The 143,163-nt window shown below is 40.2% G+C and overlaps 4 protein-coding genes and 1 long non-coding RNA gene across 14 annotated transcripts in view; 2 read left to right on the top strand and 3 right to left on the bottom strand.

Moving 5' to 3' along the window:
• Window positions 1-22,430: 22,430 nt before the first annotated feature.
• LOC124218731 (Na[+]-dependent inorganic phosphate cotransporter) lies at window positions 22,431-102,967 on the bottom strand. Of its 9 annotated transcripts, none has more exons than XM_046625478.2 (10): window positions 102,679-102,967; window positions 57,218-57,297; window positions 51,832-52,103; window positions 51,192-51,452; window positions 48,620-48,704; window positions 31,479-31,584; window positions 30,919-31,183; window positions 29,804-30,178; window positions 28,576-28,737; window positions 22,431-23,190 (listed from the first exon to the last, which is right to left on the bottom strand). In XM_046625478.2, the coding sequence occupies exons 2-10, from the start codon at window positions 57,246-57,248 to the stop codon at window positions 23,017-23,019; spliced, it is 1,731 nt and encodes a 576-aa protein (XP_046481434.2). In that variant the 5' UTR covers window positions 57,249-57,297; window positions 102,679-102,967; the 3' UTR covers window positions 22,431-23,016. The 9 variants fall into 9 exon arrangements, with proteins under 9 accessions (XP_046481434.2, XP_046481462.2, XP_068993560.1 ...); XM_046625506.2 differs by having other exon boundaries at window positions 102,765-102,967; XM_069137459.1 differs by lacking the exon at window positions 102,679-102,967 and adding an exon at window positions 91,437-91,625.
• LOC124224767 (uncharacterized) lies at window positions 86,228-89,693 on the bottom strand. The gene is made up of 4 exons (XM_069138155.1): window positions 89,450-89,693; window positions 88,825-89,263; window positions 88,365-88,669; window positions 86,228-88,305 (listed from the first exon to the last, which is right to left on the bottom strand). The coding sequence occupies exons 1-4, from the start codon at window positions 89,691-89,693 to the stop codon at window positions 86,228-86,230; spliced, it is 3,066 nt and encodes a 1,021-aa protein (XP_068994256.1).
• On the bottom strand, window positions 90,490-91,011 carry LOC138191402 (uncharacterized). The gene has a single exon (XM_069138150.1). It carries the CDS (start codon window positions 91,009-91,011, stop codon window positions 90,490-90,492), a length of 522 nt encoding a protein of 173 aa, XP_068994251.1.
• LOC138190543 (uncharacterized) lies at window positions 93,355-95,485 on the top strand. 2 transcript variants are annotated; one of them, XR_011176578.1, is made up of 3 exons: window positions 93,355-93,467; window positions 94,078-94,131; window positions 94,215-95,485. It is a non-coding gene; the product is annotated as an uncharacterized lncRNA (long non-coding RNA). The 2 variants fall into 2 exon arrangements; XR_011176577.1 differs by having other exon boundaries at window positions 93,355-93,471.
• A 39,034-nt stretch (window positions 102,968-142,001) lies between the features above and the next one.
• LOC138191401 (mucin-2-like) overlaps window positions 142,002-143,163 on the top strand; it is a 1,167-nt gene continuing 5 nt past the window's right edge. Inside the window, exon 1 of the mRNA XM_069138149.1 lies at window positions 142,002-143,163. This exon is cut by the window's right edge and continues 5 nt beyond it. Within this exon, the coding sequence (XP_068994250.1) occupies window positions 142,002-143,163 (1,162 nt within the window).

The raw sequence follows: 143,163 nt of genomic DNA, 5'->3' as shown, positions 1-143,163 counted from the left end.
ATCTTTAATAAATTCCTTTGTTACAATTAATCAAAGTGTTAATTATGTGAGTACACCTTCTCATTGAACACAGCAGGAGTGGGCCTGCTATCAACTAAGTGGACAACTTCACTACCTTCAAACCCCACAGGTAACAATAATGAGTGCGTCGTACGCGCTAGTGGAACTATAAACATGAGAAAGCTTTTGAACGCTGTATGGGTAAAATCCACCATCAAAAATGTTCTTCACGTACCGGGACTGAAGAAAAACCTGTTCTCAGTAGGTGTTTGCGTGGAGAACGGACTTACGACGATCTTTGAAGACGGTCGAGTGAAAATAATGCGTAAAAACGAACTTGCTGCCTCAGGAATCAGGAAAAATAACCGAATTTACAAGAAGAAAGAGTAGGAGCAAACGTGTCTGTAACAAATTTCCGCACGTGGCATGAGCACATCGGATACATCGGAAAGCGTGCGATACGTGGGTTAGTGAACAAAAGGCTGGTCAAAGGCGTAAAAATGACGGACCCAGCTGTGTTCTTCTGTGAGGCATGTCAGCTCAGTAAAACTCATAGATTCAAAGACGACGCGACCGGTTTCCGTTGTGTGTATTTCATAAAACACAAGTCAGAGGTGTACCCGAAGTTTTTAAAATACGAGCAGCTGATTAAAAACAAATTCGGTCGAAAGATAAGAATTCTTCGATCAGATAACGGTCGTGAATTTTGCATCAAAGAGATGGACAGATGTTTAATCGCAAACGGTATCGCGAACGAAAACACAGCTCCGTACTCGCGGAGCAGAACGGTCGAGCCGAAAGAGACAATAGAACAATTATTGAAAGTGCGCGATCAATGATGCATTCGGAAGGATTGCCAACTCATTTGCGGGCAGAAGCTGTCAATACTCCTGTCTACATGTTAAATCTAACAGTAACGGCAAATAACATAGCTACGTCGTATGAGTTGTCGCATGGCAAAAAACCGAACTTTGAACACTTACGAATATTCGGGTTTCAAGCTTTTGTGCACATACCAAAACAATTCCCCACAAAGTTCGACGCTCGCGCAAAACAAGCAGTGTTTGTCAGATACCAAGGCGATTCAGAAAGTTATCGTGTTTTCGACCTAACAAGGAAGAAAGTCAGTGTGTCCAGGAACGTAACTGTTGAAGAATTTGGGATAGGTAGTATTAATTAATAATCACAGTATTTCACTTTCTTTCTTTAATTTATTTTCTTTTTGTTATACATTCAATTCGAACGCGTCGCTGGTTACCTCTCATCTGAGCCCCTCGCTCGTTCCTACGATCCTTTTATATAGTTCCATCTATTCTAGTATCCTTCTGTATCTTTCCACATCTTTCCATACATTCATGCCAGATCTTTCCTTTCTACATTACTTACTCACTCACTCCAGATCTTTCTTCCCTACCTTACCTACTATTGCTTTACTACTTATCTACAAATAAAAAGTCGATATTGCGTCCCTCAACAGTAACGTTTCACGAGGTAACTGGACAGACCAAGAAGGTCAACAAAACAACAGGAGAAAAAGTAGGCATACGTCTCCCTAGAAACGCTCCTGTTAGAAAAACGCATCTGCATCGTCATCCCAGCTGTAACTTCGATGTTTATCTCGAACGTTCAAGTTCGATAATAGATGAGCAAACTCGCTTTTTTGAACGTTCCGTAATCTTCCACACCAACGGACAAGCCGAAACTACGATACTTACCCATCAAGTATATAAGGAACGCCACTCGGCCGGACAGTTCAGTTCTCATCGAGTTTCAGCTACGCATAGTTAAAAGCGAGCGATTCAGACCGCAAAACGATATTAACTACAAACATTGAGAGTTTGTCTGTCTTATTTTTTCCATTTTGTTCTCTAGTATAGAGCACGTTATAATTGGTGTCTTGTGAAGAAATTACGCCACTTTTTACTTATTTCCTTCTTTTAATAATTGTGCTTGGGTTTGTTCCTGTGTTGTTAGTGCACCCTAGTTGTAATGTTTCCTTTTCAGCTTTGCTTCTGGACGAGCAGTTCAACTCGTTCTTGAGACCACGAGAACGTTACGTTTTGTTGGGCTTTGCTGAGTCTCATTTATACACCACAAAATACCGGTCTCTTGAACATTCCAGAAGCCCCCAAAGCTGTACCTCTGGGCTGAGAATGATACGTACACAAGGTGTTAAGAGAATAATTACAACTTGATATACCGTTCAAGTTTGATCTTGTGTACACCACAGAGGTTTTCAGGTTTGAGAAGGAGATTGTTAAGTGTAGTGTATGGGTTGGCGGCATTATCCCAGTGACGTGCATGTAAAAGGGGATTGCAACATGGCGACTCGGACTGAGCGCGTGTAAAACAACAAGTGATAATAAATAACTGTTTTAATACGAGTATTATTTATTTACGTGATAAATCTATCTACATCATTTCGAACCCCTACCTCGCTGCCTCACAATCTCCGATATATTCTGAATGCTTTATCAGTACAGTTGTTAGGTAAATTCAATCCGATCATGGAGGAGCATTTGAAGTTAGCAAAGGCGAGAAATGTTTCGGACCACTATTGTTCTAAGGATATTGAAAATGAGTTAATAGATATGATGGGCGAAAAAATCACATCTGACATTGTTTCGCGCGCCAGAGACTCTAAATATTATTCAATTATAGCTGACTGCCAGAGTCGTATCCAGGTTTGGCCGCGCCCTTGGCTGGACTTTTGCGGAAACATTTACGCCCCACCACACCGGGGGGTTTGGTGGTTATGGAACACCACCCAACGAAAACGGGGGATCCGAGGGTCCTTCCCCGGAAATTTTACAAAATTCAAGTGCAAGGTTGTAGGTTTAAAGTTTTTTGATTCGAGAATTCCGTTTCTTTGAAATACCAATTTTTTGGTGGAATTTGTGTCAAATTCTATATTTTCCTTATATCAAAATATTAGCCTACTATTTGTGAGAGATATTATTTTCATAAAGCAACTGTTTGTATCTGACTAAGGGAAGTGGAATATAAATTGACTATACATCCTTATTTGCAGACGATTATACTTACAATGAATTTTCTCAACAATAAAATCGTAGTTACAAAAATACTGTGCATAGACGGCCTACGAGAACGTAACATTTATACTTGATTAAATTGAACGAAATGCGAAAAAATATTCGATTAAAAACCTATATTACATGTATTTATATAAACTATTTGAAAGCTTTGCTATGAAACATGGAGAAGTCCAGGCACCGCGGGAGGGTTATAATCAGTTATGATATTGTTCAAGTTACGACTTGCTTGCTTAAATTGTGTATTTTTTTCAACTATAAGGCGGCAAGGGAGGGGCGGAGATAAAGGTAATGTCACTTTGTAACCAGCCAACTAGACTGTTCACAGTATTACTGTAAGAGTAATAGACATACAGTAGAACCTCGATTATCCAAACCTCAATCATCCGAACGCTTAATCATCCGAATGTGCACAGTGGTTCCAAATCCCGAATCGCTGGCCAAATATAGAAGGTATTATCGAATCGCTATCAGATTTATTACTCGGGGGTTTTCGAGATCGCTGAAAACGAATCTGAAGTCAAATTTCCAAAAAACAAAATGGCGGCACGAAAATGGCGGATAAGTTTATTTAAACTTGAATCAATCTCTATGGAATTAGGTACCAAGGGGTTTTGAATAGAAATAATTTATTATTACGTACATGTGTAGGATGTAGTAGATTGGGAAAGTATGTGAATTTAAATACGAATTTGAATACAAATACTTATTTATTAAGAAATTACATTAAATATTACATTCATATAGTAAAATGACGTAAAGGCACTCAAACTTAAAGGCTCCAATTGCTATCCGAATCGCTATCGTTATTGTCGCTAGAGTCGCTGCAGTCAGACTTTGCAACTACTCTTGGTTTGTTTGCAGTTGGCGATTCCAACAAAGCCATGGCTTCACGCGATAATGATTTGCTTGACTTAGCTGGTAGTTTACGCAAACTTGAGATAAGAGGGTCAGATGCAATCAAAAGCCGCGCAAAAACATCCTTCATATTTTGTTTCCTACTAAATTTTCTAGCAAAGTCTAGTCTAAATGATTTTATATATTTATTGCAAGATTCCTGGGCTTCCTCGGACATCTGTCCTATCGGCAACATGGAAACCCCTACTGTTTTTGCGCCGTGAATTAAAAGTTTGTGCACAGTAGTCGGCCCGTAATACCAAGGATATAGTAGCACCTATGAACGGGCTGTTTCTGCAGCGTATTTTTCAAATTCATCAACATTTATTCCAGACCCGCACGATATTATTTGCAAGATCACGTGGAATCTTTTGATTAGATCCTCATCTATTCCCGTTAGAGATGCGGAAACATCGGAATTTTGAAAGAAACGACGCGCAGTATTACCGTCATTCGTGCTACCATATCCCTGTTTTGGTGATCAATCAAAAGTCCCAATCGTTCACGGAAACCTTTTTGGATGGTCTTTTTACGATTTTCGATGCTTTTCTTATCAGCCTGCCATTATTTAATTTCTAATCTGTATGAAATATGTATAAGGCACTCGAAAAAACGAATCCACGCGTGCAGTGATGATATCCCATATTCCAAATGATCTTCATTTATTTTCCTCTTCCAAATGTTGTAGATGTCATTGAACTCTTGGAATGTAGCACCGCAAAGATAACATCGTTGAGTGGATGCAGTAGATGTTAGTGAATTGCAGAAAAAAAAAATGAAAATCCGACCAATAGGAGCCGAGATATCGAGGATTACCTGTTTTTCATGTTTTTCAACATGGCGGACCCAACACAAGGAAATTTTGTTGGATTTTGGTGGTTTTAGGCTTCTCTAATGACCCTCTACTTGTCCTAAAAAATTTAAGAAATAAGTCCTTTTTGCCATTTTCAAACCTAATTATCTTGTACTATTAGACAATAATAGAAAATTTTTAAGAATCAGTAATGATTTTTTAATGAAAATGATAGTCGAATTCGGTACAATAATAATTATATTTATGAGAAACAAATCACTCAAATTCGCACCCTACTGTGGTGCACTCCGCACAGTATAGTATACATGCCGCGCCAGCACGCGCCGTCCCTGAATTCCCGCGTCCAGTTATTAAAAAATTCACCATAACCAGAGGGGCAACTCGGTGCACCTAATTTTTTGGTGAGGTATTACTCAAGAGTGTATACAATAATGTGGCATTTAACCAGTATTAGAATTATTTAGAATTATTAACTTTTACTCAATGTGAACATAACTTTTTTCCGCAGCAAGCACAAGAATTTACGGCAGATGTTCATAATTTTTGCTGCTCAGTGTATGATTAATATAAGAAATCGCAATGATATTGAGACAGAAGCAACTCACTCCCTTCTATTTGTTTAATAATTTCACAAGATTATTGACAATTTATACAGAATTATATTTTATTTTGAATTGCTTCTACTCGACGCGGCCTGGGTCAAGTGCTGTCGAGGCTCAGACAATTTTATTATATTATGTTGGGCGCCAGTTAATTATCAAAATGAACGAAAACGAAATAATGGCTAAGCTCAGTTGGCTGACAAATAACAATAAATAGTTTCAATTATAAACTCTATTCGCAAGGGAGTTCGTTTGGGGACCCAAGGAAGGGAGAATTCAAATTTCCAAGTGTATAGAAAGAAAAAATTGGACAGAATATACAAGTTTATTTGTACTTACAAATTGATGTCGAAATCCGACTCTCAAAATTGTTCGAAGAATACGACGGGATTGACACAACAGTCGAATTATAAAACAGTACTATGTACGATGATTGACGCAAGAGTCAAATTATACGGGGATTGACACAACAGTCAAATCACAAAATATACTATGTACGAGACTTGACGCAAGAGTCAAAATACAGAACTATGTACCATGTACGGGGGTTGACACAAGAGTCAAACTACAAAACTATGTACTATGTACGGGGGTTGACACAAGAGTCGTTGTGCCGGCTCCTGCCGCACGTGGCTTGGGTCGATAATTCGCTCGACAATTTGACGCCTGCGCGCTAGCCTGAATTTGAATGTCTGTACCCTATTCGTCTCGAGTCAATATGGCGTAACGGCGCGTAACATTTAAATGACTTTAAGTTACTCGGAAGCTATTTATTAATCATGGATACCTTATAATTATGGATTTCGACTCTGACGTTAAGTTAGATACGATTATCCTATATTTCTGTTACAATATAATAAGTTTACTTACATCCAGGAAGAGACTCCATTTTGCAGAATTAAAATAACTCAATTCTACTTGAAGATATATCACTTTGAACACAACGATATTTTTCTAGCGTAGCGCACGACCGACTATACCAACTCGAGCTCTCCACTACGAATGAGATCCCAACGGCTAAATGCAACACCTGCAACCTACCGACCCTTGAAAGGGTTCTCCGAAATACCCCTCTGCCTGACCCCACAGGTAAAATTCCTTGAATATAAACTTCATTTTTCGGTTTTTGGCCAGCGATTCGGGATTTGGAACCACTGTGCGTGGGCGCGAAAGATACATTGTTGCTCGCTACCGTCGCACTGTCGTAAGTAACAATGTATCTTTGCGAGAATCGTGGTCATGCAAAGGCGCATATCGAGCGTGCTGAAACGCGCTTTGTTTCATCGAACGTTGTGAGTCCGCTTACGGAGATTTGTCGCGCAGTTTTAATACATGTATATATGTATGTACTGTTTTTATGTAAAAAGGTGTTGTTTATAATCTCGTCCCAAAAAACCCACGTTTCGATTATTCGAACTTTTTATTATCCGAACTAGTCTCGATCCCAATTGGTTCGGATGATCGAGGTTCTACTGTAATTACACATTACTTACGTACAGTAACTTTTAACAATCTGGAATAACATTCATTTCAATAACGTGAAATTTTTGTCCCTAACAAAATGCACTAATCTAAAAAAAAAATTATTTTTCATGGACGATTTTGCACTCCCCCGGTAGCTGCGCCCTTGGCGGGCGTCCATCTCGTCACTGCCTAGATACGGCTCTACTGACTGCACGCCAGATATAAATTGTGGCGAGGTAAACTTGACTCGCCTCTTTATAGAGTTTTAAGAACCTAGTCGAGCTTGGTTTGGTTTTAAATACGCGCGCCGAACAGCCATGACAAGCAGGGATTCGTGTAGCCGAGCTGTTGACACGCCGATCTGTGCCCATGGCGCGGCAGCGGGCAGTCTTTGTCCTACAGTATAGTAGCGAGCAACACGTGCTGAGTGTGAAGAAGAAAATTTAAAAGAAGCTAGTGAGCTTGTGTAAGTGAGGAAGTTTGGAAGACTAAATATTATAATAATAAACAAGGTACGGTGATAATTTACAATCTGTGTAATTTCCTTCAAGTCCATCCCAATCCGCTTCCAAGGAAATTAGCTCAACTTCGATTGCCGGGAGCCTCGAACGCTCATCAAGACCAGATGCCGATTGTATACCGCGAGCTAACCGGTCACATGACCAGGTAAGGTAGCAAAATAGAAAATAAGCTTTTTGGCGCCCAATAATACGATTATACGTAATAATAATTCGTAGAATTCGGTGACGTAGATAGGCACCCATTTGTCCGAATTACGATCTCGTGTTTAGCTGTCGCGTTTTCGCTAATTCGTGCTACAAAATGATATTGAACAATTGTTTCTAACGATTCGATTCGCTGACTCGTCTGAGATAGCAATGTCAATATTAAAGAGCATTTCACAGAGTTCATTCCGGTCGGTGACGCTAGTGGTGCAGGGTTCACGGAAGTAATTCTGAACGTAAAAAACTAACACGGATTTGAGTCAGGCAATTGTCGCGTTCAGGGGTATGATAATGGAGCAAACATGAAGGAAAAAAATATCCGTGTACAAAATAGAATTTACGATTTAAATCCATTGGCTTTCTTTGTATCGTGTATCTGCCATAGTTACAATCTTGTACTATGCGACGCTGCTAAATCATCGGTGAAATTCGTAACGTTGTTTGGGGTTTTGCAGGGATTATTCACTCTGTTTTCTGCTTCTGTCAATTGATGGAAAATCCCAACTGATCACGTAAAACTTTATAATTTGAAAAAACTTGGCGGTACACGTTGGGAAGCTAAGATAAATAGTGTGAAAGCTGTCCAGTATCAAATTTGCGAGGTCCATGGTGCTTTACTCACTTTGGCTAACGAAAGTGAGAAAACTGACGCTAGTATTTCATACGAAGTAGAGCAATTGAAATATTTCAGGTTCCCAATTTCTTTAGTTGTTTGGTACGAGATTCTCTTTCAAATTAATATCGTCAGCAAATCTCTGTAATCGAAAAACGTCGACCTCGGTGAATCCACAAAAATGCTATGTTAATGGCAAATGGCCCAGCAGAAGAACTTCAAATCGAACCTACTTTCAAGCCGATGACGCGCTCGCGACGCATAAAACGTCAGGCTGGTGAAAGGCCACGGATGAGCCTGTTCGATCTCGTGAAAAAACAATTTGAAATAGAATTCTTCAATAAATTGCTGGACACCTTTTTAACGTCGTTGACAGAGAGGTTCGAACAGTCGCATGATTATGCAGAAACATAGTCTATTTTGCATAATGTTCCACAAATCCCCGAGAGAAATAAACTTAAAGTATTCTGCAATAATCTCGAACAGAAACTTACTCTTGGTTCCAATTCTGATATAGATGGAAATTTACTATGTGACGAGCTCATAAGTCTCAGAGCTTTTCTTCCGGAACGATGTTATCCCCATTTGCGTTTTGAATTTCATAAAACAGCGTAACGTTCAGGGACTATATCCAAATGTATGGATTGCATTTCGTACCTTGGTAACAATTCCTGTCACAGCGGCTAGCGGATAACGCAGTTTTTCACAACTTAACCTGATAAAAATGTATGACGTGCAGTCAACGATTTCACAATCAAGACTCACCAATTGAGCTACGCTCTCTGTTGAGAATGAAGTTGCCAAAAAATTGAATTTCACTGACCTTGTATATGCATTCGCCGACAAAAGGGCCCGAAAAGTGAAATTTTACTAGGTTTCTGTTATTTGTAAGCCCCATAGTTTGAATGAAAGATTAAGAAATAACACAAAAAAAAAATACAAAAAAATATAAAAATACAAGAAATACAAAAAAATGACTGAAAATACAAAAAATGTAAAAAAATACACAAAGGAGCTGCTAAACTTTCTACGTCCACGTCGTTAGCTCCGGATAAAGCGTAAGGAAAGTTATTTAAATTTAGAAGTCTTATAATAATTACCGATTATTTATTTATACCCATTTAGATTTGTCAAGCAGAAAATTGCTAATTGTTGTTTGTGAATCATGCCCTTAAGTGGGCGCCGTCACGATTATCTTACCTTGGGCGCCAGTGTTGCTAAAATCCGCACTGGCCACTGCCTATAAACGCTTGACGTTTCAACTAAAATCTCTGTCCAATTTTGACAAGCTGTTCCAATGCGGAAAGATGGGGCTGATCGTCCTCCTGTACTCGAGCCTCCCTAGCTGTTAGCTAAACAACTGAATGATGTGATTGTGAAGACTAAAGGGTATAATGGGCTAGAGTGAAGATTGACCCTGTCACGGGGGCTTCTACTATCTGTGACTTAAAATCAGACTGGAACACTGTTATATGTATAACTCTACACTGGATTAGATATTACCATATATGTAACGTGTAAGCTCATGCGTCTAATTTAACAGTTGAATTTCCGTCATCTTGTAAGTAAAGTTCTTATAAAAAGCGTGCTAGATTCGAATTCTGTACCATAAATTATTCAGATCTAACAACATATTGGCTATACGGAAAAGTGTCCTTCACGTCTAAAATAATGTTTGAAAGGTTAAATCAAGAATAAATCGTTTTTTTGAAAGTATATTGTTATTTACAATTATATTATGTAAAACATTATTTATTTATGTGACGGAAAACATGAATACATTTTATTTAATTCGTGAAAGAAGTATTAAATTTTCAAAAGTTTCCATATTATTATATTTATCCAATTGTGAGCGCAGTTTGGTACGGATCATTCAAAAATTTCTTCAACACTAATTCAAACGTTGGGGTACCACGATCCATCGAACATGTAAATGGAGCTTGAGAAATAGAAGAAATGATTTGATTTAAATATTGAGGAACTAGGTGAGTAAAAACTTTATATTTGTTCAAACAATATAAAAAATATTCAAACTTTCGTTGCAATTATGTTCTGGAAAGAATGTCGAGAGAAATTTTTGATTCACTGCGTGGTTTTAGACTTAAGATTGATGTCGACTGGCATTGTATTGCATTGTTATGTATCGAGCTAGATATACAGTATATTCTCGTGTAATGTTTGTTCGTAAGATCATGTTATGTTTTAAGTCGCGTTAGCTGTATAGAACGATTCCCGTGTTGTTTCGATTGCACTGCATATAAGATTTAAGTACCTTCTTAAAAATGTATTGTTTATTTATTTATACCTATCGCTAGACAAAATTTTATACGTATTTTTTTTCTAACACATATTATTTTTTAAGTACGGTTACTTATAATTAGAATTATTGGTAAAATAACTAAAAATATATATACTTAATATATACATTATTTGCAAACATTCAACCACTAAATATAAAGTTGAAAACAAATATAGAAATGAGAGGTGTAAAATACAAGGCAGTTGTCTTGAAACGGCCTTGAAATTTGTTTGACTTGTTTAAATACTCGTAGTTCGTATTGTTTGGATGAGGATAATGATGAGAAGATCACGTTTTAATATTTACTGACAAATAACAGCTTTATTCCCTAGGGTACTAATTATATTACATGACTATTACCTATGCGATGCTTCGCGTGTACGAGTCTTACAGCGTCTCTTACGATAATCTCCCGGCGCTTCTCTCTAGCTCTCGCACGAGCTCTCACTCCATTTTTCATATCCGTCTACGCTTGCGCACAGTCGCTGCGTAGACTGTGCTGCCATCTTCGTAAATATAAATGTGTTATATATATATATATATATATACTTGAAACGTATATTGCGTCTTATGCTCGACTATTGCTAGTCCATCGACCGGAAATTACTTATAATTCGGATTAACCGTGATTTCACTTGTCCGTGGATTCTTCAGTATCGAGCAGCCTGGTTAATCTGGGTTCTACTGTATGCGTAAGATGAGGGTCGTTAAAAAAATTATTGGCGGGTACCTCAAAAATAAGACGTGATAGAAATATAAGATAACCACTGCCTACATACTGACAATAATAGCAATCTATTATAGGTATCAGTTTTACAAGTACTGATGTCGTGTCACATAGTGTTATCATTGTTCAGTCTAGCTTAATATTGAGTTAAGTGTATGGTTAATTCTCGCAGTATTCGGCTAAGTATCAATATATCTTGTATTGGATCTAAACCGATGTAGAGTACATTCCTGTGTAATGCAACGGTGGAATATTACGCTTTGATTTGTATTCAGTTATCTGTAATTACTATTTCGCAGTAAGTTTATACCGTAAGTGTAGCGTGTAATCTGTTATGAATTTTCGTTAATATAAGCTTCCGTGTGTTACTAAATTTATCTATATTTTTTATCACCGACGGTAGTGGCTCAGGTGCTAGTACTCGCAGCTGCGAAGCGAGGGGACTTGGGTTCAAATCCTCGGCCTGTCAGTTAATTAGGTCCTGAACGGCAACTTGTAAAAATATAAGACCGGTCACGCCGTTCAGGCGCCGGTTTGCTAGTGGGAACTTCGGACTCGGGTCTTCGGCTACACCTGGACAAAGTTTTCGGCAGTTTTCCTTGTTTCTCGTACAAATGCGGGTGTTTTTACTACTACTGCCAACCCCTGCTCTACTCTACTTTCACCCCCATGTATTTGCAAACATAATTGTGATCAATAAAGAGTTGTTGTTGTTGCTGTTTTTATTTTTGTTTGTTTGTTTATACCGATTGTATGGTGTTCTTATATTTGGCACTGTATGAAACTTATGAATACCCCTCTTTTCGGTTGCCTGTATAAAGCAGCAGCTTTAAGAACTGTCTTTCCAATTTCACATTAAATTTCTATTCTAGTTATCCTATTTATTTGTTATCAGGATTGTGTCATGACAACCATTTTCCGGCCCATGTTTACCTCTGCCAAACACTGAGCAGCCGAGTATTCCGATTCAGGTAACGCTTTGTCATGCGAAAATTACGCAACGATTATATATATTCATATGTTTATTCTAAACGGAGAATTGCGTTATAATTGATTACAACAATTGTGAGTGCGGACGTTAACGCGATATTAAATTTATGTATAAGCAAAATTAGACGTGCGTTATGCCGGGAGGCAGTATTGAGACTGACTACCCGGCCTCTCGCCGGGCTTAGCGACAGTGCATATAATCGCGTAATTTGAGCACTGCTGCTGATAAGGAAGCCAAGCGCGCAAGGCGGGCTATGCTGCATGATGAATTTCGCACTTATTTAAATAATCCCCGGCATGTTCCTACGAGAAAATATAAAACTGTTACATTTTATGACAAATGTTCCAGCTCTATCACATCCCCCGACGAAGACAAAGGCGCGTCTCTGCGGCTTCTGATTTCTCATAGGACTCTTTCGTTACGTTTAGCCTGTTCTTGAATCTTGCGTTTTAATTTCCTTTGTTCTAATACTTCCAAAGCAGAGGGAATCCTTTGGCAACAATATCCGGTGAACGCTGAAATATAGGTGGGTATATTGAATTTCCACAGCAAGAGTAGAATAGACAAAACGGATATCGTTCCAGAAATGGCAGCTATTGATGGGATCCCTATACTTTTGAAGTTAGCTCATGCATTGTTGACCCGAAGGGTCGGTTTGTTACTCGCGAGGACACTCTCAAGGTCTAAAATGGCTTGTCCTTGATCCTTGAGGGTATCCAAGTTAATCACGTGATGCAATACAATTTCCCGGCCTGTTACAAATTTGTGTAGCGGGGAAATGGTATCTGCGTGTATTTCTGTTAATTGAGAAGTCATATATTCTACGATTAATTTGACTCGCGTTTTCAAAGTTTGAAGTTCACAGCTCTGATTTGTGGTTATCAGGGATGGCTTAGTGATTTGAATAATAAAACTCTGCATTAAAGAGCATGTTATGGTTACCTCAATTGGCTTTGAAGGTAAGATTATTTGCGATCCCTGCGTTCTTATGTAAGCAATATCTATGACGAGAAAACGACTCAGGGTGCATTCTCGTGGTATGGGATCAGTTATTTTCTCACAAAGTTCTATAGTATCGTTGCGATGTCCCACATCACGGTAATCAGCAATAAAATAATCGGTTATCTGTTTCAGTTGAGAAAATGTGACTTCTCTTATAAAATTCTTACGTACTAATTTCAAAGCATAAGTTGGGTTAAGCGCTACATAAGTGTGATTAATTTTTAAGGGTACCGGGGTATTCTGAATTATTACCCAAGGTTCCTTTTCTAAGTAAGGCACTGTGAGCATCGATAAGTTTGCCTTTATCTGTGGTTATAGTTAAATCACTTATTTTAATAAACTTCTCGTAATTTTTCTCCTTAATAGGTATTAGTGTCTTTTTGTTATTGGCATCGATAGCTTGAAGAGCTGTCATAAGCTCCTTTGGAGTAAAAAGGGTATTATCGATGATACCATGCCTTCCTAATTGGATGGCAATCATTACCAAATCGATTAGTCGTTGCAGTTCCTTAATTTCGAATAAATTTAGAGTTATGGCTTCCGTGTATTCCTGATAAGCAAGCGTTTCGTTACCTTTTATTTTTAGTGATTCTAATTGTCCCCATACAGTTTCCAAAGAGTGTTTAAGTTTGAGCTGATTTGTATTCAAGGTGTCAATTTGGACGTGGTTGATGTGCAAGGACTTTGTTACAACAAGATTTAGAGTGTCCGTTACATTTTTTAGTGAGGCTAGATTCCCATTAATTATTTCCAAATCATCCGCGTCAGCAGTTCCATAGATTGATTTTTGGATTGTTCCTAAAAAGTTAAACATTCCTCTTTTCGGTCTGATGTTCGGTGAGAGATAAGATTTCCTTAGGGGATACATTTCATTTGCCAGACCCGCCAGAACGATATGTTTTCCAAATACTGCCTCAACTTCGTGTGAGGCTTCGTAAGTAACATCGCTCGGTGTGAGCGCTTTCGGAGTACTTGTTTTGGTTCCGTGGGATTGAGATTCCCTTAATTTAGAGGGGCGGGGCGTCATTTGAAGAATAGGCGCAACCAAGTCTAAGCTGATTTCCAAAATATTCTTGTGTGACGAGGCACGGGCAAATTCTGAATCTAAAGCGTCCAGGGCGGACTGGGCGAGGGATCGTTGACCAGGATTCCAGTGGTCCAGATAGTTATCCCGTATCGTCTGGAGGCCTTCGAGTTTGTTGCGGATGTCGAGTAATGGTTTGGTGAACCCACTTGCGTTAATGGATTGAAATATCTTCCACCTTTCCTGGTACATGTATACTTTGCCCACTTCTTCCTGGAGTAAAGTCCCATTGATAACGGAGACATCGAAGTAGGCTAGGGATAGACTGCTATACCTATAACAAAAGAAACTAAGACTCTATTCCGTGGAGATCCAATCGTTACCTTGAACCCGTTTTAATTTAATTCTAGGGATTGGATCGATTTCCCTTGATCCGGTGTCGTATTCGTAGTACGGTTTGGTATTATTTAGATGAGTCTTCCAATAAGATGTTGTGGAATAATCCGTGGTTTTCTTGTAAGTGATATCTCCTTTTTGTTCGTTGATCCTGATGACGACGAATGGTCCATTCCAAATCCTTTCCAAGGCGTTCTGTCGTGTATGGATCATTACTTTATCTCCTACTTGATATAAAGGTGTTTGTCGTCGCGTTCCTTGGTCCACTTGTTTTTGGTTTTTCTCTCTGGATTTGGTAAGCCGGACCAGAGCTTTCTCGAACCGTTCCTCCCATTTTCGTATCCACAACATTTTCTTATTAATCACGGTTTCCAATCGGTTTTCGCGGAAACTGTCAGGATTGTTGGCTTCATGACAAAACATGAGGTTGTGAGGCGTTTCACATGTTGATTGATGAACGGAAGTTTTATAAGCACGTGCCATTTCTGTTAAAACCTTGTCCCAAGTGTGTACTCTCTCTTTGCAGGCAGTTCGAATACAGTCTTTCAGGACACTATGCATCCGTTCTATAGAGCCGTTTGACTGCGAGTGATATACAGTCGTGGTGATATGTTTGATATTGTAGTGTTCGAGAAAGGAATCGGTCAGCTCGTTCCAAAATTCCTTTCCCATGTCCGTCAGAATTACTTTGAGGCACCCGAAGTTACCTATCCAGTATTCTGATAGAGCTTTGATAACTTCTGTCGCGGTTTTATTCGTAATTGGGGCATATTTAATGAATTTAGTTATTGAATCCTGCATCGTGAGGATGTATCAGTGTTTATTCCAAGATTCGACCAGAGGTCCGACAATATCTATTGAAATTAGATCATTAGATTTTTCAGCAAAGGTTTCAAAAAGAATAACGAGTGATTTCATTTGGATCCTTTCTTTTTTATACATCTGACACGTGGGGCATGCCTGGATAAAGGTATCGATATTATTCTCCATACGTGACCATACGGCCGTTTCTTTTACTCGGTCAATCGTTTTTGCTAGGCCGAAGTGTCCATTGATGTCGTTGTGAGCGCTGGCCATGATTTCTCTCTGTTGCTGTTTGTTAGGCACATCCTTTCCTGTCAAGCAAAATGATATGTCTGCCCCTGAGTCCTGCCGTATCCTCTTGAGATCTTCGATGATAGAATTAGTTTTTTCTTTGGTGACTTTCTTAGGGTCAATCCAGAAGTATATCCTTTCGTACCTTTTCGGATGAATGTAGTTTCTGGGCTTCTCATGTCTATCAGTCTGATTCTTTGGTATAATCAGGGTGTTGTCAGAGGCATCCTTATCTTCAGAGGTAATCTTTACCCATCTGCCGTACTCGCCTTTTCGATGTCGGTTGGGAACGAGTTTGATGTGAGATTTCGTTCTGCCTGTTGTAAGTGACAATCTCTCGATGTCAATGTGGCGTGCGGCAATATGGTGGACCCACTTGTGATTCCTATCGAATACTATCGATGGGTGTGATTTCGTATAGTCCCTTTTCCAATTCGGTGAGTTTTCCAAAAATCTCTTCCTTTGACTCTAGATAACTCATCCGCTAATACGTTACTTTTTCCCGAAACATGTTTTATCAAGAATGAGCATTCCTCCAATCTTAATCTCCAACGCAACAGGCGTTGACTAGGGTCTACGCAATTTTTCAGCTATACGAGTGCACGATGATCGGTGCGGATGATGAAAGGTTTATCCGGTGTATCGAGCAAATATACTCTTAGTCTTTTGACGGCCCATACAACAGCAAGCATCTGCATCTCTGCCGTGCTGTAATTCTTTTCCGCATCATTCAAGGTTCGAGACGAGAAATGTATGTGGTGGCCGTCTTGAGATAGTACGGCTCCAATTCCATCGTTTGACGCGTCGGTGGTTACGACGTATTGTTTAGCTGGGTCTGATCTCACAAGTATCGGTGGCGTGACCAACTTTTCTTTCAGGGTTTCGAAGGCTTCTTGGCAGGCTGCTGACCAATCCCATGGGGTGTCTTTTCTTGTTAACCTTGTTAATGGTTTCGCTGATATTGAATAGTTTTGTATAAACTTTCGGTAATACCCCGTCAAACCAAGGAAGGATTGAATTGTCTTAACGTTGACTGGAACGGGTAATTGTTGAATCGCTCTGGTCTTCTCCGGATCTGGTTTGCTTCCTTCGTCAGTGATGACATATCCGAGGTATCTCAATTCAGTTTTCATGAAGGTGCACTTCTCTGGCTGGAGTTTCAGATTACATTGTCTTAAACGCTGAAGTACGGTTCTTACATTTCGATGGTGTTCTTCCTCCGTTTCACCAAAAATTATTATGTCATCAATGTAGACGCAACAGATCTTCTGATTCAATCCTCTCAGCGCATCGTTCATCATGCGTTGGAAGGTCGCAGGAGCGTTCTGTAATCCGAAAGGCATTAGTTGGTATTCGAAATGCCCGTCGGGGGTTGAGAAGGCAGTATATTTCTTGGAGTCAGCAGCCATGTTGATCTTGTGGAAACCTGCGGACATGTCGACAGTAGTAAAAAACTTGGCCCTTCCCATGCGGTCGAGTAAATCCTCGATTATCGGTATCGGATAAGAATTCTGAACGGTAAGTTCATTAATCTTCCTGAAATCGATCAGAATTCTATACTTGGGTTTTCCGTCGGGGCCCGGTTTTTTAGGTGCAACCCAAACTGGCGAGTTGTATGGTGACTCGGATTCCGTTATTATTCCTGGTTTCAACATTTTCTCTACTCCCTCTTTTACAATCTGCTGGTGCAGCTGTGGAGCACGGAAACTTTTCACATTTACAATGCGTTGAGGATCTGACAACTCGATGCGGTGTTCAGTTATTGAAGTTCCATTGACCATGTCTTCCTCCTGTAAGGCAAAGATATCGCTGAAATCCTGAAGAATACTCTAAATTTCTTTCTGATACTCCTCCGGTAGTTGTTTCAAGTCGACAGTATGTTGGAACGCCTGGTCTCTTTCATCACGTGGTTGTTGCCATACACGCGGGGTTGACATACTCTTTACTCGGTGGACTTAGACGTTTTCCAGTCCGAGCTCGATATCTTCGTCTTCATCGGTGGTGATGATTCCATAAGCAGTACCATGATTGTTTGTGTGTACAATCTGCACCAGGATATTTTCGATAGGCATTCCGTCTTTATAGACCATGCGTAACATGAGATCGAGATTCTTTTCGTCGGTATCGATGGCAATTTTGTTTACCGAATTTGGTTTAAATCGAATGTTTCAGTCACTACCAAGGTGGTGTATCTTATTCTACAGTGTGAGCGTCGAGGCATTCAACCGGAAATCTCGCCTCCTCATAAACGGGTTTCCCATGATTCTATCTTCTTCGTCAGGCAGATAATCATCTGGTATAATGACAAATTCGTCCTTTAGTCCCATATGAGTTAGTACAGCAATTTCATTCGCGGAATTTAGTGCTTTGCCTGTTTTAAAGGAAATTTTGCGTTTGATAACTGGATAAATTTGTTTATCCGATGGATAAATAACCTTCCGTTTTATGAGGTTTATTGATGCACCTGTATCAACCATAAGGGCTACTCCTCGCTTTGTTTCTCCAAATTTTATTACAGCACATTGTAGTAGCCCCTGTGAAACCGAACATAAGCGGGCTCCAGTTGGCACTCGTCCTCTAGTTGGTCCTTCTGTCCCTCTGTTTCCTCTTCCTCTGATTGGAGTTCCTCTGAGGTGCAATTTACCTGGTCGTTGGGCGGTTTGTCTTTGAAGCTGGCGTTTTGAAAATTTACGTCTCGTTTATTGCCGTTAGTATTAGAGCGTTGGTCGTTCTGTGGTCGGCGCGGAGCGTAACAGTTCCGGCTGTAGTGTCTTTTGGTTCCGCAGTTATGACATACTGCTTGTTGTTCATGGGCGGTTCGATGTTCGTTACAGGTGTGGCATTCATATCTCTGGAGTCCTTTATCTGTATCTTGTTCCGCTTCATCGTGGTGATGGACAGACGCTGGTGGTCGAGGAGTTGACCTTGGCAATTTCGTCGAGGTTCTTTGTTGTACCTGGAATCTTCGCGTATCTGATGCGCTGCCTGGCCCGTAAATTTGAGACTTGTTCCAAAACGTGGATTTCGAGGTTGTGTCGTTACTGTTCATCAGCTGTTGTTGATGCATTCGGAAATTCAATTCCTCGCCTTCGGCTTCTTTCGCGGCCTTCTGGGCTTCTAGTAACTTGAAGTACTGACGGTTTTTGACTTGATGGAATATTCTCGGATTGAGTCCGTACAGGTAGTACTGGCACACTCTATTTTCGAGGTCTTGAAGATGAGGATCGATGTTCGCTCGTAGTTGTTGATTCGAGAAGGCAGATACAAGATCTTGGTAGATCTGATTGAATGTGAGATTGTAGGCGTCCACAGTGTCGACCTTCTGGCCTGTTCTGCCAAGCCCCATTTCCAATGTGGTGGCACTTTTCTCGACAATGACGGCTGATCTTATGACTTCGAGTAAAGTTAGGATTGTACGAGGTCTCCGCTGGTTGATGGTCTTCTGAAGAGCTCCTCCCGTCTTCAAGCTGATTGCCATGCTCAATAACGGGAAACGTTGAGTTGGCATAACTACCATATCGGCGGCTTTTACTTGCATGATCCAAGCGTGTACAGCTTCGCCTGCTTTTCCTTCCAGTCTACAATAAATCATCTCGATGGCTTGAAACGTGGGGAGGAAATCTTGGATCGCGTAGGGCTCGTCCGCTGGGCGATTTGGTTCTTCGGGGTATCTTCGGGCAGCATCGGGATGTAGGCTGACATTGTTCAAGTAAGCTTCCGTTCGTGCATACGGGCCTGGGTCTCTTGGGTTCCGAGGGAGAAGCACGTCTCGGGGTGGCGCAGTTGTTGGTAGTTGAATTCTCGTTTGGTTTTTTCGAGCGAGTTTCTCAATGTTCCTCATTATCTCCTGGTGTTGGCGTAAAGCTTCGGGATCATTCAGCAACTGGGTCATACTGAACGTCACAGTGTCCAGACGATGATGTGGTAAAGCAGCAGACATTTCCAAGGCTCTTCGAAGTTCGTCCTCTTCTTGCTGTTTTAGACGACGACGCGGGACGTTGCCACAGGTATTGCTACCAGTATGTGTGAATATAGAAAGTGTTCTTCCTCTTCGAGACACAAATTTGTAAGAATGTCTGTAAGTGTTTACATTTTGGTATCTTACGCTTCTTGGTGCGAAGCTCGTAAGACAGTCAATGACCGTCTAATATTGAAATGCGGATATGCATCATCAACATTCATATTAATCACGAGGCAATATTCATTTTGTGAATCGTATATAATTTTTGAACTACTGGTAAATTCGAAAAATTAACGACGGAGCCAGGAATCGAACCTGGTATCTAGCGATGCTTTACCGGAGCCTTACTCCACTAGACCACCTAGCCGCCCTTGCTACCAGTACCTCGTGGGATTTCGTAATCCGTCTGACCAATAGGCCACTGTGGACTAGGCCTTGGCGTAAGGCGTACGTTTGGCATCCGTGACACACGTCGGCTTTCTTCGAGAACGCGTTGCAGTGTTGATCCGTATCCGACAAGATATCATGGTTTACATTGGCTCACGCGGTGGAAAATCGGTCGTTTTCTGATAAGCGATTTTGGTGAGGGATCGGTATAGGCATCGTATTTATACCTTGCTGGTCTGAGTCTAAATTGGCTGGGGAGCCCACCTCATTGATGCGCAGTGTCGGTGGCAGCAATCGGTTTTAAGTGAGCCCGTATAATGCCGAGTAATGTGGTGGGTTTGTTACGGTTGAAGGGGCTATCTGAGTAGGACCTTCCACTTCCGATTCTAAGAGACGTGCGGTACCTACTTGAATTCGCGGTATCGCTCCGGTATGGTTTCCGGGCGGTCTCAAAATATTAGAAACATTCGGATCATCGTTAGTTGTTAAGCGATTATAGTTATTGATAGCTTCTCGATTGGTATTAAGGGCGTTGCCTAGCTAGAAAGTGCGGGCTACTCTGCTTTCCGCCTTAACCGTGGCGAGAGAGAGAGTGAAGAAACAACTAAAACGGAGCAGCCGAGCTGTCGCCGGAGCGGGGCGGGTGACGCGGGCTAGCCTCTTCCACCCCTCACGGGCATTCGGTTTCAAATATTTTTAAACAGCCCAGTGTGCCGCGCTCGGCACGACGCAGCACCTGATGAATAATAGAAAAAAAATAGACTCCTCTCAGATTCCACTTGAAAAATTTACTAGTAATACAGAATTTAATAAGGAACCCGGAACTATTTTTTTATAACCCAAAAATTTGTCATTAATGAGGTAAGAATCGTCAAGCATTTGAATTGTTTATAAAAATCGGAATTTTCAATAATGTTCAACATTACATTGTTTTTATGATAGCTTATTCGTTCACCTTCTGAATGCACTGTAAATGATGTCTTCACGTCGAATAGAACCGGATATATGCGCGCTCCTTTTGCATCAAAATTGAATGATTATCTTGTAACTTTCGAAAACAAACATAATTCCGACGAACACCAAAATGCGTATCGATTCTTTTTACCTTTATTTTATGTGAAAAAGAGTATGAATAGATTGAAAAAATACGAGGTCATTTTTTGATTGACGCGACGTAGAATTTCTTATACGTATGTAGATATAGATATACATTCTTAATATTTCAACGAAAATTATATTCGCCGGCGCGTCGGTATTTCTACGCAATGCGATCACGTGACTGGTAATAGTCTAATGGCCGGTATTCATAGTCAGGTTCGATTTGCAGGTCTGTCTTGAGTCAGTTCAAAGCATAGCTTGATTGGCTGAGAGCTGTTCCTAATACAGTCTCGAAAATAATACGTAACTATGAATACCGGCCAGACGTCGCCACAGGTCATTTTAAATTGAAAATTGCAACGAATAGCTGTTAGCAAATTCATGATATAACAACGAAAATATCATCAATCTCCTAGGTCCCACCACGTGGAGATCGCTATCAAACAGAAACCCACCTAACCCGTCTCTACCTCCCAATCATAATCGGGTTTGCACCAAACAAATACAAAATTATAAAAAATAATATAAAATGATAAAAGTGAAATTAAACTCGTTTAAACTTAATAAACATAATCACGAAATCCGTATGAAAAGGATCTCATAGAAATTAAATTAAAACAGTATGAGTGAAACATGACAATAACCTTGATCGAGAAAATTGATATCATAACAAGGCATCGAGCATTGTATACATTATATGGCTAAATAAATTCTATAGAAAGCGCAAACTATGGAGAGTAATACGTCATTGTTGCAAAAATTAATTATTAGTTATCATCTATTCCAAGTAAAATGTACGCTTCACAAAAAAACTCACGCACACTTTTTTTATGAGACCGGTAGCTACGCTGTAATATTCAAAAAGGTCAAATTATAGGTAACTCAACTTTTGACAGGCTGTAACTTTGACACGGTTAGTTTTACGAAATTTGGGCAAGAGACCTTTTTTGTAGAACATTCAATTTCCTACAAAAAGATATCTTTAGATTTTTTTACAACGCTTCGTTAGCTAGTTATAAAAACTAGAAGAAGCAAACAACATTTATCCTATATTATTCTTATGGAAAATCGAAAAGTGCGATGAGCCACCCCTCAATATTAATATTAAAATCTTAAATTTCAACTGGTGTCTTTGTATACCTAAATGAAACTTCTGAACCTGCTTGGAAAGGAAAAAAAAAATTTTTTTTTCTGAATCACCCTGTTACGTGTAGACGATGATCTGAAGGATCTCATCCAACGTGACTTAAAAAGAATATATATATATATATGTATAGTCTATTCCCGAGCGGTTAGAAATAGGTTATTTTGGGCTTCGCTCGTATAAAGTGTAAACACACCTGCTGTGATAAGAGTACAGGATTCTGGGTGACAGGGTCTCAGTAGAATGGATAGGACGAATAGGTGGAACCCATATTGTCCACAATGGTTTATGTTTTGTATACTGAATTATACTAAGTACACTATTGCAAATGACAAAGAGAGATTAAGAACGAGTAGTGTAATCAATTAAACTATTAGATATGACAAAGCAAATTAAGTATGACTAAGTACTACGTTACGGTTAAGGAAAAGGTGAGTCAAGGAGTGGGTCACCTTGGGTAGCGTGAGGGTGACTCTTAGGGCACACCACCGATTTGCCGAGCCGTTCCGTCGGGAAATCCTGAGTCTCCACGTTGCCTTTTCTGGGTGATGGAAGGTCCTTTCCGGTAGCCGGTTCGATCGATGGGGTGCACCACTCGCTTATCTCCAGGCTGAGATCTCGATGATCTCACACTCCTCAATTACAACTGACTTGATGGTGTCGATGGATTACCGATTACAGCTCGGTTTCGTCGGTGGTGGGGCGTTATTCTGCAGAGTAGGCATCACGCCACCTTTCGGTGTCGATGCACTTCCTGACTCATCTGGTTGTGTGCGGGGCAGCGACCCTCGGAGGAATGCGCCGAGCAAGCAGCTTGACGCTTAGCGCGTGTCGCGAAAGTGAAAAGGACCGTTCGTAACAACCCTATACACGCAGTTCGGTCAGACTGAAAGGATTCCTGGAATGAATAATCAGATATATAGTTATAACGATATGACTAGCAAATTTTTGGCATAGTAATACACATAACTAACTAAACATAAATCACAGAAGTCTTACACGTAAGCTATACACAAAGCTATTGCATTTATGTACATATGTACATATATTTATATTACAGTTTTTTGTCGTCTGTCGGTCGTGAATTTACTGTTTCTTACGCGCGGTCTTCTGGGCTTCGATGATTTGAGGGGGGGTTCGCGGATTGAGAGTTGTCGGGCACGTCTAGAATCTACGATCTCGGGTAACAAACAAAAGTAAAAGAAATCTGCTAATTTATTCTCCATTTTTTCGGTCCAGAATTTATCGTCACGTTTTATTTTATCAAAAATCAATCCCTTTGGCGTCCAAACTATGAAATAGCACCACTTCCTATTCGTAATGTGTAGAAGACCTTGAACCTGATACATGTAATTATGAGAAAGCTCTAACTTGGCTTTTCCACCGATTATTTTCGTCTCAAATATTTATTCTGTATCCCAAAAATCTATCGAGCGAGCGTAACGAGTGAGCAAAATTTTTATATGTTCAAGCGAAATCCCACAAAAAGTACTGATATCCCCAAAAAGCACCTCTGGTGCAAAAACCTTTCGCCAAGTATATTAATGTGATAGCCACCTACAAAACAGCCACCTACAAAACTGTCATCAAATCAGATACTACTGCTAAGTATAATTTATTTGGAAACAAATGATGATTTTGATATACTATAACTAACGATAACAAAAAAAAAAATTGAAATCAAAATTGAAATTGAAAAAAAAAAATTTCTATTGAAAAAAAAAAATTGGAGGTAGTGGTACTTGGCGGGCCGTTTTAAAACAAGCACAAGAAAATAAAAGTCGAGCTATATAAATGTTGTAATGGCAATATAAACATGGGCCCGCCAAGTACTACGTACTCTAATTTTTTTTTTTTTTAACAAAAAATGTTTTTTTTTTTAAATTTCAATTTTGATTTCAATTTTTTTTTTTGTCGTCATTAGTCATAGTATATTAAAATCATCATTAGTTTCTAAATAAATTATACTTGGCAGTAGTATCTGATTTGATGACAGTTTTGTAGGTGGCTGTTTTGTAGGTAATGTATGCATGTATGATTACCCCAGAATTACGTTAAGTTTATTTCTAAAAACAAAACGCGCGTATTTTAGTGGCCTAATACGTACGCGCCGTATTTGCTTTGTATGGTAAATTTTGCCCGATACCTTGTAACTTTACCTTGGATACTTAGGTAGTCACAATAAGTGATAAGAATATTCCTTATGATCGACAAAGTGTAAACACTAATGCAAATTGCCGAATAGTGATTTCGATCATTTAACCTGAACACGTAACAAAATGATGACATATTTTAGCCACTAATGCAAACCGGGCTAGTACCACACGTCACAATGCATTCTAGTTTATATTTTCGTATGTTTAAAAAACTTGAGAATGAATTTATACTGCTATTATGAACAGCAATATCGGCTCTTGAAAGTACCTTCTTAAATTAGAGCCCTGCGATTGTTCGTACTCAAGTGATTGAATATCGAAGTCGGAGAGGATGCGACATCAATCATATAAATAATTCGATTTACCTAATTTTTTCCTGAAATTTGACAAAATCTTTATGCCGGGTCGTTTCTTCTTCTTCAAAGGTTCCTTCTCTTCTGAGCCATCGCGGGAATAAATACTGACTCGAAATAATAAAAAAAACGGTAGAAAAACACAAGCAAAAATAAAAGCGCGAAACACTATCCACGTGCCGAGCGACGAAGATTCGAACGAGGGGAATTGTAGCGGGAGGTTTGAGTCTACTCTCCTCGCCTGTAATTCGCATGGTCGCCGGCCAACGCGGTCGTGGCGCTAGCAGGCGCCCGCCTTTTGCGCGAAAAATTTGCTGTTTTATTCTTCGTGATTTTCCTTCTCATTTCCTCATTTTTGAAGAAAATTAGGTTCTTAGGGAGTCATTTTGAAGATAAAGAATAGATCTGTATCGCCTGTTTCGCCGAATTTCGAAAAAAAATTCAGTGTCCGCTGTGTCTCACTTCAAAGATAACGTACATTCAAGTACGTTTTTCGCAAATCTAAAAGCGAAATCGAAAATTCGGCAAAATACGCTACACAGATCTATTCTTTATCTTCAAAATGACCCCCTAAGAACCTAATTATCTTCAAAAATGAGAAAATGAGAAGGAAAATCGTGAGTCTCTGTTCGCGCGCGCTCTTTGAGGCATAGGCAACGCCCTCAATATTCGAAAGAGCTTACTCTTGACGATTTTCTTCGGTTAATTGGTTATTTGATTGTTGCATTGCCTGAAACATTTGGTTGGTAACGCCTTCAAGCTTGTCTTCGGGACGCGGAACTGTCTTAGAGTTTCGATTTATTTCTACATTATTGCGACGAATGAAGTCGCGTTCACGGCGTTCTTGATTTCTCAATTGAATAAAACGGGTAACCTCTTCTATAGGCAAATCTTCACGGCGAGCAAGTTGACGCGCAGTTAATCTATCTTCGTTTAATTGTTCTAGAGCAAGACGGTATCTGCCCATTGCAGTTAAATCATTACGTTCGGTGGCTTCTTGTAGCCTATTCGCAAGCTGGGTCATTTGGTTTGTCAAATCCCAAAATCTCTCTTCGAATCGGGATTCAGAAGTGACGGATTGTCCATTTTCTGCAGTCTCAGCAATAGTAGGAGGTACTGCCAATCTCCGGTCGTTGTCGTCCATTATGACTTTTTTTTAAAATTCACCTTGAGTCAAGCTTGGACTTTATTTATTTGAATGATTAAAGTTTGACCATCAAATTCTTAGTTTCAATTACAATTTTTCTTCGATACTTTTAGGGTGACTCGAGTAAGTAGCAAAATGCTTATACTTACGCTAGGAGTAGCTAAATTGAGGTGTGCAGCATCACACTCGAAGATCGTTACAGCCGTCGGTACGAGGCTTTGATGTCCTGGAGTCTCTGACAGGCACCGGGGGCAAGAATATAAGAGCAGTTCGAGTCTGAGTGTCCTTATTCTCACTTCATTTCACTTAGATGGTTTAAACGCGAAGTTTATTGTATCTAAGGAGTGCAGAATTTTGTACTTGCTTCCTTTTCAATAAATACACAGGTTCACTATGGAAATTGTCCAGTGCAGAATCAGGCGATCTACACTCAGTCCCTGATTATCAAGCGGTCTACAAATAGTCCTTGATTGTCTACGCGAGGCGGCCTTTCACTCTATCCCTTGCTAGGTGCAATCCGTAATAATTACTTCTAAACGCGTAGCCGAAGGTTCGCGCGTGGACTTATTGGGCTCATGCACTCACTTCCAAATTTCGTCACTCTGATCCGGCCGTTTGATACGCGCGCCGCGTTCGTTGGTTTAAACCGGATCCTGGCAGGATCGCCAAATTTGTCATGCGAAAATTACGCAACGATTATATATATTCATATGTTTATTCTAAACGGAGAATTGCGTTATAATTGATTACAACAATTGTGAGTGCGGGCGTTAACGCTATATTAAATTTACGTATAAGTAAAATTAGGCGTGCGTTACGCCGGGAGGCAGTATTGAGACTGACTACCCGGCCTCTCGCCGGGCTCAGCGACAGTGCATATAATCGCGTAATTCGAGCACTGCTGCCGATAAGAAAGCCAAGCGCGCAGTGCGGGCTATGCTGCATGATGAATTTCGCACTCATTTAGATAATCCCCGGCATGTTCCTATGAGAGGATATAAACTGTTACATTTTATGACAAATGTTCCAGCTCTATCACAGCTTATTCCTCGACTTATCCTTTACTAACTAATTACGATGTTAGCAAATCTCGTTGCACTAGGTGCCTGGTACCCAACAATCACTTTCTTTTGGCCTTTTCAGCTTTTACTGAGACTGCGACGAGTTGACTTCGTACTACCCACGCTAGCAGAAAAATTAGGCTATTATTTTTCAAGCTCAAAGAAAGAATCCGAAGAAACTTCCATTTTATTTCAGTTATTCCCTTATTGTCTGCTTATAATTTAACTAGTTAAATAAAAATAATTAGCAATGCTACTCCCCGCACATAGATTCGTATTCTGAATTGGATGAAAGAGGAAAATGAATAGAACTATTCTGCTGCATCTTTATAAAGTAATAAATTAATTTTACAACTTCACACAAATATCGGCGTAGTCTAATATAAGTGTTATGTTCTGGGAAGAACGTCTTCCGAAATCTTTAATTCGATGAATGATTTTTAACTTAAGCTCGATTTACAGATCTTGTGGTGAAACAATCTGGAATTATGTTGTTGTGCGTCGTGCTAACTATAACTATGCATCATTGAAATAATCCTTTTTACACAACACTTTAATTGAAATACGTATTTATTAACAATAAGAAGTTCTTCGTATCGATTCTTAAGGTTCGGTTTTACAATGGTTTTATACACTTATATGATTCACTAATGGAATTACGGTACTTATACTTAAGTTTGAAGTTTTTGAATATCAGCGTTTTATAATTTGGAGTGATCTGCACTGATCGGAATTTCTATGTGTTTTGAATTGTGTGTAGTCCAAACTGGTTTTAAATTTAATTAAGTTCTGTTTCGTCTGGTGTCTAAATTGGTTATGTGCGTTGAATCAGTCTGATTTAAAAAATACCTCCAATAGTGGGAATTTTGGAAAGACTCCTCATTGGTCTTTGGCTGTGTTAGTGCAAGCCAATTAGTCTTGAAGAGGCCACTGGCACAGTGCTGACAAGATACTCAGTTGCAAGAATGATTTTTTGAGTTCTAAGAATGAGACTTTGTGATCTGATCGTCCTTTTTTTTCTCACGTTCCTCGCGTTTAGTCTGCGAAGTTTATGAACCTGAGTTTTGCAAATTTTGACTGTAGACCATGCAGTATGTGTGCGGGTTAAAATCAAAGATGTAAAGTTAAGTATGAAAATTATATATAATGCAGAGCATTACACAATGTAAGCTTGCTTTCATTACGCAATGACGGATGGAATGCTGTATGCAGATTTCCAGTGCAAAAACATTACACACTGAGTATGAGTGATGCTAACTATGTACATAGATCGATATGGATCTTATGTTGGAGCTATGGTACGAGCATGCGAAGTTCTCTTATGGCAATTCCAGGTCAGTAAGTTATACTATAGAGAAAATACTACCATAATTATCGGCTGGGACGTAACATGGGACCATCGAAAGCGAATTTAAAAGCAGGATCAACTGTTAATTTTGATAATCTCAGTTATCTGAATGTCTTCACGTCAAGACGTAAATTTCACACATTATTTATGGGTAATAAAGTACCATTTTTCTGCTCTGAAATAACACTGGTAGCTTCTCCATATTCGATTTTACCCACATTTGATCTGCGAAGTCTGTGCAGCTCCTCGCCCACTTCTTCATTAGGGATGTTGTTCCAAGGTTGTAATTCAGCAACCCCAAATAATATGTACAACGCACCAGTCGAAAACATTATTGCAACCGTAATGAGGAATACCATACGCCATTGATTGATCGTTTGCTACAATAAATTAAAAACTATTAGGTTATAAGCTCTGAGAGGTGTAACTCAGAATAGTACTTTATGCGGCATTTCCGGGAAGTAAAAGTTTTTAGGACAAGAATAATGATTTCGAACAACTGGTGAATTTGAAAAATTAACGACGGAGCCAGGAATCGAACCTGGTATCTAGCGATGCTTTACCGGAGACTTACTCCACTAGACCACCTAGCCGCCCTGACTCTGTTGTCATTAATTTCTCTCATAACCTTACATATTTTCAACAAAATTCTCTCGTAGATTAATGATTTGCACACCCGCATCTCATTTATTAGACGGCATTGCCGTCTTACGGGCTTCTCATCGGAAGCAAAGGATTGAAAGGGTAAACATAAACATCTACACACTACAGTCTCCTTACATCGTGCATGCAGAGAAGAAATTCTTACTCTTAATAATGATTTCATTTGAACTTGGAAACATTATCAGAGCCAAAAACACTTGACGGATGCGCCGCATACATTATTTTTTCCGGCACCGGTTTTAAATATCACCTTGACGTCAGTTGAGATCCCCACCCTTAACCGTGCAACAGAAATCAGAACTGCCGTAAAAAGACTTTTTGACACAGCGTGCGATAAGTTCGATTTACCGTGCCTGCGGAACGTGCGGTAAGTGAATGTTACTTTCACAGCTATCTTTAGAATTGTAATAACATACTTCTGCGCACTGTGTATTACCAGATTATAATCGATGTAAACAAACGCGGCGCTAAGAAGCGAAGGCGGCGCTCAGATTACTGGAATCGATTACAAAAGGTCATATTAGCTTTTCTTTGTGTACCAATACCACTTTTATCAGATCTTATAAACTTACCACAACTTGTGTCAAAAAATAGTATACATAACTCGTGCGGGCAAGTAACACCTACTTCCCGCACTTGTCACGTAATATACTATTTCAAGGAAGTTCCGAGGTTAGCGGTATCAGATGGCACATCACGGATCAAGAACAGGCATCAAAAAGTGACTTTTTTATGCCCGTGCCAGAAAAAGATTATTTTCACGGTTCGTTTCTATAAGCTTACATTATCATTGGTCAGAATCCCGACTATCATAGGAGAGATGAATCCAGAGCTTGTGGCAACGGTGTTTACAATACCGAGAAGCACGCTTGCGTGATTTGGACTCAAGTCGACAGTGCATGCGAGCGTTCCAGCGGAATTTGCACCGGCAGCCGTCATCCCAGCGATCATAAATGCTGCTGCTAAGATCGGATGACAGCCACTAAAGGCCAGACCCAAGAGCATTATACTTTGAACGCCGTTACATACTAGAATTGCAAACTTCCTCACTCTTGTTATTGACATTTTCCTCGTTCGGAGCAGCCAGTCCGCAAAACTGGAAAACATGTAGGCGAATACCATGCGCATCATGTGAGGGGCAGCTGAAAGCATGCCAGCCTACGGAAAAATCCAAATTATAAACCAACGAGTTTTAAATGGAAGGAAGTTAAGAGACATGATGTTAATTCTTTTCACATCTAAGTATTTCGAGCCAAGTAAATTCAGCTGAGTTGCAATATTTGTAAATTGAAGCAGGTCGCTGAATAACGTGCATTGATTTACTCAGGAAATTTTCCTGTTATGTTTTCGAGATTGGTGGCAAAGGAATCGCGTGATGTAGCAAATGTTGATGACCAATGACTAAGCATTTTCTTAGCAGTTCAAACTGACGTTATTATAATTACAATTATTTGTCTTGAGCAATTTCATAAATAGTATTCAATGTGAAAACATCACGGCTATAGATCTAGGACAATACATGATAATTTTTTTTTTTTTAATTTCAATATAGGACCCTGTTGGTGATGTTTTCAAATATTCCAATTCAGGGAGTAGGAATTCGGAAGCTAGGACCGAAAACAATCGATTACATTGAACAAGACCGTCACAAAGTGAGTGTGAACATTGATTTTCATTGGCTTTGTATACTGTAACTACATTAAACTGAAACGAGGAATAATAATATTTTACTACAGAAACCATGTCAGTCAATAGTTTCTCAGCTTTTAAGCTTACTGATTTATCATAACCTAGTTCTTTACGTATTGTGTTAAACGTAACGAATTCACTTTTTTTACAGATCTACGTAATGTGCTATGTCTACTACAAAACATCAAAGTAGATTTGTTGCATCTCACCGCGTTAATATTCCATCCATGGATATAGTTCAAGTAAGATGGCGCTTCTGAATTGAGAGTGAAAACACCCCAAGCATTACCGCATTCGGCTATGGCTATTAGCCAGAGAGGCCATGAAGTCAGAATGGCCCTCCACGGTACTGTTTGAGAATCGTCGTGACTCACAGACTCTCCTAAGCTCTCCAAGATGTAAGCTTTTTCGGCTTCTGATATTCGGGGATGCTCTTGTGGTCTATCATAGGCAAGATAGTACCAGACAACGTACCTAAAAAAAAATTGAACACTACTCTGCAAAAATAAAATGGCTATTGAACAGAATTCAATTGCTCTCTTACATTCATGTAGTAGTCCTACCTGTACCGATGGAGTAATCGCACCCTTACTTTTCGTTTATTCATAAACTGATGAACAGAATCAGCCCAAATATCAAGAGTGTATAGCTTTTTTATCGTATAATTCGGGTAAATTATTTATAGCCCGAGAATGACTTTCTTTAGTGAATTGATTAAGATCACATTTTATCATGTGCTTTTAAGTGAGGTAATAAAATATATGCACACCATACAACGCCGAGTACAGATGTCACGTAGAAAACTGATTCCCATCGAAGCCAGCTGATAAGCATTGCACTGATTGGATAGGTAATCGCTGCCCCGACAGAACTCCCTACCATGGACAAAATATAATCAAAATTAATAGTTGAAAAAAAGAATTCGTGTTTGTTAGATCTACTCATAGTAGATTCTCATTAGACGACTAACGAAACTTATAAAGTAACGAAATTTATAAAGTCATTTTATGAGTAGGATAGAAGAAATGCAAATTTTATTTCATCAAAACGAAATCACTAATATTGATTAACTAACAAAATATGTTCACTCATGACTTTAATAAATGTTGGAACCACAGCGTCGACCACGGTGGTTACGCTGAACAGTAAAAGAACCCAGTAATAAAATCATCTATCGCAGATATAACAAGAGAGAATTTCTGAAGAAAGCCATTGCGAAGAAAAATTGAAAATTCACGCCATGCGAGCTTCAAATCTTGGCGCTGTGAAATCTGCAAGATAGAGCAAAACTGAGTAGAAATACGGATTACCCAAGGAAGTTGATTCATATTCATTTCTTCATTTGTACATTTAATCGAGCCCAACCGTGAGTGTACTGACTAAACTCAATAATAGGCTTACTTAGGTCTATAAGGTGATGTACGAGTATATAAAAATCAGAGGATCCACAAAAATCTAAGCTACCCATCACGCACATTACAGAAAAAAAATTAACGTAGCAGATCATAAATCAAAATATGAAAAATATGCAAGCCACGCTCATATCATGTAATCTTATCTTATTTGAAATGCCAGAAAAGAAGGGTGGAAAAGGTATGCAATAAAAAATCAGATGGATAAGATAAGATAAGGTACGGTGCTTGTTGCAAATTGATGCAGTATCTTAGAAAGAGGAGTTAAGTAGCTTCAGATGTATAAATGGAACATTAATTACATTTCCTCTTTTTTTTTTATAGTTCCAAATTTACCAATAACAGCTCATTCCTCAAGGGAACAGGCTCTGCACTTTTGCATGAATGTTTTTCCAGTCATCGAATCTAGAAGTCATAAGCTATATAGTTCAATTAGAATTAAGAAGCTTACAAGCAACACAAAACAGTTATACAGTACAGTAGATGGTGAAAAATCAAGCCAAAAGCCTTCATTTCCAATACCATTTTTCATGGATTGAAAGAAAATATTCGTCAAACAGCGCGTCTCGTTTCCAAATTGTGTTTGAGTTACTGAATAAGTTTCTATTAGATTCTTGAAAATGTTTACACCTTTGACTAGGTGTTTCATAATGAAGTTAGTGTTGTAGAAATTGTCTTTACCAATCCTCTTTTTAGAAGGCATGTAGTCAACCTCCCGACCCACATATTCCATGCCCCTACTCTCAGTTCTGTTTTGTTCCGTCATCACAAGTCACGTATTACTTAAGATATTCCACCAATAAACACGTTATTATATTGCACATCCCAAGTGGAATATTGATTAAACAACGATCCCTAACAGGTTATGGGCCCAGGGATAATGTGTCATAAATGAGGGTTTCTCCATCAACTCGGCCGCTTTTTTTTCGACCATCTTAGATCTGCCCCATAATTGGTTATATCAAAGTACTACTAAAAGGTACTCTATGTGAATTTTTTCAGATTTCTTAATTCATTATTTGACAAGTTGCCGTTTTTTTTTCAAATGAATATATCTCGGAGACTTGAAGTAATTGAAGTAAAATGACTCTACATAAAAGTTGTAGTTTTTTGTTAGCTTTCGAGAGGAATTTTTGAAAAAATTTTTACGTTCCGGTAACGCTGATTTTTTACCAAAAAAGGAGAAAATAATTTTTTTTTATTCAAGATAGACCCTTTTTTTTTTGCTGAAAAAATTACAGAGTCTTTCAATATGTGTGGCAATATCGCCACAAAATCGCCAGAGTGGCATGGGGCGAAGTTCTAGGGTAAAAAAAATGAAGCCACACAAACTAATTTTTTTTTACTGGAACCTCGACCAAATTTGTGTGGCGGGAGCATCGAGGCTTTGGGGAAAGGCTGCATCAACGTTGATATGTTCAACGGAAAAACCTGGAATAAGAATCACCTTGTTGATGTACTTTACGTTTCCAGATTGAAATACAACCTGTTCTCGGCCGGTGCAGCGCTGGACAAAGGATTCAAGATGAGATCGACGAACTCAACCTGCGCATTGACGAGAAAAGGTCACACCATCGCGACGGGGATACATCGAGGAAAACTATTCTACGACGTAGTCGAGTCGAAAGAAAGATGCACTACAAGCGTATGTGAGCTCGACAGACACGCTCCAAATCCGGTACGAGAAACTGGCCCACCAAAACTTCCGTCATGTGAGATAAATTCTCAAGAGGCTCGATATACCTGTGAAGGAAGCGAAAGACCCATTCTGCGAGGCATGTACCGTTGGAACAATACTCCGGCTTCCCTTTCCGGAAACTACGTCGAAATCCAAGAACATTGGCGAAATTATACATGCAGATCTCTGCGGGCCAATGCCCACGAAATCTCTCGGAGGATCAAGATATTTTCTCCTTCTGAAGGATGACTACTCGCACTACCGTGAAGTGAACTTCCTTGAGAGCAAAGCGGAAATTGCAATCTGTGTAAAAGAATTCTTCAAGAAAGCAGAGAAACAGTTTCTGGGAGGCATTCGAGTATTCCGCACAGATAACGGACTCGAATTTGTCAACAACGAGATGAAAACGCTGACAGATGAACTCGGAATCCGGCATCAACGTACAGTTGCGTACACCCCGGAGAAAAATGGTTGTGCGGAAAGAGACAATCGCACACTAAAGAAAGCTGGAGGGAAGCTAATACTCGCGGGCGTTTTCGACGCGGAGTTTTGGGCAGAAGTCATTAACACGGCGGTGACCACGTTGAATCCAACTGGAACAAGCAGCATAAAAGGCGTAACACCGTCGGAACTGTAGTTCGGAAGAGGAGCAGACATTCAAAAACTCCACATCTTCGGCGAAGAGGTGTTCACGCACGTGCCGAAAGAAAAGCGCCGAGAGTTCGACGCAAAAGCAAAAAAGGGATATTTCATCGGCTACGGTAAAGAAGCCAAGAGACATCAAGTATGCGATACTTACGACACAAAATCGCAACCGTGAGAGATGTCGTCTTCTCCGGAAAACTCGACCAAGTAGTGGTGAAAGGAAAACGGGAAGATGACGAGGCGTGGTTGAACAGGGAGCACGAACGAGAAGAATCCGAGGATGACTCCGACGTTTTCGGGAACGAGATAGAGCAGAACGCACCTGAGATTGAACAGGACGAGCCTCATGTCGAACCTGAAGGTGCTGCGGAAAAAATAATGCTCGACCAAGAAAGAGCTAATAATTAGAACGAGGCCCACAGACTTCGAAACGGAAAAACGTTGAGAGTCCCCGAGCGATATAGCGGCCTCGCTGTCAAACTATTTCTAACTAAAAACCAGGAACCTCTCTCGTACCGGGAATCTACCGAGAGCAAAGAAGCGACGCTGTGGAAGAATGCTATGGACGAAGAGTTCGGGTCTCTCACCCGAAATAACGCATCGAAATTCGTGGAAAGTAGTATAGCAAGGCGAGTTCTGCGTAGGAACACCTACCTTACCGGCAAGCTCCCCTGACGCAAACCCTTAAAGGTTACCCCCCACCCCTCGTAAGATAAAATGTGCTTTGCCAATCGATCGTCAGTAAAGAAATCTCCTCAGTGACCACGATGGTCTGTAAAAAATCCCCCAAATGACCATGATCCTTGGTAAAAACTCCTCGGAATTGCCATCGTTTAACCCTCGTGCATTCTTCGTCAGTAAAAACCGCTTGAAATTAACTATCAGTCACCGTAGGTCTTACCCTTACCAGAAAAACAGCGCTCTCGGTTACCATGCTCATCAACCGTGAATCCTCAAGCGTTCGAGCGCACCCCGTGAATCCTCGGACATACGACCGAGAATCCTCGCACGTATCAGGTTTTGAAAGCTTCCAAAAGGTTCGAAAAGATTCTCCGACGATCGAGAGGTTTCGAGGGAAAGGAACGACGTTGGACGGCTCACGCAACGACCCTGAACGAATTTTAGGTTGACAAACAATTCTCCGAATCGTCCGACGGAAATAATATTCGGAATAGTCCGACGAGTTTCAACCTGACGTTCAGCGGCCTGTGGTCAAAATATTTCGGTGTGAGGTTGAATTCTGGAAGTTTCTGAAATTAGCATAGATTCTGAATTAACGGTTGATATTCACGATAAAAAATATTTTATTGGAAAAAGCTTAAAATTACAGTTTCACATAGAGTTCGCAATGTTGATATACATATATGGCTTTTATACCAGTTTCTTCGCGCCACCAATCAGCTGATTATATTTAATTATACGATCATGTAAAATCAAGTAGTAAGCAGATGTACCAGTAGGAAAGTTATTTTTAGCCTCAAATTCGATACGAATATCTACTGATCCGGATTTCAAAGCCAAATTTTGTTTCGAACAGTCGATGAAAATCAAAGGTTCGTAGTCTCGAAATTCGCTCTTCGTAAACAAAGGCTCGGGTTCTTTGCCGTAACAGGTGGCTTGAAAGTTTGCGTACATCTCGTACAGTAATGCAAAGCGATTGTGACTCATGTCCAAGTTCAGGTTACCGTACGGATAATACTCGGAATTCAAGAAGAGCTTGACGTCAGTAATGTTACAGTGATCAAGATGACTAGCATTTTTACCGGCTTTGTTTTATCGATTCGTTCGAAAACCGAGAGTCCAAATCGTGGTTTCTCCAAGTGGGTGAACGTTTTCACAGTCAAAACGTGTTTCGTGGTCGCCGGTAGCAAAGGATATTCGTACAACTCCCTACTGCCGAAGCTCATGGAGACAAGTGTATCTTTCTCAATGAAATTCAATAGTGCGATTCTTCGTTGATCCGAGAGCTTTACATAGGGTACTAACCATTCCACCTGATCGATCACGATTCTAAAGTCTTCGTCTTGATTTTGAACGATGGCATTTGGATCACTTTTTGATCTTGTAAGAATCAGCTCGTGTTTCGCGTTAGCGATGATCTCACGATAGTCTTCAGCAAAGCCCAATATCATGCTCAAGGGAATAACTACATCGGAGTTGCCATCGGTATCAGTTAGTTTTTCGTTTCCTGAACATCAAGCCATCCAGCATTTTCCATAAGCCAACTTTGTTCAGGGTTAAGCGAAGCGAAACCTTTCAGCAGGCTGGTCAGACCTAAGTTTTTACATTTATCAATCTCTACAGCGTTTAGTTTGGACCGTACATCTTCGAACAAATGGCAGATGGCGTTATTGACTCAAGTTATGATCGCTGCTGCAGTGCCGTCCGATTTGAGCAATTTTCCAGAGATATGCAGCGAACTCTTGCTCGGTAATACGCATAAATCCTGATGCTGAACGGTGATTCAAATCTCATCGCTGTTGTTGAAAGTTGACGATGCGTACGGTTTGTGTGCGTGTATTTTTTGGTGTGCGATTGATTCGTCGAAGACGACAAGCGTTTGAATGCGTAAGATTTCCTCGTCTATGGTACGTAGCAGACAACGAAACAGCAGAATCGCAGTTTTATTTGTGGGAAATTCCTTTTCCAAAAGGTGTCAGCCTGAGGCCCAGAGCTACCAGGAACTCCACGTTTCGACGTGTTAGCGGTTCAGGAATCGATCGATGACTGACTTGATCGGGACATGCTGACTTACTAATATGGGTAATTCCTGGGTAATCTGTTATAGGTATACAATACCCATCTTTTATTGCGATTTGACGTACAGTCTCACAGTTATAACTTCTCCACAAAAATTAATCAGGTCTCCGTCTTGATCGACTAACCGACGGTGTATGTGATTTATGGTCTTGATGGTGATCGGAAGGTAAATGACATGCGACGGTACTTCCACGATTGTATATCCCGGCGGAACGATAGGGCAAAATTGGTGAATAGTACAGACTTTGCGTTCGTTGACATAGGCACCCGTTGTAATGCTGCATGCGACTCGCAACGCATTGACCTTGAGAATAGCTACAGGCATATCCGATTAGTGAGTTTGGTTAGCTGCCAGTACGCGCGGTGTAAATCCTAGAAGCTGATCAATAGAATCGGCTGGTTCAAAACTTATAATGTGGTTACATTTGATTTCGCTGCACAAGGTATTATTGCTGGGCTTTATGCTGATTTCAATTGCGGGATTTTTCAACGCGTTTTGAACGTACTTTTCAATATCCTCAATTTTGTAGCTGCCAGTAAATATAGTCACTACTTTATCAGCCGTGTATATTTTATTGTGACCAACGTCAACGTTGGGAATGTAATTGAAGGTTAACAGTCCAATGAGGCCGAGGACATAATTTTTGTTTAGAGTAAGTCCGATCGGAGGAAAATATTGTACTTCGAGAATCGAAGACGTTCTCGATATCGTTAACGTAAACGAATCATCCATGACTGCAAGTGTTGGACTGACGTTATTAAATTACGTGTCATGTTTATATAGCTCATCTCTTAGAAATTTCAGACACAAGCGTCCGCAAACAGCCTTGACGAGACACAGGTTGGATTGTCATCACAATTTCAATTATAATAAGGTCATGTCTGTTTGTCTTACCAAATGACCAATTGCCCATGAAAAATTGTTCCAACTTAGTCTATAAAATACCTTGTAGTGATTGTAGAAGATGTTATATAGGCCAAAGTAGTCGATGCCTTGAAACGAGCATGGAAAATTTTATTATGTTGACTTGGTTCGAGCAGAGTCCGACTATACCGGTACCTAGACTCTCGAGCTACTGGTAAACGACGCAAGAGGCGTTGTACCAAAGTACAGAGAGAGAAGGCATTCGTATTTTCTTTCAGTTCGTCTCCAGCTCTGTAAAGGAGCAGTTACAGACAAAGTCATTCCGAGCTCAACCTGTTAACTGATTTTCGCTATCATTCTAATAAAGTTTATTATCGTAATTATTATTGTAATTCTCGAGTGAAACAATTTTATTGCAACCCCTTCTACCAGTTATCCAATTATCCCTTCTCTTAGAACTTATTGAGTTTTCCTTTTCTATCCAAAAAAATTCAATAGGTTATGGGCCCAGTCACGCTGACTGCGAGAAGGGATCTAGATTGGTAGAAAAGCGGTACTCGGGAGTGTCGCGAAAAGTGCGGTTTCGCTACACGAGAAGCGTAAAACGCGGTGTAATTAACGTGTGAAACGTGCTGCGTAAAGCGCGGTGTGAAAACGCGGGAAGCGTACCGGTAAGCAATCCCGGTTTGAAAGTCACGTGGTGTAACCGGCGGACGGCCATCTTGGATATTGTACCTCGTGTGAGAGTGCGTGCGCAGGAAGAGAGCAAAACGAATCTACGATGTCTGAGGCAATCACAACAAAGAATGTCTCAAAATTCGACGTGATTATCAAGGCTGGAAATTTCAGATACGGGCGTTATTTATGGCGCATCGTATCTGGGGAATTGTGAACGGTGCAAAAATGAGGCCGGTCGGAGCGACACCAGAGGCTAAGGCATGGGACGTCGAGAATGCGCGTGCCATGTTCCTTCTGTCGTCAACGCTCGAGTCAGAACAAATGCGACCATTATTAATTTATGAAACCGCATGTGAAATGTGGAGGAAATTGGCGTCGATTCACGAACAACGATCGGCGTCGAACAAATTAATGCTCTCGACGAGACTGTATGAGTATAGAATGGAAGCAAACAACTCGATCACTCAGCACGTCGCCAAAGTGAATAACATGGCGGCTCAGCTGATAGACGTAGTAGAGACAGTCTCAGATACGACGATCATGGCGAAGATTTTGGGAAGTCTTACGCCGAAATATTCGAATTTCCTGACCGCATGGGACAATATGCCGCCAGAAATGCAAACGCTTGAGAATCTGGAGGAACGGCTGCGTCGCGAGGGGTCGCGTCTGTCAGCGAACGACAACAGTGAAAGTGCGTTCGTAGCGATGAGAAATTCGAAAGAAAAGGAAAAGGACAAGGACAAAAGAAAAGTGAGTTCAAAGCAGGACACGAAATATAAGAAAAAGGGTGCGAAGCCCAAAGTGCGGTGTTTCAAGTGTCAAGAACTTGGCCATTACACGTCATCCTGTAAAAAGAAAGGCAGTGACGGTGGCGGGAACAATTCGAGTGATTGTGCTTTTGTCGTTGAGAACACGAGTGCGGGTAATGAAAAAGATACCGGTAAAAGTGCTGTGTTTCAAATTCCGTCAGAGGTAGTGAGAAGAATACTCGCTGCCGATAAAAGCGATAGCTGGTTGACCGACAGCGGAGCGTCGCGTCACATCACTTACCGACGGGACTGGTTAAGTGACTATCGCGAGTTACCGGTAGGTAACACGGTGTCTCTCGGAGACAGTAAAGAGTGTCGTGTCGCGGGAGTCAATACATTGGAGATCGAGAAGTTCGTAGACGACGGATGGGTATCGTCTCGTATCGAAAACGTGTTACACATCCCGGATATGACGAAAAATTTATTTTCGGTCGGCGTCTGTGCGGAGAAAGGCCTCGGAGTGCTTTTTCGGGGAAATGGCGTGCGAATTGACAATAACGGGTTCGCGGTTGGTTACGGCGTGAAGCTCAAGAATAAAATCTATCGAATGATTTTTAAAACCAAAAGTGCGAAGTGCGGCAGTGAAGCCAACGTTGTAAAAACGAGTTTTCGAGTTTGGCATGAGAGACTTGGTCATGTGAACGCACAGGTGGTGCGAAGCCTAGTCAAAGAAAACCTAGTAAAAGGCGTCGAGTTTTCGGAAAACTCAGACAGTTTTTGTGGTTTGTGTCAGGAAGGGAAATCCCATAGAAAACTGTTCAAGAAAACGCGAGTTTGCGCACAGACAACACCGGGAGAAGTGATCCACACGGATGTGTGCGGACCGATGTCCGAAACATCTCTCGGTGGTGCGCGATTTTTGTTGACATTTAAAGACGATGCGATGAGTTTTCGTCATATATATTTCCTAAGACTCAAAAGTGACGTTCTTGAAAAGTTTAAAAGGTTCGACAAACTCATCGAAAACAAATTTGGCAGGCCGATGCGGATTCTTCGGTTGGACAACGGTACGGAGTTTGAAAACAAGGAAATGGAAAGCTACACGGATTCCAGAGGAATTCAACGCGAGTTCACAGCTCCGTACACGCCACAGCAGAACGGTAAATCGGAAAGAGACAATCGAACGTTGATTGAAAGTGCGCGGACCATGCTACTGGCGAAAAATCTCCCCAAATATCTTTGGGCGGAAGCGTGCAGTAGAGCCGTGTACTTGATGAACCGAGCTGGAGCATCGAGTGTAACAAAAGGAAAAACTCCGTACGAAGAATGGATCGGTGTGAAGCCGGACCTGACGCATCTGAGAATATTTGGCTCAGAAGCGTTTGTCAACTTACCGAAGCAGCAACTCAGAAAACTAGATGCGCGCGCGAAGAAAATGACTCTCGTCGGTTACGAAAGTAATTCCTCGAATTACAGACTCTTCGACCCAAAAAAATAAAAAGGTGATAGTGTCGCGAGATGTGACATTTCATGAAGTCGTCGGACTGTCAGTTCTATCCGAGGAAGGCAAATCGAGTGAGCTGATTTTGCCGAAGAAAGAAGAGCGTGAAGTGAACGAAGAAATTGTTCCAGCTCCGACGGAAGAAGACGAAGAAGACGACGACGACGGGGTGTTCGAGTTAGCTGAGGAAGAAGTGGAACAGCCGGAAGCTGCTAAAGGTGAAAAACGATAATTAAGAGATCGGAATCTCATTCGAAAGCCGTCGAGATTCGAAACAAACGTCGCTGAGTGTTCAATACCGGTAACCTACGGAGAAGCCCTTCGCAGCAGAGAGTCGGAAAAATGGCGGAAAGCCGTTGACTCAGAACTCGAATCACACCGGGAAAACGGAACCTGGACGCTGGTGAACAGGCGACCAGGAATGAAAACAATCGATTCAAGATGGGTTTTCAAGGTCCTAAAAGGCGAAAAAGGAAAAATTCGTCGATACAAGGCTCGTCTCGTAGCAAGAGGGTTCATGCGAAGAGAAGGCGTGGACTTTACCGAGAGGTTCGCTCCAGTCATGAGATACGACTCGCTGCGGGTTCTTTTGGCTGTGGTTGCAGCAAAAGATTTGGAGCTTTCTCAATTTAACGTACAAACAGCATTTTTGTACGGAACACTCGACGAAGAGATTTTCATGGAATTGCCCGATGGACTGCCGGTAGACGAGGGATCGCGAGAGAGCAAAGTGTGCCTCCTCGATAAGTCGCTGTATGGATTAAAACAATCCCCTCGCTGCTGGAATCGGGAATTCAGCTCGTTCCTCCGGAAATTTAAATTCAAAGAAACGAGCGCGGACAAATGTATTTTTGTCGGTCGAGTGGGAGAAAGCGTCCTGTACCTGGCCCTTTTTGTCGACGACGGCCTGGTAGCAGCGGAGAACAGAGGAGCGATCGACGTCGTTCTCAAACATCTGAAGGAAGCGTTCAAAATCACCATCGGAGACGCAAGCTTGTTCGTGGGAATGCAGATCGAACGAGACAGATCAACGAGGACAGTGTTTGTGCATCAGAGCACATACGCGAGAAAAATTCTCGAGAGATTCGAGATGGTCGATACGAAGTCGACAAGTGTACCGTGTGAAGCGGGATCGAAACTTCTACCGTTATCCGAAGGTGAAGAGGGCGAAGAAGTTCCGTATCGAGAGACCGTGGGGTCTCTGATGTTCCTGTCGATTGTGTCTCGCCCAGACATATCGTTCGCAGTAAATTTGGTTAGCAAATTTCTCAATCGACACAGCAAGGAACATTGGCGCGCGGTGAAGCGCATCATTTCGTACGTCGCCGGGACGGTGAACTACGGAATAAAATATCAAGGCGAGGACGGCGGGTTGATTCTGAGAGGATACTCGGACGCAGACTTCGCAGGAGATGCGGAAACGAGAAGATCCACAACCGGGTACGTTTTTGAGCTGGCTGGTGGCCCGGTGATTTGGGCAAGTCAACGTCAAAAACTCGTCACGCTCAGTACAACTGAAGCAGAGTACGTGGCAGCGTCGATAACATCGCGGGAAGCGGTGTGGCTGAGAAGACTGTTATTCGACATCGAGCAGCCTTGTGAAGAGGCAACGGTCATCCACGTAGACAACCAAAGTGCAATTCGACTCGCAAGAAACCCGGAGTTTCATAAAAGGACGAAACACATCGAAGTGCGGTTTCATTTCGTGCGAGAGAAAGTTCAAGCTGATGAACTGAGAGTCGAATACCTTCGGACCGAAGAACAGAAGGCCGACATCCTTACAAAGGCTTTAACGAAAAATCGTTTTTGTAAACTGAGGGACGACATCGGGGTTAAGGAACTCTGACTCTACTCAAACGGCGGAAGTGCTGACTTGGTTCGAGCAGAGTCCGACTATACCGGTACCTCGACTCTCGAGCTACCGGTAAACGACGTGAGAGGCGTCGTACCAAAGTACAGAGAGAGAAAGCATTCGTATTCTCTTTCAGTTCGTCTCCAGCTCTGTGAAGGAGCAGTTACAGACAAAGTCATTCCGAGCTTAACCTGTTAACTAATTTTCGCTATCATTCTAATAAAGTTTATTATCGTAATTATTATTGTAATTCTCGAGTGTAACCATTTTATTGCAACCCCTTCTACCAGTCATCCAATTATCCCTTCTCTTTGAACTTATTGAGTTTTTCTTTTCTATCCAAAAAAAAATTCAATATAGCGTCTGTGCTAAAAAAGTCCAAAATTGCGTAACATAGAGCTAAAATAAGAAACTCAAATGATGATCCGAAACAGACGTGGAAAGTGGTTAATGAAATTATAAACCCGGACAGTAAGAGCAAGACAGTGAAGCTGGTCGTTAAAGACGGTAGAGTTATAACCAACGGGTCTGACATGGCGACGGTATTCAATAATTTTTTGCGATATTGGTGCTAACCTTGCGGCAAAAATCAGGAGGCATATTGATAGAACTGTAAATGTACAGCGGGTAGTAAACTTGATGGTTCTCAGAGAGGTGGACATTACAGAATTATGTAAATGCATCAATTCATTAAAAACTAACAAAGCGCCGGGAATTAACGGAATCACGGTAAAAATACGAGTATTAACCCTTTGCACTCGAGCGGCGCCGATACGGCGCCCGGCCGATTTCAAGTGTGAACTCAAGCGGCGCTGCTGCAGCGCCCTAGTGATTTGAAGTCTTAAATCGAGCGACGCTGCTACGGCACTTATCAAAGTTTGTTGTTATCGACATATAAATGAATAAACTGGTGAAATTTTATTATTTGTACACGTTTGTTTGTTTATAAATTGTTTTCAAAGTACCTGTAAAATGTTTACCTAATTTGGCCGAAATCTTCTCGAGTTGCTGTTTCGCGCAAACGAAAAAGGCCTCGAGTGCAAAGGCTTAAAGTTCTGCAGTGCTTTCATATCCGCTCCAATAGCATTTACAATTATTAAATGTTTCTGTACGGGCATTTGCCCAAAGCACTTTAGAGTGGCTGTGGTTGTCCCAATTCATAAAGATGGCAAAGAATGCGATGCAGCCAACTGCATAACGCCATCGTTATTACCCAGTATTATCGAAATCTTCGAAAAATTTCTAGCGAAGAGAGTAACGAGTTATCTTGAATATATAGGAGCGCTATGGATTTCGCAAAAGTGTATGCACCAGTTCAGCCATAGCTAACCTAACGGATAGTATATATATATGGAATGCTCGATTCGGGAAACAGAGCCATTGTTGTACTTGTACTTCTTGATCTTGCCAAAGCATTCAACACACTTCACCATGAGGTGCTGCTGAGTAAGCTGGAACAATATCGTGGTATCGTTCACTTACTGATTAGGAACGATTAGACTGGTAAATCGCAAATCGCTAAAATCAAACACCAGTGTAGTATGCCAGAGGCAATAAATTATGGGGTTCCGTAGGGGTCAGTGTTGGGGCCAATGCCTTTTCCTATATATTGTTGCAAAGGGTGAAATCACCCGTTTTGCCCCCTTTTTAATGATCTAGTAGTCATCATAGATAAAAGACGTTTATAAACCTCTTATGTCTTTCAAAAGAATCAGGTTGCTGCGTCAACCAACATTATTGTAAAAACAGTCTTGTTTCAGACTTAAAACCAGAAACACGTACCCTGCAATTAAAGCTTTTTCACGACATTTATTTACGCCTTTGATTTTGGTTTGATAATCAAACTCACGAATCCATATTTATTTCCGTAACGTCCAAGAACGTTACAATATAAATGATATATTTGAAAGTCAAATCGCCGACAAGATTATCAGCTACGTCAATGACACGGCACTTATATTTCAAGGATCATCTTGGGCCGAAGCCAAGGCCAAGGTTGAAAGTGAGTTCCCAGTTATTAGGGACTGGTTTCGGGCCAATTATCTGACAATCAGCATGAAAAAAACACAATACATTGCTTTCCGATGTTACAGCCATAGTGTTTCGCAATTTGATGTGATTGAAATACATGAGAGAATTTGTGAGAGGCAGGAAGTATGCAACTGCACTGTCCTGGTAAACACTGTTTCGGCGAAATATCTTGGAATTGTTATCGACCAATACTTTCGATGGGATTCCCATGTTGAGTACGTAGCAAAAAAACTAAGATATATGCCCCGGATTTTTATAAATTACGACAAGTACTAAACACAAAACAATTACATCAAATATACTACCCTCTCGTTGAATTGATACTTTAGTATGGGAAACTCATAACTTACACGTACGTCCAATGGCTATTTGTTGCAAGCTCATATTATTTGAACAACCTCACAAGATAATGGAGGTTTTTAAAAAGCAACAAAATATTTTTATTGATAATAAAGAGGTTTGCATTCATAGTTCACATCCTAATAATATCTGGAAAAAAAATTGTTGTGATTAATTCACAACCGCCAATTATCATGACTTGCAAACTTCCTACCGTTGCCTGAAACGAAGACTCTGAACTGTTATGCTAGGAATTCCATGTGAAACACCGCTGTATAACGTTTTACCTCGTTCGTGAGTGAATAAGCTCTAAGAAGCTGTCCATAAATGATGTAGCTAGTTTGAGGGAGCGAGAGGTTTGATGAAAGGTTATGCTAGGATTCACGGAGGGCGGCGGGGGTCTTAGTCTGCGATACGTGGTTTTATAATTGATGCATTCTCATTCGTTTTGCCGCGCGTAATATTATCTCTTATGCAATCGAGGGTTTCAATGACGTATTTTCGGAATAGGTACACTTGAAACTTAACTTGATATCGTGAAAAATCTGAGAATAATTTTGTTCCTGTTAGTCCTCCGCGGTTATACTTCCGGTACCAAACGTCATGGTCAGAAATTGTCGGAATAACCCCAATCGTCTTTAAATAGCTGTCACACGAACAGTATTGCATCGATCGACTCATCAAATTTCAGGGATATACTTTGGACATTGTAAATTAAGGACTAATCGTTGTTGGATGTACAATCAAATCATGAGGTGGCGCGACAAAATTTGGAAGGACCAAACGTGTGAAAATACCTTTTTCCACTAAAAAATTCATTCATTTCAACTTTAACGTTTTTCAATATTTTTTTATGAACTTTATGTGTGTGTTACGTTTGGCGTTCCGCCAAACGTCTTCCCCATCTTTTCGCTACCTGTGAACTCTCCCACATTCCTTATAATAATCTTACAGTCTCCATCCTCTCCTATTTCTATGCAGTCTCATCGCCCTTAGTCTGCTCTAATTCTATTCGCAACTATTCTGGATTCCCTCACCTTTCGTGGACTCGCACTCTTTGTCTCAGCTGCACTTCTATGCTACCCTTTATCAAAGACACTTCTATCCCATCCTCCATTAAGTAAAAAAATTTGTATTCGAACGTTCATCTACTCGACTTAGAATTTCAAATCTAATTCTATCTATTCCAAAATTCACTTCGTTAACACGTTTACCTCATTCTTTCACTACTGTAATAAAACGTCTACGGATTCAAGTAAACCTTCTTTATCGCATTTATCATTCCTTCCATCATTTTTGGATCGAAGCCAGTGACAAGATCGGACTTGAACTTACCCAAATAACATCTTGGGTGGGTATAGAGGTGGTTCGACAACTGCTCATTGAATCAAACTCCCTGTATGCAGCAGCAGGTGATACTTTTGAAACGTGATATTTTTAAGGAAAAATAGCTCGATAGTAAGCGATCTAAAAAAGGTATTTATTTTGAGACCTGAAAAGGGTCTATTTTGAAGTATGTAAGAACGGAAAATTATGAAACACTTTAGTCATTTTATTAAATATTGTTTTCTCAATAATTTTTTGAGCAGTACATGGGTACGTTATTGTATAAATTACGGAAAAAAATATTTCAGTACTCCGATTCCGCACAATCCATGCACAGAAGGACCCTGTGGTCGCTGCGCATCGGTCGCCGGCAAAGTGGCGACTGGTCCTTTGTTTTGCCATTAGTTTTTTGGGAACACATCACGAAGTAAGATGTTAGAATATGGCTACGGGGCAAGGGGTTAACATGACTCCAACGCGCACGCAATGTTTTCTCAACAGCTGTTACGTAGATAATAGTACGTGGAACGTAACGCCTCTATTCTCTACGCACAAAGGACACTTCAAAGCGCTACCAGATAGCGCACTAACCTCGTTCAACAACAACTTATAGTTATTTGGCGTTAAAATTGAGAGTGGGGTCATTTTGACCTCCACAGATCGCGGAGGGCTAATAATGATTTGCATGTGTGGCTTCATCTCGGAATTTGTTTTTTCGGATACCTTGTAATAACAAAAATTATAAAACAAAAATACTCGTATATCAATTAATCTTAATATATATAAATCTCGTGTCACAATGTTTGTCCTCAATGGACTCCTAAACCACTTAACCGATTATAATAAAATACGCACACCATGTGCAGTTCGATCCAACTTGAGAGATAGGATAGTTTAAATCTCAAATTATAGTCGCAATTTTAATTTATTGCTAATTATTTGTCTGTTATTATTTGACAGTCACAATTATCTGTTAACTCCAAATGATTCTAACAGATGTCGATACCTTTCGACTGGGTTGAGTAAGTAATCAATAGATGGCGCTGCTATGGTAAATCTACGAACGTGTCATATAAGCTACATTTTAACAGCATAATTACCACGTGTTGTTGACGCTATAAAATTAATTAAATTTATTTTGTATTGAACGAAATACCGTACAATTCAATTATTTCCACTTTTTAAATTTTTGGTGTTAGCATAGCCGGCCACGTGTTACTTAGACTGAAGTGTAAATTGCATTCATATTATAATGAAGATAATACAGTGAAATTAATCCTGTTTTTTACTTATTTGTGCTTCATTGATCAAAACTTTATAATTTAATTTGAATATATGTATGTAAGTATTATCACATAATTATAAAATTTAATTAAAATGTCAATGCAAAAATGATACACAATTTCCTACACTTTTTCAATAGTTGTACAAATATTTTTTTTTATTGTTTTTATTTAACCTCTATTAAAAAATATTTAGCACTTATTATTTCAATGTGCTATGATAACAAGTTTTTCAAATTTTTTTTCTTATATTTAAACGATTAAATTAGTATTTCAATTCTTATTGAAATTATTATTTAAACTCTATAATTTAAATATTTAGCCACAGCAACGCGTGGCCGGGTCAGCTAGTTAGTATATAAATTTCTAACTGTAAGTCACATGCCTTTCTGGGCGGGTCAGGGAGGAGGGGGGGGGGGGGGGGGGGGGGGAAGGAAGGCCCCCCCGGTTAAGAGTGGCCGAAATAGAGCTACGTAGTTTATGGAAAGCTTCTAATCAAAATCAACGTAATAAGTCACATAGCTGAACTTTACCATGCATAAAGCGTATTATTACTATCAATTTCAGTGAAATTCATATGCCAGCTATGAACTTTTCTCCATAAATCCGAGACTGCCAAAAAAATTATCGGCTTGGTAACACCATTTCGGATAAATTCGATGACTCATTTTGTCCAGTAAAAATCACTCATAATATCTACATTGCGGTACGTTGGTTGTGGGAGTGGTCATGTGATTATAAATTCCATGAGATGAAATGACAGACATTCAAAAATTGATTTCTCAACTTACCAAGATAAGAGCTGACGAACTTGCTTCTCTCGCTAGAAGGAATCCATTTAGCTGTCATGTTGTGCATGGCGGGCCAAGCTGCACCCTACGCGAAAAAATGGAGGATCCAAAACTAATTTTTTTGAGTTCCATTATTTCTATCGAATTGATTCTTAACCTTCTTTGGTAAGTTATCAAGTATAAATACAGTATTCCCTCCAGATAGGACCCCTCTGAACAAAGCCACTTCTCCTAATTCTTGCTCGAGCGCTTTCCCACTACTTTCTGTGTACGAGTGTTTGGACAATTAACTCTGTACATAGCTACTATAGGAAAACACTCTACATCACTTATTGATTATCTGTCATGTCATTTTTAACATATTTTGCAAAATGTTCTCGTATTCATATACATGTATTCAGAATCACATTCAATAACTTAAATTAGTTCATTGATAAATGATTCTGAAAATCCTGACGTTGGAACTTGCACGCCAGGGAATGCATATAAGTTTGTATATTTTTTATTTAACACAAGTCGTTTTTATTGTATGAATACACGAAAATGCAAATGACATCGAATTGAATTGATACTTTTTGTAAGATCAATACAAAATAGATCGTCTTTTAATCGTATTCACCGGAACTCAGACAATATACAGAAAGCATGAAATAAATCTGTAGAATTATTGGTTTCGTTTGAAATACGCATTTTGTTCTTTTCAGCGGCATACCTCTTCAAATCATTTTTAACTTTGATGTCGCTCCTGCTTGCAGGATGATTTCTTGATCGGTATAAACTTTTTATTCCATGTTTTATACTTACCAATAATCAAGTGAAAAAAGAATTTCGCCTCAAAAATAAAATGCAATTGATGCGAATGGCACGCGGCCCTATTCAGAGGAATGAAATAAGGATGTATATGGAGGCACAGGTTCTATGCTAACATCAAAGCCAGCAATTTAATAATCCAAATGAACGCTTGACGTTACCATACGCGCGTACGTGAAAGCGGCGCTAATCGTAAGCAGTAGTGCATGCGTCAATCTCGGGGTCATGGGTGCACGGACACGGAACACCGCGGGCACTCCCGGCGGTTGGGGTGATAAGCTCGCTCAGATCACCTCAAGAGTTAGCTTCAGCGGGCCCATAAGACCTATGCTTCCATATAGAGTCGTGTTCTAGCTAAGGTTGATTCGCACTGCACGGCACGGACCATCGTGTAATGGCAATGAAACGTACCGGCATGGGTACAATACTTTCACAAGTATGTTCAGAGTGTACCAGCAATTATCGGTCAGTTAACATTCAGCGTCATAATGAACCAATCGTCGAGCGACGATTTACTGGTTGTGATCTTAGCTTTACTTCTAGACGAAGACAAAACCAAATAGTCGAAAAAACAGGTTGACTGGCAAAATACAATTTTCTAACAATTGTTGTTAAAAATAATAAATAATATACCTGATCTGACTGGTTCTTACTTTGCAATTGCTCTCCAAGCATTCTCCTCAACTCCAGTATCGCTAAACCTCGGGTAGTTCATTAAGTACAATGCCATGCACGACTTTACATTTTCAATCAACCCTAGAATGGTAACGGGGGATAAAAAAACAACAGGGGGTTTTGACACCGCACAGCTTTCGTTTTCGATTGAAGACACCGACCATAAGTTATTTTCACTACCCGAGAGCAGGTAGAGCCAGTTGGCCCCCGTGATTCTTTATTACATAACGAAGAAAATGATACCCTATAGGACCCTCAACGACATGATGTACCTGAGAGATCGAATTTACAAGATCAGGGCGTTTTTTCACACGTCGTTACCAGAATAGGTAAAGGAAGAAACATTTTGTAACACTTGCACGGGAAGTTCGAATTCGCGTACCGTGGCGGACGTGCGAAATACCCGATTCTCCACAGTTCAGAAGATGTTAGGAAATATCACACAACCATTAGGAAATGGTATTTTACTAACAGTCTTCTGAGCGAAACCGGTGCAACTACCGCCATCTGACATGATGATCCGTGACTACGGTCGCGTCCGCTGTGGTGCAGCAACCCGCCTACGTTCGGGTTAGACTACCATATTCACAATTGTCTCGAGTCGAACCTGCCATTACATGTGTTACAAAAATTATCGTTTATCACGAGTGCGGGTTTGTGGTTCACACTCATCAGGAATAGCCAACTTCCTGCCCTCGTATCACAATATATCATACTGTTCTAGGGTTAATATTCTTTGATCATTTTGGCTCTGTTCCGACCGTCTTGTACCATTTTCGTGTGCAGACTGGCGGACGAGCCATGAAATGTACCGTAGCGGACCATCAAAACATTCTTTGTGGCAATGTTGTCGGTCGGAGCTGTTCTGTGTCATTGATGGAACGAGAAGATCGTTGCTGGTTAGTATGTCCAGTCCTACTGAAATCTATGCTACAAGGTTTCCTCGTACTGATTTCGATACGTTCCGTTGCCGTTACGTGACGGTCCGTGCCGTATAGTGTGAATCAACCTGTATTGGTGGACGAAAGTAATTTCGAAGAATTATATTCCCCTCGTCGTCTTTATCCAGAAGGAATACTGTACATACTGCAAGCGCTCCTTGGAGAACTCTTATAAGCACAAAGGCATATAGATGATATCGGGCGAAAAGTGGTATAAAGAAGCCCAACAAAGCGGGAATGAAATTAGCTAAGCCAAAGACAAGCTTCGTTCCATAACGACGTGCTAAGATGCCACCAGGAAGTTGCATAGCCCAGTGCAACCAATAATATCCTCCCAGAGCGAGGCCTTGTTCATACTCATTCCAGGAAAATCGATCGGGGTACTCAGTATCATTTATTGATGAACCCTGAAACATTTTATAAGCAAATTTTCTCCAAAGTGGTTAATACAAAGTTATTTTACTTTGTCCGCATAAGATAGATAAAATAGGGATAGTTAAATAGCAATCTAATTTTTCTCGACATATGACAAGGCGTTCTAAGCAAATTTTGAGTTGTTTTGGAAGGACCAAGTAGAAATTGATAAATGCTGACATATTTTTCACAGACTAATGAGAAATCGAATTCAAATTGATCTGAAATTTGTCATAAGGATGTAAAATAAATTCAACCGGTGGATAGCATTTGAAAACTTGATCAAACTGACTGATTTTTATATGATGAATATTTTCCAATTTTTTCTTAAATGAAAATATATTAAGAAACAATAAATGACGAGTCACCTACGTATTTCTGGCTTTCTGCAAGACCCAATGATGGAATAATGGTATTCTCTTCAACATTTGTAGGGGATGATGAGTTGACCAACAGTTTGGAAAGACTTGAGTTTATTGTTGCCGATATGTCTTGTGTGCATTGTGCAATCGCTACGAATTCGGACCGGGGCGCGACCATAGCTACAATGGTCAGACTCAAGTTGATTCTTAGTATGTAGTCAATAGCAAACCCACAGAAGCTAAGGTACCATAGTACATCTCGACAAGATAACCATTCGTTTCCTTAAAAACAAAAATCAGCGAAAATCAGTCACTAACATATTACCAGTAAACATTCTTGATTAATTTAATTTCATGCATGAAACATTACATTTTTAGTCTATACCCTGTACCACCTTGTGATTTTAGTCAATGTGGTGTGCAATTCCACTTCAGGAAAGTGGGTTTCGGTCAATTAAGTCTAGCAGGTGTCTCACCAGTATGATTTCTGGTCAACTGAGACAATTCTTGATTTTTTTTTGTCAGAGGCCCTCTTGAACGACGCTTCTTATAATATATGAAAGCACTCATTTTTTATATGGGAAACGAGCAGAGTAGAAATTTTTTTTTTTTTGGTATACCCCAATGTCGTACGTATTGTTAGTAATGGTTTTACAAAACGATGCCTGATATTCAGCAAATAACGTGATTATAGAAACAATACGATTAGTATAATTGCACCGTTACAGAAATCTGTCTGAAATTTGATACTCATTTGTTGGAAGCATATTCGCAGATACAGTCTATGAAAATTCAAACACGATATCGACAATTGAAGGAGTGTGTTTTAATAACAAATTCACGGTGTAACAATATTATTATGCAAAAGTATTTTGACAATCACAAGTATGTAAAGGAATTTCAAGCTGCATGTCAAAATCAATACAAATTGTGAACATCAATTAGGGTTGTATATTAAATTTAATTCACAGCCGAATTGGTTTCAATGAAAAGTTGTGAAATTTAATATCATCATGTCCTGTTTTTGTCGGAGACCATACCATACAAGTAATATACTGCATAAAACTTTCGTGATATTTATTTGTTTGTGTAGGTGTAGATGTGTACGAGACATGAACCATTGGTAGAAAAAACGTGAATACGTGTCAAAGTGTCAATAATACAACGGATTTGTAAAACTACAGCATCTAAAATATCAAAATTTTCCAACAATACAATATAAATAGGGTAATAAGTGAATAGTTTAAAGCTTCGTGTGCCGAGTGATTCTAACCTCCAAAGTGAGTACATATACCTTATAAAAATTTTAAATTCGTAAAGGGAAATTATACGCTTCGTCTCTGACTCTGACAGGATCCTCACATGATATTTATATTTCTGTAACACAATCGAGGTACATCATTTAAGTTCCTGTTAATCAAATACAGTTTACGTCATTGACGGCAGTTGACGATTTTGAATTCCCGCTCTTAATGGCTGGCGTAATGGTACTACTTTCCTACTGGCTATTCACAAGGTCTGCGCAATACCACACCTTATTAATTCCACCATGGTTCTGCCCGAAGTGGCGGCCCTTATACCGGGAGTCTCTGGTGAAAGTACCGACTCTGAGCCACATGGTCGCTGCCAGCGCCAACAAATGCGCAAGTTTTTGTTCGACTCATTTGGCCGCAACGTAAAAGTTTTGCATGTGTTGGCTCTGGCAGTGTGCGCGTGGCTCGGAATTGGTACTTTCACCAGAGACTCTTGATGTAACTCCAGTGGGACGTGACGTTAGGGGATGTGATACGCCGCTCGGCCGTGTCTGTGCTGTTGCCACGCTAAAAGCACCATCCTGAGGTGCAGGTGGCACTGGAGTCTCTGAATTTGGGTGTAAATTTACGCTCGGTTACACCGTAAATGGTTGCTCGTGAGCTAATTTTCATGAGAACTTTTATAAAATGATTGGAATAATGAAAGGAACAGAGTCTAGCCTGAATTTTTTGGCACTTAGCCCTCTGTGATGTCAGCTTGTGAAAATATAAAATGGTGGATCCAACACGGCCGACTGATTTCTGAAAGTTGCTCCATAATCATATAGAATTGTATAAAATACATCATTCGGGGAGTTTTGAGGTCGCTGATTCAGGACCTGAGATCATATTTTGGAAATTCAAGACTGCAGTTCCAATATGGTGAAAAAGAAAGTTGAAAAAATTAATCAAATTCGGATTAAAATCTGGGTATGGTTTTTTGGATCGTTTATGACAGATTCGAAATCTAATCATCGGAATTCAGAATGGTGAATGCAAATAGCTGACACAATTTTATCGAATTTATTAGTGAAATTCGATTCACAAGAATCCAATAAGCCACAAGCAATTTGAATTGAAATAAATATAAAGAAAACTAAAACTGAATAAATACTCAAGTTACAAAATTACAAAAAAATATCAAAACTGCGAACAATAGAAGAAAATACAAAAAATAGAAAAAGAAGACAAAGGGATTATAACCTCTCCACGGCCTCATGATCAGTTGCGGGTGATACCAACGATAAGAGAAGGAAATCTAGAAGGTAACTTTTTGAATACAAAAAGCACATAAGACTTTTCATAAAGGTGTATGATCAGATGGAGCTGATTTTCAAAATTCACTGAATTTACCATGTACTAAATTAAAAAAATTTTCTCTGCTATATTGGGTCCACCGTTGGGAATTATCGAGGCTTGAAGTCATATTCGTAATTTTATTAACTTAAAAATCCGGTACATACTGATTTTCATCCAAATTTAATAAACTTTTATCCGTAATATTAGATCGGGTGAAATTTCATGACTAGTACCTATACATATAATGTTCATTTATGAGGGATTCTCGACCATCTCAGATCTGCCCCATAATTGGTTATATCAAAGTACTACTAAAAGGTATCCTATGTGAATTTTTTCATATTTTTTAATTCATTGTTTCAGAAATTGCCGTTTTTTTTCAAATGAATATATCTCGGAAACTTGAAGTAACTGAAAAAAATGACTCTACATAAAAGTAGTAGTTTTTTTTTAGCTTTCGAGATGAATTTTTGAAAAAAGTTTTGCGTTCCGGTAACGCTGATTTTTTACCAAAAAAGGAAGAAATTATTTTTTTTATTCAAAATGGACCCTTTTTTTTGCTGAAAAATTACAGAGTCTTCCAATATGTGTGACAATGTTGCCAAAAAATCGCCAGAGTGGCACGGATCGAGTTTCTAGGGTAAAAAAAATGAAGCTACTCAAATTAATTTTTTTATACCGGAACCTCGACCGAATTTGTGTGGCTTCATTTTTTTTACCCTTTTTTGTTGCTGAAAAAATTACGGAGTCTTCCAATATGTGTGACAATATTGCCAAAAAATCGCCAGAGTGGCACGGATCCAGCTTTTAGGGTAAAAAAAATGAAGCCACACAAATTAATTTTTTATACCGGAACTTCGACCGAATTTGTGTGGCTTCATTTTTTTACCCTGGAACCTCGATCCGTGCCACTCTGGCGATTTTTTGGCGATATTCTTACACATATTGGAAGACTCTTTAATTTTTTCAGCAAAAGAAAAAGGGTCCTTTTTGATTAAAAAAAATTATGTTTTCCTTTTTTGGTAAAAAATAAGCGTTACCGGAACGTAAAAATTTTTTCAAAAATCACTCTCGAAAGCTAACAAAAAACTACAACTTTTATGTAGAGTCATTTTTTTTCCGTTACTTCAAGTTTCCGAGATATATTCATTTGACAAAAAAACGGCAATTTCTCAAATAATGAATTAAAAAATCTGAAAAAATTCACATAGAGTACCTTTTAGTAGTACTTTGATATAACCAATTATGGGACAGATCTGAGATGTTCGAAAAAAAAGTGGCCGAGTTGACGGAGAATCCCTCTTATATCGTAGTTTTTTATTTTTTTTAACATGCATACCGCAAATGTTACAGATTAGCGATGTGGTTATTTAACCCACAATTATAGAAGTTTTTTTTTTTTTAAACAATTCCTCAAAAGTTCATCTCCTTCCATAATTTTGAAGATGAAATGCTGCCAATTTTCTCACGTGTTCGAAAGACGGCTTCGAATAATCAATCGTACTGGATTTTTCATATTTTCATTTTCTGTAAAATTAACACTATGCAAACAACCCAAAAATGGTCAAATTAATTTTCCTGTTTGAGGAAAGGATTTGTATGCAAAAAAAATGGCAGAAACTAAATCGACAGCTCTGTACGCCCGATTAAGTAGGGTCAATTTTACAGTGCAGTCCCCACCCACCCTAACACAAATTTACTGACTTTATTATTCAGAAGTATTTTCAATACTTTTACCAAATTTGAGACAAGCTTTTGCCAGCTGCGTAAACAAAATAATTTGACGTATTCGAATGAAGGCATAAGTCAGCGGTTCCGCGTAATTAGTCAACCGGTAACCAACAACAAGTACCTATTTTCAAGCAGGAATTCCGAACAGGAGATTTTTGATGATCAAATTTACAAAAATTGTCGCATTCAGTCTTATCTCGGGTAGCTAGCTACTCTGTTAGCCAAACATCCCCAATCAAGTGAAACGGATGAAAAATATGATGACAAGTTATGTATATAATTAGAATCTTCGAGGAAAACAGTAATTACTTTTGTTTTATAAACGTTTACGTTGCTTAAACATAAAACAACGACAAGATAGTATATCAATGCTGAAAAACAGATTAAAAATGTTATGCACCAAATAACATAAAAATCTCAATAATAGTATTTTAAAAGTAGAAAATAATTTAGTTGCAAATTTTTGTGAAACTTCAACCTTTATCATATGTTTGCTATTAATTACGGCCAAATAATTTCTAAATTAAATTAACTGTCATAAAAGTCGTGGTCGTGGAAAAATCTAGAGCGATCTATCCCTCAAAAAGAAGTTTTTAAAGTAGTATTCCCTTAGAATCCATAACCCATGGAGTGGGAGAATAATTCTATAAAAATGATACAATAATAGTTAGTTTCAACACGAACAAATTTCATACTGGCAAGCGTTTGACAGTTTACTGTGAGTGAATACTGAATGATGAGATATTACATATGAATACTTCAACTTGTGCGGAAGCACTGTGATTAAAAGAAATCATTTTGATAATGTCCAAGCTGGCTCAGAGGAGGTTATAATACGTATTGCTAAAGGTCATTTGTGGTTGATAAATCACTAAACGATTCTTGGCTTGTAAACTACGATGTATTCGGTATTCACGATCTCTGGTCAGCCGGTCATGACATTTTTTCTACATAAATCCGATTGACCCCTCTGCCTGTCTAATCTGAGATAGCTCGCAATCGACCCATGTCACAGATTCAATATTTTTCTGATTCTTAGTTTATTTAAATTTACATCAAATTGAATGTACTTACCACTTGCTAATTTCACAGTTTCCACCGACATGATTATGTCACAAATTGTAAATGAATCGAGGCTTCTTTTTTCCGAGTATCTGCAAAGAAAATATCGAACTGTTGTACGCTATAATCAATAATAGTGATATGCAATAAGCCTTAATAAATTCCGACGTTTTAAACGGATTCAATTTAAATTAATAGAGTTTCACATAGTTTAAGCCGTGTATAATTCCGGTATATTGCCAACATTTGTACTATAGTGATGGCCAACAACTCGATCAATTGAAATTGGATTCCGTTATTTCTTACAATTCTATGGACACATCGTGGTACCGCTCCTAATTGCACAGATTACAGCTGATAATTATGAGCTGATTGTGAGTATCTCAGCTCTTTACATTATAATTGGTACTCATAAAACGATTAGCTGGTAAGATATACTACCTGTGTGTGTATACACAAGTGTTTAGTTCTACTTGGAAATGAAATGTGTACAAACCCATGTTAAATTTATCTACTTCTGAACAATGGCTGATTCCAGGTTTTATATTTTATTGAAATCAAGAAAAAATACGTCCAATATATCTCAAGGGTTTTTAGATTTAAAATGTCAATGATAAACGTTCCTTCGTACTATTTCTTTAATCAAAATGTACGTCGTGGAGAATGAGAACTTGTTATCGATGTATTCTAGGTCATTCGCACTAGAGGGTATGGCTCCAAGATTTGTACATATATGAGCCTTAGCAATTCATAGCCGTCAAACGATCATTCTGAGGGCAAAGTTGTGCTGCATTTTTTCCCATTGTCCAATCACCTAGTCATAGTATTTACAAAAAAGTATGTGTGTATTAAAAGGATGATCAAAAAATTCTACTGCTATATAATCGTATGAAAAAGAAAAAAGTACAGCATAACTTCGCTCTCAGAAAGATTGTTTGAAAGCTGTGACATGCCATAGTTTCCACTTTTGTTTTAAACTAAGGTCAACTCGATATGGTATTAAACTTACCAATTGTATGGCACTAATTTCTCACAAGTGAAAACTATTAACATGTTGCAAAACATACGAAATAGTTATGTAACAGCCATGTAATGCGTCCGACCGAGGTTTACGACTATTTGCGCTGATCACTCTGCGGCACTGTTCACGAATGTTATTGATACAGTAGAAATAAAGTGCGAACAAAATAACATGTGTTCTCAAATATATATTGTATGACAAGGGACAAAAGTTGGCGATTGCGACGAGTGTGATGTTTGCGCCTCAGCGAAGCGAACGCGGCAATCACACAAGTAGTGATTTTCAGCTTTTGACCCGAGTCACACACGATAGTTTTTATAACAAGTGAATAAAAAATGATCGGGTCTTGCGTGGCAGTTTTGCGGGACGTGAGTGGCCGATTTCTTATCCCTGGGGATGAAAGTGATTTTCCAAATGACAAAAGTGAAGCAATCGTGGACTGCGCATGCACCAACTTATCTTTATAATACTGAAATGAAATTTTCCATTTTAGTCCCATTAAACTACTCTGCAAAGCCCAACTTTGCATGCACGTGTGATAATAAATATCATGCGGCAATCTGTATACACTGTACGAATCAAACACAGATAAAAAATATTTCACCTTGACCGCTTTTCTATCCTAATATTATAAAGAGGTAAAGTTTGTTAGTGTGTATGTAAGTTGTAACCTCTAAAATTACTGAACCGATTTTTAAAATTCTTTCATTCATAAAAAAACTAATCTATCCCTGAGTAACATATGGTAGGTGTGACAAATTTATCTTTTTCGAAAAGTAACGAATGCGCGAAGGTGCCAGCTCACTAACTATCAGGAGAATTCAGATAATTCGGCCCTATCACAACTCACCTCTGCCGCAACTCTCCTCAGTCTCTCCTATAATTCATTTTGATAAAAATAAGTTTTTAATTTGAATTTTGAATAATTCTAAATTAAGTTGGAAGAAAAAGCATTGCTTGACTGTTTTATCGGCGTGCGTTAACCAAATGGTTAGATATACGTAAAAATAATGTAGTACAAAAATATCGGTCATCAGTTAATCTAAAATAAAGTCATCCGTGTAAAGCCGGGACGGGTTAGATAGCTGATTATGAAATTAAGCTTGTTCCAGAAGTTGAGAAACATATATCTTACAATGTGAATCTTTGATCCAATGAAACATTTTATTTTTCTCTGTGTGAAATAACTTTACCTGATTTGGAGAACTTCGTATACCTGTTTATATCTTTAATAAACTAATAAATAATGTCTTCGAATCCAGCAAGTTTTTATTGATTTTTCGAAATAATTTCATCTGATGCCTTTGTTTAAATAAAGAAATTCACGGGGGATTTCGTTGAAAGGAATACAATATTCTTTATTTATGGCACGAAATAACGAGCTTCAGCTTAATATGAATAGTTGTAATAACGTTCTTGCCTTAGACTCATCTAACCCACAATGCAACAATGGGTGCATGACATATCCCGACATAGCGTCTAAAAAGACAACTATGTGCACAGAGGTAGACCTAGCCCACTTGTCTAACTATACAACAGCGCCTCTAGTGGGCTCACTAATGAATGCGGTGATATTTCTGACAGCCTTAAATTATATTGAACTTTGAGGTTTAAAAATAAATTTTGTTATTTTTAGCAGTAGGAAGTGGGTAATATTAATTGTCTCACTGCAGGTAGATTCGATACGATAAACAACTTTTTATTAATTGAAAAAAAATAAACGTACGTGTTCTTTTCCACGTGTTACATCAAAAACGGAACAGACTCTCTCTGTGTACCTCTTGTACTTGACTAGGCACACCAGCGCTCCTCTCGTATTTTTTCTCGCACTGACGCCTCTCTGTCAATGGCGCTCACAAGCGTGCGAGATTCGAGTATGTCAAACTCTCATCCAACAACAAATATGGTTATTTCAAAGATTTAGCTAATAAATTGCTATGTATGTGCGGGGTAACTACAGTCTTTTGAACTGATCCCAACTGTAACCCATTTTAAACATACTTTGTTTGAAAAAAATTTTTATTGTTCTTCAATTGCAGAAACAATGAATATTTATCGAGATACACACGTCGATTATGTAAAAAAAGTTAATTCCAAAGGTCCCACACTTATCTTACATTCATATGTATGCACTGATTTTTCCAATAATTTACCTATGTTTAGTAAAACTATGTCGTTCTTTTTCTGAAAACGCTGCAGTATATGCAGTATGTCAACATGCAGTATGATACCTCGGACATATCTGCCAATTTTCTAGGGTAATGTATTAATTAAAAAGAATACTGGTAAATTATATATGAAACAAATTCGAAATGTCTTATGTGAGGTCCTTTCACTCTTACACAACTTCTGATGCTAACTGTGAATATATAATAACAGAATACTTTTTGTGATGTCAATAATTTGGATATTTTTAGTGAGGTTCTTTTATGTTTAATGAAACAATAACTTGGGATTGAAGGACAATATGTTATACACTTTCTGTGATATCAATAATTTTTGAATTCTTGGTGAAATATTTTTTACATAAGTATGTTTATAATTTAATATACATTCTTCTATACGTATATAATGTAATCATAACTAGTATTGAAAAACTATGGTACAAAATATACGTGCATCTACAGAATAATAACTTGTGCATTAGGGTGTTTCAAAATAAAAAAAAAACATTCACTTTCGAAACCTTGGAAAGGCACTTAACATATACAGAACCAAAGTCATTGACAAATCTACTTCGAATATTTACGATGTAGGCTATATCAGGCCAAGACATAGTAGCGAGGTACATCAGAGAACCAATAGCTTTTCTATACGGGTAGTTAATACCTTCGCTCACATTCTTTTCTGATAAATTCAAACCAGGCTTAGCTGACGTATCTGTAGGACTAGCATCATCCATTTCAAATATTTTAATCACTCTTTTACAATAATTTTCTTGACGTATAAAAATAGACTGTCTTGCCTATCTTTTACAATTTGAATGCCTACAAATAGATCAGCATTACCTACCTTTGCTTCAAATTCATCACACATAACTTTTATACCACTTTGTATCTCACTGATACTTTCACCAAATATCATACCATCATCTACCATTAAGACCAGATACATAGTGGGTTCACTGTTACTTGATTTTGTAAATACAGATTATTTTGATCTATATTTCGTAAAACAAAACTTGTTCAAGAAAGCACTGCATTTATCGTTCCAAAACTTTGAAGCCTGCTTCAGTCCGTAGAGAGCTTTTCTCAATCTACAAGCTTCGGTAGCGGCATCTGAAACTTGGAGTCCTTCTGGGATTTTGATATAAAGCTCGTCTTCCAATTCGATATATAAGAAAGCTGTTTTGATGTTGAACTATATCATCTCCAAGTCTCTATTTGCTGCTAAGGCAGCAGGATACCGATTGGCTCATATTTAACCACTGGTGCGTATGTGTCAATGTAGTCTATGCCATGACACTGCATAAAACCTCGAGCAAATAATCTTGTCTAGAAACGACTCACATTTCTGGATGAGTCTGTTTTTAATTTGAAGACCCATTTGATGTCCAAGAGTTTGGTGTTACATCCTCGATGCCTTCTGCCTCTAGATATTAAGCATTTTTCTCTAAATAATAATCATCATACGATTTTATTCCATTTCTCATTAACCGCTTTGGAGCGTCGGAATAACCGTTACGACGCTCGCCTAATAATCACAACAAAATATATTGGTATCGAAATGTGTTTACCGTATACCGCGAATTCGGAGCACGAATCCAGAAATAATTAATAAGAAGACAGTTCGACGCCAGACCCCGTGCTGTATGGACGATTCGAGATATTTATTATATACTGCTCGAAATAAAATAATATTTGAAACCGCAAGAAGCCATCTCTGTCCTGCCTATTTTATTTAATTCTATTTTTATCGACTCTTACAGCTTGCATGGTTCGTTCTTTTCTTTCCTTTTCTTAAACCTAAGTAAGCCGCCTGTATGTGAATGCCACAGGGATTCCTTTGATTGTTTTCTAAATACTAAAATAAATGCCCGAAAATACTGGAAGGTATTTTCAAGGATTAGACATCTGGCGCGCACATACAGGGCAATAAACCACCCATAAAAGTGGCACGTATATAGAATACTGCAACAATAGCATAGATTCGTTAGTAAGCATAAACAAGGGACGAGGGGTTCTTACATGCACCCGTGAGTAGAGCGATAGTGGGCATAACAGTCCCACTACCCTGGGCCCCGGGGCACGCAAAATATTAACAAATTAGAATTCACTAAATATCTTCTCTTTTCCCTGATTGGTTCCATCTTCCGGAAACCGTGGAGAACCAATCAAGGGGATTTTCCGTTTTTTATATATTCATCAATCAAGAACGATAAATATATTTAATTTTTTTCTGATCGGTTCCCGCCTTCTTAAATAGTAGGGAACCTCAAAATTCTAGGAGAGAACCCCTTTCAACAGATTTCATTTTTTCATCACGTCACTTTAGAACTTGAGAACTTCATGCCTTACATTCTAGAAGACATCTGCTTCAGATTTTGAGTTCAAAGAGAACACTACTTTTCAGCTTTGCTCGGCCATATTAATTATAGAAAATCTCGTACTTGTCCAAACACTTATTGATATACCTTAAAAATTACAATAAACATTATTTTTTTCTGTGCTACCCTAAATCTGGCCTTAATAAAATTTATTCAATAAACTTAATAAATAAACAAAAAAGACAATCTTCAACTGCCCGCTGAGCACGAACTGCCGTCCACAGCCCGTATTACCAAACCAACGTAAGGTAAGTGATATTTTATTCATATTCAGTGTTCGACTCATTCAACCGTCCTAAGTATCGCATTTTTCCGGCAAATCTATGGGATGAGTTGTGGTTTTCGTTCAATTAATGTTAGGCGCAACCCGTCCAATAACATTATCCTCTACCTTTTTGTATTCCTGGAGCGTAGCTATGAACGCGTTAGACAGCGCAAAATTTACGTTAAGATTTGTAGAATAGCTTCTTGTTGATGTTGAATCACCATGACTTTTATTCAAGTTTTGCTCATATTTGCCATGCGGGCGTCGCGGCGTCGCGTCGTGGTCGCTCTCAGTGACGACTCAAACGACTTCTGCCATTGCAATTGTAACACCTAGTGTTCGGATGACATTAATGCACGCCTCTAGACTTTTGAGATTTTCCTCTCTTCTTTTATTAATCTTTCTTGTAGGTTTGCAAGACTTTGTTTTGAGGGATCCGTGTTATCCGAAGCGGTAGAAAAATTCGATTACAGAGATGGAAACCCACTCATTGTCAGTATTTTTGAGTTTAATGTTCGTGGCCGTGTTGATAATATATAAATTCAATATCGTTGGGTGACGTCCAAGGATGAAAAGATGCACTATTTGTTAAATTTGCTCAGTTCTGTAGGAGGATTGAATATTCGGGAGCAATAGAAATGCACACGTATTTATCAGTGGAAAATATAATAATGAAATATTCGTTTATTCTTTGACTGCTCTGAATAACGTTCTTCTTAAGACTAACGAGTAAACGGGAGATCACACATCTCTCGGCTACTCTCACGCTTCTATCCGTGACATTAGTTCGCACATATGTCGCCCAATCATGTGTGCGCTCGCGTAAGAGCGCACTTCTTTAAAAAAAGTTTGACAACCTTTATTCAACACTTTCCCGGTTAGAAAACTCTTTTAATGATTTTAATCCTAAAGTATCACACAAATCCTTGAACTGTTGTCGCGGCAGTGCTTTGGTAAGTATATCACTTTTTTGTCGATTGGTAGGCACGTACTCAACAACAATTTCGCGACTCGCATCTTTTTCGCGCAAGAAGTGATAGCGTATCTCAATAGCCTTCGTCCTCTTATGGAACTCCGGATTTTTTGCCAATTTTAACGCGCTTTGATTATCTGTAAATAGCAATGTCGTTTCGCTCTGCCGACATCCGATTTCCTCCAAGAGTTTACGAAGCCATATTGCTTCTCTTGCTGCCGCTGTTGCCGCCACATATCCTATCTTTTGCCGTTGACTTGACCAGGTTATTAACCCTCCCGCTTGGCTAAATACGAAACCGCTCGAGTGCATGTATCCGGCGAAAGTTCTGGTTCATACAGGGCGTTTGCCCATTCTTTATCTTCAACAATTTCCATTTCCCAGTCCTTAAACGGTTCTTCGAAATGTAAAGAATTTTCTTCTACCATTCGGAAACCACTGTATTCGTTCATTGCACTCAACAAAATATTTTCAAAGTTTGCTTTCCACTGTATTTCATCGTTATTTACTGGCGAATCCGGTAAATGCATAATTTCAAAAGTTGCGAGAAGCATTCTAATAATTTTCAAAGAATTTATCTTCATTTTGATTAATATTTGCAATTTCGTTTTAAATAGTCTCGAATTGTAAGTGACTTCTTTCGTCGTGTAAAAGAAAAATAGCCGACTGTGGTGAATATATTCCGCGATCGCAGTTTTATCACTGCTTCTACGTCGTATTTCAAATCTAATTATGGGAGCGAGTCACAGACTGGACAGAGGTGACTCCCAGATAACACCTTCAAGTAGGGGGGGGGGGGGGGGGGGGATTACGATAACTATGAAAATATGTCAGTATTTACTAAAATTTTGTGAAAAATATAAGGAATAGATATTTTTGAAATTCGCCTTGTGGTATATTCAATATTAACTAATAAAAAAAATTGTTATCCGTAAAAGTTATCCAATCTGTCATTTTTGGCAGCAAAAATAAATAAGTGAATTCTTTTAAACTGTGAATGTGATTAGTATGAATACCGTAAAAAGTTACAAAAAATGAAAATGAAATTTGATTTTTCCAATTTTCCTTGCTCAATTAGGTAAGATCCATTTAAATAAATTTTAAATGGAATGTTTTTAGTATAACTAGAACAGTCTCAAATTGCCTTCAAATAAAAAAGAAACCATTAAGATTGGATGCATACTTTTGGTCCTATCACTTTCACCAATTATGAAAATGTATGTAGGGTATTTAGGGAACACACGATTTTAATTTCTTCCAACGCCTTTATTAGTCCATACAATCTTCGAGCCGGACACCAGCACGGCTCGGCGACAACTGACTCGTCTCTTGACCACACACACACACTCTCTCATATCCTTGCTAGCTCACGCTACCCGTTACGGATACTACATCTCCCCCTTCTTATTTTGTAACCGCTCCGATCGACGAACCATGGGCCTAGGCTGTAGCAAGGTCTGCTGTTTCTTTTCAGCCTCGTTTTGTTCTGCTACAATCGAATCATCACATTTGATCAACTGGTTTGCGTGTCTTTTCGAAACTGTCTTTTCGTCGATGCGAATGAGATACGTGACGCCCGCTATTAATTCTTTCTCTACAGTGCCCGGTTTCCACGCTGCTTTTCCCCCCTGTTTATATTCTCGAGCCATCACCGAATCACCGACTTTTAATGCACTTTCTCTTTTCCCCGCATAATTTCGAATTTGACGCGATTGATGGGTGACTATGCACTCGTTGACCGGCGTCGGCCGAAGTCGTGAAAAACGAGTTTTGAGTTCTCTACCGAGTGCTAAACTCGCTGGAGTCTTTTGTGTGGTGGCATGGGGGGTGCTACGATAATCAAATAAGAATTTAGTTATTGCTTCTTGGAGATTAAAACCGTCCGCCATAATACATGCGACTTTGCGTTTGAAAGTCCCCACAAAATTCTCCGCCGCTCCATTTGTAGCCGGACATACGGTGGCGTTGTACTGTGTCTAACACCCCCTACTTTTAGCAATGACTGAAACGCTTTACCTACGAACGTCGAATAATTGTCCGTAATCAAATGAGCAGGATACCCATGTCGAGCAAACACTTCCTCGAACGCTTTTATCGTATGAGATTCGCTCATCGATTGCATAATTATAGCTTCGGGCCATTTTGAATGGCTGTCCACTATCACGAGTACCGTTTTACCGTTAAAAGGCCCCAAGAAATCCGCATGTATTCTGTGCCACGGTGTTGTAGGCCAAGCCCACGGTGTCAAAGCAATTTTCGGCAGCGATTTTCTTGTTTCTAAACAAGCGCGGCATGCCTGCGTGATTGACTCAATTTGTTTATTAATCTCCGGCCACCACACAAAAGATCGAGCGAGCGCTTTCATTCTTGTAACACCAAAATGACTGTAATGTAACTCTTTAAGTACTATTTCTCTTAGTTTATTTGGAATCACCACTCGGTGTCCCCATAAGACGCAACCTTGATCAATTGGTAATGATTCGCGCTTATTCCAGAAAGTTTTAAGACTTTCGTCAATCGGAGATTTTTCTTCCCAACCATCCATACAATATCGTATTACTTTGCTCAAAGTTTCATCTTCCCGTGTACATTTTCTTACCGCCTTCCAATCGAGGGCCGCGAAATCATAGTCTTTAACGCAATTCACATGGGTATACATCGTATTCTGTAAAATCGGAAATTCTTTAGCATCGTCTTTTGTTTTCGGCAATGGTAGTCTACTTAACCAGTCTGCATAATTTTTTTTTCCTTGAATGTGTTTAATAGTATACTCAAACGGCGCGAGAAATAGTGCCCATCTTTGCAATCGTGCTGCTGCGATCTCTGGGATCGCTTTACTCGGATCGAATATACGCGCTAAAGCTGCTGAATCTGTTTGTAATATGAATTTATGTCCGTACAGATATTCGAAATATTTGCGCACCCCAAAAATGATTGCCAGGCCTTCTTTATCCAGATGAGTGTAATTTCGCTCGGTACTCGTTAAAGTCCGGCTCGCGAAACATATCGGTCGATCGTTACCTTCCTCATCTCTGTGCGCCAACACGGCACTTATCCCATACGGGGATGCATCGCAAGTGAGAACTGTCTGCTTTTGGGGGTCGAAGTGCACTAAGATTTTATCGGACACGAGTTCGCGTTTGATTTTTTCAAAAGTTTTATCACAGACCTCCGTCCACTCGAATTTATCTTTCTCGAGACATTCGTAAAGAGCCCGCAATTTCTGGGCCATATTTTCAATAAAACGACCGTAATAATTGATCGACCCCAAAAAGCTTCTCAATTCCGACACGTCCTTTGGCTTTGGTGCATCTTTTATACTCTTTATTTTCGCCTCTAAAGGTCGAATCCCTGCTTCGTTAATACGAAACCCCAAATAACACACCTCGTTTTTAAAGAATTTACATTTTTCGAATTTTAAACGCAAACCTCCCTCGTTTAAACGCTTTAGTACCTCTCGCACTCTGTCTGTATGTATTTCTAGTGTTGCCGCTGTAATGAGAATATCGTCAATAAAAATGATCGTGCCCGGTATGCCTAATAATAGAGAAGTCATGACGCTTTGAAATGATCCTGGTCCCGTCGCTACCCCGTACGGCAATCTGTGGTATTTAAACAATCCGATATGAGTACTGATTACCACTAGTTTTTGAGATTCTTGTGTTAATGGTAGCTGTTGGTAGGCTTCTGATAGGTCCAATTTTGTGAATATTTTTCCAACTCTTAATGTCTCTAAAACTTCTTCAACTCGCGGTAAGGGGCAGCGATCGACCTCAAGATATTTATTTAAAGTCACTTTATAATCTCCGCACAAACGTAATGTACCGTTACTCTTCAAAACTGGCACAATTGGCGTGCCCCAATCGGAATATTCTACTGGTGATATAATTGCAAGCTGCTGTAATCTGGCTAATTCATTCTCTACTTTATCGCGCAATGCCCAGGGCATTTTTCTTGGCTGCAGAAATTTCGGCGTGGCTCCCTCAATCAACGTTAATTTCAATTCGCCTTTAGTGAACGCTCCGATACCCGCTGCGAACACGCCTGGAAATTCTTTTTGGAGTTGACATGTTATTTGTTTTCTTTTTGTCACGTCATCGTCACCTGTTTGGGCGACGGTACTATTTATATGTTCTCGCGGATCGTTTGGAAAAACTAGCGGCCACATACCAAATGCCTGCAGCCAATTTCTGCCCATTATCGGCCAGCTACCTTCGCTAACTACATATAATAATTCCTTGCTTTTAACATAGTTTTTCTCTACTTCGACTTGAATGTACCCTAATGTTGGTAATTTCTGCTTATCGTATGTCCGCAATGAAATCTTCGATATTATTAATGGTATTTCCGCAAACCATTTTTCGTAACAATTCTTTGATATGGCCGATACTCCCGCACCCGAATCTATCTCCATTTTCAGTGGTATGTTATTGACTTTAATCGTTACAAACTGCAGATTGACTTTTTCTTTTAACTCGCATTCAACATTACCGCTCTCTCGAACTGGCCAAAAATCGCTCGCAAATCGCTCTTCGTCCTCGGAGAACTCTTCGCGCAAATGCTCTTGTGTCTCGGCTGTCTCCCCATCTCCCACGTAGTTTTGGTTTCGAGTTTGGCCACCTCGTCCGGCGCGTCTGCACATTTTGAAAATGTGGCCTTGGTTTCCACACTCGCTGCAATATTTATTTTGTAGCGAGCAATTTGCTTTTATGTGATTGGTGCCACCGCAGCAAAAACAGATCCTCTCGCTTCCCGCAGTACGCCCGGCGCCTTGGCTTTGTTGATTTTGAGGTCGTTGTGTTCCTCTGCCCCCGCCCCGTGGGGCTGACCATCCTCTACGCGACGCTTGGCCGTAGAAATTCCCTCTGCCTCGATTGGTCGCGGTTCTGTTTCGTCCCGTTTGTATTGTGTGTATATCTGCGTCTTGTGCCACCGTTGTATTATTATCCGGGGTCGATCCTGTGTTTACAACGTTCGGAGTTTCTAAACCCGCGGCTTTTGCGTCAGCGAGCTCGACCGTTTTCGCCAGCCGTAGCAAGTTCTCGAGAGATTCGTCGGCCGATGCCTTCAATAATTCGTACCGAACGCGTTGATTATATACCCCCGTTATCAATTGATCCTTTAGCTGGCTATTTATTTCATTTGTTTGGAATTGGCATTTCAACGCCAGGGATCTCAGCGCTGTCATAAAGTCTCGTATTGACTCGTTACTACCTTGTTTACGTGCTCGGAACGAGAACCGCTGTAACTGCTGATTCGGCTTTGGTTGATAATGGCTCTCGAGTTTTTCTTTCAATGCCTCGTACGTTAGAGACAATGGTGTTTCGGTCTCGCAGATCGCCGGAATCTCGGCGAACACTTCCTGAGACACCTGTGTTAGCAGTAATGCTGCTTTCTTGTCCGCCCCAATGTTGTTCAACATAATAAATGCCTCTAACTGCTGCACAAACGCACTCCAATTTCCTCCTTTACGAAAGGGTTCTATATTGCCAAACCACGATGCGGCCGCCATGGCTCATTCTTCAAGGTCTTCTACGATTTCGAACTTATTTAATAATTCCAGAAACGGGCCTTGTTCTTTTACGAACCGCGAAAGTTTTTGTCGGATCACGTCTATTGACGCATTCGTTTGTTCAATCACCTCCCACCGTTTGCAAATCTCTACCAATTCAACTTTAGTTAACGCGTAAATCCACGTGGTCTTTCCACTGTACACTGCGTTTTCTATAGTCTCCCAGTCTATACAGTCGTCTTCACACCGCAACAGCACGTTTTACTTTTCCGTTTATTGTTTTGCTTAATTTTCTTTTCGATTACTTTTTCGATTAATTTGCTCGTTTAGTTTTTTCGATTAATTTATTCGGTTACACACTCATCCCATCCTCGTCGCCACTGTAGGGTATTTAGGGAACACACGATTTTAATTTCTTCCAACGCCTTTATTAGTCCATACAATCTTCGAGCCGGATACCAGCACGGCTCGGCGACAACTGACTCGTCTCTTGACCACACACACACACTCTCTCATATCCTCGCTAGCTCACGCTACCCGTTACGGATACTACAATGTAATTTCGAGAAAAATCTGTCCATCGTTTGATACGTAGATGTTGAGAATTTAGAGAAAAAACGTATCACTGAGAGAAGAAATAAGAAAAAAAAGAATTACTGCCGTTTTATTGAGATTAAATGTAAACATACATAGGGGTAGTTCACCCCGTTAACTTGATTTGGGAGAAAAACGCGAAAACCCATATGTATTACTTTTTTTTCGCTCTTCAAAGTGCAATTGAATCCATCGAGATAGGTGCAATAGTTTTTTGTTATACCGATTTTATGAATTTCAACCCCTATAACTTTTTTCCTATGCAACCCCTCGATATGAAACCAGTTGCATTTTTCATCGTTTATCATTAAGGTAATTATCCATTTGGGTGCATTCGATTATCTCAAGTGAAAATAGGTGAAACCTGAAAAGTACCCCTTGGAGGTCTCAACTTCAAAGGATAATTTCACCCCCTAGAAACGTTTTACCGCTGATAAAAAAAATACGTATCTCTTAGATTTTGATGTAGAATAACATGTATAAATTTCATCAAAATCGAAGGATGTCAGCGGAAAGACTTTCCTTGTTAGTAAACCGAGAGACTGTCTTCTTCCCCTTCTTCAATGAGCAGACCCTCTGGGACTTTCATATAGACGTTCTCTTCTATCTCACCATACAAAAAAGCAGTGCACACGTCAACTTGTACTAATTCCAAGTTATCTTAAGCCACTTTCGCCAGAAATGCTCGAAGTGTGTCGTATCGCACGACCGCCACAGTGGTTCCAAATCCCGAATCGCTGGCCAAATATAGGTGGTATTATCGAATCGCGATCAGATTTACTGCTCGGGGGTTTTTGAGGTCGCTGAACACGAATCTGAAGTCAGATTTCCAGATAACAAACGGCCGGCCGAAAAATGGCGGATAATTTTATTTAAACTTGAATCAGTCTTTATGGAATTTGGTACCAAGGTGTTTTGAATAGAAATAATTTATTATTACGTACATGTGTAGGATATAGTAGATTGGGAAAGTATGTAAATGTAAATACGAATTTGAATACAAATACTTATTTATTAAGAAATTACATCAAATATTATATTCATATAATAAAATGACGTAAAGGCGCTTAAACTTAAAGGCTCCAATTTCTATCCGAATCGCTATCGTCATTGACGCTAGAGTCGCTGCAGTCAGACATTGCAACTACTCTTGGTTTGTTTGCAGTTAGCGATTCCAACAAAGCCATGGCTTCACGCGATAATGATTTGTTTGATTTCGCTGGTAGTTTACGCAAACTTGAGATAACAGGGTCAGATGCAATCAAAAGCCGCGCAAAAACATCCTCCATATTTTGTTTCCTACTAAATTTTCTAGCAAAGTCTAGTCTAAATGATTTTATATATTTATTGCAAGATTCCTGGGCTTCCTCGGACATCTGTCCTATCGGCAACATGGAAACCCCTATTATTTTTGCGCCGTGAATTAAAAGTTTGTGCACAGTAGTCGGCCCGTAATACCAAGGATATAGTAGCACCTATGAACGGGCTGTTTCTGCAGCGTATTTTTCAAATTCCTTTTTGGACCTGAGACCTTTTTGGATGGTCTTTTTACGATTTTCGATGCTTTTCTTATCGGCCTGCCATTTTTTAATTTCTAATCTGTATGAAATATGTATAACGCACTCGAAAAAACGAATCCATGCGTGCGGTGATGATATGCCATATTGTAAATGATCTTCATTTATTTTCCTCTTCAAAATGTTGTCGATGTCGTTGATTTCTTTGGATGTAGCACCGCAAAGATAACATCGTTGAGTGGATGCAGTAGATGTTAGTGATTTGCAGAAAAAAAAAAAAACGAAAATCCGACCAATAGGAGCCGAGATATCGAGGATTACCTGTTTTTCATGTTTGTCAACATGGCGGACCCAACACAAGGAAATTTTGTTGGATTTTGGTGGTTTTAGGCTTCTCTAATGACCCTCTACTTGTCCTAAAAAAATTAAGAATTAAGTCCTTTTTGCCATTTTCAAACGTAATTATCTTGTATTATTAGACAATAATAGAAAATTTTTAAGAATCAGTAATGATTTGTTAATGAAAATGATAATCGAATCCGGTACAATAATAATTATATTTATGAAAAACAAATCACTCAAATTCGCACCCTACTGTGGCGCACTTCGCACAGTATAGTATACATGCCGCGCCAGCACGCGCCGTGCCTGAATTCGCGCGTCCATTTATTAAAAAATTCACCATAACCAGAGGGGAAACTCGGTGCACCTAATTTTTTGGTGAGGTATTACTCAGGAGTGTATACAATAACGTGGCACTTAACTAGTATTATAATTATTTAGAATTAACTTTTACTCAATGTGAACATAACTTTTTTCCGCAGCGAGCACGAAAATTTACGGTAGACGATCACAATTTTTGTTGCTCGGTGTATGATTAATATAAGAAATCGCAATGATATAATAAGTGTACTTACATCCAGGAAGAGACTCCATTTTGCAGAATTAAAATAACTCAATTCCACTTGAAGATATATCACTTTGAACACAACGATATTTTTCTAGCGTAGCGCACGGCCGACTATACCAGCTCGAGCGCTGTGTTACGAATAAGATCCCAACGGCTAAATGCAACACCTGCAACCTACCGACCCTTGAAAGGGTTCCCCGAAATACCCCTCTACCTGACCCCACAGGTCAAATTCCTTGAATATAAACTTCATTTTTCGGTTTTTGGCTAGCGATTCGGGATTTGGAACCACTGTGGACCGGTGGGAAGGTTTCGTTGTAATCTATTCCTTGCTCCTGCAGGAAACCTCGGACACACAGCCTTGCTTTAAATTTTGACTGTGTTTTTTGATTTTCAACGGTCTTGAATACCCACTTATAATCTATTAGATTCATTGCCTTTGTTCTTTTCACTAATGTCCAGGTGTTATTTTCCTCGTGCGCTTGGAGCTCGCGCGCGATAGCTTTAGCCCACTTTGAACCGTCGGGGCCGTTCATTGCCTTCTTAAAACTTTGCGGCACCCGATAATCCACAAAATCTACCTCGTATCGTTTAGGAAGTTTTATACTTTCCCGATTTCGAAGTCGATATAATTTTTCCGGTTCAACACTTACGTTACTAGGACTTCCGTTTCCGTTTTGAATGTGAGTGACAGGTGTGCGAAAGAGTCCGAGAGAAAAGGAGAGAATTTAGCAGGATAGCAAAGGTGAGGAGAAAAGGAAATAGGGCAGAGAAGGAGCGGGGAAGACATAGACGGGCGGTCGGGTGAAGGGAATAGGGAGGCAGGGATAGAAGGGAAGGGCGGGGGAAAAAGAAAGAAGGGGGAGAGTTTTGAGGTTAGGCAGAAAGAGCAGGCGGACGGCAACGATTCGGATAAGATAGGAATAGGCAGTGACACCTAGGGAGTAAGAAGGGGGATAGAGTAGACAGGTAGGCGGCGGATAGATAAGGTAGGGGGCGGTGAAGGAGAGAAAGAGTATGAGTAACGCGGGTGGCCAAAAAGAAGGGGCGAACAGGGAAGAGGAGGAGAAAAAGAAAGGTAGGCCGGGGGCAGTTGCAGCGTTAGGGAGGGATAGGAGGCATAGCCTGGGATCGTCGGCGACGGTGCTAGACTTATGGAAGAGAAAGCGGGAGGAGGAAGGGGAAAAAGGGGAGGAAGAGGCAGACGAGTTGCAGGAAAGAGAAAGAGTATTTGGGAAAAGCAGGAAAGTGCACCGATCGCCGGAGGGTAAGACAGGGGAGGAAGGGAAGGTAGAGGGAGGGGGTATACAAGATATGTTAAGGTTGATTAGGGAAGAGCTAAAGATAGGTCTAGAGGAGGTCAAAGGGCAGGGAAGGGGGATCAGGGAAGAAGTGGAAAAGATTAAAGGCGAAATGGCTAGAAGGGAAGAGCAGTGGGAAGTAGAGAGGGGGGAGATGAAGGAAATGATAAGGGATCTAGGTAAAAGACTAGAAGAGGTAGAAGAGCGGAGAGGGGGTGAGATGGAAAGGGTAAAGGAGAGGCTGATAGAATTAGAAAAGAAGAGTGCAGAAGGAGGGGGAGAAAGGCAGGTACAGGGAAATGCGGAAGTGGCGCAGGTAACAATAGATAGATTAAAAGAGATGGAGTGGGCCATAGAGAGGAAAGAAAGGGAAGAAAGAAGGGGAAATATAGTATTGAGAGGAGCGAGACTTGAGAAGGGAAGAGAAAAGGAAGAGTTGAAAAAGATTTTGCAGCTGATAGGGGTAGAGGTTGAGGTAAAGGATATGTGGGAGGTAGGCGCGAAAAAGGGGGGAGAAAAGGGGATATGGATAGCAAGACTAGGAAATAGGGAGCAAAAGAGGCAGGTAATGGGAAGAAAAAGCCTACTCAAAGGGAGGGAGGAGAGAATAGACGAGGATCTCACCTGGGCAGAGAGAAGAATGAAATGGAAGTTGAGGGAGATAGCAGCTATTGAGGAGAGAAGGGGAAACAGAGTAAGAATAGGGTATGCAAAGATCTGGATAGAAGGGAAAATGTGGAAGTGGGATGAGATAGGAGAAGTGCTTAGGGATGGTACAGGGAGAGCGAGGGAAGGGGGGCAAAGGGAGGGGAGGGGAAAAGTGGGGGAAAGCGATAGGGAAAGGTCAGCAAGCGAGGAAAGACAAGAGGGAAGTATAGAAGCACAGGGAAGGGTACGTAGGGAAAGGCAGTCGGGGGAATGGGTAGTGGGGGGGGACAGAGGCAGGTGGGGAGGGAAATAAGGAGGAGAGAGAGGGGAGTAGGCGAGACAGAAAGGGAGGGGTGGAAAGTAGCTTTTTGGAATGTGGCGGGGCTCGCGAGAAAGGATGAAGATTTCTGGAGGGGGCTAGGGGAGTGGGATGTAATATTTCTAATGGAGACATGGATAGAAAAGAAGGGGTGGGAAAGGATTAGAAATAAGTTGCCAGTAGGGTATAAATGGGAAGTGCAGTATGCGGTTCGAAAAAATAGGAAGGGAAGAGCAATAGGCGGAATGCTATCAGGGGTAAGAAGGGAGATAGTAAGTGGGGAGGGAGGGAGGGAAGAGGTAAAAGAGGGCATGATAGAAAGGAAAATAAGTGTAGGGGGGGAAAAATGGGTAGTAGTAGGAATATACGTAAATGGGGACCTAAAAGAAAAGATAGGGGAATTGAAGGAGCGGGCAGAAGAGATAGAGGGAGGGGTAAAAGTGTTAGTGGGGGGTGATTTTAATGCCAGGACAGGGCAGGAGGGGGGAGGATGCTGGGGAGAAGGAGAGGAGGAGAGTAGGAGTAGGAAATCAAAGGACAGGAAAATAAACTCGGAAGGTAGGCAGCTGGTGCAATTTTTAGAGGAGACAGGATGGACAATAATGAACGGGAACATAGAGGGGGATGAGGAGGGGGAATTTACGTATGTAGGAGGGGCAGGGGTGACAGTGATAGACTACGCTATAGGAGACATCGAGGTGAGGGATAGGGTCAAAAGGATAGAGATTGGGGATAGGGTTGACTCGGATCATCACCCGGTAATAGTGTGGTTGAGGGGGGCAGTGGCTAGGACAAGGAAGGGAAAAAGAGTAGGGGGAACTAATAGAGGAGACTGGACGGAGGAGGGTAGGATGAGGTTTAGAACAGAAGTCAAATGGGAGGGGATAGGAGAAGTGGATGTAGGGAAAGAGATAGAGAAAAGAATAAGGGAGTTTAGACGAGCCTTAGATGTAGGAGGGAGGGGGAGGGAAGCGAAAAAGGGATGGTGGGACGAGGAATGTAGGCGAAAAAAAGCGGAAGTTAGGCAGAGTCTAAGGAAATGGAGAAAGGGGGAGGGGGAAGGGGACGCGTATAGAAAGGAAAGAAGGGAATATAATAGGCTATGCGAGGAGAGGAAAAAGAAAGAAAATGAGGGATTCATAAAAGAAGCAGCGGAAGCAAGGACAGAAAGCAAGGTATGGGAGATAGTTAATAGGGAAAGAAAGAAGTGGAAGAGGGTGAATGAAGAAATAGGAGATCAGGAGTGGAGGGAGTATTTCATGGGAGTATTAGGCGGGGTAGAAAGCAAGGTAACAGAAGGCGGGGAGTCGGTAAATAGGAAGGGGGACGGGGAAGGGGAGCTGCAGAGGGAAGAGATTAAAAAGGTGATAGGAAAGCTGAGGGATGGAAAGGCACCAGGGGGGGATGGAATAGTTAGCGAGGTATGGAGGTATGGGGGGGAAGAAATGGAGCAGTGGATATGGAAAACATGTAACAGAGTTTGGGTGGGGGAGGGCTGGCCAGAGGATTGGAGGGAGGGATTGATAGCGCCGATAGTTAAGAAGGGGGAGGGGAAAAGGGTAGAAGAGTATAGGGGGGTGACTTTGATGCCAACTCTATATAAGGTGTATGCGATGGTATTAGCGGATAGGTTAGAAAGAGAGGTAGAAGAAAAGGGCTTGATACCGCAAAACCAAACGGGTTTCAGAAAAGGCATGGGCACCATTGACAATATATATATTCTTAACTATTTAATCAATAGGCAGGTGGGAAAGGATAAGGGAAAGATGGTGGCGTTTTTTGTGGACCTGAAAGCTGCTTTTGATTCAGTGAACAGGAAGGTGCTGTGGGAGACTATGGAAAGGAGAGGGGTGAGGGAAGGGCTAAGGGTAAGGATAGAGGAAATTTACAAGGAAACAAAGAGTCGAGTAAGGAGCGGGGGTAAGCTAGGAGAGGCGTTTTGGACAGCGAGGGGGGTAAGGCAGGGATGTCCGCTCAGTCCGCATGTGTTCAACCTGCTGCTGGCGGACTTAGAAGAGGAAATGGGGAGAGGGAGAAGGGTTGGGGGGGTGGAGCTAGCCGGCGGCAGGGTATGCACGTTAGCTTATGCGGATGATATGGTGTTACTAGCGGAAAGTGAAGAGGAAATGGAGGTAATGATTAGGAAGTTAGAAAGGTATATGGATAGGAAAAGGCTGACAGTAAATGTAGGGAAATCAAAGATTATGAGATTTAGGAAAGGAGGCGGTAGAAGGAAAAACATAGATTGGAGATGGAAAGGGAAAAGGATAGAGGAGGTGAAAGAGTTCAGCTATTTAGGGTATAGAGTAAAGTGCAATGGGGGACAGGAAGCACAGGTGAAAGAGAGAGTACGGAAGGCAGGGGTAGTAATGAGGCAGGTATGGGGAATAGGAAAAAGAAGGTTTGGGAGGGATTGGGAAAAAAGGATTTGGTTATTTGACAGGCTAGTATGGACGGTAATAGAGTATGCATCGGAGATATGGGGGTGGAGAGAGTGGAGGGCGGTCGAGGCGGTACAGGATAGATTTTTGAGATGGACATTAGGAGTGGATGGGAGAACACCGGGATATTTAGTAAGGGAGGAACTACAGAGGGAGAAACTAAGGATTAGGGCAGGGAGAAGGGCATGGAATTTTGAAAGGAAGCTGGAGAGAGGGGAGGGTAGCGAGTTAGCTAGGAGATGCTGGGAAGAGATAAGGGACAAGGCAGAAGCTGGGAGGCAGGGATCGAGGTGGGAAAGAGAAAGGGAAAGTTTCTTTGCGGAAAGGGGAGCAGAGAGTAGGGAGGTAGTCGCGAGAAGGGAGAGGGGCGAGATGGAGTTTAGGGAAATAGAGGAGAGAGAGAGGGAAGAACAGAGAAAAGAGAGGTGGGAGAATATAAGGGAATCGAGGTACAACAGATGGTACAGGCTAGTGAAAGGAGAAGGGATACCAGGATATCTGGGAAAGGGATGGGGAGAAAGCAGGTGGATAAGGGTGGCAAGATTTAGGTTAGGAAGCGAGATGAAGGAGGCAAGGTACTGGGAAGAAGAGGAAAAGAGAAGGTGTAGGGTGTGCGGGGGGGAGGAGGAAACATGGGAGCACGTATGGGAAAGGTGCGTAGGCTGGGATAGAAGGGAGGAAAGCTGGCAGGAGGTGGTGAGGGAGATGCTAGGTGAGGAGGGGGGGGGAGAAGTCTGGATGAGAGAATTGGAAAGGATCAGGGATGTACAAGAGAATGAAAGAGTGAGATATGAATGGGAAATGGAAGTCGATTAGGATAAGGACGAATTAGGGAATAGAATAAGGTAAAATAGGATAAGGTTAAGTAAAGATAAGGATAAAAAGTAAGAAAAGGATAAGAGGGAAAGTAAGGGAATGGCAAGGCAATGGCACAGGACACAGGCAATTAGAAATTAAGTAAGGATAAGGTAGGAAGTAAGAATTAGGGTAAGAATAGGTTAAGAAAACATGTAAAAAAAAAAAAAAAAAAATATTGTAAAGGAAGAGGAAAAGGGAAGTCCTTGTAACCCCAAGGGGAACAATAAAGATTACATACATACATACATACACTTACGTTACTCGGCGCTGCTGTTTCTTGGTTCTCACTTTCGAAGGAGGCAGTCTCTTCATTTTCATCGTCTTCTTCTGCGACGACGAATTCTTCTTTCTCCTCCTCGCTCCGACGCAACTTTATTTCCAATTGAGTCGCTCCTTGGTCATTTGCGTCGTTTACACCCAAAGTCTCGTAAAATACGAAATCTCTGGACACTGAGACAGTTTTCGTTTTGGGATCATACAGACGATAATTAGTTGAATCAGCTTGATACCCAACAAGTATCATTTTGACGGCTTTGTCGTCATGTTTTCTTCGCAGCTGATTGGGTACATGTTTGTATGCAACTGACCCAAATATTCGAACGTGTTCGAGATTGGGTTTTCTCCCTGTCCATAGCTCGAAAGGAGTTTTTATATGTTTCTTCGATGAATGCGTTGTTCGATTGATTATGTAGACAGTATTACTTACAGCTTCGGCCCATAAGTGCTTCGGTAGATCTTGGGCCTTCAACATCGTCCTTGCACTCTCTGCAATGGTACGATTTGCTCTCTCGGCTTTGCCGTTTTTTTGCTGTGAAGTAAATACTGCTTTTCAAATGTCACGGTTGGGTCGACATGGGCTCTAAACATATCACGTAGTCCGTGACGCCTTTTTTCGTGATGAAAGTCTTGAGGCGTTTTTTTGAGGTTAGCCGTCCACGTGCAAAAGTGCAAGGTACCAAAATAGATAGCGAACTCTCGAGAATCACAAAGATGAAGGGACTGGAGAATTAGGGAACATGGAAGTTTCAGGTACGAACATTAATTCTCGCAAGTGAAGCGCTCGAGGTCACGACAGGAGAAAGCGCCATGCCCGAGTTGGATGCAAATGCGAACGCAGGCGTGATCGCCGAGCACAGCAGATTACTTCGAGCGTGGAAAAAGCTGGATGCAATAGCTCAGAAAATCATTGTGACGACGATAAGTGACCAGCCACTCCTTCACATTATTAGCGGCGAATCAGCCAGAAAAATGTGGCAGAAGTTGCACGATATCTTTCAGAATAAAAGTGAGACGGCCGAACATATCCTCCAGTAACAGTGGTATACCATCGGCAAGGATCAGGAAAACGATATTTCTACACACATAGCGAAGCTCAAAGATCTTGCCCAGCGTCTCAGCGTACTTGGAGAACCTCTCTCCGATAGCATGGTCATGACAAAAGTTCTCATGACGTTGCCTCTGGCGTACTCTCATTTCACAACGGCTTGGGAGTCTACAAGTGTGGATCAACGCACCTTGTCAAATTTGATAGCTCGATTGACGATGGAAGAAATATCAATCGGGGCCAGTGATACGTAAGGAAACAGCGCTTTCTCAACAAAAACTATGTATAATAAAGGAAAAAACTCGAGTAAGAGTAATTCAAAGAGTCCAGGCAAATGTTTCAAATGTGGTGAAATGGGACACTGGAAACGAGACTGTGATAAAACAACGGAGAAGAAGTACCCAAGCAACGACAAGAACAATTCTCAGCGAGGCACAGCCTTCGTGAGAGAAATTATTGCAGTGACAGCGGTATCCACGCCAAAGTGTTCGACGGAGTGGTATCTCGACTCAGGCGCAAGCCAGCACATGTCGCCCAAGGAAGGAATGGTTTGACAAGTACGAGGAGTTTTCAAAACCACTTCCGGTGAGAGTTGGTAATGGGGACATAATCCTTGCGACAGGTAAAGGGGAAATCGATTTTTTGGCTGACGACGGAGCAAGATGGGTGAGAAACAATCTCTCGGGGGTGCTATTTGTACCAAAGTTACAATATAAGTTGTTTACACTTTCTTCAGCACTAGATAAAGGACTAATTATGATATCTGACTATCACACTTGTCAACTACAAAAAAAGGACAGTGTGGTTGCAGTGGGAGACAGAAAAGGGAACCTGTATAAAATGAGGTTTAAAGTTTGTACTCCAGAGCTTGAGAAAGAAAAATTCGAGGAGGCAAATATTCACATCGGAGAGGATGAGATTTTGAGGTTATGACACGAGAGACTAGCGCACCAAAACGTAGCACACGTCACCAAAATATTAAGGAGTTGGGGAATCTCAGTCAAGGCGGAAAAAGATTGGTTTTGTGAGGCATGTATGCTCGGAAAAATGTGTCGCAAACCATTCCCAAGAAGCCAAACTCAGTCAACGTCAATGGGAGAACTAATTCATGCAGATTTGTGCGGTCCCATGGAACATCCCTCGATTGACAAGTCAAGGTATTTTTTGTTAATTAAAGACGATTACTCGCACTATCGAAGTATCTACTTCCTAAATTCTAAGTCAGAAGTCACGGAGTGCTTTAAAGATTTCTTACGGAAAATCGAAAACGAAGTCGGCGTCAATGTCAAAACATTGAGAACTGACAACGGTCTCGAGTTCGTTAACAGAGAAATGGAAGAGGTTACAAGACTGAAGGGAATTAAACACAAGAAATCAGTTCCATATTGTCCCGAACAAAATGGCTCTATCGAAGGAGATAACAGGACGGTGGTTGACGCTGCGAGGACCATGCTGCATGCCAAGGATCTCAGCCTCAATTTGTGGGCGGAGGCAACTGCCACAGCAGTCTATGTACTTAACCGCACTGGTACAAGCAGTGTAGCCAGGAAGACACCATACGAGTTGTGGTTTGGCAAACAGCCAAACTGTGGGAACTTTAAGATTTTTGGAACGAAGATTTTCACCCATATTCCAAAACAAAAACGAAAAAAATGGAGCGTCAAAGCGAGAGAAGGGGTATTTGTCGGCTATGACGATCTGACAAAGGAATACCGAGTGTAGTCTCAGTCGGAAAACAAAGTTCAGATACACCGAGACGTGTCTTTTCTGCCCGAGAATTTCCAAGGATCATCATTAAAGGAAGAAGAAGAAGCCGAAGTCAACATCCGTCCGGAGAAACACTGGGAAGACGAAGAGAACAATCTCGAGGATAATATCGAAAACGATCTCGAGAATAACATCGAAAACGATCCCGAGAACAATGTTGAGAACGATCTCGAGGAAGAGCGCCCACATGAGCCAACGCGCCAACTACGCAACCGAGAAAACCTACAGAGACCAGCAAGATACAATCAATACATTGTAGATTTTGCTGAAATTTTTTCCACAGAAGGCCAGGGCCCGTTGACGTACGAGAAAGCTGTTGACTATAATGAAGCTGAGCTGTGGAAACAAGCCATGTGGGACAAAATGAATTCTCTTGCCGGAAATAAGACATGGAAGCTGGTGAGACCGCCGGAGGATGGACCAATACTGCAAAACAGATGGGTTTTTCAGAAAAAAACCGACGCTTGATGGTTCAGGTACAAGGTACAAAACGCGTCTGGTGGTTCAGGGTTTCAGTCAAAGGCCAGGCATTGATTTTGAGGAGACGTTTAGCCCTGTTGCAAAATATGCGTCCATCAGAGCTGTTCTGTCGTTAGCTGCGGCATCAGGGATGTTTCTCGTCCAGTTCGACATAAAAACAGCTTTCCTCAATGGGAATCTTGGCGAGAATATTTTCATGCACCAACCAAAAGGATTCTGTGATAGAACGGGACGTTTCTGTAAGCTCGAGAAAGCTCTATACGCTTAAGCAGTCCGCGATGTGCTGGAACAAGAAGTTTGCCCAGAGCTTGATGAGGATTAATCTAAGGCCTACTCAAGCCGATCCGTGTATCTTTACGGATGAGAAAAGCGACGAAAAATTCATGCTTGCTATCTATATCGACGATGGGTTAATAGCGACGACGTGCAAGAAAAAAGCGGAGAAACTGCTGAATCATCTCAAAAAAGAGCTGGAGATAAAGGTCACACCACTAAATTTGTAACTTGGGATGGAAATACAACGCATGCCAGATGGGTCGCTGTTCGCTCACCAGAGCAAATATATTCGGAAGATATTGTAGCGCTTTCGAACTGAGGACGCACACGCGGTCGCCATTCTGGCTAACCAACATCAGGATCTTACAATTAGTCTGCAAAATGCCGACAGCGATGAGAAAGCGGTACAGGCACCGTACAGGAAGGCTGTCGGAAGTCTGTTGTACTTGGCAACAGTTACGAGGCCGGATATTGCATTCGCTGTACATGCTGTGAGCCAGTACTGTGAATCACCGAAGAAAATCCATTGGAATGCGGTCAAGCGTATCCTCAAATATTTAAAGGGGACGAGTGACCATGGAATTGTTTTTCCGAGGTTTCAAGAAAAAATGAGACTTTTAGCTTACAGCGACGCGGATTTTGCGGGGGATAAAGTCACAAGAAAATCGACGAGTGGTTTTCTTATTAAAATTGGTAGAGTCCTGGTAGTTTGGGGGTCGATTAAACAAGCATCGGTGTCGATCTCGACAACAGAGTCAGAATATATAGCCGAAAATAAAACGGTCAGAGAGTTAATTTGGGTAAAGAGACTGTTCAGCGGTCTAGTCAAAGATGATGTGTTAGAAAAACCGATCATGCTAATCGACAACCAAAGCGCAATAAAACTCGTCAAAAACCCGGAATTTCACCGCAAGACAAAGCATATTGAAGTGCGGTACCATTTCATTAGAAACGCGTACGAAGAAAAGATCTTCGAATTAGATTATATAAATACAAACGATCAGGTCGCCGATAATTTTACAAAGCCTCTAAACAGAAACCGGTTCGAACACTTGCGTGCTCAGCTGGGGTAATTGCAAAAGAAGAAGCAATGTCAACCCAAAGTGGAAGTGTGAAGTAAATACTGCTTTTCAAATGTCGCGGTTGGGTCGACATGGGCTCTAAACATATCACGGAGTCCATGACGCCACATCCGCACGATATATTATATTTCTGTTGTTTTTTTTCCGCTTTGTGATATATTGTCACATGGCAGCCACGTTATTCTCTATATCAAAACACGTTTCTCTGAATCTGTATTCATCGTCCCTTTTGTAATGTTACACTAATAAAAATAACCAAATTTCAAAACAGTTGCGGCGTGTGAGGTGCCGACGTCTCGAGCACGATTCCTCGATCCGCCAGGTACTCACTCAGCCTTGCGTTTTTGTATTCCCCCCCATTGTCCGCACGCACTCTTTTTATACGACGGTTAAACTTGTTGTACACTAGTGCTAGGTAATTTTTAAACTTCTCAAACACATCGCTTTTGTGTCGAATGAAATATACGTGAAAATAGTTTGAGGCTACGTCTATGAAGGACACAAAGTAGTTCGCTTTTCCGAGTGATTCTACTTGAAAAGGAGCACACACATCTGTGTGCACAAATTCACCCGGTTTTACACTTTTTCTCCCGATTGTTTCTTCAAACAACAGTCTACGCGATTTTCCAAATTGGCACGGCTCACAAAAAAATTTTTTTCTATTCGAAAATTTTACACCATGAACTAGACCACCCTTCACCATATCACACAGTGCTTGGCTTCCCATGTGTCCTAGACGTTCATGTCAAACTCGTAAATTCACCGTTGACACATTCACTTAGTCTGTTATTTCACGCTTCCGGGATATTCGAAAAAACATACGGTATAGGTTGTTATTTTGTCATACACCTACCGCCATCAATTTTTCATCTTTATAGATCATAATACTGGAGTCCTTGAAAACTACCTCGTACCCCTCCTGTGTACACGTTCCCACCGAGAACAGATTCTTCCGAAGACTCGGCACAAAAAGTACGTTTTTGTTGACGTGAAACTTTTAGGTCAAAAATAATTTATTTGACGACGATTTTTGTTCGTGCACGAGGCATAGCGCATCCCACATTTGTTTTGCCGTATCACACGTCAAAAGCGATTTAAGTTACGATGTCTCGATCGTGGTTGAGATTAACACCATTGCCTTCGCGTTGTTTTTGTGCCACGCGGCAATCACTGCCGGCTCAGCTACTACCGGTAGCCTTCTGGTGCCATTTACCACTGCACTCACACCCGACGCGACAAAAAGCGCTTTTAACTGGAATTTCCAACTTCGAAAATTAGTTCCATCGAATTTTGGAATGTTTCTCACATTTATTTCGTCCAACATTTTCTCTCAATACACACGAACCGTTTCACTTCCAGCAAGACACGTGCTTGCTATAGACGAAAAGCCGCCACGCGGTCTACCGTATCTCACGGAGAGAGAACGCGTTTTTTTTTCCTAATCCCTTTTATTCAGTACTTCTACGTTATGCATCTGGGCCCATAACTTGTTAAATTTGCTCAGTGCTGTAGGAGGATTCAATATTCGGGAATAATAGAGACGCACACGTATTTATCAGTGGAAAATACAGTAATATAATATTCGTTTATTCTTTGACTGCTCTGAACAACGTTCTTCTTGAGACTAACGAGTAGACGGGAGATCACACATCTCTCGGCTACTCTCACGCTTCTATCGTGACATTAGTTCGCACATATTTCGCCCAATCATGAGTGCGCTCGCGTAAAGGCGCACTTCTTTAAATAAGTTTGACAACCTTTATTCAACACTATTCGCACTCGATTATACTTTCATTCGACGTTTCGGCAGGACCCCGCCTACCATCATCAGGTTTCTTTAACGCAAAATGAATTTACACGATTTTACATGAGAACTATATGGTGTTTACCTTTCAACTAATGTACAAAAATGCCAATATTTAATCTTATTATTGAACTACTGTGTGAAATTAAAATATTCCAAACTTACATATATCGACATTCCTTAGCACTTGTGATGTTTGTCACTTTATTTTTTGAAATAATTATTATAAAATGACTCAATATCAATCGAGTAAAACCCGAAAACTTATTGATGTAAATGTCGAAATAAAAATTGAGCATCCGTCAGTAGTTTTTGTTTATGTTGTTAATATCAATTTTGATGTTTCACAATTGGGTATCATGCTTTGTTCAGTTGTAATAGGTTTGATGACTTTATCTTACATTATCCGTATCCGGCTTCCTTCAAGTTCAAAAAGTTTTTTTTTACTTTTTTAATTTTGTTGTTGTACAACGGGTTGTACATAACTTAGATACCTGCCGTTTGGGCTTGACTCAAATTCAGTATGTGCAGCGATATTTGTTAATACAGTATTGTTTGTTTTGCTATATATGCTAGTATAATATTGCATACAATCATTTTAGGAAAAAATATTTTTACAACAACCCAAGTATGTTTATAATATGTCTTAAAACTACTTATGTAATGTAATGTAATGTAACATTTATTTATTGGCCGTAGAACAAAGTCCTCTAACGGCCATAAGGCATACAATTATGTAATTATTATTATTTATACAGAGTGGGTACACAGTCTTTGTTAATTATATCAATAATATACAGACATTCATGTATACCGATATAAAAATAGAAGAAAAAAAATTTTTTAAATTAAAAAAAAATGAAATGAAATAAAATAATAATAAACAAGGAATCGTATAAGATTTCAGGTAATATTAATTGTATGGTCTCTCAGTATCAGATTGCTTAACACAGCAAAATAAAAAATAAGAATTTAATTATGAATATGGAAACAATTATAATATCGATCACTAGGATTGAATAGATTTATCTCACAGCACTGTATTTCGTCAAGGCACTGCTAATCGTAGTTTGTTTGCTCCATCGCGTGAAGGTAACGGAAACATCGCGTCCTAAATTCCTCCAGTGTTGTTGCTGTCGTAATGTCCGGCGGTAACGAATTCCAGAGATCAGTGCCAGTAATTATGAATGAGTTTTTGAACATAGTTGTCCTTGGAATTGGCGCAATTAGCATATCGGTTCTGTTATTATCTCTGTGCCTGGCTACATTATGATTAAGTCTGATGTGCTTTCCTAGCAGGGCATTTTTGTTGAGTACAAGGATGCCGTAGAAGAGACAGCCTATTAAATATAGGCGACGATTTTCCGGTGAGAGCCATCCGAGATTAACGCGGGCCATTGATGTGCTCGCCAAGTCGTTTTCGCAGTACGAATCTGGCACAGTTGTACAGCGCAACACACAACTTCTTCTCCAGGTTAAGGTTTAGATTTGTAAGAGCTGTTGCACAGTAGTCAAATATTGGGAGTACCAGACTGACGACCAGCTGTCGCTTCAATGACACCCCGACCTCATTTACGGATTGGCGAAGACGGTATAGTGTTCTTGACGCTGAGTTGCATACTCTTGTGACCTGATAAGTCCATGAGAGCCTCGGGTCGAGCATGACTCCTAGATACTTGAAGTTGTCAACGTATTCTATTTCTTCCTCGCCCAGTACAAGTTTTGGTAGCTGATCGACATTTATGGAATTAATGTTAAAGGCGCTGCCGAAGATAATCGCTTTTGTTTTTATGGCATTCATTTTGAGTCTATTTTCCTTGCACCACTCCATAATTGCCGCAAGATCTTTGTTAATCTTGGTTACACTTTCTTCCAGTTCGCTTAATTTACAGGTGAGATAAATAACACTATCATTAGCGTAGAAAAGATGATTGCAGTAGCGCAGACACGTGGGAAGGTCGTTGATGAAGAGTGAGAATAGCAGTGGTGCTAATACGCTGCCTTGTGGGACTCCCGTCCAGCACTCTTGCCACGAAGATATATTTTGTCCATTTCTCACCGCGTGTTTTCGTCCTGCGAGGTAAGAATATAGCCATCGAATGACCTCCGTTGAGAAGCCTAGTATGCGCAGCTTGGTCAACAGCAGTTTGTGATTTACCGAGTCGAATGCTTTTGCAAAATCCAGGAACACAGCTATGGTCATCATCTGTTCGTCTATTGCAGCACGTACATCATCTGAAAATCTTAGGACAGCTGTCTGTGTGCCCATACCGGGCCTGAAGCCAGTTTGATAAGGATCAAGAATATCATGGTCATCAACATATTTAAGCATTTGATCAAAGACAATGCGTTCACAGATTTCCGACATGCCGCATAGGATAGATATTGGCCGCAGGTCCGACAGCGACTCTGGGCTTCGGATTTTCGGTATTGGCGTGATTAGAGACGATCGCCATTGAGTCGGGTAGCAGCAAGTGTCCAGGGAGTTATTTATTAGCTCCGTAATAAGCGGGGCAATCAGATTCTTCAGCATTTTCAGTGCTTGCGCATATAGTCCATCAATCCTAGTCGCTCTGGAGGTGCCAGCTGCAAGATGTTTCATGACGTCATCGATATTGGCATGGGTAAAATGAAAATTTTCGTTGGCCTGCACTCGGCTCAAACTAGTCAATAGGCCGTCGAGCGGTGGAAGCTTCCTGCCTGCAATTATTGTTGCATAGTAATTGTTTAATGCCTCGATATTAAAGTTCAGCGCCCCTCGCGACTTTGTTGAAGCCACCGTGAGACCAAGTCTGTCCATTTCATCCCAAAACTGCCTTGTGTGACCTGAGTGATTGAAAACTGATTGTAGATAGTTTGCCTGCTCTTTTTTCCATAAAGACTGTGCTTGTCTGCGTATTTGAATGTAAGACTCCCATGCTTCACAGCGGCCATTTCTTTTGAATCGTCTGTAGCATTTGTCTCTCTCTTTACGTTTCTCACTCAATTCCTGTGTTAACCAAGGGGTTGGGCAATGCTTTGCTACAAACTCTTGAACTGGAACACATTGGTTGATGATTTCCTGAACCAGGCCATTCAGCTTGTCTAGGTGCTGGTCTAGTGATTGCTGAGTACCGTTAGTACCATCCAGCTCATGTTTTCTTCTATTGATCAGTTCTGTGGCTGCATCAGAGTCAATCTCATTCCATGATAGGCATTTAATGATCCGTCTTGCCGGTTTTGGGTGTTTGTATCTGAGGCAGATGTAGATAAGGTCGTGAGATGATAGGAAAGGTTGACCTGATTGACCCCAGGCGTAAAGTTTAGCTAGGTGACTGACTGCGCATACATCAATCCAAGTGCTCGCTTGTGCTGAATGATTGGTTAGCTGTAATGGTACAATACTCAGTCCGGACGTATCAAAGAGGTCTCTCAGTCTTACTGCTTTATCATTTGTTGTTTGAAAATCTGCATTAAAGTCCCCTAAAACACATTAAATTTGTAGTTAACTATTCTAGGTGCAATATCATCTGCGAACAGACACATGTATCCCGCTTTCGGTGGTCTGTAGACAACAGCAACCATGATCTTGTATTGTGACGGGCCCCAGATTTCTGCTATCAAATATTCTGGAATGATTACCTGCCCATCTCCAGCGGATGAGCTTAGTAGACGGAAGTTGAGTTCTTTCTTGATATACATCGCCACGCCGCCTCCTCCCTTATTGTGCCGATCAACCCTCAGAATGGTATATCTTGGCAGTTCGACTTGTTGGTCCCCAGTAGCGTCATTGAGCCAGATTTCGACAACTCCAGTCACGTGGTAAGGATTAGTGCGGAAAAATTCTCTGAATTCATCGAGATGAGCCATTAAAGATTATGCATTTAGGGAGCAGATATTAAGTACCGAGAGTTCAGTTTTGCTGGTGATAATCGACGTTATGAGAGACCCGAATAATTAGCGTGAGATATCCTGCAGGTCCGTAGACGGCAGGATTCTCACTGCTTGCGAGTGTTGAGTTCCTTAGGAAGACAGCGCCATCTAAGCTGATCTCTAAGCTGATGCAGCTGGGCTGACTGACGATGGTTGACATAGATTTTGCTTTCTGGGAAAGAAGGGTTAACATGTTTAGCAGTTAGGTTCTTCTTCTCTTTTTTGGCATTGATCACTTTCCTGCAGCAGTCATTGTTCTTCATCATGAGGACGATTGAGCGCGATGCCGCTGAGTTTCCATTTTCACTTAGCCCTCGAGCTCTTGACTTTTTGCCCATTCTGTATGCATTGACAATTTCACTGTTATCCGATTGTATACCTAGTGCTTTAATAAGGGTGCCAGCCAATTCTTTAAGGTTTTCACCGTCTGCTTCAGGAAGCCCGTTGACGATTAGCTGGTTTGATACCTGGTTGCAGGCGGCACATAGTAATACAGCTTCGTTAGCCGCTGAAAGTAAGGATTTTGCCCCAGTTGTTTTTGTCTAAACAATGCTAAGCCGGCGGTCAAGGTCGTTAGCTAGACTTGCTACTGTTTCAACTCGTTCGGCAGTATCTTGTTGGGCAGACCTAAGTGACCCAATGTCTTCCCGAAGCGATGCTAACTCATTTACAATCTTATCCACTTTGGATTCACACGTCTTCAGTCCATCCAGTTTACTATTGATGGATTCTAGTAAACTCTGAACCAAGCTGTCAGTGATAGAGCACGCTGGGCACTGAAAACGTAGCTGTTGGATAGCCTCAAAGTCACTGTCAGCATTTAATCTAATGCTGACACATTCTGTATCAAAGCTGTGTTTACAAACAGCTCCAGTAGAGAGTCCCTCCGTGGCCCGAACAATGTATTCGGAACAGAGCGCGCACGTGACTTGAGGCATATTTGGCACTTTGCTCACCGACTAACCTCAAAATTCCACAGCCCGAGAATAATAATTTGTTTGAATAAAAATTCTGATGGGAGTATTAAGTCACAACAATTTTATCGTTACACTCAACTAATAAATTTTTCGGAACTGAATGAGCACACGTACGATTTTATGCGTAGCTTAATTCGTCCGTATTTGGTAAATAAACGTAAGCGATTGAAAACACGTATACTCTGTGATAAGATAACGGGAATATTGATATAATATTGATAATTTTATATAAATTAAACTTTGAGCTCGAATAACTTTTGAACCAGTAGACTTGGCAAAAAATCGTAAGAGACCTTTTTTATAGAGCGTCGAATTTCCTACAAAAATATGTACTTCTCATTCTTGTAGGTCAATTCGTTACCAACGTGAACAATTTAAAAGAACAACACACATCTTTTACATGTTATTTCCATAAGAAACTTTGGCGGCAAAGCGGAATATCTTAGAGTTAATATTAAGAGCTGAAATTTTTAGAGGTTTTTTATTTTTATTGATTTAGAAGCGTTTGAGCCCCCGGGAGCATACAAATTCGAAAACACCCCTGTTGAGGGACACCCTAATGTACATAGTATAGATACAGACGAATGAAAGATAGAAACAGGTAACATACAAAAAATAAGAGGCGCCACATTAAGCGTACGCAAGCACCAAACTACGAGCCTTGGATGTAAAAGAACTTCACGAATCATTGAATAGGTCTAGCCACTAACGGCTAGCATTACCTAAAAGGCTTAGTCTAGCGACAATCACCCTGTCTCTAAAGTCGCCAGAGCACAGGAACAGCAAATAGAGAGTTATTAAGCCTCAGACCAAGCAAGGGAACTCTAAGCTGGAATTGAGGTAGAAGGTCAACACAAGCTATGTAGCCATTCCAGAACTTGAACAGGAAGAGAAGGTCATTCAATGACCGCATGGAACGCAGGCTACACACCCTCATGCTGGAAGCAATGATTTGGTAGTCATGCTCTATTGGCTTCAAAGGTTCACCTTCTTTAAAAGCCAAAAGCCTGAAAAATTTGAGCTGCATCATCTCTAAAGAACGACAGATGCAGTCGGTGTAAGGAGACCAGATCGGGGAAGCATACATAAAAACAGGGCTCACCAGGCCATTGTACAAGTTCAGCGCAGTTTGCAGTGAGTTGAAGTCCTTACAAGATCGCATTACAAATCCGTGTGACTTCATGGCTTTATGAATAGTCTCAGCAACATGAGGAGTAAAAGGAAGTTTAGAGTCTAAGATCACTCCTAAATCTTTAATCTCATCCACTTGACTAAGCATATGGTGGTGTTACGCCCCGACGTACCGCCTTGGCGTACCTTTTTCAAAATTCCATTTCATTTCATTTCTTTAATTTCTTCAATGCACAGATATCATTTCATCAAAATCTCATATTCTAATAACGGCGAGTTCCACCCCTCCTGGCAAAAGTCACGTAGAGACCAACGATGATCCCTAGTATAAGGTTCAACTTTATTCTATTTAACTGGTACCAAGAACTGAGATAGGAGACTGCTGAATTAGCATCAGTAGCGCTCAGCCTGGAAATATCCCTCTTTTTAAGTTAAAACTATAATCAATAACTAAGATAAACCACTACCTTTAGAACCACCAAATTAAAATAGATTACTTATTGGAATGTATGAATGAATGTGTGAACATTGCATGTAAATATCTTTTGTTCATATCTTCAATGTGTCACCGACGAGATTGAGAATCGTCGGAACACCGTCGAAGAGCGAGAAGTAACGCTGACCACGTGGATTTGGGCGCCAGGAGGACGCCCTCGCACCTCATTGGCTAATTACCGTTGTAACTAGTTACAACTGCAGCTCCTTGGACCCTCGGGCCCAAGAAGCCGCGTCTTTCGTCTGTCAAGTCGCGAAGTGCGTGGACGTAAACCCGGATTAGCCCTTCTCGAGCAAGAGTAGCGTTTGGAAAATCTTAGTTGTGACCGACCTAAAATCTCGCGCTAATTCGTTAAATTCGAGCATTCAGTTATTCTGTTAATTGCAAAAGACTCACTATCTTCTACATTTCCATCTTTTCTGTTCTTTACTAAATCTCGTCATTTCGTGAATAGACATTTTTATGATATTCCATTTTCCTTAGTTAAAATTGAGTTCGGCCCTGATTCAAGCGAATCAGGTAATCTTAAGTAATAATAATAATAATTACACTATCATTTTTAATAAATAATCGTTCCAATCAATTTTAACTTATCATCAAAATCACAAACAGACACTTTCAAACTTTCGATAACAAGATATCATTCTAAATTCACAAAGACTAAGTGACCAACGTTCAACATCATTTGATTCATCAACTCTTCCAAATTTGAGGTGAGGCCCCTGGTCCAGCATTCTACCGACGCAGACCGACACGATCCGACGGCTCTCAATCTCGTCGACCGATTCACCAAAAAGCTAAGTCAATCCGAGTGTTAATCTTCGAAATTAGACGAATTCTTGTTCACCTTGATAATCAAAACTACTTCGGTAAATTCACAAAAACCAAGCATAGAATTTGTGGCTAGCTTCACTACCCCCAATTAAATTCCACTTATTGTTTCCAAGAATTAAATAAGACTAAACGATTAAATATATATATTAAATATATATATATTATATTAAACGATTTAAGATAATCTAAAAAGAGAGATACAATGCAATTATCACGACCAGCTAGTTATAACCATCGTTCAGAGTAGATGTTCCTGGTACCAAATAATATTATCTTCTAGAATAGTATAACACGCGATTTTTTATTCAATTTGAAACCTTTATAAATTGTTATTTTTGGCTCATATATATAATTATCACCATCGATTGTTACCAGATATTTCAATAACTAAATTGAACCAGAATATACTTCATCTTTTACCAGTTAAATCTTTTTAAACATTTATTTTGAGCGACCTTCTTCCCATTTTCTTTATTATAAAATAGCCTCAACTATTTAAACAAACCTCACAGACCTGTACAGGTCTATGGCAACACGATCCTACAAATTACCGGCTTACCGAAAGGTAAGTCTTTTCTTAGTTTTAATTATTATTCATTGTCGTTACGTGGGAGCTAGATTATTCAATTAATCATCAACTACCACCGCTCAGTACACCCTCACCCCCACGTAACAGTGGTTAATCGAATAATTAGAAGAGACCAGACTTCGGGATCTTTAGAAGGAGATATATTGACACTTCTTATAGTTTAACTTAAAGGGGGAGGTCCAGTTAGAATTTTGAAAAAATCGATTTTTTCCCATTTTCTAAAAGTACAATATTTCAAGAGTATTTTCCGACAAATTACAAGCAAATCGGATCGTTATTCGCCGAGGTATACCGGGACAATCTCTTGAAACTATACATATAACGCGCATGCGCCAAATAATTTAATCTCATTGGTCGGGGAGATCGCGCCGCGGTGATGTTTTCATCTGCTGAGCAAGGCGCCAACGTACACAAAATGAAACAAAAGCTGTAATTCTCTCGCGCGTAAAGCCGTGGATTGAGGTTATGCTGCTGTTTATTTTTACGTAGCGTGAATTGTCTAAGAAGAATAGTATCGTTCAGCAATACCGTGGTTGATTTCGGAAGATATTCAACCGACGTAATAAAGAATTTAACGGAAAAGCAAATATCAAATGATACAGAAATTGGGTGTTATTTATTGAAAGAAGAAATCTGAAATTCAAAGTGAAATGTCATTAACAAGTGGGAGTCTGGACAAACAGAAGTAGGTAAGTAAAAACAATGTTTATTGTGAACAGATTCTTTATTTACATAAAATTAAAAATAAATGAATGGTTGAGACCCAGTAGATATTTCCAGAGTAGATTCGTTACGGTGCAGTGCTCGAGAAGTCAGTAATTAGTGCCGATGAACATGAAATAAATAAAAGAAATGAGTAACAAGGAATAAAGAAATTATTCATCTTAAACACGAAGCTTAGGAGGACAAAGAGTAGCAATTAACAGAAAACGTACCCGACGCAATACTCACAAAAACCCTCGCCGACATCATTGATTAGTTGACAAAGTTTTTGCAGCTCCATTGTACAATAATCAATGTTCCGTTAACAAAGAGGGTTCACCAGATATCCAAGAATAAAAAGAGAAAAAGAACAACAGTTAATATTACAGTGTAAATCATGCTATTAATGAAAAATTAGGAAACAAAACAATAACTTACAAGACAATCGTCCGATAACACTGGGAGACCAATCTCCACTCTTCTGATCACCCCTCGTCTGGCCATTGGTTGCCTTTCAAAAAGTGCTGCCTTTTTTTTGCCTTCAAAAATACCGAAAGATCCTGTTTGATAATAATAGCTTCTAATATTTTCAGGTACGAAATAATTCATTGTCAAAGCGGGACTAAATTTGTCAGGCATGGAAGCATGTAAGTAAATTTCCAATTACGTGATCTTTGACAATGACAATATTTTAACATGGATTCAATGATAAAATTCGTTTTTTTTTCAGCAGGCTCGAAGTTTAAACTTTAATTAACACGAGGACAATTATGCCTTACCTGATGGTCAAAACGTTTAGGTGGCAAGGATCCTGGTTTCTCGAGCGGTGCAATCATTAGCACCATCGAACCTGGTTGTTTCGTCAGACATCAGGTGCCAGAGTGAATTTTATCAGGCCATCGCCACCTTCTTAACATCAGTTGAGGCAAAATTGAAGAGCGGGATATACTACAGATCATAATGGCTGAATATTCCATCATTTTACTTTGATCGAGCCAATAGCGATAAGTTTGTTACTTAACCGTTGCTGCCAATTCATTCTACCGAGGAATCATTCTGTGCACCATTGTAATTTAAGCATTATTATTGACCAGCATTGTTTTTCAAACTTTATACCATTTGATTTGATATCTTATTTTGAAGCTTACTTTTACTCTCTTTGGCATTGAATTCAGATGAATAGTTTTTCAAGTCCTCAATTAGATTGTAGGGTTGAATTTTGCTAGGCAAACTGAATCAATCTAAATCTAGAACTGTTAAATAAGTTCAGTTAAAAATGTCTTTAAATTTAATCTTAGTTGACGGTGTCATCTGGCTAGCTAGTTGCACGATAACTTGAAACCAAATTCAATTTTACACTCTTTATAGGGTCCTACGCTAAGACTGAAAGCTTGTGAATTTCCATGTACCGCAATTATTTCTGCATTTCATGTTAGCATTATCTGGAGCAAAAAAAATCCCATTTTGAGATTGAAAATGGAACCTGAAACACAGAGTTATTCAATAGCTCGAATTGAAAACCAAGAATTTTATAATGGTTTCTGCAACAAAGGGACTCTTTCCAAATATCCTTGTTAGAAGGTGATGTTCGGAGGACTATGAACAAGATATTGTATCGGATTAAATTATTTGGAAAAAAATCTTCGTAAACTTTGTTAAAAATTAGATATTCATTTATTTTGATGGAACAAGGGACACAATCTTTACATTACTTTAAAATTGACATTACTCTAAAACATGATTGTCCTTGAAGCTAATTGTGACATTGAGGCGCATTTTGAGAAACTTGATTTTCAACTTGTGTCACAGGATGTGATTTACATTCCTGAGTTCTACGCTTTCGATTAGATTTTCTTTGTTTCGAACCGCACTAACATGAAATACAGAAATCATTTTAATAAATCTAATGTTACTTGAATTTTCAATTTGAGTATTAGGTTCCCTTCATTTATTTAATCGAACATCATTGAAAATTTGCGAAATAAATTCTGATAATCATTCGGAAATTTGAAATAGTAGTAGCAATAATTTGTTAATCAGAAAAAATACATTGACTATCGACTATTCGTAAATTTTGTTGAACTATTTTCAAGAAAAAAAAGATTCACAGTTCCGTTACAGATAGTGAGATATTTAAATTTCTTGAACGCTCGGTTTAATGTCTCATTTTCGAAAATGATAAAATTCAATATTACCGCCTGAAATCACAAAAGAGTGAGAAAGTTGCTTAGTTGCTTGAAAGTGGCGATGATCTTTGTACGTCTGACAAATTGAATGGGCAGATAACAGTGAATATCAGAGATGTAATTATTTTAGCCGTATCACCTGTTGATAGATAAAAATTCCATTGTTATTTCTAATGTACGAAATAATAAAAATGATCAAATAAAGTGTTCGCACCTACCTGCTGCCTTTCTTCCAAGCACCCAACATTTAAACAGATTTCTCATTTTAGTCGAATAAAGCCAATTTTCAAAGAGCATTAGCATCAACTTTCCGAGTCACTACCTCGACTGTTTAAGATTCTAACCTCAAAAATTCGTATGAACTACAACGCCGCCAGAAACAGAGTTTGACAGCTGAAACTCGGAGTGGTCAACCTGCCCGAGCAGCCGATAAAACTCGCGCATGCGCATTATATGTATAGTTTCAAGAGATTGTCCCGGTATACGTATATAATGGAAGAGCGAGAGAGAGATTCCGAACGTTATAACGGGTTAATATAACAGAATAATGTAATAAATAATTTTATCATATAAAATAATATGTATACACAATTTCGAGCGAAAAAAAATATGGATGGATGTTTATGGTCACATGTTCAACATTATTTTATGTATAGTAACATTAAATATAATTGACGCTTAAATCAGTTTCATTTTTCCTACCATTATCCTACGTATTTTCAGATTTTTTTTAAATTTTGGACGAGTCTAATGTATAGAAATATATATATACATATGAGGAAAATACATATTTCAAAGCAAAAACCCGTTATAACGCTTGGAATCTCTCTCTCGCTCTTCCATTATATATGTATATATGTATGTATACATACTCACACCACATTAATCAAGTTTTTTTTAATTTCATTTTATCTTAAAATTCACAGATATTATATATCTAAAGTTATTTATAGCAATATTTCCTAAGAATATGACTAAAATCCGAAAGAAAAAAAAATATTACAAATATTAAAAATCTAATTACAGATTCGAATTGTTGAGAAAAAAAATAGCATAGTTCAAAAAAAAAAAAAAAAATTTTGTACGATAATTATTAACGGACTTATCGAGTTGTTAATTAAGCGGTGAGAACAGCCGGGCGCGCGAAGCCTCGAGCCCCGCACCACGCCGCCCGGCTTCATTCCGCCGACTAACGCCGCTCGACGAACGTTGCTGAGCAATTTTTTTTACTAGATACAACGCACCTAGAGACCTGAAAAAATTCACAGCGATGCCTTGAGGTGTTGAGAGATAGCTGATATTTTTTTCCCCCAGTATTAATTACGAAAACAATAAACAAACTAACACTTAAACACCGTTATCTCCGGTTCTAATGAAGATATTCATGTTTTTTTTTTTTTTTTTAAATCACTCATAAAATGAAGGGCAAGTACAATCCATCACAATATTTACAATAATATGAATATTCTCGGAGATATCGCTATTTGTTTAAAAGCAAAAAATTTCAAGTCGCCCAAAAATTGAGATTTTCGTGTATAAAAAAATTTTTTTTTTTCGTTTATGGAAAGTACTAGTAACGAACTGATTCCATGCTTTTTTTGCAACTCGTGGGCCAATCACATAAGAAAGGGCATCCGATATACGGATCTTGGCTTGTCGCGGATTATTGCTCACCTATATAACACAGCCAAAAAAGCCTTGCACGATAATTGCGAAGACACTTCATATTACCTGTACCATGAGTTTCAAAGCCACACATTGTTTATTCATCAATTTATAACAAGAAATGTAACTTTTTTTTTCCACGGCATTTTACATTTTGCAACTAAACAAATAGAGAAAATTGATCTCACGACAGCTTGTTTTATCGAAAATGATGAGACGAACAACTTTTGTTTGAACAGTTTTCGTGTATGACCCATAACAAAGATGTTATTTAACAAAATGTGGGTCTCAAAAGTTTAAACAATCGTTACGGACAAACCCGGACCTAACTTTTTTGGGCATGGGTGAAAATATGTTTGTCCGTCTCTAATGAACCTATAAAAAAATCGGCTAACCTACGTTATTCCAGAATAGAAGTCAGTCGATTTTATAGCTTATTCGTCTGGACTATTCTGACCATTTATCATCTCAATGCCACGCTCATTTTTTGAACCTTGTTTGAAACCTACTTTCAGGCGTAAACATCACGGAGACCCTCGGTATCTACTAAGTACTGACGTAGTGCAGTCTTCAAACTTGGATAAGAAGTTACGTGTCTAATTGTAGATTGAATTGAATTTCAGAAGTAGATATCGGCTATCGAGAAGGAGTTTCTATAGGTCTCCGTGGCAAAAGTAGGGATCTCAAAGTCGGTTCTTTCCCGCCTGGCGGAGCAGCACGAAGTGATGCTGCGATTGGTAAATAGGCGTCTAAGGTAACTCGGCGAGCCAGTTCGAAAAACTGAAAAAAGCAAACAGCCCACAAAATACAGTTGCCTGTCCCCGACTGTCAGCCAGCCCAAACTACGTCGATGAGGAGTGATGTCCACATCTCTTGCCACGCCACAAACGAAACGCACGCACGCATTAAGCAGGCGCTGCAGTCTTGTGTTTAATACGCTAGAAATGTCGTTGTACACTATACACGCGTAGTCGAAAAATGGAAACACCAGTATCAGGACCAAATTTTTCCGCAGTTGCGCAGAAAGTAAGGGGCGAGACGCCGAGAGTTGCCTGAATGTGCAGCGGACTTTGTTCGAGATGGCATCAACTTGGCTTTTCCAAGAGAGTCTGCAGTCGATAAGAAGTCCGAGATCGCGAACCGACGAACAAAGGGGTATGCGCACACCATCCAACATTGTCTCAGATAAAGCTGAATAGTCAATAAGCCTGGTGACGTAAGGAATGTTGCCAAGGATTATGGCGTGAGCCTTGGATGCGTTCAAGCGCAGCGAATTCGCGACAGACCACCTCGGCACCGCCGCGATGTCTTCATTATGTTTTTCAAGAGCTGCAGAAATTTCGTAAATTGCACAATATGGTAAGGGAAAATCGTTTGCAGGAAAAGCGGTGGAGAATTCAACTAATTTGAATTTTTGTGCAGTTATGTACCATAAAATAATCCATGTCAACCCCTCCGCATCTTTGAAATTAATCTGCTGCACTTCTTGAAAATTCATGCGTGAGGGAATTAAAGCGTATGTGCAAGAAGCCAAAAATCAGTCCTACCAGTATTCACAAGAAAAAAAAAATAACACATAATTCCAACAACGCTCTACAATGTGAAGATAATCCTGGATGTGCAATGTTTCATCGATCGTGAGAAGAACTTTATACTCAAGGAACGTGCAGTCTTCAATATAAACAGATCGGATTTGGAGGACCTACTCTTCAAGCCACCCTGTGATTTAGTGGGATTACCGGTCGAATATAGAGCTAGTAACGTTCACAATCAGTTAACACGTAATAACATGAAATGCAGGTAATAAATCTCACGCGGATGTGTGGAAAATTGTACAAAAAATGGTAAGAAATGCGTTTTACGTATACGCCAAAGGGCTGGAGAAAAAGACCTGCTTAACAGAGATGTTACCTACTAAAGTATCACTCACAAACTGTTCTATCCGGCTCAGTTTTTGAAAAACAATCATTTTGCACCCAAAAAAACATGCTCAGGTCATTATCATTTCCAAATGGTTCATCCAAGTGAAAATAGCTATTGTAAACTCAAAATAACTACTGTTTCCAATGTAATCGCACAAGGTCATGTCAATAATATCACGTTTACTCAAAGTAATAATCAGTCTGTATCGAGAAATGTACTTTACAAATAATCGCGTTATCTTTGATACGTATCTTCTACGATGTAAAATATTATCGTCTCGTCACCAGTCAGTGGAAGCTATACAGCTGTCGTTCGTCATCCAGATTATGTTCTACACCCAATCTTTGTAATCTGTGGACAGTTGGGGCCGTTTTTGCGTGTCCTGTGCTGCAAAACCTGATTTAATAAGGCGTGAATCTCAAAATAACGAACCTTGTAACATCGTCAAATCTCGAAATTTTCGGCTCATATTGGGTTTGAAATATTCTTCGAAGTTAACATTGCAAGAATATTCAACAGGAAAAAAATCATTTGTTTTCTTTTAATTTCAAGACTTAGGTATCCTCTTCAAATTATCATGAGGTAGTCCTACATTGAGTAGTGGTTCAATATCGATACTTCATTTTGAATCGTTTTGAGGCGTTCTCCGCCAACTCAGCCACTTTTTTTTTTCCTCTCGGATCTGTTCCATAATCGGTTATACATATAGTAGTATAAAGGTACTCTCTGTGAATTTATTTCAGATTTTTTAATCTACTTGTTTCGGAAATGTTTTCTTTTTCAAACCTGTATACGGATGGAAGATTGAAGTCCGGCAAAAAAACTCAGCATAAAAAAGTTATGTTTTTCCATTTACTATTCAATGCAATATAAGGATATGTTATATTTTTGATGCCATCAAAAAGGATATTTTCAGCGAAAAAATGGGTAATTTTTTTTCTTTCAATGTGACACGTTTGATTTCCCTGTAAATTTCACAGGGTATTTGGCAATATACAGGGTGTCCCAATTGAAAAGACGCATTACGTTTCCAGCCGACCTAATAGTTCAATTGGAAAATGTGTTCTACAAAAATTATATGGTTCAGAGGGGGACAAATGAAGAATTTTTTTCCTACGGTCCAGCATTCTAGCTGGTGATGTTGTAGAGGATGGACCAGTTCTTTCAAATAGAGTCATACATTTCTGTTTCCATTAAAATATTCTTTATTCAAAAATATACAACCTTGTCAGAAATTTTTTTTTTCATAAATATGTATAGTTCGTGAGATACACCAAAAAATCAAATTCTGCAATGCACGAGGAGATTGAGTCGTCCGCGCCCCGTATGTCCTTGTTGTGTTATGAAAAGGTAAGACACAGAACATTGTTATTGTGTCGTATTATAAGAAGGTCAGATACGACGCAACACAAATGCATGCAGACACACGCACACACGCGGCGCGGAAGACTCAACCTCCTCGTGTGTTGCAGAATTTGATTTTTTGGTGTATCTCACGAACTATTCATATTATGAAAAAAAAACTCCTGATAAAGTTGTACATTTTTGAATAAGGAATATTTTAATTGAAACAAAAATGTATGATTCCATTTGAAGAAACTGGTCCATCCTCTACAGCATCACCAATTATGATGCTGGACCGCAGAAAGAAAATTCTTCATGTGTCCCCCTTTGAACCATACAACTTTTATAGGACACATTTGCCAATTGAACTATTAGGTCGGCTGAAAACGTAATGCTTCTTTTCAATTGGGACACCCTATATTGGAAACGTATAAAAAATTGGCATCGTAGAACTCAACATTCTTGCTGAGTAGAAAAAATATTTTACCGAGATAGGCGAGTTAAAGTAGATTTGTGTTCCTTTTTTCCATGAACTATTTAATGCGATATATGTTATGTTTTGATTGATATCTTAATCGCATCAAAAATATAACATACTCATGGATGTTAATGAGAGGGAACTGGAAAAAGAGTATTCCGGAGAGAGTCTACCATAAGAAAAATCTCTGATTATAAAAAAGATGGTGAAATTTTTTGATTTGTCCGTTTAACGAGAAATACTCCGTATGTACACACATACATACACGCACGCACATAAAATCCATTCGAAATAATCCATCGTGATATGCAGGGTCTTCAAAAGTAAAGCAACAGCGACAGCTTGGAATTTTTTTCCTGTAACGAATACAATAACTTCCTGTTCTCTTAAAGCAGGAACTTGAAAATGTGAAACTGGTTTAAATTAGGCATGCAAAAATAAGATGATATTAAAATCATTACAAAATTCAAGCTGACGCATTCTCACTTTGAGAAAATGCTCATTCTCATATCTTACAGGTAAATAAGGTAATTGCATCAAAACGTGTTCGGGAAAACTGTTGTAGGTAACTATTGAAAAGAGTATATCTTGAATCGAGTCAAATCGATACATATCGTCATTTCGTAGAATATAAACAGATCAAATAGATGAGAAACGAATCTATCAAGAGTCATTAAACACAGAAATAATGGAGTGTAGTGAATGTTATCTACCGTAAAGTTTCGTGTTTCAAGACACACGAGAGTTGTATTTTATCAATTAGAGAATATTTGGGGAAAAAACTCAAGTTCCCTTATTCAAGAATTATGTTACTTGAACAAACATGTGGTAGTATGTTTTGAAGTGAAACTGTTGTCATGAAAGGTAATACCAGATCCATGTCAATATGTTAAAAATTTCCTATTTTATAAAAATTAATCGTAAAAGTATCCTAAGGTACAACGGTTTTCCTTAGATAGTTATGCTTTGTAAGACTTCGTAAAGCTCAATTTGGCATGAATAATATTATTCACCGGAATTCTCAAAGCAAAAAAATTGATTCATTTTCAATCTTTCCCTCAATTTAGTATGTATAAATACCTTTTAAGAATCAAAAATACCTGAATTCTGATAAATGAATGAAGAAATTTACTAAAATCGAAAATGCTCACAATGACTCGCACTACGGTTAAAAACAAATAATGCAGGCAACTTGCAATAGTAAAGCAAAAAAATTATCAATCCAGTTTTTTCTATATTGATGTTGAGAAACGTTCGTTCCAAATTTCTAATTCACCGTGTAAGTTGCAGAACACCTCTATATGGCTACTGTAAACCAAGGGAATTACAAGCCGCTACTGTGCTTTTGAACTTGTTTCATGTTTCCAAATGATTTGAAAATAATGGCCTTGCTTGGAAGTTTAATTCTAATGTAAGCACAAAGCTTTCTTATGACCATTGAAGAATAATTTTAATCCTACGTTACATAATCAAGACAATCGTTAGAAATGCAACATCATATATATAATATGTCAGAGGGTATCACGGAAAAATTCAGAATCCAATTTCGCGGACAAAATCGTTTACATTAATTGTACCAAATGAAGAATAATTATTACTTCACACTGAACAGCGATGGGTCACAATTGATGAATTTTGTTATGATCAACAAAACTTGTAATTTTGTGACGTATTTGAGTATTACTTCGCTTCACTTTTCAGTTAATCTTGGAGATTTCCTCAGCCCTCCGATTTAATATTTTTCAATTTTATTGGACTCCTTGTTTTCGATCATGAAAACACGTTTTTAATTTCACAGACGCTAAAACAAACTGACACATCTGCACACGCGGCTACTGTTCTTAGAAGACACGTTTTAAATGTCACAGACGCTAAAACAAAGTAACACATCTGCACACGCGGCTACTGTTCTTAGAATTGATAAGCACATGGCAAGTCATCACCACCTGCTACTATATAGTTGCAAAGACAAGATATCAAGATATGCGTTAACTGGCCCAACGTGTCTGTGTCCGAAGGACAAACCCCAATACCTCTGGGATTAGAAGCTAATTGAATTCTTGCACTTGTGCGGCCGGCTGCCAATGGACCTTGCATATTTTTATTGCTCATTTATCTTAATTTTTATAATAAAAGTTGTTGCGCACGATTCACATAGTTCATCTAGTGCACCGTTCGTTCTTACAATTAGTATGTGGTACTTTCATGCCAAAAATACAACCACTTTAAAGAAAAAAAGTTTCAGTTTCGTTGAATTAATTATATTTACTCGTTCCTCGAAATAAATTAGGTGTTAAATTTTTGACATTGGAACTTACTATCAGAAGAGGAAGATGTGCAATTAATATGCATAAAATAGTAACAATACATCTTGTATACAGAGTGACTTGCTAACGATAGAATGGTCTGTGCAACAATTTAATGCGCATGCGCTATAATTTGAGACCTGTTGTTTTCCAGAGTGACGAACAAGGAATAGAGATTTTTACATGTCAAAAATACTATCAAGATACCGACTGTGCCCATCACACGAACAAAAGACAGTCCGTAGTTATATGCTGTTATGTTTTCTACTTACAGCTATCATTTATTCATTTTTTATAAACATTTTCTATCCAGCGTACCACCACCTGTCTATTTTTCCTACTCGGTAACTTTACCACATTTCTTATATTGATATCTATTTGAAATTCGTCGCGAAGAGGCACATTTTAGACTTGTATATGTGGCTTGTTGACATATACACATTAGAGACTTCTGTATGTGACTGTTAATGTGTATATCTCAGTACGCTACATTATTTTAGCCAATTTAGGGCGGACCCAGCCGTCGATTTGAACGATACGAAAGACTCATATCAATTATTAGCGAGAAAAATTTGCTAGAGAGAGTAAGTCTCCGGCAAAGCATATCCAGATACCAGGTTCGATTCCTGGCTCCGTCGTTCATTTTTCAACTCACCTGAAAATTTTCGTAATTGCACTCTCTCTTTATTAATATCATAGTCTCTGCCCTTTCCTCTTATCTCTATCTAGCCTCACGCTAGTCACTATCGCTCTTACTCAACTAATTCCATTCCCTTCCTTCTGCATTCTCATACCTTTCCTGCACCCATACGTTTTGTCTCTGGAGACACTCGCATTCTAACTCTCAATAACGTCACATCTAGACTTCTTATATGTCTCGCACAGCATACTTCATTCCTACCGCTATCTCAACTTCTTCACAATAAACATATAATTGATATTTCAAACAAACCCAAGGTTATTCAACCCTCATTTTAAGTGCCGGTTGTCCTAGTACGTAAAAGCGAAGCCGAACCTGTTTATTCCTATCACTTGAGAGTAAACCCACTTCACGGACGCGGACGCCGGACGTAACAAACATTTATCAAGCAAAAACTCGTATTTTTTTCTCGTTTTTCGCTTGTAAAATCAAAATTAATGAAGCAATCTTGATGTTCTGAATATTCGAATTGCAGAGAATCATTATTAACGGAGAAAAATTGGAAAAACCAGCGTTTTTCTAAAATGCATGATGCCGCATAAATTTTTTAAGTTGTATTGTGAGTCCTTCGCGAAATAGTAGTAAGTAATGTGGCAATACAAGCACACTGCGCGCTAGCCACTGAAGCGTTACTAAATTTTTTTTTTTTTTCAATTTTATGGTAACTGAACCCGCGAAAATTGATTCTTCAGTCAGATATCATAAATAATTAGTGGCAAAGCTGCTGTTGAATTTCTTCACCACATATTCTTAAATTAATTATTGATATGCCAGATGTCCGCTTACTATCCGGTATCCGGCCTATTCCTGTTTTTCACTATCCGACAGGTCTATCGGATAACACCAATATCTGACTGGATTGCCGGCTAATACCATATTGCAGTGACGTTCTGGGAAGAACGTCGGGAAAAATCTTGTGGTGTTTAGGTTTGAGTAGAATTTGTCGTGCAGCCTGTCTCGATCCGGAATTTTGTCTTGGGTCGTGCCAGCTATCACTATGCGTGATTGAAATAATTTGTTGTACACAGCACTTTAATTTGAAATACACGTTTATTACCAATAAGATGATCTTCAAATCGATTTTCGAGGTATGGTTTTTACAGTTTTGTTATTCATTTGGTTAGTTGTACTGAAGTTCGAAGGTTCTGAATGTAAGTGTTCTATGATTCAAAATAATCTATGACGTTCTTGATTTAAAAGTGTTCTGAATGGTCTGAAGTCTAAATTGGTTCTGCAATTAATTTAGTTCTTTTCTCTTTTGTATCTGTCAGGTTCGAAAAGGATCTTCAATAGTGGGAGATCTGGAAGAGACTCCTGATTGGTTTTTGGCTACGTCATTGCAAGACGATTGGTCTTGAAGAGGCCAATCGGTGCAGTTCTGTCAAGATAATTAGTTGCAAGAATGCATATTTGAATTCTAAGAATAATACTTTCTGAACTGCTCGTCTTGTCTTTTCTCATGTTCCTTACGTCTTAGTCTGGTCGAGAAGTGAGTTCACTGAGAAAAATCGTTAGAATGGTCTTAAAAATATGGCGATTGGTGCATTGGATTCAGAATTTAAAATGATGAAACCGGTATTTTTTAATTAATCCGCCATTAAAAATTTCAATAGTTATAAACAAAAAACGAAAAGAAAAAAAGGGAGTCTCCGTTTTATAGCTATAATTTCAAAAATATGAAAGATAAATGAATTTTGAAAAAAGATCCTAAAAGAGGAGGAAATTTCCGATGAAAAAGTCCGTACTCCCGGAATTCTAGCTTTATTATTTATAATTTTAATTTAACGTTGAAAATAGGGCTCCGCGCGGCCGTTTCGGTGCCTAGGCGTCACCGCCTAGCGAAGCATGCAACACGAAACAATTTTTTTATAACATTCAATATCAATTTGAAAATTTGAATAAATAATAGTGTTATCTAGACACTTGAAGGAATGTAGTCTTACCAAAAAAAATTTTTAACTCGATTTTCGTTTGAGTTATTTCATTGTTAATTAACTCATTTTTCGTAGACTTGACTTTTCATAAAATCACTTGTAAAAGTTTAAAAAATGGGTCTATAAATTTTTTTTCTTTTGTGAGCTCTTCTTATATAAATAATAAACAAGATTCAGTGGTAAAAGTTTATAAAAGTTTTTTCATTTGTTTATAATGATTTTTCAAAGTTATCAAAAATGGAAAAATCCGGCTAATGTTATGAAAAAAATTTTTTTTCATAAATCTTGAATTTTGGTTGTTTTTAAATTAATATGTTGCGTTTATTAGCTTGGCTGAAAATTTTTTAACGTGTATTGTTTAAAAATTTATTATAAACAAATAGACAAGTTGAATATTTTTGAAAAATTTGTTTTGGTCATTTTATTGTCTTAGTGAAATAATGATTTTTAAGAAAAAAATTTTTTCTTAAAAAAATTATTTAATTGTTTATAACTGTTTTTTTCATTTATCCACCATTTAAATTATTTATTAAGAAATAATGTTTTTTCTAAAAATCATCATTTACAATTGTTAATGTTACGTGGGGGTGAGAGTGTACTGAGCGGTGGTAGTTAATGATTAATTGAATAATCAAGCTCCCACGTAACGACAATGAATAATTATTAAAACTAAGAAAAGACCTACCTTTCGATAAGCCGGTAATTTGTAGGATCGTGTTGCTATAGTCCTGTACAGGTCTATGAGGTTTGTTTAAATTGTTGAGGCAATTTTATAATAATAAAAATGGGAAAAGGTCGTTCAAAATAAATGGTTTAATATGATTTAACTGGTAAAAGATGAAGTATATTCTGTATTGATTTGGTGGTTGAAATGTCTGGTAACAATCAATGGTGATAATGATATAAGAGCCGAAAGTAACAATTTATAAAGTCTTCGAGTTTATACAAATTGTGTGTTATTCTATTCTAAAGGATGTTATTATTTGGTACCAGGAACATCTACTCTGATCGATTGTTATAACTAGCTGGTCGTGATTATTGTATTGTATCTCTCTTTTTAGATTATCTTAAATCAATTATATATCCTATTGTTAAGTCTCGTTGGTAAATTCTTGGAATACAATAAGTATGATTTAATTGTGGGTAGTGAAGCTAGCCACCAATTCTAGACTTGCTTTTGAATGAATATTACTGAATTAAATTTTGATTATAACGGTGAAACAAGAATTCGTTCAATTTTGAAGATTAACACTCGGATTGACTTAGCTTTAGGTGAATCGGTCGACGAGATTGAGAGCCGTCGGATCGTGTCAGTCTGCGTCGGTAGAATTCTGGACCAGGGCCTCACCTCAAGTTTGGAAGAGTTGATCAATCGAACGATGTTGAACGTCGGTTACTTAGTCTTTGCAGTTTTAGAATGATATCTTGTTATCGAAAGTTATAGTTGAAAGTATCAATTTTCTGATTTTGATGTATGTTAAAAATGATTGGAACGATTATTTATTGAAAACGATAGTGTAATTATTATTATTATCGCTTAAAATTACCTGATTCGGTTGAATCAGGGCCGAACTCAATTTAATTATGGAAAATGGAATGGCATAAAAATGTCTATTCGCGAAATGATGAGATTTAGTAAAGCACAGAAAAGATGGAAACGTAGAAGATAGTGAGTCTCTTGCAGCTAACAGAATAACTGAATGCTCGAATTTGACGAATTAGCGCGAGACTTTAGGTCGGTCACAACTAAGATTTTCCGAACGCTACTATTGCTCGAGAAGGCTAATCCGGGTTGACGTCCACGCACTTCGCGACTTGACAGACGAAAGAACGCGGCTTCTTGGGCCCGAGGGTCCAAGGAGCTGCAGTTGTAATAAGTTACAACGGTAATTATCCAATGAGGTGCGAGGGCGACCTCCTGGCGCCCAAATCCACATGGTCAGCGTTACTTCTCGCTCTTCGACGGTGTTCCGACGATTCTCAATCTCGTCGGTGACACATTGAAGATATGAACAAAAGATATTTACATGCAATGTTCACACATTCATTCATACATCCTAATGTGTAATCTATTTTCATTTGGTGGTTCCAAAGGTAGTGGTTTATCCTAGTTATTGATTATAGTTTTAACTTAAAAAGAGGGATATTTCCAGGCTGAGCGCTACTGATGCTAATTCAGCAGTCTCCTATCTCTGTTCTTGGTACCAGTTAAATAGAAGAAAGTTGAACCTTATACAAGGGATCATTGTTGGTCTCTACGTGACTTTTGCTAGGAGGGGTGGAACTCGCCGTTATTAGAATATGAGATTTTGATGAAATGATATCTGTGCATTGAAGAAATTAAAGAAATGAAATGAAATGGAATTTTGAAAAAGGTACGCCAAGGCGGTACGTCGGGGCGTAACATCAATATAATTATGAAAAAAATTTTTCTTTCTATTTGAATTTTCATTGTTTATTTTATAAACAATTTGTTATAAACAAATTTATATTTTCATTTTATTTTTTTTTCGTTGCCTCAAAAAATTACAAATACAGCCATGTGCATCAGAGTTGTAAAAAAAATTTTTCTCTATTTATTATTGAATTTTAAAATACTTCACCCCAAAAAATTTTTTTTACAACTCTGATGCACATGGCTGTATTTGTAACTTTTACAAGCAACGAAAAAAAAATAAAATGAAAATATGAATTTGTTTATAACAAATTATTTATAAAATAAACAATGAAAATTCGAATAGAAAAAAAAATTTTCTTCATAATTATATTAACAATTGTAAATGATGATTTTTAGAAAAAACATTATTTCTTAATAAATAATTTAAATGGTGGATAAATGAAAAAAACAGTTATAAACAATTGAATAATTTTTTTAAGAAAAATTTTTTTTTTTAAAAATCATCATTTCACTAAGACAATAAAATGACCAGAACAAATTTTTTAAAAATATTCAACTTGTCTATTTGTTTATAATGAATTTTTAAACAATACACGTTAAAAAATTTTCAGCCAAGCTAATCAACGCAACATATTAATTTAAAAACAACCAAAATTCAAGATTTATGAAAAAAAAATTTTTTCATAACATTAGCCGGATTTTTCCATTTTTGATAACTTTGAAAAATCATTATAAACAAATAAAAAAACTTTTATAAACTTTCACCACTGAATCTTGTTTATTATTTATATAAGAAGAGCTCACAAAAGAAAAAAAATTTATAGACCCATTTTTTAAACTTTTACAAGTGATTTTATGAAAAGTCAAGTCTACGAAAAATGAGTTAATTAACAATGAAATAACTTGAACGAAAATCGAGTTAAAAATTTTTTTTTGGTAAGACTACATTCCTTCAAGTGTCTAGATAACACTATTATTTATTCAAATTTTCAAATTGATATTGAATGTTATAAAAAAATTGTTTCGTGTTGCATGCTTCGCTAGGCGGTGACGCCTAGGCACCGAAACGGCCGCGCGGAGCCCTATTTTCAACGTTAAATTAAAATTATAAATAATAAAGCTAGAATTCCGGGAGTACGGACTTTTTCATCGGAAATTTCCTCCTCTTTTAGGATCTTTTTTCAAAATTCATTTATCTTTCATATTTTTGAAATTATAGCTATAAAACGGAGACTCCCTTTTTTCTTTTCGTTTTTTGTTTATAACTATTGAAATTTTTAATGGCGGATTAATTAAAAAATACCGGTTTCATCATTTTAAATTCTGAATCCAATGCACCAATCGCCATATTTTTAAGACCATTCTAACGATTTTTCTCAGTGAACTCACTTCTCAACCAGACTATCTGGTCAGTGAGGGTTCGTGAGCCTGAGTTCCGTGAATTTCGATTGTGGACCCATATGGTCTATGTGTGAGTTGGAATTGAAGATATAAAGTAAAGAAATGAAAGTGATATATATATTGTGACGTGGATTTTTCTTGCGCCTCGGTCCATTGGAGAAAATGACCGAGAACTTACCGTGTGCACAATAAATCGGCGTCCGCGAGGTATCCTGGACCTAAAACGAGATCGCGAAATTTGTTGGGCGCCTGGCGTGATCAACACGTCTCGAAATCGGTAATGCGATATACCGCGACCATATACTCGGCAGCTCAGTACCGCGGAGAGGGGAGGGGTAATTTTTGGGTAGAGAGTTTCGTACCTCTCTCTACCAAAAATTACCCCTCCCCTCTCTGCGGTACTGAGCTGCCGAGTATATGGTCGCGGTATATCGCATTACCGATTTATATATATATATATATATATATATATATATATATATATATATATATATATATATATATATATATATATATATATATATATATATATATATATATATATATATATACATATATATATATATATATATATATATATATATATATATATATATATACATATATATATATATGTGTGTGTGTATATACATATATGTATATATATCATTCATCACAAATAATTACATTACATAAATAATAACATAAATAATAACATAAATAATTATAACACTTATAGTCACCTAAATCAACAACAATGTCGGTTTTGATGATCGGGAATGCAGGCTTAGTTGATAGTAATGACAAAGAATAATTTGTAATAAACAATATATTTTGCGGAGCATTCACTATGATGCTAGTGGATGTCCCGAGCGCCTGTCAATCACTCCCCTCTCTCCCGAGGCGATGGCTCCGCGGTGTTCACTTTTAGTTATCCTTTCCGTAACCCGTTCAGCGTGTTAATTGTTTTTCATGGATAAGTTTGGGTAAACAGGCCACAAACTTACATATATATATTGTGACGGGACGCCTGGCTGGCATACCGACACCTGGGGTTCGGCGCGTGCCCCCTAATATTTTGCTTGGTACACCCAAGCCCAAATCTCACTGTCCAATCGATAACCCCGCCACATACCGGGAACCAAATCAAATCGCACGATTTACCGTACCCCTTCTTCAGGGGACGCGACCAATCTCTATCCCCGAAAACAGCGTAACTGGACAATAAGAGTATATAAGACGAGCGCAAATGCGAATCTAGCTATCTATTACCTATTGAGCAACCGCCAGGATAGATCATCGAAGACTTCTACGAGAAGACCCATACTTCCCACATCCACGAGGAGCCGGACACCAAGGACCCACGATCAGGAGACGTGGAGTACCCGTCCAAGGAATCCTCGACATCACTTCCCACCAAAGGAGGCATTCAGCGTACTAATAATTTTTACTTGTTTTCAATGAAAAAACAAACTCCTTAGGTACTAGGGAGCCGTGTCTGAGTGAAGAACAGCATTGCGTCTGACCTCATTGCTGAGATATGGTGATCGTCTCACAATCCCCCGACCCATAGGTAGGACACCTGAACCCGTAGAGAGTCACGGTCATTGCGACTGAAAGTCTTAATACAGGTGAAGGTACGTTTGCGTAGAATCCCCTTGCCTTTAACTACCACGCTAGTAATATTCAGTCTTGCCATACGCAACTGAACTACTATCAAAGTCCTTCTGACTACTATGCTATCACACACGTAATATTCTGTTTCAGTACTATCTAAACGAATAATTATGATATCAAAATCAACTGTTAACGACGATTCCTCATTATCGAATACCGTCCCTCTGACGACCAGGCTATCACATAAATAATATTGAGTCAGTAGTATACCAAGGGGGGTTCTGAGTACAAACACCTTCTTTACCGACCGAGCCGCTCCGCGCAGCCCAGACGCAAACCCTTTTTCGTGATGACGTCACAGTCCGCCGTACCGGCTTGAGGTCAAAACCGTGAAACCTCACCGACAGTTGCATCGATCGAGGGTCGAAATCGTGCTGTTTTACCGACACTCCTACCGACCGAAGGTCAAAGTCTGTAGTGCTCGCCTGCCAACAGTAGAGGGCGCAGCGGGGGCGAGAACTTTTTTACCGTCCCGCATTCTTTTCCCACGGTAGGACTGCTGATGTGTAACATTAACCACTCCAAATTCCTTTCCCACGGTAGGACTGCTGACGTGTAACATCAACCACCCCCACATTCCTTTCCCACGTTATCAACCACGTAACATTCCAAAATTATTAGTTTCGAGAACTGTTTTTCACTTACCCGGATGTCGGTTTGATATCCAAGGTCGATTGATAGCCGCGGTACATTCAAAGCCATGGATCTGCGGTGTTGGGTTACTATCGCCCTGGGAATGCCAAAAGGTGCGCGCGCATACACAAACATACGTACAGCTGCCCTATAAAAATGACGCTCATCACTGCAAACGATCATTAAGTCACAACTTGTCAAGTATACGTGAGGAAAAAGCTCGAGATGGAATCCGCGAAGTGTTTGAGATTGATCGATATTATGGAAACGGCGTTCAAGATTTTATCTGAAAAATCGTCGCCGGCAAAAATTGCAAAATGGATTCGATTCGGAACCCAAAATATCAGGCTTTTGAATAAAATCTTACGCAACAACGCCTCAACGATCGGGGAGAAGACAAGAATTTTGACTACAATTGGAATTCTGAAATCCTTGACAGTCAAATTTCAACAATATCAAAAAGTGGGTGACGGATTACGAAGCCGACGAAGAAGCGATCGAGTACAGTGGGAAGATTTAGAATCAGCTTTCGAAAGGAGAATTCGAACTGGATCCATCGTCAATTTAAAGCATAAAGATGTGGAGAGATTTCTAGAAGACGCAAAGGTACTAGCTGTGACGAGACTAAAAAACGCTCTGAAGAAAGACAGGAGCTTGAAAGCCATCGTTATCCTGGCTTGTAAATTTGAAGTTAGAAAAGATGATCGCACGGTGGAAGAGATCAAATTTTGTAATACGAGAAATGAAATCATCCTACAGACAACAGATATCAACAAATAGTGCCTCGAAAACGCGACGAAGCGTTTGTTAAAAAAGGTGAAAGATTTCCAGGAAAAGGATTCAGGCTGGTCGCTGACTGAAATAATCAATTTGACTGTGAATATCAACAAGTACGTGCCACTACGAGGCGGTGTCTTCGCATACACACCACTACCCAAAGATATTCAAGATAAGAAGGCTGTCGTCAACATCCGTAACAGCGACTCGTATTGCTTTCTTTGGTCGGTCACCGCAGCTCTGTTCCCAGCCGACAACAATGATCCCAGTAAAATTACTTCATATCCGCATTTCAGCTCAGTGCTACAATACGAAGGTTTGCATTTTCCAATGTCTTTAGACCAGATTCCAAAATTTGAGAAACTCTACAAACTTTCAATCAACGTTTATGGTATAGATAGTACGGAGAAACAAAAGCGCAGTAAAATCGTACCCATTTATTTGAGCCGAAACAAGTCTGACAAACCTGTAATTCATCTTTCAGCGATAGAAACTGATATCACTGACGATGACGATGATGATGTCGATATGGAAAATTATGAAAAAAATAGAATCTTTTATTTCACTTGTATTCGAAATCTGTCTCGATTAACAAGATCTCAAATTTCTAAGCATAAATGTCGTACTTGGTTGTGCGATAGGTGTCTGTCTCATTTTAATTTCGAAAGATGTTTGTTGAAGCACCGAGTTGATTGCATGAATTTAAACGAAACCAAAGTTATTCTACCTACAGAGGAGGAAAAAATACTGAAATTCAAGAATTTCAAGCACAAATAAACCGTTCCATTCTGCATTTACGCGGATCTCTAATGTTTACTGGAACCTACGCTCAAAAAAATGGGTACAAGAACAATTTATCAGAAGCATCTTCCGTATAGTATAGCTTACTATCTACATTGTGCGTTTGACGATTCGCTTTCAAAATTCAAAATTCATCGTGGAGAGACTTGCATTCAATGATTTGTGAATGAGTTAGCGGAATTGGCACATTCGTTAGAAGTTTATTTCAAAACTGTTGTACCGATGGAACCGCTCAATTTCAATCAAATCAACGAATTTCATTCAACAACAGTGTGTCACATTTGTGAAAAACCATTTACACTCACAGACGTGAAACATCGTGATCACTGCCATTTCACGGGAAAGTACCGTGGTGCTGCTCACCGAAGTTGCAATCTGAATTACTAAAATTCGCACACTCTTCCAGTGATATTCCACAATCTGTCGGGTTACGATTCACATTTTTTGATCAAAGCACTGGCTACATCGTTCGAGGGCACAATTGAGCTTCCACCCGTAAACAAAGAAAAGTACATTCCTTTTACAAAATATGTCGAGGGGACAGATATAGAGTTTAGATTCGTAGATTCGTGCCGTTTCATGCCCAGTAGTCTTGAGAAATAAGCATCGTATCTCGGTGATGATCAAAAATCAATCACACGGAAATTTTATCGTAGCTCACATAAATTTCAGTTATTGACCAAAAAAGCAGTGTTCCCGTACGAATACATAGACAGTTGAGAGAAGCTCGAGGACACACGGCTACCATCCAGACAACAATTTTACTCAAAATTAAATGATCGGGATATATCAGACGACGATTACGCACACGCGTGCGACGTATGGCAAACTTTTAACGTTCAAACTTTGGGAGAGTATTCGGACTTGTATTTACAGACAGACGTCTTTTTACTGGCTGACGTTTTTCAGAATTTTCGACAGAATTGTTGGACGACGTACAAACTGGATCCACTACATTACTACACAGCGCCCGGTCTGTCGTTTGATGCAATGTTAAAATGCACAGGCATCGAACTCGAGCTTCTCACCGACATAGACATGGTTATGTTTATCGAAAAAGGTATTCGAGGTGGTGTATCACAGTGTTCGAACAGATACGCAAAGGCCAACAACAGATATATGAGAAAGGAATTCGATCCTGAGGTCGAAAAATCTTATCTCATGTACTTTGACGTTAATAATTTGTACGGTGCTGCTATGAGCCTTGCTCTGCCATACAGTTCCTTCGAATTGTTATCAGACTTCGGACAACGCGACGTTCTTACCATCTCGGACGATGCGGAGTTTGGTCACATACTGGAGGTGAATTTGGAATATCTTGAGGAACTGCATGAAATTCATAAGGATTTACCACTGTGTCCGGAGCACGACATACCTCCGATCCCGAATAGTAAGCAACCGAAATTGACGCCCACGCTACTTTCCAAGAAAAACTACGTTGTTTACTATAGCGTTTTAAAACAATGCTTACAATCAGGCTCAAAATTACTTAAAATACACAGAGTTCTCAAATTCAGACAAACCCCGTGGTTCAAAAAATATATAGATTTGAATACCGATTTGCGCAAAATATCTCACAACGAATTCAAGAAAAATTTTTACAAACTGATGAACAACGCAGTTTTTGGCAAAAGAATGGAAAATGTCAGGAAGTATAGAGATGTCAGTCTGATCACGAAATGGGATGGAAGATACGGTGCTAGAGCTACTATAGCCAAACCCAATTTTCACGGCTGCACCGTTTTTGACAAAGATATAATTATCGTTGAAATGAGTAAGACGAAAGTCAAGTTAAATGAACCGTTGTATGCAGGTTTCTCCATCCTGGATCTGTCTAAAACATATGTCTATGATTTTCATTATAATTATATTAAGCAGAAATTTGACAACCGAGCAAAATTAATGTACACGGATACCGACGGTTTGATTTACAATTTTATCGTCCCCGACACATACGAACATATGAAGGAGGACTTGCATAAATTCGACACGTCTGATTATCCGCTTGACAACGTTCACGGAATACCTCGAGCAAACAAAAAAGTTCTCGCCTTGATGAAAGACGAGAATAACAGGAAAATCATGTTGGAATTTGTAGGATTACGAGCTAAATTGTACGCATTCCGAGTCTTGGGAGATGAAAAAGACAACAAACGTGCCAAAGGTGTTAGTGGATCAGCGTTGAGAAAAATAACTTTCAACCATTATTTGGACTGTGCGTTGAAACGTAAAAATCTATCCTCAAATCAGCATTTGATATTGAGTCGAAAGCATGAGGTATACACCGTAGACCAGCAGAAAGTAGCACTGAGCTGGAATGACGACAAGCGGATCGTATCTCAAAACACAACCGACACGCTTCCGTGGGGTTACAAGCCTGCACCGTAGCTTTTGTAATTACCGTATCGTAATCTATGTCGGACTTAATTTATAACTGCATCATGATGTTATGTCTGTTGATTGTCTGAAAAATAAAGACGCATACTTGTTTTGTGTCGGGTATGAAATAAAGAGAGACATACGTTTCTAGAAAAAATTCATTCATTCAAATGTTACATATCCGATTTGTTTATCCAACTGTTGTGTGTATTGTCAAAACCTAACTATTGACCGTATATTTTTCTTCCACGCTTCTTGAGCACCTTCTCCACCAGATAGATATCCGCATGTTTAACCTTGGAAAGCTCTTGTTCGTAGAAACCACCAGCGATGGGTTGATCTCGGTAGTCTTTGAGCTTGTACGTCACAGGATGAGTATTTTCCACTCGACTTATCGTGAATATTTCAGTCGTCCAATTAGGAGTGTAACCTTTCTCGAAGACATTTATGAATTTGCTGATCCGAACTTTGTCGCCGGATTTAAACTTTGCCGATACGGTAGGTACCGCTCGAAGCCCTCCGTACGCCTGACTTAATAACAGCCTCTCGTTTGCAACGGTGACATCCGACGGTTTCATTCTTAGGGTTCGGTATTTGACGTTGTTGTAAGCCGAAACCAAGTCAGATAAGATGTCGAGCCACTTATAGCTTCCTTGCATGCTGAACTGTGTCCACATTTTATCTTTCAGCGTGCGATTGAAACGTTCACAGATCGAAGCCTTCAAATTACTGTACGTGGAGTAAAGTTTGATTCCGTAACGTGTCATGAGCGATTTAAATTTCAATTTGTAAAATTCCGTTCCTCTGTCGACGTGTGGATTTTTCGGCACTAGTCCTTGGACGAGCACAGATTCCATTGCCTCCGTAACATCATCTCCAGACTTGCTCTTTATCGGTACAGCCCACGCATACTTTGAAAAAATATCAATGACTGTAAGCATGTACTTGTAGCCTTTGTCTTGTCCAGCGTATGACATCATATCAACAAGATCCGCCTGCCAGGTCTCGTCGATGCCGCGCACGTCTGCACGTCGACGCGGGTAATTCCGGCGTGCAGGCTTATGCAGTTCCGTCACCAGTGCTTGCTTTTCCTTGTTCATATTCCAACGCTCTTAGTCAAGTGTCCATTCGAGAAATGTTATCAGCGTTTCGAATCGACAGGTCTCTGCTTGTTTTGAAGTCTGTGTAAAAGGTATCCAAGGCTTTCTCCGTGGTGAGCACTAAAGCTTTGATCATTTGATCGAGGTTGTCGATTTGTTTTTGCAGCACGTCGAATTTTCGTCTCAAGATTTTTAAAGTTACAGCATTGTTCGGCTCTGCGGGATCTGCGACATTGCACAGTCACTTGTTCCGTATATCGTAATGCCCATCCGCTGTTATTTGAAATCCGACACCCGAAGGACCGCGAGTGCTCGCGGCCGTGTTTTTATTCAGATGCCGCGCCGTCCAAACACGTCGACGCTCAACTCGGTAATGAATGCAAAAATGACGGGAGCTGCTTAATAAATATTCCTGCTTCGCGTAGCTCTTCGATAATGGAGATTATTTCGTTATTGTGACTCGGATATCCTGCTGCCTGAGATGCCTGGAGTAAACGAAGACGCTCCACTAATTCGTTCGGATCATCCTATAAAATGTATTACGTTTCAACACCTTGTCGAGTGATCATAGCTTGCGGAAGTAGACCTTTACCCTTTCGGCGAGGTGATGGGGAATAATCCATCAATTCGGCAATGACATTTTTAAATTTGTAACTGTTATCGTTTCGAACAGCTCCATCGGATGAGTAATACTTTTTATGCGCGTTCGTTGCGAGGATTATGTTTTTAAAATTTTCCCGATCTCCGGCGCTCACAGAAGAACCGTCAGGCTTCTCTTTGAACAAAAGTTCCAGCAAACCCTTCGTTTTTGGGTAACGCGTATCGCCAATACCAATGTAGTCACTCTCAAAAGATATCGACGAATCACCAATCATTAGTCCGTTTGAGAGGTTGCGTACACCGTACACGTTGTCCAATTCACCTTTTGTCTTCGCATCTCTCATCAGTGCAAAATACTCATCCTCGATTTTCTCGACCGGTGTTTCTACGATTGTTTCATCCCCCGCCGAAGCAAAGAAATCGTCCATTTCCGAGACAGTTTCATTTTTCGTTTCATTTTTCATCTGCTTTATTTCTTCTTTAATTTCTTCCACCTCTTGTTTGACAGGTTTGGTATCTTTTGTAACATTTACCAGTTCTTGCAACGGAGTTACTACTGGTTTGAAAACGTCACTCAATTTCTGAGTCGTAGATTCCTTGCCCGACTTGAGCAATCTGTGTTTTCGACGGATCGCAGCACTTGCTTGAGCGATCTGATGTAGGACGTCTTTTTGCTTGGAAATTTCAGAGCTCCGCATGTTGACGCAACTGAGCCTGCAACGCTACTGCGTCTCTCGCTCGGAAGCGTTAGATTTTATTCCTTTTCCAGGCTAACAAAAGAATCGAATCCGCTCCTGTATCGTCCTTCGTTGAGCTCACTGTCTTTGTCGATCACCAGAAACCCGTACTATTCACCGTTCCAGCATGCAGAGCACACACTTTTAAACTCTGTGTAAGACATATCGGTGTTTACATGGTCGTTGTATACGTGTCTCAGGTTCATATCGTCTTGTTTGAATAACACGAGTAAGTTCACGTTGTCGCGCACGAGATGTTTGGGAATACGCGCGTACGTCTGACAGAGATAGAAACAGTCAACGTCGTGATGTCTACCCATGCAAAAGTAGGTTCTAATATTGTCCTGCTTCTCGCACGCTACATCGTCAAATATGATTATTGAGTTGGGCCGTGCTTCTTCCGGTGTAATCACTTGCTCACGCTCGGTAAACGCAAAATACTCCGTATTCTCAACATGGTCCAACAATTGCTTCAACAATTGGTATTTAGGTTGGTTGAGAGATTTCGAGTAGATGTAGATATTTTCAAATCTGAGTCCGTTGGGATGGGTTATAAGTGTGAGCAACGCATTAGTTTTACCACAATTCGACGGTCCACAGAATATTGCACGTACACTATTCGGGAGTAATTTACCGTGCCGTTTGTGCCTTTTGACATTTTGCTCCGAAAGTTTGTCAAAATTCATCACGGGAAGCTTAGTAGGTTGTTTCTCAAACCGCATCTCGGACATGACTGATCGGATTTGCTATAAATACCCCGTTTTAAAGCACTATTCTTCAGTCAACGCACGAACATGATCGCGTACAGAGGCAAACGAAGCAGCAGGCGGCAACATCGTGGCAAGGGTCCGGTGAATAAAATCATCAACAGCCTTCCAGTCGAATTGCATGTACCTGGTTATCAGTACTGTGGGCCTGGTACAAAATTAACAAAGCGACTCGCGCGGGGTTGATCCGGGAATCAATCTTCTCGACGCTGCTTGCAAGGATCACGACATTGCTTACTTGCAGAATCGTGAAAATCTTGAAGTTAGAAACGAGGCTGATCGGCTCTTGGCTGAGAAAGCTTGGAAACGGGTTCTCGCAAAGAACGCAAATTTGGGTGAGAAGGCAGCCGCTTGGGCAATAGCTAATACAATGAAAGTAAAATCAAAACTTGGAATGGGAATTCGAAAGTAAAAAAATGTGACCTTGAGAAAAATTATAAATGCTGCAAAACGTTCTATGGTTCCAAGCAACGATGCAAAAGTAGCTATCGAATCTGCGCTGAAGGGAGCTGAGAACGCCGTTAAAAAGCGGGTGGTAAATGTAAAGTGCGAACACCTCGCGTCCTACCAGTACCTTCGAAGGTCGGTGGTTTTCTACTGTTTCTGATTCCCATTTTCGCTGGACTTAGTGCTACAGGCGCGTAAGCCGGTGGTGCGGCAGGTATAGCAAATGCTGTAAACGATGCAAGTGCTGCTAGACAAGAACTGGGAGAGAGCGGACGACACAACAAAACTATGAAGGCTGTCGCGTTGGGCAAAGGGCTTCATATGAAACCGTATCAAACAGGTCTTGGTCTCCATCTTTCAAAAAACTAGATGCGATGCTACCACGTCGAGCGTTGACTGATTGGGACTTGTTGAAATATGCAAAAATCATTAAGGTTCCGCATTTGCGCGGTGTTTTCACGCGAAACGAAATGCCCGAAAACGGTCCGCGAAAAACCGAGTCAGCTATAATCAACCTTGACGACAAAGCCGGTCCGGGAACACACTGGGTTGCATACAAGAAACGCGACAATAATATCGATTACTTTGACAGTTTCGGCAACCTTCAACCACCCTCAGACCTCATAAAATAACTCGGCGTTGGTAGTGTTAAATACAATCATGAAAGGTACCAGGATTATGATACATTTGAATGAGGACACTTGTGTCTGAAATTTATAAGTGGTGAGCTATATAAACATGGTGCATGATTCATCAAAGTCAGTCTACCACTCGCAGTCATGGATGATTCGTTAACGTTAACGATTTCGGGAACCTCTTCGATTACCGAGGCACAATATTTCCCACCGATCGAACTTGCTCGTGATAAAAGTTATGGTCTTGGCTTGGTAGAATTGATAACCTTTAATTCGATTCTCAACGTTGATGTTGGTCACAATAAAATTTACGTAGCTGATAAAGTGATCACCATACCTATCGGCAGCTACGAGATCGAGGACATAGAGAAGTATCTTCAAAACGTGCTAAGAAATACAGATATCAGGCTCGCCATCAAACCCAACAATAATACATTACGCAGCGAAATCACATGCAATCACACGATTAACTTTGAGCCGAATGATTCCATTGCTCAACTTTTGGGATTCACACCACGTGTATTGGAGGTTGATAAAACTCACGAATCAGACGTGCCTGTCACTATACTCAAGGTCAACGCGTTGCGAGTCGAATGTAGCATTACAACGGGCGCCTACGTCAATGGACACAAAGTAGACACTATTCACGAGTTTTTCCCGACTGTCCCACCAGGATATAAGATCGTGGAAGTACCGTCGCACGTCATTTACCTTCCGATCACCGTCAGGACCATAGATCACGTTCAGCTCCGGTTAGTGGATCAAGACGGAGACCTGGTTAATTTTCGTGGAGAAGTTATTACTGTGAGACTACATATCAAATCGCAATAAACGATGGGAATTGTATATAACAGACTGTCAAAGAGTAGGTATATCAGTAAGTCGGCATGCCCCGATCAAGTCAGTCATCGATCGATTCTCGAACCTTCAACACCTCGAAATGTGGAGTTCCTGACAGCTCTGGGTCTGAAACTGACCACTTTTGGAAGAGGAATTTCCGACAACTAAAAATCCGATTTTGCTCTTTTATCATCTGCTACGTACCATGGAGGAAGAAATCTTGAACATTCAAACACCAGTCGTCTTTGACGAATCCGTTGCGCATTACGAGATTCACGCTCACAAACCTTACGCCTCGTCAACTTTCAACAACAGCGATGAAATTCGAATCACCGTTCAGCATCAGGATTTATGCATATTACCCAGCAAAAGTTCGGTACATATCCATGGACGACTCCTCAAACCTGATGGTACAGCTACTGTGAACACACAGCTCGTAAACAACGCGATTTGTCATCTGTTTGAAGAAATTCGCTACGAAATTAACGCAGTTGAGGTTGATAGAAGCAAGAACGTTGGCTTAACAAGTCTCATGAAGGGTTACGCTTCCCTGCACCCTGATCAGACTTGGCTGATGGAAAACGCTGGATGGCTTGATGTAGAAGAGAAGAAAAAATTAACCGATGCCGAGGGTAATTTTGACGTACTGATACCGCTCAGCATGATATTGGGTTTCGCTGAAGACTACCGCAAGATCGTTGTCAACGCTAAACATGAGTTAATTTTGACGAGATCAAAAACTGACGTCAACGCAATCATGCAGACTCAAGAGGAGGAATTCAAAATCACGATCAATGCAGTGGAATGGCTAGTACCGTATTTGAAATTCGCGGATCAGAAAAAAGTTGACCTACTAAATTTCATTCAGAGAGATCCGCCTATTTCGATGAGCTTCCGCAGTTGGGAATTGTACGAATATCCCTTACTTCCCACAACATCGAAACACGTTTGGACTGTGAAAACTTCCACTCAGCTTGAAAAACCTCGGTACGTCATTTTGGGTTTCCAAACAAGTAGAAAGAACAAGACCGGAAGAACGCAAGTCAGTTCGATCATTGCAATATCACGGACGTCAAGCTATTTTTAAACTCTCAATCTTATCCGTACGGTAACCTGAACCTCAACATGAGTCGTAATCTGTACGCGCTCCTGTACGAGATGTACGCAAACTTCCAAGCTACCTACTACGACAAGAACCCCGAGCCGTTGCTGACAAAGAGTGAATTTCTTCGAGACGTCCGCTTAATCGTTATCGACTGTTCAAAACAAAACGAATCTTTGAAGTACGGACCTGTCGACATCCGTCTTTAATTTGAAGCTAAAGCCAACTTTCCCGCTGAAACATCGGCATACTGCTTGATTGTTCACGATCGTATTGTCGAATACAACCCGCTCAGTAGTGGAGTGAAAAAGTTGGTATAAAAGCTGACCCGTTTCCACTATCTCGCACAGTTCAAAGATGGAGCTTATCGTTGACATACAAGGCTCTCGTAGACCCTTCAACAATACCTTCACATTGAAAGAATTGGCTTTAATTTCAATCTACTTGGAAGCATCTCCATCAATGTGTTTCTTTAAGCCACCTTACGAATGGGACTGTTTGGACGTCAAATACAAAAGCCAAAATTCTTGGTTAGAACGCGATTTTCACGGTTTACCTTGGAGCTGTGGAACCATACCGTTTGAGGAAGTTCAGTGGACCATCGAAGACAGGCTGAGCAAAGCTGAAACCGTGTACGTAGAAGGAGAAGAAAAACGAGATTGGTTGCTCAAAATTGTCCCGAAAGTTCAAATCATCGATATACTGGACTTTGACTGTCCGTCGCTTCAAACCTTGCAAAAAACTTCAGCTGTGTCTCTAAGATGCGACCTTCATACAATACCCAACGCAATCTATGTAGCACAAAACGTTTTAATACTTCAGAATTGGCTACAAAATCATCATACTGTTCGGATGGCGAGGGTGTACGATTCGTGTTACTGCGCAGAAGCGTCTACAAGAACGGTCCCGCATTCCTGGCGAATGTATCACCCTGGTTATGATACTGTTGAATAGAATTATTGTACTATCGTTGTGAAGTAAATGTCAACCGTACTCTAAAAATTGTACTCAATAAAACTGTTTTTTAAAGAATATTTATGAAATAATCTTACACCTTCACCTTCACCTTAGCTCTTATGAGAGAATTTTTTTCAATACGAAGCTTATGTAAGATTCAACCTTGCTCTCCATCCTTGACCGAGCTGTACTCAAACCGAGTTATGTTTTGCATTTCTAGAGCGATAGTAACCCAACACCGCAGATCCTTGGCTCTGAATACATACTACCGCAGCTATCGGAGGCCCTTGCACTCTGGTCTTGTCTGAACCCGTCCAAAATTCATTGTAGAGTTCACATTACAGTTACAAGACGCAAACGCAGCTCGAAACCCTCCATCGTTGCTTAGTGGTGGTCGCAGTAGCATTTTCTTAGATTTTAAGACTTAATCCTAGATACAATTACAAGGTACAAAACGTACGTAGGATTAAAGGTATACAAGATGGTTAGGCGATAAATGAAAAACTATTCATAATTTCAATCTTTTTTTTTTTTTTTTCTTCTGTTTATTGAACGTAAGACTCACACAGGACACTGAATATTTGAATGTGATACTCAGATTATACGTATACGAATTCAAGTTGACCGTACTGTCCGCCAAGAAAGCGTAGATGCAACCGTCTCTCGTTACTGGCTGTCGTCACCTTCTGGAACAAATCTTCATTTTCTTGCAGGGCCTTGGTCAGTCGGTTCGGTAGAAAAATCGTGAAAGAGTCCTCCAAGTCCATAACGATTTTATCACCTCTCGTTTCAACCCGACGAACGCCACTAACTCGGTATTCGAAGTATACTTCGAGGTCCGAAAGCTTTTTCAAGGGCAGAAGTGTCTCCGGGCGAGCGACTTCGTTCAATTTTGGAAATTCCATGATCGTTACTGTCGAGTTGTACGTGCTCAAAATCTCTTGTGAGTTGATTGAGGTCAGATCTGATTTTCAGCAGATGTTTTACTTCTCCAATATTCTTGATGAGCAGTTCTAGTCGTTTCTTCAATTCACGTTGTTGTTCCAGAGCACTTCTCATTTGCAAGAAGAACAGCTTCAGACTGGCGATGAAGTTTTCACTTTTGACTTATATAACGTTCCCCCTCTACATAATTTGAAATTTGGTGGGGAGTAAGGAATGTCACGTGGTTGATATCAAATACGTATGTTTGTGTATGCGCGTGCACCTTTTAGCATTCTCAGAGCGATAGTAACCCAACACCGCAGATCCATGGTTTTGAATGTACCGCGGCTATCAGTCGACCTTGGATATCAACCCGACATCCGATTAAGTGAAAAACAGTTTACGGAACTATTAATTTTGGAATGTCACGAGGTTGATAACGTGGGAAAGGAATGTGGGGGTGGTTGATGTCATCAGCAGTCCTATCGTGGGAAAAGAATGCGGGACGGTAAAAAAGTTTTCGCCCCCGCTGCGCCCTCTACCGATGGCAGGCGAGCAGTACAGACTTTGACCTTCGGTCGGTAGGATTGTCGGTAAAACAACGGTGAAACAACTGTCGGTAAGGTTGCACGGTTTTGATCTCAAGCCGGTACGGCGGACTGTGACGTCATCGCGGAAAAGGGTTTGCGTCTGGGCTGCGCAGAGCGGCTCGGTCGGTAAAGAAGGTGTTTGTACTCAGAACCCCCCTTGGTATACTACTTGAGTCTACCCATAGGTAAACCGAACCATCATCTGAGTCCTTCCGACTACCATACTAGCACACGACTAATATTCTGTCTTAGTTCCCACTAAACCAATCATTATCTATCACCAAAACCGACTAGTCAACAATCCAGAATAATAAAATACCGTCCCTCTGACCAATATGCTATCACGCAATTAATAGTCAGTCTTGCCGCAGGCAAACTTCATTAATATCAGAGCAAATAAGGAAGAACTATCCCTTCCTAAATTATCAAAAATCACTTAGAGATTACCAGAAGAATAAGTTCACAACCTTTCATCTTGTCTCTTATCCCGCCTCACGGGAACAAAACATAGACGTATCATTGCAATATTTCCCTTCCGGAAATAAATATTTCGTATCACGAGTCAACCTCTCAGAGCGATCTATCTGTGCGTGCTTTACACTCACAGATCAAGTTTGACCCTCAACCGTTTACACGGCCTATGATGATGGGTCTATCCCACTCGTGCCTTTGCACATGAGGGTGAGAAAACAAATTCTGAGGCTATCTCGAAAAACCAAGTAGAAGTGGTCAAACAATTCAGGCTGTTCAGGAGTTAATCACACAATTAACAAGTTATCCTTTTCCACCACCCTTCCGAGTCCAGAGGCCGAATCCTGCAGCTCTATCCCAGAGACAGGAAATTCTCAAAATAAATATATCATTCGAGTATGCGCTAAATATCACACATAGCGTGTGAAGTTTTGGCGAAACAAAGCCCGCGAATAAACTGTACGTCTAATTGGCGACAGCGTGCAAACTCAAAACGTTTCAATATATATATATATATATATATATATATATATATATATATATATCTGTGTAATGTTTGTTTCTACAGGAGTGTTGGGAGTAGTATAGCAAGGAGACTTCTGAGTACAAACACCTTCTTCACCGACCGAGCCGCTGCGCACATCCCAGATGCAAACTCTTGAAGGTTACCCCCACTCTCGTCAGATAAAACGTGCTTTGCTGTACCGACTTGAGGTCAAAAACATGCAACGTTACCGACAGTTGTATCGGTCGACGGTAAAAATCGCACTGCCTTGCCAGCAATTCTCATCGGTAAAAGGTCGAAATCATGCTGTTTTACCGACAATCTTACCGATCGAACGTCAAAGTCTGTAGTGCTCGCCTGCCAACGGTGGAGGGCGCAGCGGGAGCGAGAACTTTTTCACCGTCCCGCATTCTTTTCCCACAATAAGACTGCTGATGTGTAACATTAACCACTCCGAATTCCTTTCCCACGGCAGGACTGCTGATGTGTAACATCAACCACCCCCACATTCTTTTCCCGCGTTATCAACACGTGACATTCCAAAAGTATTAGTTCCGAGAATTGTTTTTTATCCACTCGGATATCGCTGATGTGTAACATCAACCACCTTACATTCCTTTTCCACGTTATCAACCACGTGACATTCCAAAATTAATGGTTCTGAGAATTGTTTTTCACTTACTCGGATGTCCGTTTGATATCCAAAGTCGACCGATAGCCGTGGTACATTCAGAGCCATGGATCTGCGGTGTTGGGTTACTATCGCTCTAGGAATGCGAAAAGGTGCGCGCGCATACACAAACATACGTATTTGATATCAACCACGTGACATTCCTTACCCTCCACCACATTTCAAATTATATAGTGGGGGAACGTTATAGTATAAGTCAAAAATGAAAACTTCATCGCCAGTCTGAAGCTGTTCTTCTTGCAAATGAGAAGTGCTTTGGAACAACAACGTGAATTGAAGAAACGATTAGAACTGCTCATCAAGAATATTGGAGAAGTAAAACATCTGCTTGTTGAAGATATCGTATGTACAATGAAAGATTCGAATAATACCGCCAAAAAGGGAACCTAGAACTAAGAAGGTTGGCGCCTCTGTCGGCACCCCCCCCGACTTTAACTCACGCATACGTATGGAAGTGATAAGCGGGTTCTTCGGATCATATAAAAAGGACTCTTATGTTAATCAATAAATATCGTCTTAATCAACAATCGTATATTAATTAACCCGATAATAACAACACTGCTGAAAATCAGATCTGACCTCAATCAACTCACAAGAGATTTTGAGCACGTACAACTCGACAGTAACGATCATGGAATTTCCAAAATTGAACGAAGTCGCTCGCCCGGAGACACTTCTGCCCTTGAAAAAGCTTTCGGACCTCGAAGTATACTTCGAATACCGAGTTAGTGGCGTTCGTCGGGTTGAAACGAGAGGTGATAAAATCGTTATGGACTTGGAGGACTCTTTCACGATTTTTCTACCGAACCGACTGACCAAGGCCCTGCAAGAAAATGAAGATTTGTTCCAGAAGGTGACGACAGCCAGTAACGAGAGACGGTTGCATCTACGCTTTCTTGGCGGACAGTACGGTCAACTTGAATTCGTATACGTATAATCTGAGTATCACATTCAAATATTCAGTGTCCTGTGTGAGTCTTACGTTCAATAAACAGAAGAAAAAAAAAAAAAAAAGATTGAAATTATGAATAGTTTTTCATTTATCGCCTAACCATCTTGTATACCTTTAATCCTACGTACGTTTTGTACCTTGTAATTGTATCTAGGATTAAGTCTTAAAATCTAAGAAAATGCTACTGCGACCACCACTAAGCAACGATGGAGGGTTTCGAGCTGCGTTTGCGTCTTGTAACTGTAATGTGAACTCTACAATGAATTTTGGACGGGTTCAGACAAGACCAGAGTGCAAGGGCCTCCGATAGCTGCGGTAGTATGTATTCAGAGCCAAGGATCTGCGGTGTTGGGTTACTATCGCTCTAGAAATGCAAAACATAACTCGGTTTGAGTACAGCTCGGTCAAGGATGGAGAGCAAGGTTGAATCTTACATAAGCTTCGTATTGAAAAAAATTCTCTCATAAGAGCTAAGGTGAAGGTGAAGGTGTAAGATTATTTCATAAATATTCTTTAAAAAACAGTTTTATTGAGTACAATTTTTAGAGTACGGTTGACATTTACTTCACAACGATAGTACAATAATTCTATTCAACAGTATCATAACCAGGGTGATACATTCGCCAGGAATGCGGGACCGTTCTTGTAGACGCTTCTGCGCAGTAACACGAATCGTACACCCTCGCCATCCGAACAGTATGATGATTTTGTAGCCAATTCTGAAGTATTAAAACGTTTTGTGCTACATAGATTGCGTTGGGTATTGTATGAAGGTCGCATCTTAGAGACACAGCTGAAGTTTTTTGCAAGGTTTGAAGCGACGGACAGTCAAAGTCCAGTATATCGATGATTTGAACTTTCGGGACAATTTTGAGCAACCAATCTCGTTTTTCTTCTCCTTCTACGTACACGGTTTCAGCTTTGCTCAGCCTGTCTTCGATGGTCCACTGAACTTCCTCAAACGGTATGGTTCCACAGCTCCAAGGTAAACCGTGAAAATCGCGTTCTAACCAAGAATTTTGGCTTTTGTATTTGACGTCCAAACAGTCCCATTCGTAAGGTGGCTTAAAGAAACACATTGATGGAGATGCTTCCAAGTAGATTGAAATTAAAGCCAATTCTTTCAATGTGAAGGTATTGTTGAAGGGTCTACGAGAGCCTTGTATGTCAACGATAAGCTCCATCTTTGAACTGTGCGAGATAGTGGAAACGGGTCAGCTTTTATACCAACTTTTTCACTCCACTACTGAGCGGGTTGTATTCGACAATACGATCGTGAACAATCAAGCAGTATGCCGATGTTTCAGCGGGAAAGTTGGCTTTAGCTTCAAATTAAAGACGGATGTCGACAGGTCCGTACTTCAAAGATTCGTTTTGTTTTGAACAGTCGATAACGATTAAGCGGACGTCTCGAAGAAATTCACTCTTTGTCAGCAACGGCTCGGGGTTCTTGTCGTAGTAGGTAGCTTGGAAGTTTGCGTACATCTCGTACAGGAGCGCGTACAGATTACGACTCATGTTGAGGTTCAGGTTACCGTACGGATAAGATTGAGAGTTTAAAAATAGCTTGACGTCCGTGATATTGCAATGATCGAACTGACTTGCGTTCTTCCGGTCTTGTTCTTTCTACTTGTTTGGAAACCCAAAATGACGTACCGAGGTTTTTCAAGCTGAGTGGAAGTTTTCACAGTCCAAACGTGTTTCGATGTTGTGGGAAGTAAGGGATATTCGTACAATTCCCAACTGCGGAAGCTCATCGAAATAGGCGGATCTCTCTGAATGAAATTTAGTAGGTCAACTTTTTTCTGATCCGCGAATTTCAAATACGGTACTAGCCATTCCACTGCATTGATCGTGATTTTGAATTCCTCCTCTTGAGTCTGCATGATTGCGTTGACGTCAGTTTTTGATCTCGTCAAAATTAACTCATGTTTAGCGTTGACAACGATCTTGCGGTAGTCTTCAGCGAAACCCAATATCATGCTGAGCGGTATCAGTACGTCAAAATTACCCTCGGCATCGGTTAATTTTTTCTTCTCTTCTACATCAAGCCATCCAGCGTTTTCCATCAGCCAAGTCTGATCAGGGTGCAGGGAAGCGTAACCCTTCATGAGACTTGTTAAGCCAACGTTCTTGCTTCTATCAACCTCAACTGCGTTAATTTCGTAGCGAATTTCTTCAAACAGATGACAAATCGCGTTGTTTACGAGCTGTGTGTTCACAGTAGCTGTACCATCAGGTTTGAGGAGTCGTCCATGGATATGTACCGAACTTTTGCTGGGTAATATGCATAAATCCTGATGCTGAACGGTGATTCGAATTTCATCGCTGTTGTTGAAAGTTGACGAGGCGTAAGGTTTGTGAGCGTGAATCTCGTAATGCGCAACGGATTCGTCAAAGACGACTGGTGTTTGAATGTTCAAGATTTCTTCCTCCATGGTACGTAGCAGATGATAAAAGAGCAAAATCGGATTTTTAGTTGTCGGAAATTCCTCTTCCAAAAGTGGTCAGTTTCAGACCCAGAGCTGTCAGGAACTCCACATTTCGAGGTGTTGAAGGTTCGAGAATCGATCGATGACTGACTTGATCGGGGCATGCCGACTTACTGATATACCTACTCTTTGACAGTCTGTTATATACAATTCCCATCGTTTATTGCGATTTGATATGTAGTCTCACAGTAATAACTTCTCCACGAAAATTAACCAGGTCTCCGTCTTGATCCACTAACCGGAGCTGAACGTGATCTATGGTCCTGACGGTGATCGGAAGGTAAATGACGTGCGACGGTACTTCCACGATCTTATATCCTGGTGGGACAGTCGGGAAAAACTCGTGAATAGTGTCTACTTTGTGTCCATTGACGTAGGCGCCCGTTGTAATGCTACATTCGACTCGCAACGCGTTGACCTTGAGTATAGTGACAGGCACGTCTGATTCGTGAGTTTTATCAACCTCCAATACACGTGGTGTGAATCCCAAAAGTTGAGCAATGGAATCATTCGGCTCAAAGTTAATCGTGTGATTGCATGTGATTTCGCTGCGTAATGTATTATTGTTGGGTTTGATGGCGAGCCTGATATCTGTATTTCTTAGCACGTTTTGAAGATACTTCTCTATGTCCTCGATCTCGTAGCTGCCGATAGGTATGGTGATCACTTTATCAGCTACGTAAATTTTATTGTGACCAACATCAACGTTGAGAATCGAATTAAAGGTTATCAATTCTACCAAGCCAAGACCATAACTTTTATCACGAGCAAGTTCGATCGGTGGGAAATATTGTGCCTCGGTAATCGAAGAGGTTCCCGAAATCGTTAACGTTAACGAATCATCCATGACTGCGAGTGGTAGACTGACTTTGATGAATCATGCACCATGTTTATATAGCTCACCACTTATAAATTTCAGACACAAGTGTCCTCATTCAAATGTATCATAATCCTGGTACCTTTCATGATTGTATTTAACACTACCAACGCCGAGTTATTTTATGAGGTCTGAGGGTGGTTGAAGGTTGCCGAAACTGTCAAAGTAATCGATATTATTGTCGCGTTTCTTGTATGCAACCCAGTGTGTTCCCGGACCGGCTTTGTCGTCAAGGTTGATTATAGCTGACTCGGTTTTTCGCGGACCGTTTTCGGGCATTTCGTTTCGCGTGAAAACACCGCGCAAATGCGGAACCTTAATGATTTTTGCATATTTCAACAAGTCCCAATCAGTCAACGCTCGACGTGGTAGCATCGCATCTAGTTTTTTGAAAGATGGAGACCAAGACCTGTTTGATACGGTTTCATATGAAGCCCTTTGCCCAACGCGACAGCCTTCATAGTTTTGTTGTGTCGTCCGCTCTCTCCCAGTTCTTGTCTAGCAGCACTTGCATCGTTTACAGCATTTGCTATACCTGCCGCACCACCGGCTTACGCGCCTGTAGCACTAAGTCCAGCGAAAATGGGAATCAGAAACAGTAGAAAACCACCGACCTTCGAAGGTACTGGTAGGACGCGAGGTGTTCGCACTTTACATTTACCACCCGCTTTTTAACGGCGTTCTCAGCTCCCTTCAGCGCAGATTCGATAGCTACTTTTGCATCGTTGCTTGGAACCATAGAACGTTTTGCAGCATTTATAATTTTTCTCAAGGTCACATTTTTTTACTTTCGAATTCCCATTCCAAGTTTTGATTTTACTTTCATTGTATTAGCTATTGCCCAAGCGGCTGCCTTCTCACCCAAATTTGCGTTCTTTGCGAGAACCCGTTTCCAAGCTTTCTCAGCCAAGAGCCGATCAGCCTCGTTTCTAACTTCAAGATTTTCACGATTCTGCAAGTAAGCAATGTCGTGATCCTTGCAAGCAGCGTCGAGAAGATTGATTCCCGGATCAACCCCGCGCGAGTCGCTTTGTTAATTTTGTACCAGGCCCACAGTACTGATAACCAGGTACATGCAATTCGACTGGAAGGCTGTTGATGATTTTATTCACCGGACCCTTGCCACGATGTTGCCGCCTGCTGCTTCGTTTGCCTCTGTACGCGATCATGTTCGTGCGTTGACTGAAGAATAGTGCTTTAAAACGGGGTATTTATAGCAAATCCGATCAGTCATGTCCGAGATGCGGTTTGAGAAACAACCTACTAAGCTTCCCGTGATGAATTTTGACAAACTTTCGGAGCAAAATGTCAAAAGGCACAAACGGCACGGTAAATTACTCCCGAATAGTGTACGTGCAATATTCTGTGGACCGTCGAATTGTGGTAAAACTAATGCGTTGCTCACACTTATAACCCATCCCAACGGACTCAGATTTGAAAATATCTACATCTACTCGAAATCTCTCAACCAACCTAAATACCAATTGTTGAAGCAATTGTTGGACCATGTTGAGAATACGGAGTATTTTGCGTTTACCGAGCGTGAGCAAGTGATTACACCGGAAGAAGCACGGCCCAACTCAATAATCATATTTGACGATGTAGCGTGCGAGAAGCAGGACAATATTAGAACCTACTTTTGCATGGGTAGACATCACGACGTTGACTGTTTCTATCTCTGTCAGACGTACGCGCGTATTCCCAAACATCTCGTGCGCGACAACGTGAACTTACTCGTGTTATTCAAACAAGACGATATGAACCTGAGACACGTATACAACGACCATGTAAACACCGATATGTCTTACACAGAGTTTAAAAGTGTGTGCTCTGCATGCTGGAACGGTGAATAGTACGGGTTTCTGGTGATCGACAAAGACAGTGAGCTCAACGAAGGACGATACAGGAGCGGATTCGATTCTTTTGTTAGCCTGGAAAAGGAATAAAATCTAACGCTTCCGAGCGAGAGACGCAGTAGCGTTGCAGGCTCAGTTGCGTCAACATGCGGAGCTCTGAAATTTCCAAGCAAAAAGACGTCCTACATCAGATCGCTCAAGCAAGTGCTGCGATCCGTCGAAAACACAGATTGCTCAAGTCGGGCAAGGAATCTACGACTCAGAAATTGAGTGACGTTTTCAAACCAGTAGTAACTCCGTTGCAAGAACTGGTAAATGTTACAAAAGATACCAAACCTGTCAAACAAGAGGTGGAAGAAATTAAAGAAGAAATAAAGCAGATGAAAAATGAAACGAAAAATGAAACTGTCTCGGAAATGGACGATTTCTTTGCTTCGGCGGGGGATGAAACAATCGTAGAAACACCGGTCGAGAAAATCGAGGATGAGTATTTTGCACTGATGAGAGATGCGAAGACAAAAGGTGAATTGGACAACGTGTACGGTGTACGCAACCTCTCAAACGGACTAATGATTGGTGATTCGTCGATATCTTTTGAGAGTGACTACATTGGTATTGGCGATACGCGTTACCCAAAAACGAAGGGTTTGCTGGAACTTTTGTTCAAAGAGAAGCCTGACGGTTCTTCTGTGAGCGCCGGAGATCGGGAAAATTTTAAAAACATAATCCTCGCAACGAACGCGCATAAAAAGTATTACTCATCCGATGGAGCTGTTCGAAACGATAACAGTTACAAATTTAAAAATGTCATTGCCGAATTGATGGATTATTCCCCATCACCTCGCCGAAAGGGTAAAGGTCTACTTCCGCAAGCTATGATCACTCGACAAGGTGTTGAAACGGAATACATTTTATAGGATGATCCGAACGAATTAGTGGAGCGTCTTCGTTTACTCCAGGCATCTCAGGCAGCAGGATATCCGAGTCACAATAACGAAATAATCTCCATTATCGAAGAGCTACGCGAAGCAGGAATCATTTATTGAGCAGCTCCCGTAATTTTCGCATTCATTACCGAGTTGAGCGTCGACGTGTTTGGACGGCGCGGCATCTGGATAAAAACACGGCCGCGAGCACGCGCGGTCCTCCGGGTGTCGGATTTCAAATAACAGCGGACGGACCCTACGATATAGGGAACAAGAGACTGTGCAATATCGCAGATCCCGCAGAGCCGAACAATACTGTAACCTTAAAAATCTTGAGACGAATATTCAACGTGCTGCAAAAACAAATCGATAACCTCGATCAAATGATCAAAGCTTTAGAGCTCACCACGGAGAAAGCCTTGGATACCTTCTACACAGACTTTAAAACAGGCAGAGACCTGTCGATTCAAAACGCGGAAATCATTTTCAAATTGGACACCAGACTAATAGCGTTGGAATATGAACGAGGAAAAGCAAGCACTGGTGACGGAACCGCATAAGCCTGCACGCCGAAATTACCCTCGTCGACGTGTAGACGTGCGCGGCATCGACGAGACCTGGCAGGAGGATCTTGTTGATATGACGTCATACGCTGGACAAAACAAAGGCTACAAGTACTTGCTTACAGTCGTTGATATTTTTTCAAAGTATGCGTGGGCTGTACCGATAAAGAGCAAGTCTGGAGATGATGTTACGAAGGCAATGTGTTGAATTAATAGCCAGTTTGGTTGTGCAAGTTTGTGTGAGGGATGGATTGGAGGACAATAAAATAGTCGGTTTTATTTTTCTTGAACAAGATGGCAGCTTAACACGCTTCTTGATTTTCTTTTTTGAAAGTACAGAGACTTGTTTACGTATAAGCGATCAGAGCGACACTAACACGTCGACCGTGTGCTTTCACGCGGACGCTTCGCTTCTCACGAACGGTTCCGATGTTGCACGAACGCCCATTCACATCAGCAAACTCTCGATGCTCGAAAAACATTCATACCAACACAATGAAATCTGTGCTTGTTCAAGGACGGGTGCCGAAAAATTTACACCTCGACAGAGGAACGGAATTTTACAACTCGGAATTTGAATCGCTTATGACACGTTACGGCATCAAACTTCACTCCACGTACAGTAATTTGAAGGCTTCGATCTGTGAATGTTTCAATCGGACGCTGAAAGGTAAAATGTGGACAAGGTTCAGCATGCAAGGAAGCTACAAGTGGCTCGACATCTTATCTGATTTGGTTTCGGCTTACAACAACGTCAAATACCAAACCCTAAGAATGAAACCGTCGGATGTCACCGTTGCAAACGAGAGGCTGTTATTAAGTCAGGCGTACGGAGGGCTTCGAGCGGTACCTACCGTATCGGCAAAGTTTGAATCCGGCGACAAAGTTTGGATCAGCAAATTCAAAAATGTCTTCGAGAAAGGTTACGCTTCCAATTGGACGACTGAAATATTCACGATAAGTCGAGTGGAAAATACTCATCCTGTGACGTACAAGCTCCAAGACTACCGAGATCAACCCATCGCTGGTGGTTTCTACGAACAAGAGCTCCTCAAGGTTAAACATGCGGATATCTATCTGGTGGAGAAGGTGCTCAAGAAGCGTGAAAGAGAAATATATGTCAAATGTTCAGGTTTTGACAATACTCACTACAATTGGATAAACGAATCGGACATGTAACATTGAATAAATGAATTTTTGTAAAAACGTATGTGCCTCTTCATTTTATACCCGATACATAACAAGTATGCATCCCTATTTTTTAGACAATCGACAGACATATGTATTGTTGTACAATATTCATACATCAGAGCGTTCTTATTCACTATCCCACATAATAATATTTTATACATCATGGTACAGTTATGAATTAAATCTTACATACATTACGATACCTTAATTATAAAGCTAAGGTGCAGGCTTGTAGCCCTACGGAAGCGTGTCGGTTGTGTTTTGAAACTCGATCCGCTTGTCGTCATTCCAGCTCAGTGCCACTTTCTGCTGTTCAACAGTGCATACCTCGTGCTTTCGACTCAATATCAAATGCTAATCTGAGGACAAATGTTCACGTTTCAACGCACATTCCAAATAAGCGTTGAAAGTTATTTTTCTCAACGCTGATCCTCTGACACCTTTGGCACGTTTATTGTCTTTTTCATCTTCCAAGACTCGGAATGCGTACAATTTAGCTCGTAATCCCACAAATTCCAACATTATTTTCCCGTTATTTTCGTCTTTCATCAAGTCGAGAACTTTTTTGTTTGCTCGAAGCATTCCATAAACGTTGTCAAGCGGATAATCAGACGTGTCGAATTTATGCAAGGCCTCCTTCATATGTTCGTATATGTCGGGGACGGTGAAATTGTAAATCAAACTGTCGGTATCCGTATACATCAATTTTTCTCGGTTGCCAAATTTCTGCTTAATATAATTATAATGAAAATCATAGATGCGCGTTTTAGACAGATCCAGGATGGAGAAACCTGCATACAATGGTTTACTCAACTTGACTTTCGTCTTACTCATTTCGACGATAATCATCTTGTGACGTTGCACCTAGAGTGCAAGTCATAACAAACCCCAAACCCGCGGGGAAGAGCCGAACGGGTGAGTCCTGTCCCGTCGGGAAAGGCCCGAACGTAACCGAAGCCCCCCGACGCTCGGCAGAGACAAGCGCCAGCAGCAGTACGATCACGGCCGTGACAGCATCCAGACCAGAGCAGCCTAGGCTACGAGCAAAAGAGAGAGAGAAAGAAAGAACGAGAGAAACCACCACACTCACACCGACGACCCGCTACACGCACGCCGACGACCCCCGGAACCAGCGAGAACCAGCCACCCTCCACCACACCTTGAGACACACACACACACACGCCGACGACACCAGGTCAGCCTGCATTCTACCGCCGATCTGCTCCTCCCCTCGCAATACCAACCCTTCCGACCTCACATTCCCCGTCACCTCCCACACTCCTCCCCCCCCCCCCCCGCGCGCGTACCTGTAAGTTAGTATTAAGAAACGCTAAGGGCTGAGGCGTGATCAGCCCCCGTTCGAGTCTACAACCCTCTTGTACCTTCCATAGTTTAAGTCGACTCACCCTCCCCGATCGCAACGCATGTACCACCTCCTTTTCTTTGCAAATACACACACCAAGTTTTACCCATTACATCCGCCCCGTCTCTAATTGTCTCTTCCCCCCCCCCCCCCCCCACATTATTCGTGCGGACTCAAGACCCGTCACAAATTGGCGCCCAACGTAAATCACCCACATTTTTACCCCAAATACGAACAATTAAGAGACAAAACACAGGAATAAACGCTAACAAAGCACACACAGACTCACGAAACAAAGCCACACAGTCACGAAAATTCGAATAAAGACCGTTGAACACACACACTACCAAACACGAGGCACACAATGGCAGACCAAGGACACAGAGAACCGCAAGGCCTAGCGCGCGAACACATGGACATACACACACCCGAACGCAACCAAAACAACTCGACACAGAGCGAGCCGCGCGCGACACGAGATCAACAAACGCCGACCCAACCGCAGGAAATAAATAGACGACGCACGATAAATTCACCAAACACAATAAATATAATCGATGCAGCTATCATAGAAAATACACACAATTTACATAGTACACAAATTCAACATCAAGAAAGCCCAGAACCAACAAACCCCACACAAACATACAATACAACCCCAACACCTACACACACGCAAACTAACACGGTAACAACCAGTCAAACGAACCGACACTTCACGGGAACAGACACATTTTTAGCCACCAACACACGTAACACACGACTTATTCAAAACCTGATAGACCTCGGAACACTACCAAGCGACAGAAACGAATACGAAGACCCACACATATACAGCACACAGTCAATACACCCCACAAACAACCAAAACACGACACACCTAAACCACACACCAAACCCGAACAATACATACTGGAATCAGCCAGCAATGGCAATGAAAACAATACAAACATGGAACATAAAATACTCAGGAAACACAAACGAAGACATAGACGAATTTTTACAAAATCTCCGCGACTATCAAACGGGTTATGAAATACACGATACACAATTAATCAACAACCTCAGCCCGATACTCGAAGGTGACGCAAAAAACTGGTACAGATTAAATAGAGGCAAATGGCGAACACTGGAAGAATTCGAAAGAGACATTACACACGCATTTCAAGACATACAACATAGAGACAGACTGGAACAAAAAATTAAAAACTACGTACAAGGACCAACACAAAAAATTACACAATTCCTAATACAATTTAGAACACTACCATCAAAACTAAAACCACCATACCACCCACGAACACAACTAGACTTGGCATACAGAAACATGAAAATAGAATACAAGGCATATCGTACATAAAACCATACGACTTCGCAAACTTCGAACAACTGGAAATAGCCGCGAAAGAATGGGAAGCAAACATCGAATGGGAAAACACAAGACAAACAATATTAAATAACTACACACACCCACGAGAAACCTACACACACCAAACACACCACACACAATACATCCCATACAAGTACGCACAAACACAACCCCGCCCAGCAATACTCCCAACACCAAATATACCACCGGCACTCACAGACAACATACGACGAAACCAAACAAACCAAAACACGCAACAGACTCGATACCCCGCAATCACGTATAACTCACCACACTACACTCCGCAACAAACACAAACGAACTCAAACACAGGCACAACACCACATAGATGCTTTAACTGCAACCAACCCGGACACTTCAGATGGCAATGCACACAGGTACAGAACCAGGGAAACGAGTAAGGGTTGACCCAGCAAGGGTGGAGGGCGACCCCACAAACAACACGAACACACCCGAGACAGTAGCACCTACAACAGATAACAACAGAACGGAAAGTAGATTTCACATCAGAATCGAAATACACGGTCACGAATTAAACGCGTTAATAGACACAGGCGCGACACACTCATACCTAGGCGCAGAAGTAATACAAATACTACACAACACAGACACACCGATAGACGACACACCCGACAGAACAGCCACAATGGGAAACGGAACACAGGTGACGATAGAAGGAGCAGTAACACTCCCAATACGCCTCGGCAACATAACAAAAGAAATTAATTTCGGATTAATACCAAACTTAGGCTCGCAATGTATCATTGGGAACAGCGGCTTAATAAGATTTGGAATACAAATAAATTATGGAAAAAACACATGGTCACTTATAGACGACCCACAGACACACTACCACATGCAAGCCAGACCACAAGAACTACCAACACCACTCAAAGAATACATACAAATACATCAAAGACGAAAAATACGACACCAATCAACACAAACACACACAAAACAAGCAAAAGCAGCAGAAAAATTAGAAGCAACGAAACAACAAACGAACCCGAAAACAACAGAAAGACACGAAAACACACAAAAAACAACCATAAAACAAAAACCACTAACACCAACACTACCCAGCACAAAGACACCACCGGAAAACACCCCCCCAAAAGACAACCCACAGATCACACAAATCACTAAGCAAAAAATCATACCCACAAACGCCCAAACAACAGACGACACACAAACCGACAAAGAAACCGAACCACAGATATGCGCAGGAATACAAGAACTCACACAATCACAACACACACAACTACAGACGACAATACAACAGAAAATCTCAACACTACCAGGCCAACTCGGCCTAACACACCTAATCAAACACAAAATAGACACACAAGGACACGCACCCATAAAACAAAGATATTATATGGTATCACCAAAAATTAGAGAAGCCATCCACACAGAAATACACAAAATGCTGAGAGAAGACGTAATAGAACCATCAGAAAGTGAATGGTCGAGCCCAATTGTCATGATAAAAAAGCCAAATAACACATATCGCTTCTGTTTAGACTTCAGAAAAGTAAACTCAGTATCAAAAAAAGACGCATACCCACTACCATACATGACAGCAATATTAGACAAACTACGGACAGCACAGTACATATCAAAAATCGACTTAAGCCAAGCATACTTCCAAATACCCCTCGACGAAGACAGCAAACACATAACAGCCTTTACAGTCCCGGGAATGGGCTTATTTCAATTTAAAAGAATGCCATACGGACTGACAGGCGCACCGGCGACATTCCAAAGACTACTAGACAGACTCATAGGCCCAGAATGCGAACCATATGCATTCGCATACTTAGACGACATAATAATAGTAACACAAACATTTGACGAACACTTACAAAGACTAGAACAAATACTCAAAAGAATTACAGACGCGGGACTAACAATAAACCCAGAGAAGTGCGAATTCGGATGCGCACAAGTAAAATATCTCGGATACATAGTAGACAGACACGGACTACACATAGACCCCGACAAAACACAACCCATAGAAAACTACCCAAGCCCAAAAACAATAAAACAATTACGGAGACTAATTGGCATGGCCTCTTGGTACAGACGATTCATACCTAACTTCGCACACATTACAGAACCACTAACACGACTACTGAAAAAAGACCAGAAATGGCACTGGGGAAAAGAACAAGAAAACGCAATGAACATAATCAAACACGCACTCACATCACCACCCACACTCGCATGCCCAGACTACACACAAACATTCACACTACAAACAGACGCTAGCGGAACAGGGATAGGTGCCGTACTAACACAATCTCTCGATGACGAAGAGCACGTCATAGCATACGCTAGCCGTGCGCTAAGCGAAGCAGAACGTAAATACTCCACAACTGAGAGAGAATGTTTGGCGGTAATCTGGTCCATTAAAAAATTCAGACCCTACGTGGAGGGATACCACTTCAAAGTTATTACAGATCACCACGCACTGAAGTGGCTTAGAGAATTAAAAAACCCCACAGGCCGACTTGCACGATGGGCACTAGAATTATTAGAATACGACTTTGACATTACACACCGAAAAGGTACAATGCACGACGTACCAGACGCACTTTCAAGACGACACGAAGACGAAGAACACATAGAGACAATAGAAGACACGACAGACAAATGGTACACATACAAGAAAACACAAGTACAAACACGCCCAGACAAAAACGAACCATGGCGAATCAGAAACAATCAACTATACTTTCACCGCCCTAACCCCCTACACTCAAACCTCCTACCAGACACAAACCCATGGAAACTAGTAATACCCAAAGACAAAACAACACACATGCTACACGAAAATCACGACGTAATACAAGCAGGCCACTTAGGGATCGAAAAGACATACCAAAGAATAGCCAAAGAATATTATTGGCCAGGGATGTACAGAGACACAGTAAACTACATAAAAAAATGTGACACATGCCAAAGAATTAAAACAATACAAGCGCGACCGGCAGGGCTAATGGGTACTAGAATAATTGAAGAACCGTGGACAGTAGTAGCCTCAGACATCATGGGCCCACTCCCACTATCAAAGAAAAAAAACAAATACATCATAGTTTTTGAAGACCTATACACCAAATGGGTGGAAATTATACCGATACGCAAAGCAAGCGCAAAAACAGTAGAACAGACATTCCACTCACACGTAATATCACGATGGGGTACACCACGCATACTACTAACAGATAACGGCACACCATACATAAACAAACTCATACGCGAACTGACACAAAAATTCAATATAAGACACGCAACAATCCCCCCATACCACGCACAAGCCAACCCCGTAGAACGAGTCAACAGAACCGCTAAAACAATGATCCAAGCCTACGTAAACAACGACCACACAGAATGGGACATACACTTACAAGACTTACAATTCGCAATCAATACATGTACACACACATCAACTAAACACACACCAGCCTTTTTGAACCTAGGAAGGGAATTAAATCCCACACAATGTTTAAGAAATCAGTTAGAAAACGACGACGAAATAGAATTACAAGACACAGACAGATGGACAGACCACTTGAGACGACTACAAATACTTAGAGACGAAGTACAGAGGCACTTAATAGAAGCAAACGAAAAACAAGCACACTACTACAACCTACGAAGACGAGACATTCAATTCAAGGAAGGAGACAGAGTACTAAAAAAGAACCATACACTCTCATCCGGACCAGAAAGAACGACAGCAAAGCTAAGTAAAAAATTCATAGGCCCATACACAATCACTAAGAAAGTCTCACCCACAATATACGAATTAACAACAGAAAGCGGTAAAAATATAGGAAAATGTCACAAAGAAGACCTAAAATTATATACATAATCAAATAAGCAATAAAAGAACCACGCCCAATAACACACCTCGAAAATAAACTAACATGTGTATTCACCCCACAGAAACACAACATGGAAAAGCAGCAACCAAAAATACCGGCCCTGATAACACTGCGACTGACGAGACCGACGACAACGATAACACAGACAGAAAGAACACCACTATTGCAAACACCAGGACAGGCCCCACACCCACACAGATACGGACGCGACGGCACACACCAGACTGAGACCCGACGAACCCTACTACCGACACCCACCACATACATACAGGTAACACAGACCACCACAACAACAACACACATAACAACCACTGCACCCACAGCCACACAGAGACACTCACAAACACACACACCGATGACCACACACACAAGTACACTCTCCGGACCAAGGCAATGCCCGAAATGCAACGGGCTGGTCCGGGGCACAAAATACACAGAACACATGCAAACCTGCACACAAGCTAACACAGACACACCACACCCACCACAAATTGTCACACACCCACCAACAGTTACCCAAACCACACGAACCACGGCCACACACACGACTACACACCCACCCACCAAGAAACAAACACCCCACACAACCACACGCCCCACACCCACACCAACACCACGGCACACACTACCCCCCGCATCACCCCCTCAATGGGCACACACCAGATTCGCGAGACCACAGACAACAGAAGACAGGATCTTACAGACATTCGCCAACATGGACAGACACACAGAACCGACACAGACAAAACAAACATACAAAAAACACACAGGACCACCCCCCGAAATAATAGCCATAATCGCAAATTTACAATCAGCAAGCACCCTGGACGACGAATTACGAGCACAAAGAGAAAGATACATGACCAGACGGACACACGAACGCACAAACACTGACGAAACAGAAGCCAGCACCTCAACACGCCAACCACACACCACACATCAAACAGCACCACACAAAACACAACCCCCAAACACACCAGACACCGACAGCGACACAGATTCCACCACCTCCACCGCAAAAACAGTTATACACATCGAAACCACACACACAAGCACGCCACAGACACAAACGACGGACAACGACACAAACAGTAACACCGACACCACCTCACTTACGGACACAGCCGAACATACACAAACACCCCAACCAACCACATACACCACACGGGACTCAAAACGATACAAAAAACGAAAATCAATACGCAAACAGAAGAAAGAACAAAACAGGAAAC

The sequence above is a fragment of the Neodiprion pinetum genome, chromosome 1 (assembly GCF_021155775.2).
Source record: "Neodiprion pinetum isolate iyNeoPine1 chromosome 1, iyNeoPine1.2, whole genome shotgun sequence".
Lineage (NCBI taxonomy): Eukaryota > Metazoa > Arthropoda > Insecta > Hymenoptera > Diprionidae > Neodiprion > Neodiprion pinetum.
The sequence above is the reverse complement of the archived record's forward strand: the minus strand, read 5'-3'. Positions and strand labels throughout refer to the sequence as shown.

Bases quoted from the DNA above. Each gene is read 5' to 3' on its own strand.
- LOC124218731 (XM_069137452.1), bottom strand. From the start codon at position 78,428: ATGAAAATGAAGAGACTGCCTCCTTCGAAAGTGAGAACCAAGAAACAG. The intron at 31,184-31,478 runs GTGTGCATATAT...ATTTTTTTTTAG, and splicing joins TCTGTACTCGGCGTTGTATG to GTACGTTGTCTGGTACTATC. The intron at 23,191-28,575 runs GTGGGTAAAATC...TATTCATTCCAG, and splicing joins ACAGACTTCGCAGATCAAAT to GAATCCTTTCAGTCTGACCG.
- LOC124224767 (XM_069138155.1), bottom strand. From the start codon at position 89,693: ATGCCTCAAGTCACGTGCGCGCTCTGTTCCGAATACATTGTTCGGGCC. The intron at 89,264-89,449 runs GTGAATCCAAAG...CCTTACTTTCAG, and splicing joins ACTGGATGGACTGAAGACGT to CGGCTAACGAAGCTGTATTA. The intron at 88,670-88,824 runs GTGAGAATCCTG...CGATGAATTCAG, and splicing joins GAACTCAACACTCGCAAGCA to AGAATTTTTCCGCACTAATC.
- LOC138191402 (XM_069138150.1), bottom strand. From the start codon at position 91,011: ATGCTTAGTCAAGTGGATGAGATTAAAGATTTAGGAGTGATCTTAGAC.